Source organism: Lotus japonicus, chromosome 1, assembly GCF_012489685.1.
Source record: "Lotus japonicus ecotype B-129 chromosome 1, LjGifu_v1.2".
NCBI lineage: Eukaryota > Viridiplantae > Streptophyta > Magnoliopsida > Fabales > Fabaceae > Lotus > Lotus japonicus.
Genome location: NC_080041.1, coordinates 86,697,791 through 86,841,198, shown reverse-complemented (window position 1 = coordinate 86,841,198; position 143,408 = coordinate 86,697,791). Strand labels below are relative to the sequence as shown.

The following is a 143,408-nucleotide window of genomic DNA, read 5'->3' as shown; positions in this document are numbered from 1 at the left end:
TTTTACCCAAAGTTTTCCTTTTAGGGTCCGGGAGTCTAACCACGGCCCTGCAACCCAAACAAGTAGAAATGTTAAATTGGGTCGTTTCTTATACCAAAGTTGATATGGGGTAGTCTTGTTCCTTTTATTAGGAACCCTATTTAACAAATAGCAAGCCGTTAACTTGGCTTCTCCCCAAAACCCTTCACTCAAACCAGAGTAAGATAACATGACATTCACCATTTCTTTAAGACTCTATTTTTCCTTTCAGCCACACCATTTTGTTGAGGTGTATAAGGTGCCGTAGTCTCATGAATGATTCCTACGGATTGGAAAAATACAGGATCATAATATTCACCACCTCTATCCGTACGTAATGTTTTAATCAACTCATTCTGTTGCAATTCAACTTCAGTTTTATAAATTCTGAATTTATCTAAGGCTTCGTCTTTAGCATGCAACAAATAAACATAGCAGAATCTGGATGCATCATCTATGAAAGTGACAAGATATTTTTTATGTCCTAATGATGGAGTAGCATGCAAATCACATAAATCACTATGTATCAATTCAAGTATGACAGATTTCCTTGTTATACTTTTAAAAGGTTGCCTAGTGATCTTTGTTAACATGCAAGTTTTACATTTTTCTACATTTCCCTAAAAACAGGAATTAAATCATCTTTAGACATTTCAAGCATTCTTTTATAATGAACATGTCCTAGACGAGCATGCCATAAAGATGATTTAATAACATTCGAATTGGACATAAATACAGAACCAGAATCATTAGGAACTCCATTCAAATTCATCATGAACATACCATTATTATAATATCCAAATCCTACAAACACACCAGACTTCGATAAAACATATTTATCGGATTCATACACTTGCTTGTATCCAAGCTTATTCAATACAGGACCAGAAATTAAGTTCTTACGTAGTTTAGGAACATATAAAACATTAAACAAAGTAATAATCTTTCCAGAACTGAATTCTAACACCACGCTTCCTTTGCCTTCAACAGGATCAAAGTGATGATCTCCCATGTAGAGGACAGATCCATCTTCCACTGGAACAAAAGTTTTTGAACCAGAAACGATCCTTGCAAACATGTGTTGTGGCGCCAGAATCAATCCACCACGCGATAGCATCATCCTGCACATAAAATGCTTCAGAAATTAGTGAAACCGAATGTTTAATAAAACTATTCAAATCACAAATTGATTTCTGACCTTGGTTTTGGGATTGGTCCTTAGACCCTTTTCCCGAACCACTTGCATTCGCGTTGTCGTGCTTTTTGCCTGAACGACAATCCCTCTTGAAGTGGCATGTTTTTCCACACTTCCAACATTCTAGTTTCGGTTTCTTGTTAGAACCGAAACTTCCTTTGTTTTTCTTGAAAGCACGCTTCTTTCCTTTGTTTCTATTGTTATCGTCCTTACCACCCTCTTCGATCATATTAACCAAGGGTCCAACAACTTCTTTTCCTTTTCCCTTGTCACCCTCCTACGCCCTTAGAGATTCTTCTATGCGCAAGTGACTTCCAAGTTGAATCAAAGACAAGTCGTCTTTTCCATGCTTCAAATTGTGTTTGAAATCCTTCCACGAAGGAGGCAACTTGTCTATGATACTTGAGACAGATATTGTTTCATCCATCATCAATCCGTGTTGTGTGAACTGTCCAAGGATTTGGAGGAGTTCATTGAATTGTTCCATGACAGACCTTGATTCAACCATCTTGTAACTGTTGAAATCGGTTACAAGAAACTTTTTACTAGATGAGTCCTCTGCCATGTACTTGAATTCGAGACAATCCCACAATTCCTTTGCAGATTCCACGTTTTGATAAACATCAAATAAGGGATCAGACATACTGTTAAGAATGTGCCCTCTGCATATGTAGTCGTCGTTCTCCCACTTTGATCTGCGCCTTATATTTTCAACCGTGTCATCCTCCAGAAGTTCTGGAATTGGTGTAGACATGACATACACCACCTTCAACGCTGTAAACATGAAATGCATCTTCTTCTGCCAACGCTTGAAGTCTTGTCCTTGAAACTTGTCCAATTTTCCGAAATTAGTAGTCATCTCCTTGACGGTGCTTCCTCCAGTGCTTCCTCCAGCCATGATTATCAGAGATACTTTGTTCGTTTGTTAGTAAATTTGGGTTTGATAATCCTGGATAACTTCGAAGAATCGTGTTCGTACACTTTCCGAACAAAGTATTTCGACCCTATTCTTGCCTGGGTTCACGAAATCCTTGTTGGGATAATTCTGAAGAACAATCTGCTTCAGGCAAATGAAAACAGATCAGGAATGTAGAGAGAAATCTCATTTTTTTTTCTGTATCTAAAACTGAGGCCAAATGACTCCTTATAAAGGAGTTTGTTTCAGAAACCGAAAAACGGTTAATAAAACAGAATTTCTATTCGAAAATTTTCGAGCGGGACCCCAGCCAGGGGCTCCGCCCCTTGGAACCCCGCAATCTAATCGCGGTCAATTATGCGTTGGCTCAACAAGCATGCACTCCGCACTACCCTAACTCGTTTCCGAGCTTAACGCATAATCGCATCGGCCTACAATAAATCACATTACTACTAAAATCCATTGATGATACTAAAATCACCAACAAACATGATTAAGGACAACCATTTTCCTAGCAGCTCCTTTTTCCTTGCGGATGATAGTGTCGGTTCCCCAGTGTGGAGATGGTCTCTCTTCGGCATGGTTTTCAGTTTAAAGTTGGAGATGGTCTCTCGTCGTTTTGGTATGTTCCCTGGTGTGATCAGCTCCCCCTGTATCACTCTGTTCCTTTTGTTCACTTCTATGATACCTCTCTGCGAATTAGAGATGTTTGGGATTGAGGGACTTGGATTTGAACCGGCTTTGGACTGCTCTTCCGGAGAACATGGTGAATTGTGTGAATAGAGTTACGGTCAGACTCAATGATCGGGTGCATGATGGGTACATATGGAAGGGAAACCTCTCTGGTGTGTATTCTGCAGCTTCTGGGTATGATTCAATCATAAATAGTCGAGTGGCTACGGCTGGGGATTAGCTTCCTCCGCAAACAAGTTGGACTTGGATTTCGCGCCTCAAAGCTCCCTTTAAATGTATCCTTCTAGTCTGACTTTTGGTTCAGAATTCTCTTCCTACAAACGACCTTTGGTTTCGGCGTGGAATGGCTTCGTCGGGTGAGTGTGCCATCTGCCATGATTGTTGGTGATTTTAGTATCATCAATGGATTTTAGTAGTAATTGAAGGTATGAAAAACGGTAGAAAGGGGGGGGGTTTGAATAACGTTTTCAGTATAAAACTTCCACCTTAAAGATTTTGACAAATCTTTCGAGAACTTAAGTGCTAAAGATAAGAGATAGAAAAGCACACAAGGATTTTATCCTGGTTCACTTGATAAATCACTCAAGCTACTCCAGTCCACCCGTTAAGGTGGTTTCTTCCTTCTTAGAATGAAGGCAATCCACTAATCAGGTAAGAGTTACAACTGCACTTGAAACCTACAAGTGACTAACAATTACACTGACTTAGCTCACACTAAGATTCACTCTCTTAGTCTTCTCTAGGATCCGATCAGCCTTGATCTCCTAAAGGAACTAAACAAACTGTTTATCAAAGAATTGTTTACAAGAGATTTGCTTCTAAAAAGCTAATAGTAAACTCAATGAATTTCAGATGAAAGAAAGCTTAGAAGAATTTAAGTTTGTCTTGCGCGTATGTGAATGCTTCTAGCCGTTTCTTTCAGTCTTCAGCCTCTTTATATACTCCAAGGATTAGGGTTGAGCGTTGCATGGGAAATGCTACCGTTGGAGGGCAGTTCTGGAAAATCCAGCTTCTGCTGTGTCTGAGACTGTTAGGTAGGTCGTCAGGAAGGTACAATTGCTTTTGTACTTGGATAGCGACGCGACCTTTAAACCTAGGAGACTTCTGATCAGGGGAATGCTTCATATTGGGACTTGTGAAGCCGGTTGATCAGAGTCAGAGGGAAAGCCCAGATCCTCTGACCATTGTTTCTTCTGATTCTGAACTCAGAGGGAAGAACATGGTCTTCAGAGTATCTTGCTTCTGGACATCAGAACTTCACTAATCAGCTTCTGGATCTTCAGAGTCTTCTACACCATCAGAACATCTGAGCCTTCAGTGTTTCTTGGTTATCAGACTTTCTGGATCTTCAGAACTTCTAGTGACTGAGTCCACATCAGAGTTTGTATAACTTCAGAACTTCTGAAGCTTTTCCACTGTTCATACCGAACATGGTGAATGCGAAAGCGTTGCTTGGGTTGCTCTTTATACACAGTGCTTCTGATTTGTGTGAGATTGAGTTGAGGTCAGAGCCTGTAAATAGCACACTCAGAAAAACACGTTAGAGTACCACAATTGTTCATATCAAAAGGTTAACTTGTAATCATCAAAACATAGAGTTGTACTACTATATCAAAACTTTGATCTTACAATCTCCCCCTTTTTGATGATGACAAAACTAAGATTTTTGATGAACAATTCTTAAACATTAAACTGAATTCACTCAGAGTTTAGAGATATAGAATAATACTTATCCTGATGTGAATAGTTTATCTTGCTCATTCTGAATTCAAGTCACTGCTTGATTCTGAGCTTAGCTCCCCCTGAATCTAATACTTGATGAAAACGTTAGTAAAGTCTAGATTCTTAGCTAAATGATATAAGAGTTCAGAGTGAAAAACTTATGACATAGATGAAAATCGAGTAATCAGAGCGCATAAGTAATCAGAGTCACGGACAGGGTATCAGAGTCAACTTAGAATCACTTCAGAAGAAGTGAAATGTATTCCTTGTATTTGCCCAGTGACACATCTATGGTCATGAAGGTGGAACTCTTAAATTCTCCAAAAGAAAAAATAAATCACACTAACACATCTTACACATCAAAAACTGGGTTTACTCCCCCTTTTTGTCATAAGCAAAAAGCTTGGGGTGTGAAAAACTTAGCTTGAAGTACAAGGTACTCCCCCTTAGAGAAGGTCTAAGTTTAAAGGAAATGAAGACGATGCAAGAATCAGAGTTAGGCGAAATAAATAGAAGAGTTAATGCAAGAGAAGAACGTTTACCACCGGTCAAGTGAGTAAAGAGAAGGGTCAGTTACCAAGAACTTAACCTCGAGAAACCGTAGGAGCATTAACTTTCAGAGAGAAAGTGAAGCCTATATAAAGCGTTGGAGAGAAAGGTAAGCTTCACACCTCGAACAATTTTTAGTAAAAAAAAAAAAAATGGCATCATACATCGTAGCACTAGAAGAGCTGAGGAAGAAGGCCTGTGAGGAGGACTTGTTCCTGAACATCAGGCATCCAGAGGGTACAACGACCATCGCGGAGCTGACACGGACACTGCTGGAAGAGGACCTGCGTCCAGAGGTGAAGAGAGACCTGAGGGAATTTCTTGCCTTCGTGGAGGAGGTGCAAGAACTCAGCCGGCTTGAACTCAAGCTACTGGAAGAAAAAGAAAGTTTGGAAGAGAAGCTCAATACCGCAGAAGAGATTCTGGAGAGGGATGAGCTAAAGGACAGGCTCAACAACATCCAGCATGCACTGGAGCGTCTGGAGAAGGATAGGTCAGAGCAGCGCCAGGAGTGCAGAAGAATGAGGAGGGATCCTCCATTCTAGACTTTAGGGAAAGAATGTATGATGTAAACATAAAGATATGATGAATAAAAAGATTTTTGCAAACATATGTGACACAAATATATATAGATATGCATAGATAATCACAAACGAACAAAGTAGAATAAGTAAATAAAAAGAAACAGAGTTTAACAAAAATAAAACAACGTTAAAGAAAAAGAAAAACGAAGAGATCCTAAAACTAAGGTTTATCAGTTCGTCGCAGAAGTTCCATCATCATGTGCTTCATTTCAATTAGCATGGATTCATGAATGTCAAGACGCTGTTCCATGATGTCGAGTCTGGATGAGCTTGACTGAGCAGAACCGGAAGGAACATTCTGAGCAGCTTGAGGATCTGGAATGGAAGCAGAAGCAGCAGGAGTAAACACTACTGGTGCCAGTGCTTGGCATCTAAGAGCCTCAGCCTCAGCCTCAAGTCGTTCTGCCTCTAATCGGGCTTGTTCAGCTTGAGCTGCTGCTTGACGTGCAGCTTCTTCTGCTTGAGCTTTCTTTCTCTTGGCTTCTTCAATAGCTTCAAGAAGCTTATGTCTCTGTTCTTGTTCATGAAGAGCCACCCTTCGAGCAAACCTTTGCTTTGCAGCCTCAATGCTCTGACTTCCCTCTGCATGCAGGAGCTGCATCATAATTGGAACTTGAGCCACTAGCCAAGTGCCCAGATTGTTCCACTCATCAGCCACACGTTCAGCATTCTCACTGAGGTCAGTCTGACCGTGCACATTGCGTAGCATCAAAGAAGCTTCATGATAGAAAGTATTGATGCACTCAGAGAGAGATGTGGGTCGGAGGTGAGTGTAAGGAATTATGGAGAGGTTGGTTTCAGGAGAGGCTGGGTGATTGCTGCTGTGAGCTTCAGAGGCACCTTGTGGAGAGCCAATGTTAAACGTTTGAGCATTGGGTTCAGAGGTTCCAAGGTTAGGTTCTGAAGTTTCAACCAGAGGATGGGGTGATCTAACCGAGGATTGGTTAGACACTGATTGTTCGGGTTCAGGTTCTGGTTGAATAGGCTCTTGTTGGTCTGGGGCAGGGTGAGCTTGTTGAGCCAAAGGGTCTGCCTCTTGTAAAGGATTGGCCAAGATAGGTTCATCTGGGTCAACTAGACGTTCAGGTCTAGGGCCAGGATATCTCCTAGGGCTTGGACAAGTGAGGTAATACTCTTCTAAGGTAGACACCTTTTCTTTTCTGACCTCCATGAATTTTCTAATGGATTCAGAGTCATTGGAGGGAGAAGAATCAGCAACATTGGTTGGGAAGGATACAGGTGTAAAGGTTGTGGAAGAGTCTGTATCCGTGGGTTTGAGAGCCAGACGTTCTGATGCTCTTGGGACAGAGTGATCAGAGGTTCTGGGTTCAGGTTCTGTGTGGGTAGGCTCTGGTTGTGCATGAATGATGGGTTCAGAAGATAATGGGTTGTACTGAATGGTAATAGGAGAGGTAGGTTCTTCTGACCTAGAGGGTTGGTGCTGAAGCAAATTCCAGAGAGGTGCTTCAGTAGGGGAAGGTTGAAAGAATGAAGATCTTGGGGAATGTGGTGGAGAGGTGGTTTGTGCAGCTGGTTGGGATTCAGGAATAGGAGTGAGGGGATTTGAGGAGTGTTTGAGCATGGCAGATATAGGGAGTGCATCAAATAAATTCAAATCATCATCAGAAGCAAGTGCAGACTTACTTGAATGTGCTGATGATCTAGTCACTCTGGCAGGAGGTTCAGTCCTTCGGAGCACTTCAGCAGCTGGTTCCACCCGAGTAGGCTTCACCACGATTCTGACCTGCTTCTTCTTCTTCTTAGGAGGACCATCCTCATTATCACTATCATCACCATCATCAGGCTTTCTCTTCTTCTTTTTGACCAGAGGGACATCTGATTCCTCAGAAGATTCTTCTAGGATCATCTTCCTCTGAGCTTTCTTCTTGGGAGGAGAAGGAAACTCTGGAGCTGGCGGCAGTCTGCTGAAGAAATCATCGAGATCAATTTCGAATCCTTGAGCCCTTAGGTCTTCAACATAGCACCTAATGGCGTCAGGATTGTCTGCCTGTGTCCACAGAGGGTAGTCATTCAGAGGCATCCTTCTACTTCTGATCTCAGAAGATGTGTCTTCATGAGCAGGGGCGATTTTCTTCTGGACCAAACCCATCTTCTTCAGAGAATTTGCAGTGAAGACATCACTGACAATGGTGGTCAGATCCTCTACACATCCAGCATTGACCAGATCTTGCACCAGGTTGCTTTCAATGAAAAAGTCTGAGAGCAGTCTCCCAAAGGGGATATACTTGATTGCTGACTTGATGGAGGCAGTGGTACGAGACTTCCGGATACATTCCTTCAAGTAGGAGAACAGGAAGTAGGGAAGGCAGATCTTCTTCTGGTCTTGGATGAAGAACAACATCACCTTTTGGTTGAAGTTGATGTAGTCTGGGGAACTGCCCTTTGGTCTCTGGTTTATGCAGTGGAGCAAAATTTTGTGCCAGATCCTGAGCTTGGGATGAAGGTCCATCACCTTGTAATTCGTCTTGCCCGGTTTGTAGTTGGTGTACAGGGCCTGGTTGATTGTATCCTTGGTGTTGGGTTTCAGCTTCGATTCCGTGAGTTGGAAACGATACCCAAAAGCAGTGTCTGCACCCAGCAAATTCACGAAAGACTTCTCTGTGATGATGATCTTTCTTCCAAGAATGTGAGATACCACCTGAGTATCATCGCAGTCGGCGTGCTTCCAGAATTCCTTGACCAGTCTATCATACACCGGTCCTCGAAGTCTGTTGAAGTAATTTCCCCAACCTTGAACTTGGACTTCAGGACGAAGATCATACCCATTTGTAGCCAGGTTGTCGAGGTCGAATCTCCATTCTGCCAGGACTTGAAGTTCCTCAGGAGCATATACGCAGTGAACGGCACAGCCCCGTTCTGCAATTGGAACAATCTGCTCTTGAGCTTGACCTTGATCTTGTGTCGGATTCTCAGGGCCCCTTTGACCCGTTGCTAGACCAACTACCATGTGAGGGAACTGGGGTGCATCTGCAGTAGATCTTCTGGTTTGACTCACCATTTTTGAAGCGGTTGAAGGTTTGAGGTAGAAGATGAAGGTTGAAAGATGAAGAGAGATCGAGAGAGAAATCGAGGATAAGCGGTTTTTGAAAATCAGAGAGAGCGAGAGTAAAAACCGGAAGTGAAAGAGATCGTGTGTGTATAGTGGGTTTTGACAAATAACCGTTGTTGATTCAAAAAGCAATTTTAGATCAACGGTTGAAAATTAAAGATAGATAGTAACAGTAAATACACAAATCACACACAGGAGAGAAGCACATCTACACGCAATCATAACAGACTGTCACACGGGCACAAGGAACTATGCATCAGAAATACTGACACACGTGTTGCTGTCTCAGCTTCAGAGTCAGTACCAGTGGATACACACACTCTGATTGAGTTACCTTCTGGACTAGACATCTTCTAATCAAGAAGTATCATAGTCAGAGGTTCTGATCCATCTTCACTCTGGACAAAAGTCCATGTTTAGATTTTTCAGAATAAAATTAAATCTATCCTCTGCTAAGGGCTTTGTAAAGATATCTGCCCATTGATGGTCAGTATCAACAAACTTCAAAAGAAGTACGCCCTTCTGTACATAATCTCTAATAAAGTGATACTTTACCTCAATGTGCTTTGCCCTTGAATGCAGGATAGGATTCTTACTCAATGAGATTGCAGCAGTGTTATCACAATAGATTGGGATATTGCTCTCAAGGATCTGATAATCCTCCAGCTGATGTTTCATCCAGAGCATCTGAGTGCTGCATATTGCTGCTGAGATATATTCTGCCTCTGCAGTTGATAGTGCAATGGTTGATTGCCTCTTGCTTGCCCATGAGACTAGATTGCTTCCCAGAAATTGACAATTTCCGGAAGTACTTTTTCTCTCTGTTCTATCTCCAGCATAATCAGCATCACAGTAACCTGAAAGCTTATACTCTGATGTTTTCTTATACATCAAGCCAAGGTTAGTGGTGCCTTTCAGATACCTTAGGATCCTCTTAACAGCAGTTAAGTGGGTTTCCCTTGGATCTGATTGGAAACGAGCACATAAATGAACACTAAATAGTATGTCTGGCCTAGATGCAGTTAAGTATAGAAGTGAACCTATCATGCCACGATAGAGCTTCTGACATACTTTACCACTTTTATCTTCTTTCTCCAGAATGCATGTAGGATGCATTGGAGTCTTGGCCATTGTAGATTCCAGCATATTGAACTTCTTCAGAAGTTCTTTAGTGTACTTGCTCTGATGGATATATGTTCCTTCTGGTGTTTGATCAACTTGTATTCCCATAAAGTACTTTAATTCTCCCATCATACTCATCTCAAATTCAGCCTGCATCATCTCAGAAAATTCTTTGCATAGGGATTGATTAGCAGAACCAAATATAATATCATCAACATAAATTTGCACAATTAAGATATCATCTTTATAAGTCTTGCAAAAAAGAGTTGTATCTACTTTACCCCTTGCAAACTCATTCTCCAGAAGGAATGAGCTAAGTCTCTCATACCATGCTCTGGGAGCTTGCTTCAGACCGTAGAGTGATTTCTTCAATTTGAACACATGGTCTGGTTTCTTCTCATCTTCAAAACCTGGGGGTTGATGAACATAGACTTCCTCTGAAATATAACCATTTAGGAAGGCACTCTTCACGTCCATCTGATGTAGAACTATGTTGTGATTTACTGAAAAAGAGATCAACAGTCTGATTGCCTCCAGTCTTGCTACTGGAGCAAATGTTTCAGTGTAGTCTATTCCTTCTTGCTGGCTGTAGCCTTGAGCAACTAGCCTTGCCTTGTTTCTGACTACATCTCCTTTCTCATTCAGCTTGTTTCTGAATACCCATTTCGTTCCAATAACATGGACACTCTCAGGCTTCTTCACTAAGCTCCAAACATCGTTCTTGGAAAATTGATTCAATTCTTCTTCCATGGCCAGAATCCAATCCTTGTCCTGAAGAGCTTCATCTATGGACTTGGGTTCAATTAAGGACACCAATCCTTTCAGACTGAGCAAGGTCTCTTCAGAGGGTCTGAAGGCAGATCTGGTTCTGACTGGTTCGTCTTTGTTGCCCAAAATCAATTCCTTAGGGTGAGCTGCAGTGATTCTGCTCTTCTTCAGAGTTTGTGAGTTAGAGGGACCAGCTTCTTCCTCTGGTTCATCTTCCTCTGGCTCAGCTTCCTCTGGAACTTTGCCTTTGTCAGAAACATTAATGCTTAAATCTGCAAACTTTTCAACTAGCTTTGACTGGTCAGAGTCAAGCTTATCGTCAAATCTAACATGAATAGATTCTTCAATAGTCTTAGCATCAGTATTATAAAATCTAAAACCTTTAGATCTCTCAGAATAACCGAGTAATAGACACTTAGAAGACTTAGCATCAAATTTATGCAATCTATCCTTAGTATTGAGAACATAACAAACACAGCCAAAAGGATGAAAATAAGAAATGTTGGGTTTTATGTTCTTCCACAATTCATAAGGAGTCTTATTCAGAATTGGTCTCACAGAGATTCTGTTCTGAATGTAACATGCTGTATTTACTGCCTCTGCCCAAAAGTGCTTAGCCATGCCAGTTTCTTGGAGCATGGTTCTAGCCATCTCCTGAAGAGTTCTGTTCTTCCTCTCAACAACACCGTTTTGTTGAGGAGTTCTGGGACAAGAGAAATCATGTGCAATTCCATAGGAATCAAACAGACTCTCAAACTTGTCATTCTCAAACTCTCCACCATGGTCACTTCTGACACGCACAATCCTACAAGCCTTCTCGTTTTGCACTTGAGCAATGAAGGTAGAGAACACAGCATGAGACTCATCCTTGCGGGTTAGAAACTTTACCCATGTCCAGCGGCTATAGTCATCAACGATAACCATCCCATATCTCTTGCCACCTATAGACTCAGTTTTCACTGGTCCAAAAAGGTCGATATGCAGAAGTTCTAACGGCCTTGAGGTTGAGACAACATTCTTTGCCTTGAAAGGGACTTTTGTGAATTTTCCTTTCTGACATGCTTCACAAAGAGCGTCTGAAGCGAACTTCAGATTGGGTAAGCCCCTGACAAGGTTTAGCTTGCTCAGCTGAGAAATCTTTCTCATATTGGCATGCCCTAACCGTCTATGCCATACCCACTGCTCTTCATTAACAGACAGAAGGCACTTCACATTCTGAGCCTCCAACTCAGATAATCTGATCTTATAAATGTTGTTCTTCCTCTTGCTGTTAAATAGAACAGAGCCATCGATTTGACTTACAGCCCGGCAGGACTTTTGATTGAATATAACATCATAACCCTTGTCAGCTAATTGACTTATAGACAATAAGTTATGTGTTAAGCCGTCTACCAATAACACATTATCAATGCATGGACTACTATCTACACAAATAGTACCAGTACCAACAATTTTACCCTTTTCATTTCCTCCAAAGCCAACTTCGCCTCCAGGCTTAAGTTTCAGCTCTCGGAACATACGCCTTTCTCCCGTCATGTGACGCGAGCATCCACTGTCCAGATACCATGATTGGTGTTTCAGTGGAGCTATCAAGGATATCTGCAACATAGATAATCTTGTCCTTAGGTACCCACTTTCTGGGTCCTTTCTTGTTAGTTACCCCAGAGGTTCTGATCACCTTGGGTGTCTCAACATGATATTTTAAAGGAATATTTGCATGATATTTAGTCATAGAGAAGGATCCCTTTTTAAGAGGGTTTTTAGCAACTTTAGCAGGTACAGCATCAGGCAATATGGTACCAGAGGGAACAAAGCATTCATACAAGGATTTAGCTTTAGACACGGAGGGCTCATTTCTAATTGGTTTAGAATAGCCAATGCCATGCATTCCATTTCTGCTTACGCCATAGATCATTGAAGCCATTAAGCTTCTATCCACGCTTTTAGCTAGGAATCTTTGAAAAGACTTTTCATACTTAGATTCATTTCTACAATCAGAGGCATCACAGGCAACAATTTCTTCTAACTTAGCAATCTGGTTCTTAAGCACAGAGTTAGAATTGATCAAGGCATGATTATCATTTTTCAAATCAGAAATAATTTTCTCATGTTCAGAAGGAGTCTTGGAAACAGCAGATAAGTTCTTTTTCAGCTTCTTATGCTTAGACAATAAGGAGTTATACTTATCCATAATATCAGACAATGCATGTTTCAGTTCAGAGGTAGAGAAAGAAGCGAATACCTCATTTTCATCGTCTGAGTTAGGATTTCCTTCTGATTCTGAGTCAGAGTCAACAACTCTCTTTGACTCTGCTTCCTTGTCTTTGACAATAGCCATGAGTCCTTGGACTTCACCATCAGAGTCAACATCCTCTGACTCTGATTCATCAAATGTCACCATCAGACTCTTCTTCGTCTTGAAGTGCTTCTTTGGCTTCTTGTCCTTCTTCAATCTTGGACAGTCACTTTTGTAGTGCCCTGATTCTTTGCACTCAAAGCATGTGACTTCCTTAAGCGAGGACTTCTTATGACCTGAGGATTCAGACTTTCCTTTTGCCTTTCCAGAGCCTTTGTATTTGCTCTGCCTGTGCTTCCAGATGCGATTGAGTCTCTTGGAGATCAGAGTCAGCTCATCTTCATCAGAATCTTCTGATGCTTCTTCAGATTCCTCTTCTTCAGCTTGAAGAGCTTTTGACTTCTCAACCTTAGCCTTTTCAGATTTGGATTTCAAGGCTATGGACTTTTTCCTCAGATCTTGCATCTCTGAGCGCTTCAGCTCATGGCATTTCAAAATGCTGATGAGTTCTTCTAAACTCATATTCTCAACGTCTCTCGTGAGCTCTATTGAAGTCACTAAAGGCATCCAACTTTCAGGAAGACACCTGATGACCCTTATGACATGATCTTTTGTTGTGTAGCTCTTGTTGAGAGGTCGTATGCCAGCTACAAGCAACTGAAATCTGGAGAACATTTCTTCAATGGACTCATTTGGCTCCATGATGAAGGATTCATACTTTTGGATCAAAGACAATGCCTTTGATTCTTTGACTTTCTTGTTTCCTTCATGAGACATCTTCAGAGATTCGAAAATGCCTTTCGCAAACTCACGATGTGTAATCTTCTGGTACTCTTCATAGGAAATAACACTTAGAAGAATTGCTCTTGCTTTGTGATGTTGTGAGTACAGCTTCTTTTGATCTGCAATCATCTCTGACCTTGGGATCTTCTTGCCATCTGCATCAACTGGACGCTCGTAGCCATCCACAATAATATCCCAGAGATCTGCATCGAAACCCAGAAAGAAACTTTCCAGTCTATCTTTCCAATATTCGAACCTTTGACCGTCGAACATAGGAGGCTTTGCATTGTAACCATCTCTTTGAGTTTCACTGGTGGTGGCAGCCATTGTTTTTCACACCGGCCCGGATCACTGAACACTGTTAGGTGTGGTAATCAGAACTTGCGCTCTGATACCAATTGAAGGTATGAAAAACGGTAGAAAGGGGGGGTTTGAATAACGTTTTCAGTATAAAACTTCCACCTTAAAGATTTTGACAAATCTTTCGAGAACTTAAGTGCTAAAGATAAGAGATAGAAAAGCACACAAGGATTTTATCCTGGTTCACTTGATAAATCACTCAAGCTACTCCAGTCCACCCGTTAAGGTGATTTCTTCCTTCTTAGAATGAAGGCAATCCACTAATCAGGTAAGAGTTACAACTGCACTTGAAACCTACAAGTGACTAACAATTACACTGACTTAGCTCACACTAAGATTCACTCTCTTAGTCTTCTCTAGGATCCGATCAGCCTTGATCTCCTAAAGGAACTAAACAAACTGTTTATCAAAGAATTGTTTACAAGAGATTTGCTTCTAAAAAGCTAATAGTAAACTCAATGAATTTCAGATGAAAGAAAGCTTAGAAGAATTTAAGTTTGTCTTGCGCGTATGTGAATGCTTCTAGCCGTTTCTTTCAGTCTTCAGCCTCTTTATATACTCCAAGGATTAGGGTTGAGCGTTGCATGGGAAATGCTACCGTTGGAGGGCAGTTCTGGAAAATCCAGCTTCTGCTGTGTCTGAGACTGTTAGGTAGGTCGTCAGGAAGGTACAGTTGCTTTTGTACTTGGATAGTGACGCGACCTTTAAACCTAGGAGACTTCTGATCAGGGGAATGCTTCATATTGGGACTTGTGAAACCGGTTGATCAGAGTCAGAGGGAAAGCCCAGATCCTCTGACCATTGTTTCTTCTGATTCTGAACTCAGAGGGAAGAACATGGTCTTCAGAGTATCTTGCTTCTGGACATCAGAACTTCACTAATCAGCTTCTGGATCTTCAGAGTCTTCTACACCATCAGAACATCTGAGCCTTCAGTGTTTCTTGGTTATCAGACTTTCTGGATCTTCAGAACTTCTAGTGACTGAGTCCACATCAGAGTTTGTATAACTTCAGAACTTCTGAAGCTTTTCCACTGTTCATACCGAACATGGTGAATGCGAAAGCGTTGCTTGGGTTGCTCTTTATACACAGTGCTTCTGATTTGTGTGAGATTGAGTTGAGGTCAGAGCCTGTAAATAGCACACTCAGAAAAACACGTTAGAGTACCACAATTGTTCATATCAAAAGGTTAACTTGTAATCATCAAAACATAGAGTTGTACTACTAGATCAAAACTTTGATCTTTCAGTAATGTGATTTATTGAAGGCCGATGCGATTATGCGCTAAGCTCGGAAACGAGTTAGGGTAGTGCGGAGTGCACGCTTGTTGAGCCAACGCATAATTGACCGCGATTAGATTAACCGTTTTTCCAGTTTTAGAAACAAACTATATATAAAGGAGTCATTTGGCCTCAGTTTTATACACAGAAAACAAAACCGAAATTACTCTCTACATTCTTGATCTGTTTTTATTTTGCCTGAAGCAGATTGTTCTTCAGAATTATCCCAACAAGGATTTCGTGAACCCAGGCAAGAATAGGGTCGAAATACTTTGTTCGGAAAGTGCACGAACACGATTCTTCGAAGTTATCCAGGATTATCATACCCTAATAGTCTAACAAACGAACAAAGTATCTCTGATAATCATGGCTGGAGGAAGCACCGTCAAGGAGATGACTACTAATTTCGGAAAATTGGACAAGTTTCAAGGACAAGACTTCAGGCGTTGGCAGAAGAAGATGCATTTCATGTTGACAGCGTTGAAGGTGGTGTATGTCCTGTCTACACCAATTCCAGATCTTCTGGAGGATGACACGGTTGAAAATATAAGGCGCAGATCAAAGTGGGAGAACGACGACTACATATGCAGAGGGCACATTCTTAACGGTATGTCTGATCCCTTATTTGATGTTTATCAAAACGTGGAATCTGCAAAGGAATTGTGGGATTGTCTCGAATTCAAGTACATGGCAGAGGACTCATCTAGTAAAAAGTTTCTTGTAACCGATTTCAACAGTTACAAGATGGTTGAATCAAGGTCTGTCATGGAACAATTCAATGAACTCCTCCGAATCCTTGGACAGTTCACACAACACGGATTGATGATGGATGAAACAATATCTGTCTCAAGTATCATAGACAAGTTGCCTCCTTCGTGGAAGGATTCCAAGCTTATTCAATACAGGACCAGAAATTAAGTTCTTACGTAGTTTAGGAACATATAAAACATTAAACAAAGTAATAATCTTTCCAGAACTGAATTCTAACACCACGCTTCCTTTGCCTTCAACAGGATCAAAGTGATGATCTCCCATGTAGAGGACAGATCCATCTTCCACTGGAACAAAAGTTTTGAACCAGAAACGATCCTTGCAAACATGTGTTGTGGCGCCAGAATCAATCCACCACGCGATAGCATCATCCTGCACATAAAATGCTTCAGAAATTAGTGAAACTCTTTGATTCAACTTGGAAGTCACTTGCGCATAGAAGAATCACTAAGGGCGCAGGAGGGTGACAAGGGAAAAGGAAAAGAAGTTGTTGGACCCTCGGTTAATATGATCGAAGAGGGTGGTAAGGACAATAACAATAGAAACAAAGGAAAGAAGCGTGCTTTCAAGAAAAACAAAGGAAGTTTCGGTTCTAACAAGAAACCGAAACTAGAATGTTGGAAGTGTGGAAAAACAGACCACTTCAAGAGGGATTGCCGCTCAGGCAAAAAGCACGACAACGCGAATGCAAGTGGTTCGGGAAAAGGGTCTAAGGACCAATCCCAAAACCAAGGTCAGAAATCAATTTGTGATTTGAATAGTTTTATTAAACATTCAGTTTCACTAATTTCTGAAGCATTTTATGTGCAGGATGATGCTATCGCGTGGTGGATTGATTCTGGCGCCACAACACATGTTTGCAAGGATCGTTTCTGGTTCAAAACTTTTGTTCCAGTGGAAGATGGATCTGTCCTCTACATGGGAGATCATCACTTTGATCCTGTTGAAGGCAAAGGAAGCTTGGTGTTAGAATTCAGTTCTGGAAAGATTATTACTTTGTTTAATGTTTTATATGTTCCTAAACTACGTAAGAACTTAATTTCTGGTCCTGTATTGAATAAGCTTGGATACAAGCAAGTGTATGAATCCGATAAATATGTTTTATCGAAGTCTTGTGTGTTTGTAGGATTTGGATATTATAATAATGGTATGTTCATGATGAATTTGAATGGAGTTCCTAATGATTCTGGTTCTGTATTTATGTCCAATTCGAATGTTATTAAATCGTCTTTATGGCATGCTCGTCTAAGACATGTTCATTATAAAAGAATGCTTGAAATGTCTAAAGATGATTTAATTCCTGTTTTTGATGGAAATGTAGAAAAGTGTAAAACTTGCATGTTAACAAAGATCACTAGGCAACCTTTTAAAAGTATAACAAGGAAATCTGTCTTACTTGAATTGATACATAATGATTTATGTGATTTGCATGCTACTCCATCATTAGGACATAAAAAGTATCTTGTCACTTTCATAGATGATGCATCCAGATTCTGCTATGTTTATTTGTTGCATGCTAAGGAAGAAGCCTTAGATAAATTCAGAATTTATAAAACTGAAGTTGAATTGCAACAGAATGAGTTGATTAAAACATTACGTACGGATAGAGGTGGTGAATATCATGATCTTGTATTTTTCCAATCCGTAGGAATCATTCATGAGACTACGGCACCATATACACCTCAACAAAATGGTGTGGCTGAAAGGAAAAATAGAGTTCTTAAAGAAATGGTGAATGCCATGTTATCTTACTCTGGTTTGAGTGAAGGGTTTTGGGGAGAAGCCATGTTAACGGCTTGCTATTTGTTAAATAGGGTTCCTAATAAAAGGAACAAGACTACGCCATATGAACTTTGGTATAAGAAACGACCCAATTTAACATTTCTAAGTGTTTGGGGTTGCAGGGCCGTGGTAAGACTCCCGGACCCTAAAAGGAAAACTTTGGGTGAAAAGGGTGTAGCTTGCATCTTTGTTGGATATGCTGAGCATTCCAAGGCTTATAGGTTTTATGTTATAGAACCTAATGACTCGATTTCTATTAACACGATTATAGAATCGAGAGATGCCATATTTGATGAGAATTGTTTCTCTTCTATACCTAGACCAAAGCACTCTATACCAAATTCGGATGAATATCTAAAGTTATCTAAACCGATATCACCAATTTCTATCCGTTGTGATAGTGCTGCTACATTGGCTAAAGCTTATAGTCAAATATACAATGGAAAGTCTAGACACTTGGGTGTTAGACATAGTATGATTAGGGATTTAATCATGAATGGGGTGATATTCATTGAGTTTGTTCGGTCGCAACAAAACTTAGCTGATCACTTGACGAAGGGGTTAGCTAGAGACTTAGTGAAGAAGTCGGTAATTGGGATAGGATTAAAGTCCATCTAAATCTACTAGCTATGGTATACCCAATTCCCTTCTAATACAACGTTAGAAGCAGAATTCAATGTGGAAAGATCATAGTTAGAGATTGGAGCATTTGTATTTGTCTTCCCAAGGTATGTGCTCAGACCTGCAAGTGATGGCTAGGTTGAAGTATAACTTCTTAATGGTTCTTTGAAAAATTGCAAATGCAGGTGCAAGATTAAAAGGATCACCTATGTGAGCATGAAGTTTTGCCGCTTCAAGAAGCTTGGACTTGGCTTCCTATATGCTTATTAATGGATAAGGACACATGGCTTGTAAAGTGTCAAGTATGAATAATAGAGTTTTATAGAAACATATGTGTATGATATCTTCAGATATTCAAATGGGTTGACGGGTTCAATCGTTATGACACCCCGATTCTCGAGTATTTGGAATGTGTATTTGTACTAAGATGAAAATTCAATCGCAAGACATTTTCATTTATGCATTTGTTTGATTGTTATATCTGTGTGTTATACACTTGTATATATTATTACTGAGTAGATCAAGGATTACACTAAAATGGGGGGGATTTGTTGGTGATTTTAGTATCATCAATGGATTTTAATAGTAATGTGATTTATTGAAGGTCGATGCGATTATGCGTTAAGCTTGGAAACGAGTTAGGGTAGTGCGGAGTGCACGCTTGTTGAGCCAACGCATAATTGACCGCGATTAGATTGCGGGGTTCCAAGGGGCGGAGCCCCTGGCTGGGGTCCCGCTCGAAAAGAAATTCGGTTTTATTAACCGTTTTTCCAGTTTCAGAAACAAACTATATATAAAGGAGTCATTTGGCCTCATTTTTATACACAGAAAACAAAACCGAAATTACTCTCTACATTCTTGATCTGCTTTCATTTTGCCTGAAGCAGATTGTTCTTCAGAATTATCCCAACAAGGATTTCGTGAACCCAGGCAAGAATAAGGTCGAAATACTTTGTTCGGAAAGTGTACGAACACGATTCTTCGAAGTTATCCAGGATTATCATACCCTAATAGTCTAACAATGATGGCCCTGAATCAGTCTTGCATAGCCTCTGCAACTGCGCTCAGGTCAGGGACATTTGGCAGCGCCGGGGGTTTGACATCAGCAGTCCCCTGTTTCGTGGTGTGAATGTAGAGGTCTGGTTGCGATGCCTCCTTGGGACGCACCTTGCTGCAATCGCCACCGTGTGGTGGATTTGGCGTGCCCGTAATGCTGTGTGTTTGGAAGGTGCGACGATGTCCCTGTTCCAAGTTGCTGCTAACGTGGCTGTCATGGAGGCCGACCTGCAGAGTGCATTTACTGGTTTGTTCGCGACTCCAGTGCGGCCGCCGCGCCTAGTCTCTTGGGCTCTTTCCGTGTCAGATTGTATTGTGATTAATGTGGATGGCAGCGCCTGCGGTAGCCCGAAGCGCAGTGGATTTGGCGTGTGTTTTCGCTCAGATTTGGGTCAGTGGCTTGGCGGGTTCTTTGGTTTCCTTGATGACTCTTGCATTCTTCATCTTGAGTTGCTTGCTATTTTTCATGGTCTAACTGTTGCTTGGTCGAAAGGTTGGCGTCGCGTGAACTGCCAGTCTGACTCCTTGGAGGCAGTGAAGCTTGTGTTGTGAGTTCCCGTTGCGAGTCATCTGTATGCTTCTTTGATTTGGGATATAAATGAGCTTCTGAGTAGAGCCTTGTTTGTGGCATTTCATCATGTCTTACGGGAACGAAACTCTTGTGCAGACTTCTTGGCTAAGCATGGAGCCCTTTAGGATGAAGCGTTCAAGTTTGTTCTCCTCTAGATGGCATGAGCTTGTTGTTGCTTGATGATGTGTCAGGGTTCGCATCCTTGAGGCCTTAGTTTTCGGTTCTCTTGTTTTCTTTTTTCTTTATGAGTTGTACCAAAAAAAAAAGTCATTAAGGCTTCGTGAGAGGACTCACTTAATTTCATTTGGTGTTGATGTGGTAGTATGTCTTTGGACCTTTGTGATCTTCTGGTCTTGAGCTTCTTGGTCTTTTAGTTTTTAGGTTTTTAGTTGGTTTACTCTGTGGGGGGTCACTTTCTTTTTGGTTGGTTGTAGGATTCTTGTCTATTGTATAACTTTATGGTCTTTTTCTTTGGGGACTGTCTTTCACTATGGGTGATTAGCTTTTTATTGTTACTAATCACCATTACCTGCTTTGTCTCCTTTTCAGCTTTGTTATCAAAGTTGTGATTAATATATTCTTTTGCTTTCTAAAAAAAATTTTAGAAGTATATACCAGTAGGGTTGTTCATCGGTTAGTTTCATTCACAAAATGCTCAATCTGACAAAACTCAACCATACACAAATTGAGAACATTTTTGTCCAATAAATTCTTTAGATTGATAAGGTTTCAGGTTGGGTACTCTTCGGGTAGTGTAAGCATCAAGTCATTTGCGGGTTCAAATCAATTGGGTAAAAAAAACTCCCAAAAAGACGACCAAATGATAACAATTTTTTTTAATATCCTAAAGATTAATTGATCAGGTCTTAGGAGAAAGAAAAGAAGGAAACCTTTGTTGAAATGCCTTATCTCCCATTCACCCTCACTGCCTCAACTCCTCGCCCCCTTGGCTCCTCTCGTGACTATGTCTTGTCCTCTTTGCTCAAGCATTATAGCTTCTTCACTGCTTTTCCATGTCTCATGTGGAACAAAGCTAACTTCATTGTGCCAATTTTAGTGGTAGTGCAATATCTCGTTCGTCCTCTTGCCCCTCCGCCTCAATCACTTCACCTGATATCCTTTGTCTTGGTGCTTTGCCTCTTCCTCATCCCTTGGCCGCTTGAAGCCTCAGCCATGTGATCTCATGTTTCACTATCTTCCTCTCTTCTTGTCCCAAATCGCCACAACTCTTGTACGAGCCCCGATAGCCTTCCTCCGTGAGCCACCAAGAATTCTCATTGGTCTCTTCCCCGTTAGGCCATGATAGGCATCCTTCTTTGACTATATAGGTTATAAATCACCTTTCATTTTCTTATAGAATATCTAGAACAACATCATATTCTTTTAAGAGAAAAAGTTTGATGCACCGACGGTGTAAAGTTTTTTTACACCGTCAACCAATCAGATTTCATGGATGTGAGAAAATCTCTCTTTTTATTTAATTTCATTAATTGACATGACACATCCTTAAAATCTGATTGGTTGACGGTGTAAAAAAACTTTACACCGTCGGTGCATCAAAATTAAACTCTTCTTTTAAATCTCTTCATCTCATGAGATGATGTTCCAATCCGATAGATTCATTGTTCGTCTGTCGATCTTCTATCGTGAGCCACTTGTTTACTCCCCTTTAAGCCATGGTAACATCCTTCCTTTAATATATGGGGGGTTAATCTTCTTCCATTTTCTCATAGAATAGTCTAGAACAAAATCATCTACTATTTTTCTTTAAATATCTTCATCTCAACATGTCAGTCGGCTGTAGCGACCGACAAAAAAATCTCTAAGATGAAATCGCCTGAGACACCCGTAACTAATCGGTCTTGTTTACTCAATGTTTTAAAAACTAGACCTGTCATATAACACGTGAAGACACTTGTTTACGATTCAATATTCAACCGTTGTCAAATTGTGGTTGAACCGGTAAAAATTAAATATGTAAAAAAGGTGTATATTAGACACTTAGACATGTGCCTTTAAAGGAGTGTTATAAGTATGAAGCACGGACTCGGACACGGACACGGGCGGGAACGGCGACACGGCAACACTCCAAAAAATAGGATACGGGGACACGGCTTATATATATATATTAAAAAAAACCAAAATAATTTTTTTTAAGAATCAAAGAAGATTAATATTAAAAATAGGGACTGGAAAAACCAGCAAAGTCACAGTTTAGAGCATAAAAAGAGAGGAAACAAAACAACTACTAATAAAAACTAGCTAAAGGGACAAAACAGAACAGAATTGATAGAAAACGAAGGACAATATGTTCACAAAATCAAGTTAAAACAGAACAGAATAAAGCTAATCATGGTAAAGCTATTTATCTCATATTGAAATCAGCAGCATAATACTATTTGAGTGAGTAGCAAAATTTGCAAAAAAGAAAAAAAGAAAGGAGTCAGGACCCAGAATAGTAACAGCTTAGCAAAATTTGAAGTAAGAAACGACCCAATGAAAGGAAGCGATCAAGCAACAGAGCAAGAAAAAGCTTTGAGTGAGTAGCAACAGATTTTGCTCTGTTTTAGCAACAGATTTGAAGAACAGAGTTGATAAAAAAGAGCAACAGATTTGAAGAAATAAAATCAACAAAACCCTAAAGTGATAAAAGTTCTTACCTTTGTCCAGAAACAATGAAGAAAAGCGAAATACTAGGAGGAAGGAGGAAACGACGGTGGTCGTCGGCAAAGAAAAAGACGTCGTCGGCGTATGATGAAGATGAAACGCTCACAGTAAAAAGAAGACCACTAAGAAGCGCGCCGGTGGAGAGAGGACGAGCGCCACCGTCGCTGACTGAGGAAGAACAACCGCCGCCGTCGATGGCGGAGGAAGAAGATGAACGTAGCTGTTAGAGATAAAAATACCTCCGCTTGACTCAAGCTTAGTGAGTGAGAGTCAAGCTTAGTAGTAGTAGTTTTGTTAGTTATGCTTCTGTTATACTTGTTGAAGTTAGTTAGGAATTAGATACATTAGATTGTCTAGGTTCATTCACTTTGTATCCAAGCTGCAACTATATTAAGCAGCATTGTATCTTGTTCACACAATTAACAATATCACAATGTAGTTTCTACATTTCTGTTAAGTAGCAGTAGCAGTCGTAAAAGATGAAGTGTGTAGCAGAAGATGAAACGTAAAAAGGTGTTGTTTGTTGTGTGCGTTATGGGCCAAAGAAATAGGGTTTAATTGTTTTTTAATTAGATAAATCTGTTTGACTTTTAATTTATCTTTTTTTTAAGTCAAAAAAATAATAAAAAATGACACAAGTGTCCTATATACGTGTCCAGCCATAACGGTGTGTCGGCTCATGCTACGAGTCGTGTCTCAGCCGTGTCCGAGCTGAAAAATAAAAAAAAAAAAAAAAATCAGACACGTCGCCGACGTGTTTGACACGTGTCCGCCATGTGTCCGTGTCGTGTCCGTGTCGGACACGCGGACACGCCTGTGTTCCAGCATGTCCGTGCTTCCCAGGTTATAACTGTGTACCAACTGATTAGCTGCGAAATTAGCTTTAATTTGCAGCTTGTTTTATAGTTTATCTATAACTGTATTTTAATGGTACAAGCCGAGAAAGAAAACAAACAACAAAGAATAAAGAAAAAAATACATCTTAGGCAAACTAACCTGACAAAAGCTAGTCCTTATAACATCTACAAGAACAATGGCTCAAGCTCATCAGTGCGAGATTCTAAATAAGAAGTTCAAAGACCGTCGGGCTTGCACACGCATTCTCTTTCATGAAGGTATGAACCAAAGTAACCTCTCACGGTCTTCTAAGCGGTTCTTTAACATTCCAAATCAGACCTGCATCAACATGATAACTCGCAGGAGGCCTTATACCGCTATAAAATAGAGCACACCACTGACTGTATCCATGATGCAAGTAACAGTAAGCCCATGAAAAAGGCCTAAAAATCCATGTGGAGGATAGTTGCATCCCCACCAGATCCCATAAAACCCATCAGCCAGTCACCATCACTATTTCGGATTCACCCTCCAAAGCCCAAGCTACTTGGATTGCCACCGCCCCCGTCTCAATTTAACGCAACACCAGCTCAAGAAATGCAATCATCCACGTGAGGATTTAACAAGCTCTCCTTATTAAAATCACGTCATGAATGTCAAAAACAAGATGACTCAAAAAAAAGCCATCTTTTAAGGGAATCATTTGCCTTTCTGAGAGATTGCCACACAATAGACCCTCTCATGTTGCTTATCGAGAGGAAAGAATCATTCAACCCATATTTTCCTTTCATTAAACTTTCATGGCTTGTCCTCTCCTTCAACTATTTGCCACACATTCTTCTCAACAAGGGCCACATAATGATTTTGGGCTTAATGAAGCCCAAACCCTTTTAACTTTGTCGATTGAGTTATCTTATCCCAATTCACTAAATAAATGTCTTTTTGTGTTATTCTCTCCTACACAAACTTGTAAATGGACGCATTAATATCATCATAAATACCTTGCGGAATCTAGATATGTTGCATGCAATAAGATGGTGTCAACGCAAGAACAGATTGAGTTATAGTAACTCTCTCTTCACTTTATTTAACAATTTTGTCTTTCAAGGATAAACTCTAGGATTAAGCTTATCAACAATACATTAGTAGGAATATAAGCTAAAACATCTCTTGATCAGAAAATTGTTTGAGATGCACTATTGAATAGTCCATACAAGATAATATGAAGGTAAATGAAGATATAAAGGACAAATTTAGATTTTATATGTGCAGTATTTAATGAAGGAAATACAAAATGACATGTTGGCTGGAAATAGAAAGTGGAAGAAATTATCACATCAATAAAATATTAAGATACTGGGTGGGTGTGGTTTTGATTGAGCAACAGCACAAACAGTTTCCAACGTACTGTATTTAACTTGATTAATTCCTTTGGGGGCTACTTACAAGCTACAAGGGTAAGGTCTGTCCCCTTAATAACTTAATTACATGAATGATTGTATTTGAAGCTTCTTAATGTTTGAATAAACTACTTTGATGTGGTTTAACTCTAGTGGCAACCTGGTGGTGCATCATACTAAAAACACATCAATCTATTAACAAAATGACTGGCATTTTATTACAGCTTTAATTTTTCACATGTGTCGGCACCTTAAATTTGAGAAAAACATGCCTTGTAGTTTTAGAATTTGGAAATACATTAAGAGCCAAAGCTGGTGCAGCATGCAATTAAGCATCTAGAAATCTCAATTTGGCCATAGCAAGTTAGCAACAATGTGAAACTGGGAAATCTACATTGTATTTTCCAGTTATACATGATTATCTTAGTCAGTTTCTATTTATTTTACCAGCTTGAAAGGCCTCTCTGATTATGTTCAGCTCTCTCTTAACATCCATCATATTCATCCTTTCTTTTGGCGATTCCGCTAAACAAGCAAGTCCAATCCTAAAAAGAGATGCTAAGCACTTATCAACTGTCCTACCATTTCCTTCTTCTGCTTCCTCCTCTCTTGGTACAAGTGATGGATCCAAAATTTGTAAGAGATTACCATGAAATGAAATTTCAACAAATTTTTGCAAATTTAGACCATCTTGAAACATTTCATCAGTTGGTTTTCTTCCAGTAAGTATTTCCAACATAAGAATCCCAAAGCTATAAATATCTCCATATATGGACACTTCAGATCCTGCTCCATACTCTGAAATTTATAACAAACTGTCAATACTTTATAACAAGGGTGTGTTTGGATACCAGTATGCAATATGAATGAACTTTCATTTCAATCCATGAGAAAAATTGCATTCACTTTGCATTGATACTGACAAATATTCAAATATAATAGAAACCAAAAGATACAAGAATTCAAAGAAGCAGCAAATGATTCAAGAGTTCTGAACATACCTGGAGGAGCATATCCAATAGTCCCTTTAATTCCAATTGTACTAGTTTGCTTATCAGAGGTACCATCAATGGTTGAGAGAATCCTTGCTATGCCAAAATCACTTACATGAGCAACCATGTCATTATCAAGAAGGACATTGCTTGGCTTTAGATCACAATGAACGACTACTTGCTCGCATCCATGATAAAGATAATGTAATACGGAGGCAACATCGATGATGATATTTAATCTTTGATCAAGGTCTAGTGCTCTTGGATGCACTATCCTTGGATGCAGCCATTGTTCTAAGCTTCCATTTTCCATGTACTCAAAAACAAGAGCTTTGAATTCTTGACCATTGAAGTTTGCACTAGAACAGCATGTTAAAATTTTAACCAGATTTCGATGCCTAATGTTTTTAAGAGCATTACATTCAGCAACGAAACTCTTGTGAACTCCCTTCTTTTTAAGGTTCAAGACCTTTACAGCAACATCTTTATCTTCTGACACAAGATTCCCTTTGTATACAGAACCAAAACTTCCTGACCCAATCAAGTTTCCGGCTGAGAATCCATCGGTTGCCTGATGTAGGTCTTGGTATGAAACCCTAGCCAGTTGATCAATTACTGGTGAATCAGAAGATGGCTTCTTTCTTCTTTTCGTCATCTAGTAGATTGTTAGAAGAAATGACAAAATCAGAAGAAAAGCAACCACACTAACTGCCACTGCTATCAACTTGAAATTATGGTGCTTTGTAGGTTTCTTACCTTCCTTAAGGCATGGTGGTAGATGCAATTCTAAAATACCACCACAAAGATTTTTGTTTCCGGTCACTGCTAACGCGCTTCCATTTTGAAAGACACCTTTTGTTGGCACTTCACCATCCAACATGTTGAAAGAAACATTGAAGTACTCCATAAACAAAAGATTTTGTAGGGCTTTAGGAATTGATCCCGACAACCGGTTTCTTGACAGGTCTAAACATTGAAGAACTTTAAGTGAAGCCAAAGAGGGTGGAATGATTCCATGGAAGGAATTCCCTTGCAAATAAAGATACTCCAAGCTTAGGCATTCTCCAAAGGTTACAGGAATGGCACTTGACAAATGATTCTCAGAGATATCCAACCAATTGATATTTGTGAGTCTACCCACTTCAATAGGTAGGTTCCCACTCAATGAGTTTTGTGACAAGTCTAAGTAGTTTGTTAATGAGAAAAGGCTAAAAACCTCAGAGGGGATGGTTCCACTAAGGTTGTTATGTGAAAGGTTTAAAGATTGTAACTTTTGGCAATTTCCTATGCTTAGAGGAATGTTTCCTTCTAAGTTATTTTGTTCTAAGCCCAAATGGTACAACTGACTGAGGTTGCCTATGAACACTGGAATATTTCCTGAAAGTTGGTTTCCACTCAAGTCTAACACTTGTATCTTGTGAAACTTCAAAAAGGTGGCTGGAATCATCCCTTCAAAATGGTTATTTTCCATGGCCAAAAGGGTTAAGCCAATTAGATTTCCTAACCCTGCAGGAATCTTCCCTGATATATGATTACCCCCAAGACGCATATTTTCAAGTTGGGAGGACATGTTACCTAAGGAATTAGGCAAACTACCTCCAAAGTTATTCCCAGCTAAAGATAACTTCTGCAACTTGCTACAATTTGTCAGTGAATTTAAAAATTCCAAATCATTAGATGAATTGTCACCTAGTTTGTTGTAAGTTAGCTGTAGAAGCCAAACATCTTGCAGCTTTCCTAGGCTTGGAACTTGTCCCGTAAAATTGTTTCTTGTGATATCAAGTACTGTCAGGGTAGAAGCATTTGCAATGGAAGTGGGGATAAAACCTGAGATTTGATTCCCACCAATTCCAAAAAATTGAAGATTAGGAAGGGTGTGGAACATGCTAGGTGGAAGAGAGCCATCAAAGTGATTTTTTGCAGCTGCAATTGTAGTAAGGGATGACATATTGTAAAGACAAGAAGGAAATGTACCAGAGAAATTGTTGACCTCTAATACTATTACTCTCAAGCTTTTAAGGTAACATATTTCATGTGGAACATGTCCCTCTAAGTTATTATAAGCCACAGAGATAGCAATTAGGGATGAAAGATTCCCTATGAATGGTCTGATCCCTCCAGTTAAATTGTTTTTCCCAATTTCTAATACTTGAAGCTTCCAAAGAGAGCCAATTCCAATTGGTATATTTCCAATTAGATTATTGCCATATAAGTACAATTCTCTGAGATCAGAGCAACTTGTCAAATTTGCAGGGATCTCTCCTACCAAGGAGTTGTTGGTGAGAAGCAGTTGTTGCAATTGAAACAAGTGACCCAATTCATGTGGAATTTTTCCAAAGAAACTATTGCTTTCTAGGTTTAGGATTTTCAAGGAAGAGAGATTGCCAACCTGGGGAGATATAGTTCCATGCAATTGGTATCCTTCTAGGTTCAACTCTGTAACTCTTTGACTCATGCATGAGATTCCATGCCACTTACAAAAGTGGGTGGAACCATTCCAAGAGACCAAGACCCCAAATGGGTCATTGGATATTGATTCCTTGAATTTGAGCAATGCTAAATGATCAGACTTGTTTCCTAATGTAGAGGCAACTGCATTTGAGACAGGGTTGAAAATTAAAAGAAGGTGCAGTAACCAAAATTGAAGTGCAGGAAACATGAGAGGTAAAAGTTTCATTTTGGTAACAAAGATTGTGGAATTGGAACTTGAATATCTTTAGTTAGATAGCTCTATTTATATGCGTTTAATTGATGGTTGAATGGAACCAGTGAAGAAGCTTCCTTCAGCTTATGTTACTGCTACTGATGGATTATGTTTTCTTTGTTCATTGGTGCTGATGGATTATATTATCTTTACAGATACATGTTATGTATATTATGATATCTACTTATCTAGAGTATGAAATTTTGATTCTTTTATCATTAGACTGGGGCGGATCCAGACCTAATATATCAGTGTGACTAAACATAACGAAATTATAGGCTAAATATATTGAAAATATTTTTTTTTGAACAAGAGAAATATTATAGATAAAACCATGAGAGAAAGTTTCTCATGGAAATAGAAGAGTTTACAGCCCAAGAAGGACTAGGCTTACAACGAAATATAACAAAAGAAACAAAGTAAAAACAACAGTACAATGAAAAAACAAGAACAATAAAACAGGGAAAATACAATAGGAAGACAACAATCTATATTACACTAATAGCGGAGGCCGAGAAATAGGAGGTGCATGAGAAATTCACAACAGCACATAGCAGGTTACAGTAAAATTTCTTCTAATGAATTTTTTGAGTAGCTTGCAAAGTGCTGACTGAAGGTTTTGCCGTTTATTATAATTTATATGTTTGAATATATTCTTCTTTATATATGTATTGTATTGGATGACATGATGAGCACAATAATTTGAGTGAACATTAATTTCATAATAGATATGAACAACAGACGCAGTATCAAATACATTCAAGAAGAGAATAGAATGAAAGCAATTCACAATTGTGATATGTGAGAGCATATAAATTTTTTTTTTTAAAAAAAGAAAAAAAACTGGGGTGGCTAAAGCCACACCTAGCCCCAATATGGGTCCGTCCATGCATTAGAGTCAAGTCAATAACCAGTGATACTGTGATAGGTGATTTCATGATAAAAGAAGTAATAAAAATTGGACATTTTTATGAGAAATGAAGTACTTGAGGAACACGCTCAAAGAAAGTAAGTAAGAAACTAGCTCTCTATGCAAGAAATTCCATAGCAATACACGTTCACAGAAATTCCATCAATGCTGTGAAATCATCTCAGAGTTTAACTCTTCTATGTGTAATTTCAAGGAAATTAAGCTGGCAATATATTGTTGGTCAAAGACTCTAAACTATAGCCTTGCCACCCACTCTATATGTCAGCCTTGGAAATTCAAGCAAACAAATTTAATGCATTGCAGGGACGGTGCAGCCATGTTGAAAATGCAAATATGCATACACACAATGCTTTGAAATTGGCTTGGTTTCAGCTTCTATAAATATGAGAGAAAGCTGAAGCAAAATTCATTTCCAACAGAGTGAGAGCATTTTCAGTATTGAAAGTTAGAGAGAAATTTTCTAGTGTGAGAAAAATTTAAGTGAGAGAAACTCTTGGGGTGTAATTGGGTTATGGGTTTGTGAGAGAGTGTGAGTGTTTGTAAACACAGTGCATATTTCTCCTTTCTATAAAAGGTCTGCAGCATCCCGGAGACGTAGGCATAATTGGCCGAACTCTGTTATCAATTTGTGTGTGTGCTATTATTCCGCATTTAATCGCTATTCCACGAATCTGATTATGGGGAAATTTTGCGTAGTTTCCTAACAACTGGTATCAGAGCTGGTTGGTTCTTTATGCTAATTTTCGGGGGAGAGTACTGTTCACGTGAATAGTAAATTTCGTGAATAGTGAAAATTGATCAGCGTTACCAATCTTTCCGGAGGTTTTCATAAATTGTCATAAGCGATCCAGAGGAGTCAGCTTCGAGTGGGAGCGATGGCAGCTGACGAAGGAAAGGTGAAAATTGAGAAGTTCGATGGTGCGAACTTCGGCTTTTGGAAGATGCAAGTAGAAGATTATTTGTATCAGAAAAGCATGCATCAACCTCTCACGGGCACCAAACCAACAGATATGAAGGAAGATGACTGGAATCTTCTGGATAGAAAAGCTCTTGGAGTCATTCGATTGACGTTATCCCGTAACGTTGCTTTCAACATTGCAAAAGAAAAGACTACGGCTGGTCTTATGAAGACCCTTGCCAACATGTATGAAAAGCCATCGGCCTCAAACAAAGTTCATTTGATAAGGCGACTGTTCAACTTACGGATGACAGAAGGTGCGTCAACGGCGCAACATCTAAACGAACTCAGCACAGTTACAACCCAGTTGAGTTCAGTTGGAATCGACTTTGATGATGAAGTACGGGCTTTGATACTTTTGTCTTCCCTACCAGACAGTTGGAATGCTACTGTCACAGCTGTGAGTAGCTCATCGGGAAGCAACAAGTTGAAATTTGATGATGTTCGTGACTTGGTTCTCAGTAAAGAGATCCGGCGGAGAGAGTCGGGTGAATCATCAACCTCTTCAGTATTGCATACAGAGTCAAGAGGCAGAAGTTCAACCAGAAGAAGCGGACGCGGTAAATCAAAGGCGAGACGATCAAAGTCTAGAAATCATCATAGTTCTAACAGCTCGAAGACTATCGAGTGTTGGAATTGCGGGAAGACAGGACACTACAAAAACCAGTGCAGGAGTGCACCGAAGAATCAAGAGGCGAAAGAAGAGGCAAACGTTGCTTCAACCTCAGGAGGAGATGTTCTGATATGTTCTTTGGAGAACAAGGAAGAGTCTTGGGTGTTAGACTCTGGAGCATCCTTTCACGCAACTCCGCAGAGAGAATTCTTTCAGAATTATGTCCCTGGAAACCTCTACTGCAGATCATCTTTTTGTTTTCGTCATCCCAAAGGCGGTAACCAAACTCATCTTCACCATAACCAATGAAAGTGCACTTCTTTGATTTGGGATCGAGTTTGTTTCTGCCTTAACTCAGAATCGAGTGGGCCAGCTTTTGCAGAGGTGGATGATGACCCAGAAAGTCCTACAGTTGACAGTCCTCAGTCAGAGGAAACAACTGAACCAGGCAACGAGCAGCAGTCTGACAGAACAGAGCATCCTACTCCAGCTCCTGCATTGAGGAGGTCTTCTTGAACTCCTATGCCTAACAGGAGATACATGAGCTACATGTTGTTAACAGATGGAGGAGAGCCTGAAGACCATGCAGAAGCATGTCAAACCGTAGATGCGAGCAAGTGGGAGCTTGCCATGAAAGACGAGATGAAGTCTTTGATCTCCAATCGAAACAATACTAACTAACGTTAGACAAAGCTCAAGAAGCTTCAGAGTACAACATTTAGGCACGAATGGAAGGGCTTTCCTCAAATGGATGAGTTTTGAATCGATTCAAGTTTTGTACAAAAACACTTTATTCGCTATAACGTGCATAACTCGAGCTACAGAACTCGGAATGACACGAAACCAAAGCCAAAATTTCGACAACGGAGAGAGCTACGCTATAACTCAGGTCATACAAATCCAAAAATTATTTTTGGACACGGTACCATACCAAATAAGTCTCGGCCACTATTAAAATAAGGTTTCTCAAACTTTTTCTTCGATCTAATTTAATTCCTAGGTATTCCTAGGCGATATCTAGGCCATGGAAACTCTCAGAAAAAATATTGGGTCGAAAACTAACACAGGGGTATTTTGGTCAGTATTTTTAGCCCGAAAACTCAAAGTTGGAATTTTGAAAAATAAATTTGATGAGCGTGTTCCTAATGAAATTTATAACAACTAATCCTACTGACGCTAAGCTCAGTCAGGAGTTTTTGATTCAAAAAGCGAAGCTTTTACCCAAAAATGGGTTTTTTCCAGAAAATTGGATCTCTGCGACGATTCGGCGAGATTCAGCAGAAAACAACCGGATATTCATGCTCTTGGGCATGTAGGCAATAAGTTTAGACACTGAAATCAAGTTATTTGGACACTTTTACAAAAAGCTCAAAACTTTGAGCACAGAAAGACATAGAGAAAAGCGACAGAATTGACGATCAGAAGTAAGGAATAGCATCTATACCTCGAGGCCTAAGTATAGCAACTGTCAGTGCGACGATCAGGCAAGAAACGGCGAAAATCTTCTTCTCCCTCCTTCTCCTCCAAGCTCGCGGGTTCAATGGGGTTATGGGTTTGGATTTTTGATTTCTCACCTATTTATAGGTGAGGGAAAATGCGGGAAAATGAAAATTTCGCGATTCCGATTTTTCCTGCACATTCCTCTGTGAATTATAAGAGAGAATCTGGCAACAGAATTTCAGAACTCGAAACAGGGTTCTTGGAATTTGAGCAAACGATTCACTAACGGTGTTAATCGATTTAACCCGAAAAGTTACTTTTTGCAGTTGATGTCGGAAGAGAAAACTTCCTTCTAAAGAAAGGTTGAAAACATCGAAAGAAATGGGTGTATGCGTGTGGAATCATCATTTGAAGATCCGAATAGAAAAAGTCTTCATCGACAGTTTACTTTAAGGTTCTTGAGCTATCAGAGATTCAGTTTCGGCAAACTTCCGAGAATTGGAATCGGACGTTCGTACATTCCAAAGTTTCGTGTCGAAAGACTTGTCAAGGAAATGAATAAGAGAAATTCTTATATCTCTCTGAAGATTTTTGGAATTAGTTCCTATAGTGCTTTAAGAGTAAATTAGTCGTTTACTAACGCTCTTGCCCTAGGCATAAGCGAATAAGACTCGCGTTATAACTTATATCGATTTTTATACTATTCTTAGTCTTTTCCTGAACTTTCTCCTTCATAAATTTATTCCATTCGGTAAACACTTGTTCAGGTTTCCCTTCACGATACATCGAACCTAATCGTGAATAGGAATTTCATTAATTTATTCTAAGCTTAAAAACTTGGGTCTCACAGTGTGCCATCTGCCATGATGGCCCTGAATCAGTCTTGCATAGCCTCTGCAACTGCGCTCAGGTCAGGGACATTTGGCAGCGCCGGGGGTTTGACATCAGCAGTCCCCTGTTTCGTGGTGTGAATGCAGAGGTCTGGTTGCGGTGCCTCCATGGGACGCACCCTGCTGCAATCGTCATCGTGTGGTGGATTTGGCGTGCCCGTAATGCTGTGTATTTGGAAGGTGCGACGATGTCCCTGTTCCAAGTTGCTGCTAACGTGGCTGTCATGGAGGCCGACCTGCAGAGTGCCTTTTCTGGTTTGTTCGCGACTCCAGTGCGGCCGCCGCGCCTAGTCTCTTGGGCCCTTTCCGTGTCATATTGTGTTGTGATTAATGTGGATGGCAACGTCTGCGGTAGCCCGAAGCGCGGTGGATTTGGCGTGTGTTTTCGCTCAGATTTGGGTCAGTGGCTTGGCGGGTTCTTTGGTTTCCTTGATGACTCTTGCATTCTTCATCTTGAGTTGCTTGCTATTTTTCATGGTCTAACTGTTGCTTGGTCGAAAGGTTTGCGTCGCGTGAACTGCCAGTCTGACTCCTTGGAGGCAGTGAAGCTTGTGTTGTCAGTTCCCGTTGCGAGTCATCTGTATGCTTCTTTGATTTGGGATATAAAGGAGCTTCTGAGTAGAGCCTTGTTTGTGGCATTTCATCATGTCTTACGGGAATGAAACTCTTGTGCAGACTTCTTGGCTAAGCATGGAGCCCTTCAGGATGAAGCGTTCAAGTTTGTTCTCCTCTAGATGGCATGAGCTTGTTGTTGCTTGATGATGTGTCAGGGGTCGCATCCTTGATGCCTTAGTTTTCGGTTCTCTTGTTTTCTTTTTTCTTTATGAGTTGTACCAAAAAAAAGTCATTAAGGCTTCGTGAGAGGACTCACTTAATTTCCTTTGGTGTTGGTGTGGTAGTATTTCTTTGGGCCTTTGTGATCTTCTGGTCTTGAGCTTCTTGGTCTTTTAGTTTTTAGGTTTTTAGTTGGTTTACTCTGTGGGGGGTCACTTTCTTTTTGGTTGGTTGTAGGATTCTTGTCTATTGTATAACTTTATGGTCTTTTTCTTTGGGGACTGTCTTTCACTATGGGTGATTAGTTTTTTGTTGTTACTAATCACCATTACATGCTTTGTCTCCTTTTCAGCTTTGTTATCAAAGTTGTGATTAATATATTCTTTTGCTTTCTAAAAAATTTGTAGAAGTATATACCAGTAGGGTTGTTCATCGGTTAGTTTCATTCACAAAATGCTCAATCTGACAAAACTCAACCATACACAAATTGAGAACATTTTTGTCCAATAAATTCTTTAGATTGATAAGGTTTCAGGTTGGGTACTCTTCGGGTAGTGTAAGCATCAAGTCATTTGCGGGTTCAAATCAATTGGGTAAAAAAAACTCCCAAAAAGACGACCAAATGATGACAATTTTTTTTAATATCCTAAAGATTAATTGATCAGGTCTTAGGAGAAAGAAAAGAAGGAAACCTTTGTTGAAATGCCTTATCTCCCATTCACCCTCACTGCCTCAACTCCTCGCCCCCTTGGCTCCTCTCGTGACTATGTCTTGTCCTCTTTGCTCAAGCATTACAGCTTCTTCGCTGCTTTTCCATGTCTTAAGTGGAACAAAGCTAACTTCATTGTGCCTATTTTAGTGGTAGTGCAATATATCTCGTTCGTCCTCTTGCCCCTCCGCCTCAAACACTTCACCTGCTATCTTTTGTCTTGGTGTTTTGCCTCTTCCTCATCCCTTGGCCGCTTGAAGCCTCAGCCATGTGATCTCATGTTTCACTATCTTCCTCTCTTCTTGTCCCAAATCGCCACAACTCTTGTACGAGCCCCGATAGCCTTCCTCCGTGAGCCACCAAGAATTCTCATTGGTCTCTTCCCCGTTAGGCCATGATAGGCATCCTTCTTTGACTATATAGGTTATAAATCACCTTTCATTTTCTTATAGAATATCTAGAACAACATCATATTCTTTTAAATCTCTTCATCTCATGAGATCTCATGAGATGATGTTCCAATCCGATAGAGTCCTTGTTCGTCTGTCGATCTTCTATCGTGAGCCACTTGTTTACTCCCCTTTAAGCCATGGTAACCATCCTTCCTTCAAATATACGGGGGGTTAATCTTCTTCCATTTTCTCACAGAATAGTCTAGAACAACATCATCTACTATTTTTCTTTGAATATCTTCATCTCAACATGTCAGTCGTCGATTGTAGTGATCGACAAAAAAATATCTAAATTGAAATCGCCTGAGACATCCGCAACTAACCGGTCTTATTTACTCAATGTTTTAAAAATTAGACCTGTCATATAACACGTGAAGACACTTGTTTACGATTCAATATTCAACCGTTATCAAATTGTGGTTGAATCGGTAAAAATTAAATATGTAAAAAAGGTGTATATTAGACACTTAGACATGTGCCTTTAAAGCAGTGTTTTAAGACTCGGCTCGGACCGGTCGGGACTCGGTGACCTGACCGGTCCGAGCCTTACTTCAGATCGGTTCTGCATGTCACTCGGCCGGAACCGTTTTGAACCGGCCGGTTTAATGATCGAACCGGTGACTCGGCCGGTTTTTTAATTGAACTGGCGAGTCACCCATTTTTCGTTTTTTAATTTTTTTTATTAATTTGTGGATGATGGGCCATATATGGAAGCCCATTTCGAGTTGACCGGTAATTAATTAACATATTGGGCCTTTCAAATTGTTTTTTTTAATCCAGTAGGAAACATGTTGTATATAATAGGAAAAAATGTGATAATGTGTGTAAAAAGGGTGCCAGGAAGGTTCGAACACATGCAATAGAGGATATATGAAGGAAGACTAACCACTGCACCATCACAATGTTATTGATAAGAGAAGCATTTTATTATTTATATATTACTTTTATATTGAATTTGACATTTTTTATGATTTTTTAATATATACCGAGTCAAGCAATCGAACCAGTGACCCACTGGTCCGACCAATGACTCAGTGACTCGGTACCCCGACCGAGTCGATGACCGAGCCGAGTTTTAAAACACTGCTTTAAAGGAGTGTTATAACTGTGTACCAACTGATTAGCTGCGAAATTAGCTTTAATTTGCAGCTTGTTTTATAGTTTATCTATAACTATATTTTAATGGTACAAGCCGAGAAAGAAAACAAACAACAAAGAATAAAGAAAAAAAAATACATCTTAGGCAAACTAACCTGACAAAAGCTAGTCCTTATAACATCTACAAGAACAATGGCTCAAGCTCATCAGAAGGAGATTATAAATAAGAAGTTCAAAGACCGTCGGGCTTCAACTTTGGCTAAAAAATTTGCACATGCATTCTCTTTCATAAAGGTATGAACCAAAAGTAACCTCTCACGGTCTTCTAAGCGGTTCTTTAACATTCCAAATCAGACCTGCATCAACATGATAACTCGCAGGAGGCCTTATACCGCTATAAAATAGAGCACACCACTGACTGTATCCATGATGCAAGTAACAGTAAGCCCATGAAAAAGGCCTAAAAATCCATGTGGAGGATAGTTGCATCCCCACCAGATCCCATAAAACCCATCAGCCAGTCACCATCACTATTTCGGATTCACCCTCCAAAGCCCAAGCTACTCAATTTAACGCAACACCATGCTCAAGAAATGCAAAAAAAAAAATACAATCATCCACGTGAGGATTTAACAAGCTCTCCTTATTTAAAATCACGTCATGAATGTCAAAAACATCAACCAAAACCAAGATGACTAAAAAAAAGCCATCTTTTAAGGGAATCATTTGCCTTTCTGAGAGATTGCCACACAATAGACCCTCTCATGTTGCTTATTGAGAGGAAAGAATCATTCAACCCATATTTTCCTTTCATTAAACTTTCATGGCTTGTCCTCTCCTTGCACTATTTGCCACACATTATTCTCAACAAGGGCCACATAATGATTTTGGGCTTAATGAAGCCCAAACCCTTTTAACTTTGTCAATTGAGTTACCTTATCCCAATTCACTAAATAAATGTCTTTTTATGTCGCTCTCTCCTACACAAACTTGCAAATGGATGCATTAATATCATCATAAATACCTTGCGGAATCTAGATATGTTGCATGCAATAAAATGGTGTCTAAGAACAAATTGAGTTAGAGTAACTCTCTTCACTTTATTTAATAATTTTGTCTTTCAAGGTTAAACTCTAGGATTAAGTTTATCAACAATACATTAGTAGGAATACAAGCTAAAACATCTCTTGATCAGAAAATTGTTTGAGATGCACTGTTGAATAGCCCATACAAGATAATATGAAGGTAAATGAAGATATAAAGGACAAATTTAGATTTTATATGTGCAGTATTTAATGAAGGAAATACAAAATGACATGTTGGCTGGAAATAGAAAGTGGAAGAAATTATCACATCAATAAAATATTAAGATACTGGGTGGGTGTGGTTTTGATTGAGCAACAGCACAAACAGTTTCCAACGTACTGTATTTAACTTGATTAATTCCTTTGGGGGCTACTTACAAGCTACAAGGGTAAGGTCTGTCCCCTTAATAACTTAATTACATGAATGATTGTATTTGAAGCTTCTTAATGTTTGAATAAACTACTTTGATGTGGTTTAACTCTAGTGGCAACCTGGTGGTGCATCATACTAAAAACACATCAATCTATTAACAAAATGACTGTGGCATTTTATTACAGCTTTAATTTTTCACATGTGTCGGCACCTTAAATTTGAGAAAAACATGCCTTGTAGTTTTAGAATTTGGAAATACATTAAGAGCCAAAGCTGGTGCAGCATGCAATTAAGCATCTAGAAATCTCAATTTGGCCATAGCAAGTTAGCAACAATGTGAAACTGGCAAATCTACATTGTATTTTCCAGTTATACATGATTATCTTAGTCAGTTTCTATTTATTTTACCAGCTTGAAAGGCCTCTCTGATTATGTTCAGCTCTCTCTTAACATCCATCATATTCATCCTTTCTTTTGGCGATTCCGCTAAACAAGCAAGTCCAATCCTAAAAAGAGATGCTAAGCACTTATCAACTGTCCTACCATTTCCTTCTTCTGCTTCCTCTTCTCCTGGTACAAGTGATGGATCCAAAATTTGTAAGAGATTACCATGAAATGAAATTTCAACAAATTTTTGCAAATTTAGACCATCTTGAAACATTTCATCAGTTGGTTTTCTTCCAGTAAGTATTTCCAACATAAGAATCCCAAAGCTATAAATATCTCCATATATGGACACTTCAGATCCTGCTCCATACTCTGAAATTTATAACAAACTGTCAATACTTTATAACAAGGGTGTGTTTGGATACCAGTATGCAATATGAATGAACTTTCATTTCAATCCATGAGAAAAATTGCATTCACTTTGCATTGATACTGACAAATATTCAAATATAATAGAAACCAAAAGATACAAGAATTCAAAGAAGCAGCAAATGATTCAAGAGTTCTGAACATACCTGGAGGAGCATATCCAATAGTCCCTTTAATTCCAATTGTACTAGTTTGCTTATCAGAGGTACCATCAATGGTTGAGAGAATCCTTGCTATGCCAAAATCACTTACATGATAATGTAATACGGAGGCAACATCGATGATGATATTTAATCTTTGATCAAGGTCTAGTGCTCTTGGATGCTCTATCCTTGGATGCAGCCATTGTTCTAAGCTTCCATTTTCCATGTACTCAAAAACTAGAGCTTTTAATTCTTGACCATTGAAGTTTGCACTAGAACAGCATGTTAAAATTTTAACCAGATTTCGATGCCTAATGTTTTTAAGAGCATTACATTCAGCAAGGAAACTCTTGTGAACTCCCTTCTTTTTAAGGTTCAAGACCTTTACAGCAACATCTTTATCTTCTGACACAAGATTCCCTTTGTATACAGAACCAAAACTTCCTGATCCAATCAAGTTTCCAGCTGAGAATCCATCGGTTGTCTGATGTAGGTCTTGGTATGAAACCCTAGCCAGTTGATCAATTACTGGTGAATCAGAAGATGGCTTCTTTCTTCTTTTCGTCATCCAGTTGATTGTTAGAAGAAATGACAAAATCAGAAGAAAAGCAACCACACTAACTGCCACTGCTATCAACTTGAAATTATGGTGCTTTGTAGGTTTCTTACCTTCCTTAAGGCATGGTGGTAGATGCAATTCTAAAATACCACCACAAAGATTTTTGTTTCCGGTCACTGCTAACGCGCTTCCATTTTGAAAGACACCTTTTGTTGGCACTTCACCATCCAACATGTTGAAAGAAACATTGAAGTACTCCATAAACAAAAGATTTTGTAGGGCTTTAGGAATTGATCCCGACAACCGGTTTCTTGACAGGTCTAAACATTGAAGAACTTTAAGTGAAGCCAAAGAGGGTGGAATGATTCCATGGAAGGAATTCCCTTGCAAATAAAGATACTCCAAGCTTAGACATTCTCCAAAGGTTACAGGAATGGCACTTGACAAATGATTCTCAGAGATATCCAACCAATTGATATTTGTGAGTCTACCCACTTCAATAGGTAGGTTCCCACTCAATGAGTTTTGTGACAAGTCTAAGTAGTTTGTTAATGAGAAAAGGCTAAAAACCTCAGAGGGGATGGTTCCACTAAGGTTGTTATGTGAAAGGTTTAGAGATTGTAACTTTTGGCAATTTCCTATGCTTAGAGGAATGTTTCCTTCTAAGTTATTTTGTTCTAAGCCCAAATGGTACAACTGACTGAGGTTGCCTATGAACACTGGAATATTTCCTGAAAGTTGGTTTCCACTCAAGTCTAACACTTGTATCTTGTGAAACTTCAAAAAGGTGGCTGGAATCATCCCTTCAAAATGGTTATTTTCCATGGCCAAAAGGGTTAAGCCAATTAGATTTCCTAACCCTGCAGGAATCTTCCCTGATATATGATTACCCCCAAGACGCATATTTTCAAGTTGGGAGGACATGTTACCTAAGGAATTAGGCAAACTACCTCCAAAGTTATTCCCAGCTAAAGATAACTTCTGCAACTTGCTACAATTTGTCAGTGAATTTAAAAATTCCAAATCATTAGATGAATTGTCACCTAGTTTGTTGTAAGTTAGCTGTAGAAGCCAAACATCTTGCAGCTTTCCTAGGCTTGGAACTTGTCCCGTAAAATTGTTTCTTGTGATATCAAGTACTGTCAGGGTAGAAGCATTTGCAATGGAAGTGGGGATAAAACCTGAGATTTGATTCCCACCAATTCCAAAAAATTGAAGATTAGGAAGGGTGTGGAACATGCTAGGTGGAAGAGAGCCATCAAAGTGATTTTTTGCAGCTGCAATTGTAGTAAGGGATGACATATTGTAAAGACAAGAAGGAAATGTACCAGAGAAATTGTTGACCTCTAATACTATTACTCTCAAGCTTTTAAGGTAACATATTTCATGTGGAACATGTCCCTCTAAGTTATTATAAGCCACAGAGATAGCAATTAGGGATGAAAGATTCCCTATGAATGGTCTGATCCCTCCAGTTAAATTGTTTTTCCCAATTTCTAATACTTGAAGCTTCCAAAGAGAGCCAATTCCAATTGGTATATTTCCAATTAGATTATTGCCATATAAGTACAATTCTCTGAGATCAGAGCAACTTGTCAAATTTGCAGGGATCTCTCCTACCAAGGAGTTGTTGGTGAGAAGCAGTTGTTGCAATTGAAACAAGTGACCCAATTCATGTGGAATTTTTCCAAAGAAACTATTGCTTTCTAGGTTTAGGATTTTCAAGGAAGAGAGATTGCCAACCTGGGGAGATAAAGTTCCATGCAATTGGTATCCTCATAGGTTCAACTCTGTAACTCTTTGACTCATGCATGAGATTCCATGCCACTTACAAATGTGGGTGGAACCATTCCAAGAGACCAAGACCCCAAATGGGTCATTGGATATTGATTCCTTGAATTTGAGCAATGCTAAATGATCAGACTTGTTTCCTAATGTAGAGGCAACTGCATTTGAGACAGGGTTGAAAATTAAAAGAAGGTGCAGTAACCAAAATTGAAGTGCAGGAAACATGAGAGGTAAAAGTTTCATTTTGGTAACAAAGATTGTGGAAGTGGAACTTGAATATCTTTAGTTAGATAGCTCTATTTATATGCGTTTAATTGATGGTTGAATGGAACCAGTGAAGAAGCTTCCTTCAGCTTATGTTACTGCTACTGATGGATTATGTTTTCTTTGTTCATTGGTGCTGATGGATTATATTATCTTTACAGATACATGTTATGTATATTATGATATCTACTTATCTAGAGTATGAAATTTTGATTCTTTTATCATTAGGCGGATCCAGACCTAATATATCAGTGTGACTAAACATAACGAAATTATAGGCTAAATATATTGAAAATATTTTTTTTTGAACAAGAGAAATATTATAGATAAAACCATGAGAGAAAGTTTCTCATGGAAATAGAAGAGTTTACAGCCCAAGAAGGACTAGGCTTACAACGAAATATAACAAAAGAAACAAAGTAAAAACAACAGTAAAATGAAAAAACAAGAACAATAAAACAGGGAAAATACAATAGGAAGACAACAATCTATATTACAGTAATAGTGGAGGCCGAGAAATAGGAGGTGCATGAGAAATTCACAACAGCACATAGCAGGTTACAGTAAAATTTCTTCTAATGAATTTTTTGAGTAGCTTGCAAAGTGCTGACTGAAGGTTTTGCCGTTTATTATAATTTATATGTTTGAATATATTCTTCTTTATATATGTATTGTATTGGATGACATGATGAGCACAATAATTTGAGTGAACATTAATTTCCTAATAAATATGAACAACAGACACGCAGTATCAAATACATTCAAGAAAAGAATAGAATGAAAGCAATTCACAATTGTGATATGTGAGAGCATATAAATTTTTTTAAAAAAAAAAGAAAAAAAACTGGGGTGGCTAAAGCCACACCTAGCCCCAATATGGGTCCGTCCATGCATTAGAGTCAAGTCAATAACCAGTGATACTGTGATAGGTGATTTCATGATAAAAGAAGTAATAAAAATTGGACATTTTAATGAGAAATGAAGTACTTGAGGAACACGCTCAAAGAAAGTAAGTAAGAAACTAGCTCTCTATGCAAGAAATTCCATAGCAATACACGTTCACAGAAATTCCATCAATGCTGTGAAATCATCTCAGAGTTTAACTCTTCTATGTGTAATTTCAAGGAAATTAAGCTGGCAATATATTGTTGGTCAAAGACTCTAAACTATAGCCTTGCCACCCACTCTATATGTCAGCCTTGGAAATTCAAGCAAACAAATTTAATGCATTGCAGGGACGGTGCAGCCATGTTGAAAATGCAAATATGCATACACACAATGCTTTGAAATTGGCTTGGTTTCAGCTTCTATAAATATGAGAGAAAGCTGAAGCAAAATTCATTTCCAACAGAGTGAGAGCATTTTCAGTATTGAAAGTTAGAGAGAAATTTTCTAGTGTGAGAAAAATTTAAGTGAGAGAAACTCTTGGGGTGTAATTGAGTTATGGGTTTGTGAGAGAGTGTGAGTGTTTGTAAACACAGTGCATATTTCTCCTTTCTATAAAAGGTCTGCAGCATCCCGGAGACGTAGGCATAATTGGCCGAACTCTGTTATCAATTTGTGTGTGTGCTATTATTCCGCATTTAATCGCTATTCCACGAATCTGATTATGGGGAAATTTTGCGTAGTTTCCTAACAACTGGTATCAGAGCTGGTTGGTTCTTTATGCTAATTTTCGGGGGAGAGTACTGTTCACGTGAATAGTAAATTTCGTGAATAGTGAAAATTGATCAGCGTTACCAATCTTTCCGGAGGTTTTCATAAATTGTCATAAGCGATCCAGAGGAGTCAGCTTCGAGTGGGAGCGATGGCAGCTGACGAAGGAAAGGTGAAAATTGAGAAGTTCGATGGTGCGAACTTCGGCTTTTGGAAGATGCAAGTAGAAGATTATTTGTATCAGAAAAGCATGCATCAACCTCTCACGGGCACCAAACCAACAGATATGAAGGAAGATGACTGGAATCTTCTGGATAGAAAAGCTCTTGGAGTCATTCGATTGACGTTATCCCGTAACGTTGCTTTCAACATTGCAAAAGAAAAGACTACGGCTGGTCTTATGAAGACCCTTGCCAACATGTATGAAAAGCCATCGGCCTCAAACAAAGTTCATTTGATAAGGCGACTGTTCAACTTACGGATGACAGAAGGTGCGTCAACGGCGCAACATCTAAACGAACTCAGCACAGTTACAACCCAGTTGAGTTCAGTTGGAATCGACTTTGATGATGAAGTACGGGCTTTGATACTTTTGTCTTCCCTACCAGACAGTTGGAATGCTACTGTCACAGCTGTGAGTAGCTCATCGGGAAGCAACAAGTTGAAATTTGATGATGTTCGTGACTTGGTTCTCAGTAAAGAGATCCGGCGGAGAGAGTCGGGTGAATCATCAACCTCTTCAGTATTGCATACAGAGTCAAGAGGCAGAAGTTCAACCAGAAGAAGCGGACGCGGTAAATCAAAGGCGAGACGATCAAAGTCTAGAAATCATCATAGTTCTAACAGCTCGAAGACTATCGAGTGTTGGAATTGCGGGAAGACAGGACACTACAAAAACCAGTGCAGGAGTGCACCGAAGAATCAAGAGGCGAAAGAAGAGGCAAACGTTGCTTCAACCTCAGGAGGAGATGTTCTGATATGTTCTTTGGAGAACAAGGAAGAGTCTTGGGTGTTAGACTCTGGAGCATCCTTTCACGCAACTCCGCAGAGAGAATTCTTTCAGAATTATGTCCCTGGAAACCTCGGTAAAGTTTACCTTGGTAATGAACAACCTTGTGAGGTTGTGGGAAAAGGTGTAGTGAAGATCAAGTTGAATGGGTCCGTTTGGGAACTGAAGAATGTCAGACATGTTCCTGACCTGACGAAGAACTTAATCTCAGTAGGCCAGTTGGCCGATGAAGGCTACAAAACAACTTTCCACAGAGAGTGGAAAATTTCAAAGGGTGCAATGACGATAGCTCGCGGAAAAAGGATTGGTACTCTTTACAAGACAGGAGGAGCATGTCATTTGATTGCAGTTGCATCAAATGAAAATCTCAATCTATGGCACCAGAGACTTGGCCATATGAGTGCGAAAGGGATGAAGGTCATGCACTCAAAGGGGAAACTTCCAAGTCTTCAGTCAGTAGAAATTGACATGTGTGAAGACTGCATATTTGGAAAGCAGAAGAGGGTCAGCTTTCAGACAAGTGGAAGAACCCCAAAGAAGGAGAGGCTTGAGCTAGTTCACTCTTATGTTTAGGGTCCAACAACTGTCCCATCCATTAGTGGGAAACGATACTTTGTGACTTTTATTGACGATCACTCCATAAAGGTATGGGTGTACTTTATAAAACAAAAGTCTGAAGTATTTGTGGCTTTCAAGATGTGGAAAGCCATGGTGGAAAATGACACAGTATTGAAGGTCAAAAAGCTCAGAACCGACAATGGTGGTGAATATGTAGACACCAGATTCAAGAAGTTCTTCTATGAGCACGAGATAAGAATGGAGAGGATTGTGCCGGGTACGCCTCAATACAACGGTGTAGCTGAGCGTATGAACCGAACGTTGACAAAAAGAGCCAGAAGCTTGCATGTGCAGTCAGGCTTACCAAAGCAATTCTGGGCAGAAGCAGTCAACACAGGAGCTTACTTGATCAACCGAGGTCCATTGGTACCATTGGAGCATAGAATACCAGAAGAGGTGTGGAGCGGAAAAGAGGTAAAACTCTCACATCTTAGAGTTTTTGGCTGTGTAGCATATGTGCACATCAGTGATCAAGGCAGAAACAAACTCGATCCCAAATCAAAGAAGTGCACTTTCATTGGTTATGGTGAAGATGAGTTTGGTTACCGCCTTTGGGATGACGAAAACAAAAAGATGATCTGCAGTAGAGATGTGATCTTCAACGAAAGAATGATGTACAAGGACAAGCAAAATACATGTGCCAGCAACTCAGAATCGAGTGGGCCAGCTTTTGCAGAGGTGGATGATGACCCAGAAAGTCCTACAGTTGACAGTCCTCAGTCAGAAGAAACAACTGAACCAGGCAACGAGCAGCAGTCTGACAGAACAGAGCATCCTACTCCAGCTCCTGCATTGAGGAGGTCTTCTTGAACTCCTATGCCTAACAGGAGATACATGAGCTACATGTTGTTAACAGATGGAGGAGAGCCTGAAGACCATGCAGAAGCATGTCAAACCGTAGATGCGAGCAAGCGGGAGCTTGCCATGAAAGACGAGATGAAGTCTTTGATCTCCAATCGAAACAATACTAACTAACGTTAGACAAAGCTCAAGAAGCTTCAGAGTACAACATTTAGGCACGAATGGAAGGGCTTTCCTCAAATGGATGAGTTTTGAATCGATTCAAGTTTTGTACAAAAACACTTTATTCGCTAAAACGTGCATAACTCGAGCTACAGAACTCGGAATGACACGAAACCAAAGCCAAAATTTCGACAACGGAGAGAGCTACGCTATAACTCAGGTCATACAAACCCAAAAATTATTTTTGGACACGGTACCATACCAAATAAGTCTCGGCCACTATTAAAATAAGGTTTCTCAAACTTTTTCTTCGATCTAATTTAATTCCTAGGTATTCCTAGGCGATATCTAGGCCATGGAAACTCTCAGAAAAAATATTGGGTCGAAAACTAACACAGGGGTATTTTGGTCAGTATTTTTAGCCCGAAAACTCAAAGTTGGAATTTTGAAAAATAAATTTGATGAGCGTGTTCCTAATGAAATTTATAACAACTAATCCTACTGACGCTAAGCTCAGTCAGGAGTTTTTGATTCAAAAAGCGAAGCTTTTACCCAAAAATGGGTTTTTTCCAGAAAATTGGATCTCTGCGACGATTCGGCGAGATTCAGCAGAAAACAACCGGATATTCATGCTCTTGGGCATGTAGGCAATAAGTTTAGACACTGAAATCAAGTTATTTGGACACTTTTACAAAAAGCTCAAAACTTTGAGCACAGAAAGACATAGAGAAAAGCGACAGAATTGACGATCAGAAGTAAGGAATAGCATCTATACCTCGAGGCCTAAGTATAGCAACTGTCAGTGCGACGATCAGGCAAGAAACGGCGAAAATCTTCTTCTCCCTCCTTCTCCTCCAAGCTCGCGGGTTCAATGGGGTTATGGGTTTGGATTTTTGATTTCTCACCTATTTATAGGTGAGGGAAAATGCGGGAAAATGAAAATTTCGCGATTCCGATTTTTCCTGCACATTCCTCTGTGAATTATAAGAGAGAATCTGGCAACAGAATTTCAGAACTCGAAACAGGGTTCTTGGAATTTGAGCAAACGATTCACTAACGGTGTTAATCGATTTAACCCGAAAAGTTACTTTTTGCAGTTGATGTCGGAAGAGAAAACTTCCTTCTAAAGAAAGGTTGAAAACATCGAAAGAAATGGGTGTATGCGTGTGGAATCATCATTTGAAGATCCGAATAGAAAAAGTCTTCATCGACAGTTTACTTTAAGGTTCTTGAGCTATCAGAGATTCAGTTTCGGCAAACTTCCGAGAATTGGAATCGGACGTTCGTACATTCCAAAGTTTCGTGTCGAAAGACTTGTCAAGGAAATGAATAAGAGAAATTCTTATATCTCTCTGAAGATTTTTGGAATTAGTTCCTATAGTGCTTTAAGAGTAAATTAGTCGTTTACTAACGCTCTTGCCCTAGGCATAAGCGAATAAGACTCGCGTTATAACTTATATCGATTTTTATACTATTCTTAGTCTTTTCCTGAACTTTCTCCTTCATAAATTTATTCCATTCGGTAAACACTTGTTCAGGTTTCCCTTCACGATACATCGAACCTAATCGTGAATAGGAATTTCATTAATTTATTCTAAGCTTAAAAACTTGGGTCTCACAGTGTGCCATCTGCCATGATGGCCCTGAATCAGTCTTGCATAGCCTCTGCAACTGCACTCAGGTCAGGGACATTTGGCAGCGCCGGGGGTTTGACATCAGCAGTCCCCTGTTTCGTGGCGTGAATGCAGAGGTCTGGTTGCGGTGCCTCCATGGGACGCACCCTGCTGAAATCGTCATCGTGTGGTGGATTTGGCGTGCCCGTAATGCTGTGTGTTTGGAAGGTGCGACGATGTCCCTGTTCCAAGTTGCTGCTAACGTGGCCGTCATGGAGGCCGACCTGCAGAGTGCCTTTTCTGGTTTGTTCGCGACTCCAGTGCGGCCGCCGCGCCTAGTCTCTTGGGCCCCTTCCGTGTCATATTGTGTTGTGATTAATGTGGATGGCAACGTCTGCGGTAGCCCGAAGCGCGGTGGATTTGGCGTGTGTTTTCGCTCAGATTTGGGTCAGTGGCTTGGCGGGTTCTTTGGTTTCCTTGATGACTCTTGCATTCTTCATCTTGAGTTGCTTGCTATTTTTCATGGTCTAACTGTTGCTTGGTCGAAAGGTTTGCGTCGCGTGAACTGCCAGTCTGACTCCTTGGAGGCAGTGAAGCTTGTGTTGTCAGTTCCCGTTGCGAGTCATCTGTATGCTTCTTTGATTTGGGATATAAAGGAGCTTCTGAGTAGAGCCTTGTTTGTGGCATTTCATCATGTCTTACGGGAATGAAACTCTTGTGCAGACTTCTTGGCTAAGCATGGAGCCCTTCAGGATGAAGCGTTCAAGTTTGTTCTCCTCTAGATGGCATGAGCTTGTTGTTGCTTGATGATGTGTCAGGGGTCGCATCCTTGATGCCTTAGTTTTCGGTTCTCTTGTTTTCTTTTTTCTTTATGAGTTGTACCAAAAAAAAGTCATTAAGGCTTCGTGAGAGGACTCACTTAATTTCCTTTGGTGTTGGTGTGGTAGTATTTCTTTGGGCCTTTGTGATCTTCTGGTCTTGAGCTTCTTGGTCTTTTAGTTTTTAGGTTTTTAGTTGGTTTACTCTGTGGGGGGTCACTTTCTTTTTGGTTGGTTGTAGGATTCTTGTCTATTGTATAACTTTATGGTCTTTTTCTTTGGGGACTGTCTTTCACTATGGGTGATTAGTTTTTTGTTGTTACTAATCACCATTACATGCTTTGTCTCCTTTTCAGCTTTGTTATCAAAGTTGTGATTAATATATTCTTTTGCTTTCTAAAAAATTTGTAGAAGTATATACCAGTAGGGTTGTTCATCGGTTAGTTTCATTCACAAAATGCTCAATCTGACAAAACTCAACCATACACAAATTGAGAACATTTTTGTCCAATAAATTCTTTAGATTGATAAGGTTTCAGGTTGGGTACTCTTCGGGTAGTGTAAGCATCAAGTCATTTGCGGGTTCAAATCAATTGGGTAAAAAAAACTCCCAAAAAGACGACCAAATGATGACAATTTTTTTTAATATCCTAAAGATTAATTGATCAGGTCTTAGGAGAAAGAAAAGAAGGAAACCTTTGTTGAAATGCCTTATCTCCCATTCACCCTCACTGCCTCAACTCCTCGCCCCCTTGGCTCCTCTCATGACTATGTCTTGTCCTCTTTGCTCAAGCATTACAGCTTCTTCGCTGCTTTTCCATGTCTTAAGTGGAACAAAGCTAACTTCATTGTGCCTATTTTAGTGGTAGTGCAATATATCTCGTTCGTCCTCTTGCCCCTCCGCCTCAAACACTTCACCTGCTATCTTTTGTCTTGGTGTTTTGCCTCTTCCTCATCCCTTGGCCGCTTGAAGCCTCAGCCATGTGATCTCATGTTTCACTATCTTCCTCTCTTCTTGTCCCAAATCGCCACAACTCTTGTACGAGCCCCGATAGCCTTCCTCCGTGAGCCACCAAGAATTCTCATTGGTCTCTTCCCCGTTAGGCCATGATAGGCATCCTTCTTTGACTATATAGGTTATAAATCACCTTTCATTTTCTTATAGAATATCTAGAACAACATCATATTCTTTTAAATCTCTTCATCTCATGAGATCTCATGAGATGATGTTCCAATCCGATAGAGTCCTTGTTCGTCTGTCGATCTTCTATCGTGAGCCACTTGTTTACTCCCCTTTAAGCCATGGTAACCATCCTTCCTTCAAATATACGGGGGGTTAATCTTCTTCCATTTTCTCACAGAATAGTCTAGAACAACATCATCTACTATTTTTCTTTGAATATCTTCATCTCAACATGTCAGTCGTCGATTGTAGTGATCGACAAAAAAATATCTAAATTGAAATCGCCTGAGACATCCGCAACTAACCGGTCTTATTTACTCAATGTTTTAAAAATTAGACCTGTCATATAACACGTGAAGACACTTGTTTACGATTCAATATTCAACCGTTATCAAATTGTGGTTGAATCGGTAAAAATTAAATATGTAAAAAAGGTGTATATTAGACACTTAGACATGTGCCTTTAAAGCAGTGTTTTAAGACTCGGCTCGGACCGGTCGGGACTCGGTGACCTGACCGGTCCGAGCCTTACTTCAGATCGGTTCTGCATGTCACTCGGCCGGAACCGTTTTGAACCGGCCGGTTTAATGATCGAACCGGTGACTCGGCCGGTTTTTTAATTGAACTGGCGAGTCACCCATTTTTCGTTTTTTAATTTTTTTTATTAATTTGTGGATGATGGGCCATATATGGAAGCCCATTTCGAGTTGACCGGTAATTAATTAACATATTGGGCCTTTCAAATTGTGTTTTTTTAATCCAGTAGGAAACATGTTGTATATAATAGGAAAAAATGTAATAATGTGTGTAAAAAGGGTGCCAGGAAGGTTCGAACATATGCAATAGAGGATATATGAAGGAAGACTAACCACTGCACCATCACAATGTTATTGATAAGAGAAGCATTTTATTATTTATATATTACTTTTATATTGAATTTGACATTTTTTATGATTTTTTAATATATACCGAGTCAAGCAATCGAACCAGTGACCCACTGGTCCGACCAATGACTCAGTGACTCAGTACCCCGACCGAGTCGATGACCGAGCCGAGTTTTAAAACACTGCTTTAAAGGAGTGTTATAACTGTGTACCAACTGATTAGCTGCGAAATTAGCTTTAATTTGCAGCTTGTTTTATAGTTTATCTATAACTATATTTTAATGGTACAAGCCGAGAAAGAAAACAAACAACAAAGAATAAAGAAGAAAAAATACATCTTAGGCAAACTAACCTGACAAAAGCTAGTCCTTATAACATCTACAAGAACAATGGCTCAAGCTCATCAGAAGGAGATTATAAATAAGAAGTTCAAAGACTGTCGGGCTTCAACTTTGGCTAAAAAATTTGCACATGCATTCTCTTTCATAAAGGTATGAACCAAAAGTAACCTCTCACGGTCTTCTAAGCGGTTCTTTAACATTCCAAATCAGACCTGCATCAACATGATAACTCGCAGGAGGCCTTATACCGCTATAAAATAGAGCACACCACTGACTGGATCCATGATGCAAGTAACAGTAAGCCCATGAAAAAGGCCTAAAAATCCATGTGGAGGATAGTTGCATCCCCACCAGATCCCATAAAACCCATCAGCCAGTCACCATCACTATTTCGGATTCACCCTCCAAAGCCCAAGCTACTCAATTTAACGCAACACCATGCTCAAGAAATGCAAAAAAAAAATACAATCATCCACGTGAGGATTTAACAAGCTCTCCTTATTTAAAATCACGTCATGAATGTCAAAAACATCAACAAAAAACAAGATGACTAAAAAAAAGCCATCTTTTAAGGGAATCATTTGCCTTTCTGAGAGATTGCCACACAATAGACCCTCTCATGTTGCTTATTGAGAGGAAAGAATCATTCAACCCATATTTTCCTTTCATTAAACTTTCATGGCTTGTCCTCTCCTTGCACTATTTGCCACACATTATTCTCAACAAGGGCCACATAATGATTTTGGGCTTAATGAAGCCCAAACCCTTTTAACTTTGTCAATTGAGTTACCTTATCCCAATTCACTAAATAAATGTCTTTTTATGTCGCTCTCTCCTACACAAACTTGCAAATGGACGCATTAATATCATCATAAATACCTTGTGGAATCTAGATATGTTGCATGCAATAAAATGGTGTCTAAGAACAAATTGAGTTAGAGTAACTCTCTTCACTTTATTTAATAATTTTGTCTTTCAAGGTTAAACTCTAGGATTAAGTTTATCAACAATACATTAGTAGGAATACAAGCTAAAACATCTCTTGATCAGAAAATTGTTTGAGATGCACTGTTGAATAGCCCATACAAGATAATATGAAGGTAAATGAAGATATAAAGGACAAATTTAGATTTTATATGTGCAGTATTTAATGAAGGAAATACAAAATGACATGTTGGCTGGAAATAGAAAGTGGAAGAAATTATCACATCAATAAAATATTAAGATACTGGGTGGGTGTGGTTTTGATTGAGCAACAGCACAAACAGTTTCCAACGTACTGTATTTAACTTGATTAATTCCTTTGGGGGCTACTTACAAGCTACAAGGGTAAGGTCTGTCCCCTTAATAACTTAATTACATGAATGATTGTATTTGAAGCTTCTTAATGTTTGAATAAACTACTTTGATGTGGTTTAACTCTAGTGGCAACCTGGTGGTGCATCATACTAAAAACACATCAATCTATTAACAAAATGACTGTGGCATTTTATTACAGCTTTAATTTTTCACATGTGTCGGCACCTTAAATTTGAGAAAAACATGCCTTGTAGTTTTAGAATTTGGAAATACATTAAGAGCCAAAGCTGGTGCAGCATGCAATTAAGCATCTAGAAATCTCAATTTGGCCATAGCAAGTTAGCAACAATGTGAAACTGGCAAATCTACATTGTATTTTCCAGTTATACATGATTATCTTAGTCAGTTTCTATTTATTTTACCAGCTTGAAAGGCCTCTCTGATTATGTTCAGCTCTCTCTTAACATCCATCATATTCATCCTTTCTTTTGGCGATTCCGCTAAACAAGCAAGTCCAATCCTAAAAAGAGATGCTAAGCACTTATCAACTGTCCTACCATTTCCTTCTTCTGCTTCCTCCTCTCCTGGTACAAGTGATGGATCCAAAATTTGTAAGAGATTACCATGAAATGAAATTTCAACAAATTTTTGCAAATTTAGACCATCTTGAAACATTTCATCAGTTGGTTTTCTTCCAGTAAGTATTTCCAACATAAGAATCCCAAAGCTATAAATATCTCCATATATGGACACTTCAGATCCTGCTCCATACTCTGAAATTTATAACAAACTGTCAATACTTTATAACAAGGGTGTGTTTGGATACCAGTATGCAATATGAATGAACTTTCATTTCAATCCATGAGAAAAATTGCATTCACTTTGCATTGATACTGACAAATATTCAAATATAATAGAAACCAAAAGATACAAGAATTCAAAGAAGCAGCAAATGATTCAAGAGGTCTGAACATACCTGGAGGAGCATATCCAATAGTCCCTTTAATTCCAATTGTACTAGTTTGCTTATCAGATGTACCATCAATGGTTGAGAGAATCCTTGCTATGCCAAAATCACTTACATGAGCAACCATGTCATTATCAAGAAGGACATTGCTTGGCTTTAGATCACAATGAACGACTACTTGCTCGCATCCATGATGAAGATAATGTAATACGGAGGCAACATCGATGATGATATTTAATCTTTGATTAAGGTCTAGTGCTCTTGGATGCTCTATCCTTGGATGCAGCCATTGTTCTAAGCTTCCATTTTCCATGTACTCAAAAACTAGAGCTTTGAATTCTTCACCATTGAAGTTTGCACTAGAACAACATGTTAAAATTTTAACCAGATTTCGATGCCTAATGTTTTTAAGAGCATTACATTCAGCAACGAAACTCTTGTGAACTCCCTTCTTTTTAAGGTTCAAGACCTTTACAGCAACATCTTTATCTTCTGACACAAGATTCCCTTTGTATACAGAACCAAAACTTCCTGATCCAATCAAGTTTCCGGCTGAGAATCCATCGGTTGCCTGATGTAGGTCTTGGTATGAAACCCTAGCCAGTTGATCAATTACTGGTGAATCAGAAGATGGCTTCTTTCTTCTTTTCGTCATCCAGTAGATTGTTAGAAGAAATGACAAAATCAGAAGAAAAGCAACCACACTAACTGCCACTGCTATCAACTTGAAATTATGGTGCTTTGTAGGTTTCTTACCTTCCTTAAGGCATGGTGGTAGATGCAATTCTAAAATACCACCACAAAGATTTTTGTTTCCGGTCACTGCTAACGCGCTTCCATTTTGAAAGACACCTTTTGTTGGCACTTCACCATCCAACATGTTGAAAGAAACATTGAAGTACTCCATAAACAAAAGATTTTGTAGGGCTTTAGGAATTGATCCCGACAACCGGTTTCTTGACAGGTCTAAACATTGAAGAACTTTAAGTGAAGCCAAAGAGGGTGGAATGATTCCATGGAAGGAATTCCCTTGCAAATAAAGATACTCCAAGCTTAGGCATTCTCCAAAGGTTACAGGAATGGCACTTGACAAATGATTCTCAGAGATATCCAACCAATTGATATTTGTGAGTCTACCCACTTCAATAGGTAGGTTCCCAGTCAATGAGTTTTGTGACAAGTCTAAGTAGTTTGTTAATGAGAAAAGGCTAAAAACCTCAGAGGGGATGGTTCCACTAAGGTTGTTATGTGAAAGGTTTAGAGATTGTAACTTTTGGCAATTTCCTATGCTTAGAGGAATGTTTCCTTCTAAGTTATTTTGTTCTAAGCCCAAATGGTACAACTGACTGAGGTTGCCTATGAACACTGGAATATTTCCTGAAAGTTGGTTTCCACTCAAGTCTAACACTTGTATCTTGTGAAACTTCAAAAAGGTGGCTGGAATCATCCCTTCAAAATGGTTATTTTCCATGGCCAAAAGGGTTAAGCCAATTAGATTTCCTAACCCAGCAGGAATCTTCCCTGATATATGATTACCCCCAAGACGCATATTTTCAAGTTGGGAGGACATGTTACCTAAGGAATTAGGCAAACTACCTCCAAAGTTATTCCCAGCTAAAGATAACTTCTGCAACTTGCTACAATTTGTCAGTGAATTTAAAAATTCCAAATCATTAGATGAATTGTCACCTAGTTTGTTGTAAGTTAGCTGTAGAAGCCAAACATCTTGCAGCTTTCCTAGGCTTGGAACTTGTCCCGTAAAATTGTTTCTTGTGATATCAAGTACTGTCAGGGTAGAAGCATTTGCAATGGAAGTGGGGATAAAACCTGAGATTTGATTCCCACCAATTCCAAAAAATTGAAGATTAGGAAGGGTGTGGAACATGCTAGGTGGAAGAGAGCCATCAAAGTGATTTTTTGCAGCTGCAATTGTAGTAAGGGATGACATATTGTAAAGACAAGAAGGAAATGTACCAGAGAAATTGTTGACCTCTAATACTATTACTCTCAAGCTTTTAAGGTAACATATTTCATGTGGAACATGTCCCTCTAAGTTATTATAAGCCACAGAGATAGCAATTAGGGATGAAAGATTCCCTATGAATGGAGTGATCCCTCCAGTTAAATTGTTTTTCCCAATTTCTAATACTTGAAGCTTCCAAAGAGAGCCAATTCCAATTGGTATATTTCCAATTAGATTATTGCCATATAAGTACAATTCTCTGAGATCAGAGCAACTTGTCAAATTTGCAGGGATCTCTCCTACCAAGGAGTTGTTGGTGAGAAGCAGTTGTTGCAATTGAAACAAGTGACCCAATTCATGTGGGATTTTTCCAAAGAAACTATTGCTTTCTAGGTTTAGGATTTTCAAGGAAGAGAGATTGCCAACATGGGGAGATATAGTTCCATGCAATTGGTATCCTTCTAGGTTCAACTCTGTAACTCTTTGACTCATGCATGAGATTCCATGCCACTTACAAAAGTGGGTGGAACCATTCCAAGAGACCAAGACCCCAAATGGGTCATTGGATATTGATTCCTTGAATTTGAGCAATGCTAAATGATCAGACTTGTTTCCTAATGTAGAGGCAACTGCATTTGAGACAGGGTTGAAAATTAAAAGAAGGTGCAGTAACCAAAATTGAAGTGCAGGAAACATGAGAGGTAAAAGTTTCATTTTGGTAACAAAGATTGTGGAAGTGGAACTTGAATATCTTTAGTTAGATAGCTCTATTTATATGCGTTTAATTGATGGTTGAATGGAACCAGTGAAGATGCTTCCTTCAGCTTATGTTACTGCTACTGATGGATTATGTTTTCTTTGTTCATTGTGCTGATGGATTATATTATCTTTACAGATACATGTTATGTATATTATGATATCTACTTATCTAGAGTATGAAATTTTGATTATTTTCTTTTATCATTAGAGTCAAGTCAATAACCAGTGATACTGTGATAGGTGATTTCATGATAAAAGAAGTAATAAAAATTGGACATTTTAATGAGAAATGAAGTACTTGAGGAACACGCTCAAAGAAAGTAAGTAAGAAACTAGCTCTCTATGCAAAAATTCCATAGCAATACACGTTCACAGAAATTCCATCAGTGCTGTGAAATCATCTCAGAGTTTAACTCTTCTATGTGTAGTTTCAAGGAAATTAAGCTGGCAATATATTAAAACTAATTATCTGCCTGATTATTTTTTATAGAATTATCTATGACTTTAAAGTTATTTAACTTATCTCTTGCTCCCGAACGTCATTGCTGGCCAGCTTCATCAAGGGATTAGTTAGCTATTGTCTCATTAGTAGAAATTTGCTCATTTGCCATGAATTTTACTTAAAAATCTGTGAAGTATGAATCTCCCAGATAATACATTTGAATGGTTTATCCTTTGAAATTTAAAATCTGTGGGAAATTTCCTGCCTGTGGCAATCTGCACCAAATACAATTTCATAAACGTGTTTTTTTTTTTAAATTGTCTTGGAGGTTGCATCAAGCAACCAACCCTCATTCCACAGAATTACTTGTCTACCTCTTACTCTTCTCTTCTCATATCTTCCATCACTTGCTTAGACTTCATTTCATAATAATTTTCAACTTCTTATAATTATCAGTCTATATATTACTAAATATTTCATAATTTTTTTAGCATTTTTAAATTCGAATAAAATAGAAAACACAAAAGATGAATTCAATAGAAAGATTTCTGAGTACGAAGAGTAAATATAAATAATTAATTATAGTAGAACTTAAATTTAGTTATGATAAAGTTTACATTTTTAAGCAGGACTATTTAATTAATTAAAATGTTTAAATTTCAATTTTAAAAATTGATAATAATGTATTTATTTTATGAAGAGAGTGACCTAAGGGATTTTAATTAATCCTGAAAGTTAAAGTCTAAACTTCAATTCAATATATAATATTGGATAGGTGAAAGGATATGTGCAATTGCATAGTGACTGTTTAGTCAATTTCCCTTAAGTATAATAATATCAAGATGGCAGACTAGACTCTGGTTGAAGAAATGGAAATAATGTATTGCTTTACGAGTGAGAATCTATTTCACCTTACGTTTATACAGTCCAACGTTGGACGTGGAAAAAACATTTATTTAATAAAATCTAGTAAGCTGACAAATGTTTTCAGGGTCTTAGGATTGGTATAGCTTTGAAAAATGTTGTTAATAAATATTAAGAGTCATTACATTTAGTAGATACAACTTAATATAAATAATTAACAAAAGATTAAAATCGACATCACTTATAATTTGAAATTAAATAATTACTATTATGTCTGCTGTCTGCAATCGATAAACTATTTTGATCATAGGTATGCATAAGTCTAAACTATACACTAAATATATAACCCCAGCCAGTTAATGAAATAGTTTTGATTCATTTGCATCTCTCTCTTTCATACAATTTCCATTCACTTTTTCTTTCTATTTTTCTCTTTCTCTATCATATATCTCATTTCTTTTCTCAAAGTTTTCGGGCTCGTTTGGTACACCGTATTAGACATGATAGTATAAGCTTATACAATACATTATGAGCTTATTCATTGTTTGGTGCTCACATTGTATTGTATAAGTTTATACATCAATCTCCTCTTATACATCAAAATGATGAATTATTTAATCCACCCTATAGATGATGGATAAGGTATGATAAGAGTGCAATGTATAAACTACTTCAATATATTTAATCAACCGCCACCACAATCATCCTCCACCACCGTCACTGCCGCCACCACCGTCGCCGCCACCACCACCACCACCATAACTACCCTCCACCACCAGTACCGCCACCACCACCGCCTCCACTACTACCACCACCATCGTCGCCGCCACCACTACCACCACCATTGTCGCCACCACCACCACGCTCTAGTCATCGTTATCGCCACTAGCACCACCATCTACCACCACCGCCACCACCACCGCCGCCACCACCCTACACCATCACCGCCGTCACTACTACCACCATTGTTGCCGCCATCACCACCACTGTCGCCGCCGCCACCACCATGCTCCACCACTGCCACCATCTTTGATACCTTCATACCATCACTGTCGCCGCCCCCAACCTCCACCGCCACCGCCACCACTATCCACCACCACTGTCACTGCCACTACCGCCGCTGCCCCACCATCCACCACCACTGCCACCATCATCACTTTCACTACCACCACTACCACACCACTTGTGTTGTCACTAAATTATACAGTGTATGACCAAACGCTGTATAGTATTAAAATTTTATTAGGCCTTATCCTATCAGACCTAATACAATCAGGCCTTATACTATCAGGTCTTATACTATACAACGTGCCAAACGGACCCTTCCTTTCTCTATCTTTAGTACTATAAGTAAGTGTGAACAAATACTTATCTTTAGGCCCCATTTGAAAAAGCTTATTTGAGCTTATCTGATAGCATAAGCTCTTACTTCAATTTTTGAGAGAGCTTATGCTAACAGCGAATAGCCTACCATAAGCTGTTTTGAACTTATTTTCATAAGCTACTCAGAATAGCTTATAAAAAAGAATTTATACTTATATATAGTTTATTTTCGATTTATTTCAATAAACATTTTAAAATAGCTTATAAATAAGAAGAAGCGCTTTTGTCATAATTATAAGCACTTAATTAAGTTGTATTTCCAAATGGGGCCTTAATAAAAGCATGTTGTGACCCCAAACAAACCTCACAAGCAAGGGATCATCCAATCTAAGTGTCAGGATTACTTGTCAAAATAAAATAATGCAATAATAAAAGAACCATTCAGTTAACTAAATACATGGCACAAAAAGATGATAAGTATAAAGATGAATAATAAGTCATAGCCTTTACACCAGAGATTTTTAGAGTAAACAGCCATTTTGGTCCCTGATTGTGTTCCCTTATGACGGACTAGTCCTCATACTTTGGAAATGGTCTTTTTTCGTCCTTGAATTTGTCGCCGTCGGTCAAGTTAGTCCTTGGCTGAGTTTTTCGTTGGTCCCTCAGATGAAAAAGTTCAAATGTCATCATTTTTGCCACATTGGCTTGACACATCATCAATGAGTCACATCTTATGTCAATTTAGTCCCAGAAAATAAAAAACTCTTAATTCATAAAAAGTAAATATAAAAAAAGAAACTCATCATCTTCATCACCATCTTCATCAGTCTTACCCAGAAAAAAAATATATTTATCTCTCAAATCATCTTTTTCATTTAATCTCTTTTCCAAACAAAACCCCAAAATCAGAAATTTCTCACTCAAAATACACAAATTTAGATCTGATTAAAATACCCAAAATCTTCAGCCACCATTACCTTCCCTTGTCAGCTTGTCACCAAAGACCCAAGTTCATGCTTCCACGAAAGAACAACATAGATAAGTAAATTGCACTGTACAATCTGAAATGCAAGAAGTTGAAAAAAACAAGTCAATCATGGACAAGTAAATTGCACTGTACACAACTATTTCAAAATCCCAAATAAATAAGTAAAAATGAGCAAAGATCCAGAACAATAAGACACGCACGTTGAGATGTAAAGCAAAATTGACCATCACACTAGGATCCGTTTAAAAAGCTATGATTCCTCACTGAGGGAATAAGACTCTATCTTATTACAAACAAATCAGCAACAATCAATGGAGGAATGAGGGTTAGATCGAGTAGATCTAAGAGGAGATCTTACCCATCATGAGGGAATAGACGGAGAGGTAATTGTTCTTGAAGGAATTGAAAGCAGAGGAGTTTGTTGATTCGATCCTTGTTGCTCTTGCTGACTCTTCCTCAGATCTCCCCGAGATCATCGTCCAAGTCGTCGATCTCAACAAAGCGACATGAACCTTCGCCAGTTCATGCGATTTTCACCTATTTACCAGTGACGGTGGGTGGTAAGGACGAGTTTGAGAGTGAGGCCATGCGAATTGGCAGCTTCGAGAACCTTCGCCAGTTCGACTGGCTCCACCACTGCGGCTTCTTTGGTGCTCTCGTATTTGATCCTGCAATGGAAAGTAACAGATTGATTCAGAGATTGGGGGAAATTTTGGAATGTGAGTGAAAATTAGGGTATGTTGGTTACAAATAGAAATAGTTATTTTTAGATGAAGATTTGGGGATTTTGTGTTTTGTTTTTTAGAAATGATGACAGAAGAAGGTGAGATTAACGATGAAGGTGAAGATGAAGATGGGGTTGAAGATGATTAAATGATTTTTGCAATTTCAATTAATAAATTCAGAGCTTTTTTTTTAATTTTCTGGGGACTAAATTGACATAACTAGATATGAGTCATTGATGATGTGTCAAGCTAATGTGGCAAAAATTGTGACATTTGGATTTTTCCGTCTAAGGGACCAACAGAAAACTTAATCAAGGATTAACTTGACCGACGGCGACAAATTCAAGGACGAAAAAAGACCATTTTCAAAATATAAGGACTAATCCGTCATAAGTGAACACAATCAGGGACCAAAATGATACTCAGATTTTTAAGTATTTTGTTCATGGTTCAAAGTTGCTGCCATTTGTGTGAATATCTTGTGTACACCAAAAAAATAAAAATAAAAGATCAACAAGTGGCACTAACTCTACAAGGTATTTCAAAAAGAACGCAAGTTCACAAGTTGTGTTGATTATAATACAATCAAAATCTTTCTTTCTTTTAACGGTTGTGATTAATAACCCGTTATTCAGTTGGTTTATCCACATGTAAATATGGTGATTTTTAATATATTTAGACGAAAGCTTCATAGTGAGTTTTATATCGATTGTGGTGTTCAACCATGTTATGAAATCATGTCTAATTACTTCCACTAAACCTTAAATTGCACATTGTTGATATGACAGTCCTGATGATCCAACCTATTAAATCATCTAATTCAACCACAAACATCAATGTTGCCAGAAAATTAACTCAACCATAGTATCCATAAGCCGGAGTAAATCCAGTAAATAAAACCCCAAAAGTACATAAGCCATCATACTGCAAAGTGCAAACTCTCATAAAGATCAACCTTCAACAGTAACAAAATCCAGAAGACCCTACTCATACATCCAGGCAGTTACAGCCTCGTCCCGGAACAAAATCATCTACGATGGCACTGCAGAAGATGTCAAGGACACCAAGTCAGAAGAAACTTGATATTGGTAGCTAAAATTAAAGAAATGAAAAATAAAAAACCCTATGACCCAAAAAAGGGCGACACAATCCCATGACACCAAAAAGCATAGATCATTTAGAATTAATGATGAACACCAAATCAAATAAGGGCAGGCAGCATAAATATCATTCAAGTTTGATAAATATCAGAGCAAACAGTTTTACACTAACACTCAATCATATTACGCCACATAGGATATAGTTTTAGGAGCAGTTATAGTGGAGGCTGTTTTTATTATTCATGGAAGGAGTGACATAAGAGTAGGAGGTTTTTGGAGGTGAGGGGGAGGCCATCGAAGAATGTTGAAGCAGGGAGAGGAAAAGATCCCTGACAATCCCTATTATGCAGAGAACTGAGAGAAGAAGATAAAGTCTTCATGAGGTGGGGTTTCTTTCGGTCCCTCCTTGGGGCTCTTTCAAATGGATGGGGAAATGGAAGAGGCGGTGTGTTTTGGTTATGGAAGCCATGGTGGAAAAAAATGGTTATGGAGAGTGTTGAAATGAGTGGAGGATGATGAAGATAAATGGTGGGGGACGGTGGTGGCAGCACCCATGGTATTTTTTTTGGGGGGATTTGAAGGGCTGAGATAAAGAGTAAGAAAAACAGTCATGTGGAATTTAGTCTAATAAAAAGTAAAATAAAAATAAAGTATTTAAATGGTAATAAAATATTAACATACATGCCACATCAGCTATTTCCTTCACAATTTGGACCAAACACTAACGGAAGGGATAAAATTACAAAACACCAATTACATAACACCAACGGAAGGGCTAAAATTGCTAACGTCACAAGCATATAGGACCCAAATTGCTCGTTCCAAAAAGCAGAGACCTAAATTGCACAATCATGATAGATCAAGGACAAAAAGTGCAATTAAGCCTAATTTAAACATATAAAAGTTAAATTATTTAAAAAAACACTAGCATAACTTATTGATAAAAATACGTACTGTAGCAATCTTCTATTCATAAAACTAGCTGATGATTTTTATTATTAAAAATTGAATTTTATCTAATTTTTCAAACTCGAAACATAGAAGATAAAAAAACTGAACTATAAATCCATTTATGTCATTGAACCATCAAAGGAACTAATAATTGAATGAAAAATCACATACTGTAGGTAGAGGTATCAATCTGCTCAGGAAGCTGCTTTATATCCACCTCAAACCTTGACTGGACCTGAAAATCACAACAGCCAAATAAAAAATGTTAATGGAAACAGCCAAATATGTCAACGAAATCCAACAAAAATAGCTCCCTACATTGTTTAGAACATCGACGTCAGCAGAACATGAAACAAATGTGATTGCAAGGCCTTTGGTGCCAAATCTTCCAGCTCGGCCAACCTGTACGCTCGCTCCAAAAAAAGTTAGACTACCCCAAGTTAAAATTATTTACAAGAAATTGCTAAAAGATGTAACTTATCAGGTTTTGTTCAACCATACCCTGTGTAAATATGTGTCAGCAGAATCAGGCATGTCATAATTTATAACGATATTGACTCGCTCAATGTCAATCCCCCTACCAACCAAATCTGTTGCCACCAGAATCCTTGTATGCCCCTCCTTGAAACCTTTATAACGCTTTAACCTGCAGATACATAAACCAAGATCATACACAAACATAATTGATTCAGAGAACAGCTTCTTTACAGTGTGACCAGGAAAAAAAAACAATAACAAAACAGCAAATTAAAAACCCCGCCTATGCTGTCATAGCTGGTCCGGGTAAAGAAGAAAAGTTGTGTTACGCCTACGGTAGCCAACATAAAATTGGCTGATATCTTTAACATAGAAATCAGTAACCAATATTAACATACTTCAATGGAAAAATGGAGAAATCGAAGACTATTATCAGCGAACTATGTAAATACTAAATGAAAGGAGACACTAAGAGAAGCACCCCTTCTCTCAACTTCATTAATCATACATACAATTAGTTTTTTTCCAAAGAGTCATCATGTGTCTTGTTTCACATCAAAAGTGGCATTTGCTAACACTTTAGAACATCAAAACCAAAGATACTCCATAAAGAGACGATTGAACAAACCCATTCATCACCCACTCCAGCAATTCTATTCAGAAATTCCCAACTTACATAATCACCAACTTGTTAACAAAGGCAGCTTGGAAGTTAGAACTTAAGTTCATTCAGACTTTCACAAATTTGTTAATTCTGCTGTTATTAAATATACCATTGCAGATACAATCTCTGGACAGTTAAAAGTGTAGATAACTGATACCAGATCAATAGTGCATATATTAAAAGGAACAAGCAAAGGCAGCTTTCTAAGCCATTATTGTCATATGTCAGTGCAAGATCAGTGCTTTTTTCTGCACAGCTCCATATACAATCCACAGATCTGATCTATAGTTTTCTTTCCAGCCTTTCAAGCATATAATACTATAGCGGATTCCAACATCATAAATTGTATCAAAAAAATAAATGTCACCATTCACAACAAAAAAAGACTAAAACTGAAAATCAGTGTTCCCCTCTTAAAAGGGAAGCTGCACCCGTACTGTGCCCCACAGCCCAAAAGATAATTGAAATTACTCCAATAAAAATTAATATCAGATTGAAAGCTTACAAACAAAGAACACAACACAAGTAAACAAAATTGAAAGTTTGAAACAAAGAACAACAACACACCAAATGAAACTGGCCAACCAAATCATCAATCAAAGCATGAACTAAAAAAATATAAAAGCACCCATTGAGGTATCATGGAACATACCTTTCTTCCTGGGACATGCCAGAATGAATGCATATAGATGGAAAGTTGCACTCCACAAGTAGTTTGTCCAGCTCAGCTGCTCTACTCACACTTTTCACAAAGATAACTACTTGGTTAAAGTCTAGTGCATCAAGAAGATCATTCAACTTCCGGTTTTTCTCCTCCTCTTTCAGTTTGATGTAGTGCTGCCACATCCAGCATCTAGGTAAGCTATAATGACACATTTAAAAGGGCAGAAATAAAAAGAAATGATAAAACCATACCTGCACAAGTCCATGAAGGGTTAACTTGGCCTCATCATCGACATAAATTTCCATAGGCTGAAAGGAACAAATTTCAGTGAATCAAATTAGGGTCCTTCCACAAGCTAATGGAATCCAGAACGTAATGAATGATGGATGCAGATCTCCTGAATCATAGTTTCTTTGCATCTGTTTTGTCTCCTTGCAGAAACTTTTTTGGCCACGCCAAGCAAGTGCCACTAACACTTGACACTCACTAAGAAAACTGGCAGCAACAAACCCAGAATAACCTAACAACCCTACCCCTCTCTAAAGGAAAAAAAATCCCAACACACAGAAAAACCCATACTTGACACCAACCTGATTATAGAGACAAAACTAACTTCCAACATGAACCTAAAGAGAGAAGAGAAAATACATATGGCGACAATCAGGAGAACTACTGAAACATGGCACACAAATGTTCCTAGTCCAATCTATACCCAACCACGCTCCGCCTGCCAGCCAGGTGTTTCAGTAAAAATAGAATGGATAGAACACACCATCCAACAGAACTCCAATAAGAAGTAAAAGCTGATAAAACCACATCATTCTAAACATCTAAAAAATTCCCAAGGAATGCGGGCAGTATGAAAAAGAGAATTCTAATTCAAGTAGTACTGGCCATGAGACATTACATCTTGCATAAATTTCTTGCAGATTGGACGGATTTCCTTGCTGAGTGTTGCAGAAAACATCATAACTTGCTTGTCATGGGGAGTCAACTTGAAAATGTCTTGAACATCTTTCCTCATGTCTGCAGGAAGCATAATAGGAACAAGAATAATCAGATTGGAAAAATACAAAAAGACCAACAATAATTTAACTCACCAAAGAAACATTACCTAGTGATTCCAGCATCTTATCGCATTCATCTAAAATGAAATGCCTAACATTCTTCAAAGAAAGGTCCTTATCCCTAGTCAATGCAAGTATTCTTCCAGGCGTTCCAACAACAATATGAGGGCACTCATTTCTCAACAGATCCTTGTGAACTTTGATGTTGACCCCACCATAAAAGACAGCAACCTTGAGGTCAGGTAAGTAGGTGCTAAACCTCTCAAACTCGTGGCATATCTGCACAGAAGAGATTGCACATCTTAAATCAAGAGCAACTATAATACTAAATTCCCTAACTTTCTTGCACTGAACCCCAAATAACTACCTGGTAAGCTAACTCTCTTGTATGACAAAGAACCAGTGCAGAAACTTGGCCTGGAACGGGATCAATCTGTTGCAAACTCGAGAGAACGAAGACAGCAGTCTTCCCCATTCCAGATTTAGCTTGGCAGATTACATCCATTCCAAGGATTGCTTGAGGGATGCACTCATGTTGCACTGATGATAAAGCAAAGAAAACAGGGCCGAAGGAAGTGGTGATAAGTAAAACAAAACCTTTCTGACGCATTTAATCTGATTTGATACCATTACCAAAGCATGTAAGTTCTCCAAAACAAGATTGTCGAAGAAGTATTACCTGTAAAGTAAACGTCAAACAAAGTTATAAGTTCAGTTAATCAAATTTTAGAAATACTTAAATAGCATAGCATCATACAAAACTACATGGCTTCTATATGTGTATGTCACGGACACTTTTTGAGATGTTGGAGTGTCCAACACATATCTAATACCAACAAGGACACCAGCACAAATTTAGTGAGAGGAGCTGAACTTGACAATACAACCATGCATGAGCATGAATGGGCCAAGACTCGAGTTTAACTCCTCAAATGCTGGCAATGGCAACTAATGAAGTCCCTATACAAACACATGCAAACATACATATATCAACAAATACAAATGCACACATACGCACACATATACACATGAATTTATGCAGCAATGCCTCAGGGACCTATATATTTCAAACATTGAAGATCTGTCGTGAAAATGTCCAGTCCCCATGTCCATGCTTCATAGTTAATGATAATATGGTCAGACATGCAAGATGCATTAGTTAACTATTTTCTGTGTGATCAATATTTCTGGAAAAATACTTTCAAGTCTTCTCAATTAGTGCACAAAGGGCATTAGCATTTGCTTATTCTGAAATACTAATAATTTAAATAACCATAAAATCTTTAGAATCACAAAAACATCATATTATTTGCAACCTATACAACAACAAAAAATGTAAATTAAGATAGCTGGATAGTTTGCCTTCAGAAGGATGCTCAAATCCCGAGTCCACAATAGCCCTAAGAAGCTCTGGTTTGAGAAGAAAGTCTCTGAATCCTGAACTGTGGATTCCAACATAGCCCCTACATAAAACAAATGAAAGAGAGATTAATTATATAAAAAATAATCAAATGTTTAAGTCCTAAACCAACATATTGTGCACTAAAGTCCAATTGTTTCGACATAACGAGTTAGCATAAGCACTTATACATATTATGGCTTATCTATAAACTGCTTTGAGCTTATTTTCATAAACTGTTTGTATATGCTTTGCTTCCCTACCACCTATGTTCAGATTATTTCAATCAGATTCTCAAATTAGCTTATGAATAAGTGCTTATGCGAGCTTAATTAAGCTGTTAACAGAAACGCACCATTAAACTAATATAATTTCACGAAACAAATCAAGACACAGGAAAAAACAAGAAATAGCTTACTTCTTAGTAGCTTCACCGTTGACTTTTGTTCCGGCAGAGTCGAGGGCCTTGTCTTCTTCCTCCTCGTAGTCGAGAAGCTCTTCCTCGTATCCTTCGTCCTTAATTTCTGCCATTATCTGCAAATCACCATAACAATTCAATCAAACCTTCAAACAAATATCCAGAAAACAAACAAAAAGTTAAGCTAGGGTTTAACCCTAGAGAGAGAGAGAGAGAGAGAATCTAGGGTTTTGGAAGCGGAGAGGAATACCTGTGAAGTGAAGGATTGAAGGGAAGGTTACGGTGCGGTGGTGAAAAGAGTCTGCAAAGTAAATTGGTTAGATGAAAAACAATCGGCGGAAAGCGAAACCTAGACGGCGGAACACGGTGGCGATGAGAAAGAGAATGAGAGAATAGAGTCGAGGGATTGGATTAGATTTGGAATGGAATGGAGACTCTTTCTTTTATAAACCCGCGCCGCGACAATCACCATTTTTTTTATTCCTCCAAATGCCCTTTTAGATTATCTTTTTCACTTTCCGTTTAATTTTCATAAGTTGTTGTGACTTGTGAGTACTCCCTTATTTACCCCGTTTCAAAAAAAAAAAGTTGTTTTAAAAAGTTGTTTGCCCAAACGCATTTTTAGATTAACTTTTGAATGTTAGTGTTTAGGTATTGACTTACATACATCATTTATTCAATAAATTTAAAAAACTGATTTTTTCTTATAATAGTGATCGGAGGGGTACTTGTTTAAAAAAAAGTTAATGACTTGCTCATAAGTTTATAGCTTGTGAATAAACATCAATGCGATAACAAACGGGTGATTGGTTCAAGTGGTACATGTTTGATTCCATTTAAGTAAGGTCTCAGGTTCGAGTCTTGTAGAAAGAAAAACTTCTGCTTGTGAGAGTTAGCCCCACCATGATGTGGACGCTCCTGGCTCGAACATGATTGTCTCCGAAGGAGGACACCTGTCATACACCCAAAACATCAATGCGATAAACATTTGATTTCTTAATTAAGTTGTTTAAATAGTATAAGACTTATTTGAGAAATTGTAGTTGTTATTGTCTCTTCCAACAAATGTCTTATTAGGAGACCAAACTTGTGTTCATACTTCATAGCCTTGTGGAGTCTAACTTATTTACCATTAGCTCAACACCTTATTGACATATAAGAGCATATCTAATAGAACATTTGAGTTCTTAATTAAGTTGTTTAAATAGTATAAGACTTATTCGAGAAATTGTAGTTGTTATTGTCTCTTCCAACAAATGTCTTATTCGGAGATCAAACTTGTGTTCATACTTCATAGCCTTGTGGAGTCTAACTTATTTACCACTAGCTCAACACCTTATTAACATATAAGAGTATATCTAATAGAAGTTATTATTTGGTGTTATTCAGCTAAGAAACGATTCTTATTTTTTCCCCATATTGGAGAAGGCTGAGCTCGAGTTTTTAGTTTTTAAAAGTAAGGTTCACTTGTTGACTTGTTTCTACAAGTAACTTTTCTTTTCGAGTTATTAGATTAAAAAACTATATGTTATCTCTCATTCATCAACTGCTTATATAAATATGATGTATTATAACACTCAACAAAAAATAAAATAAGAACTTATCATCAGTTGTTTATAAGCTGTTTATTTTTTTAATACATCGGAAAATTATTTTATAAGGTGTTTATATCTCATGTGACACAATTTTTTGGTACAAAAAGCTAAAAGAAACAAAGATAAAAAGCTATTGTCATCTTATGAAAGCTGTTCCCAAGCGGTCTGCTAACAACAACAAGAATAGTGCTATAAAACAAAAATAATAACTTAATGGATGGAGATGTTCTTAGGAATTATCTATGAGTGAATTTCAGACATTTATAAAAATGAAACTAAAAAAAATATTTAATACATCGGAAAGATAAATTGCACTGGCACCCGTCAGGAATTGATCCTTGGACCTCCCCTACCCAACCTACATGTCCTCCAACTCCTACCACTTGATATAAGTAACTATTTTATCATTTTCATAAGTTAAATCAAGATGATCTGGGCTTTAATTTTTTTTTGGTGAAAACTGGGCTTTAATTATAAAACTTGCACCATATCATGTTCAAAGCAAGTTGGGCCAAACCAAAATATCTATCCGCACTAGAAGTCCCAAAAACACCATTCTCGTTGAAGAGGAAAAAAAATATCTGAGTGATAATATCTCAATCCGTCATTCTTTCCCTCAATGTGAGAACCAGAATATCTATCAGCACCACTTCAACTTGAACAAATTTTAGTCTGGTTATCCTGTTAATCTTTCAATGGTTCCTTCTCTGTGCTTAACACCTCGAAGCTCCCCAACACTAGGTCACCCCCAACAACTAGAAACCCACAAAAAACAAAAGCATTGCATCAGAGTGAATCGTTTGTTTCAAGGCCCTCCCACTGATAAATTTAGCTTCCTCACTGCAAAGGTAATGGTCATCACTTTATTTCAATTCAAGTAATTTCTTCCTTAAGCAATTAAGTTTAAATAGAGTATTTACCCAAATGATCTGGGATAGTAGTTGACTAGTTGTGCTTGTTTTAGGCTTTTAGCTAATGTTTTTCATTCATGTAGGCTGCCAATGGCAACCAACAAAATACAAAACCCAACAGTGTCATTTGTGCTGATTGTGATGGAAATGGTAAAGATGTCCTCTGATTTTATGTGGCTAGTAAATGCATATTGATTTCAATTGGGGAAATTCTGTTATACTCATTTTGATACAAGTATGAGATAGTTAGGATGTAGAGAAAATGAAATTTAGGATAAGATGAGTAATTCAAAGGAGAGATTGTGCAAAAATAAACATAGAAATTAGTGTTTGTTTAGATATCAGTCGAGTTAAAGTGAAAGCATACCTCAAAGTGAATACTAACATCGGTTAGCACTAGCGCCAACGAGTACAATGTAATCGTGTTTGGTTTTCGGTTACAATCACCTAAAAGTACTTTTTCTCAATCTATTATAATACAAAGGTGGTGTTTGGGTTTGAGGTAGAATGTACATTCAACAGTTTTGGAAAGCGAGATGCAGCATCACGAGGGTGTGAATGTGAAAGGGGATATCTTAAAAGAACTTTAATTGCTAATGGAAATCCAAAGACACTTATGTTGGCAAATGGCAACTTAGGTGCGGATTAATGGATGCTTCTTGTATTTGGGGTCCATTGCCTTACCAACTCAAGATATGCTTATTGGACTTTACATATTAACGAGCGCAAATCGTCGAGGTATTTGTGCAAATAGGTATAATCGAAGTAATTGGAAAAATGAAAAAAAAAAATCTATTGTTTAGATAAACAAGTCTAACCAAATAATGTAAAAGGACTTGTTTGGTTAAGTTGAAGTTGGCAGTAGTTAGATGAGGAAGGAATGTTTGTTCTTATTCAAATTCATTTGAGGTACTAGAGAAGACAAGAAACAAGAGACAATGTTTACTATTTGAATGATTAGTTTTGTTGTGTGATTAACAGGAGCTGTTGTCTGCTCTCAATGCAAAGGTAATGGGGTGAATTCTGTTGATATTTTCAACGGACAGTTTAAAGCTGGTGACTCTTGTTGGCTTTGCGGGTACAAAAATAAAACCATTCTACTCCATATATGATATAACTTTACATGTGCTATATCTGTAGTAATACAGAAGAACCTGCTTTTTTTTTTCTTGAAGCATTCTAAATTTGAGATTCTTGAATTTCCAAAAATGCAAAGAAGCCCAGCATTATTGGCATTCTTTCCCCCTTGATGCCCACATGATGACCACATCCCCTTCCATTAATCAGTATTAAGCTCATACTTTTTTTGCTTTTGACATATGATTCCACAACCTTTATTTTTCTTTATCTCTGTAGAGGCAGGAAGGAGATGCTATGTGGGAATTGCAATGGAGCTGGCTTTATTGGTGGCTTCTTAAGCACTTATGATCAGTAGGGATCCAGTGATTACTTACCTGAATGAGTTCAGTATTTCTAACAATGTACATATATTGTGACTTCAGAGTCACGCACACAAGCCAATAGCTAATACGCAGAGCTTATGAAATATGCGATTGTTATAAATTACAAGATTCTCAAAGTTTTCAAAGATGCTAATTTGCTCATTATTATTGATAGTCATAGTAGAAACAGCCCTAATTAACATATGTTTGGGTTGACGTTCGATTTGCATCTATGTGACTATGTGCATTTGAAAATAGATTCATGCTTTTCAATGGAGGAATATGTTGAAGGAGTGATCTTCCTTCAACCTGAACAAGATGATCTCTGATTGAGCAGAGTGGCGCTCGGTTGAGAACTTGGTCGTGCTCGCACGACGGTGGAGGTACCGGTAAAAGGCACTCCGACGCTCAAGTTAGATCAAAATGAGAGTGAGAATCTCTTACAATAGCAAATGCGAGCAAATGAGTTGTTTGAATAGCTTACAATGTTTGCAAACCCTTATATACATGCTCTTCTCGTGTGATCAAGTGCATGATAGTTTGCCAACGTGGCATAATTGAATGACCATATGGCATAACGACTTAGCCCTCACTGAAACAGCTTGACCACGGTTCCAATAACTCAACTTCTACGATTAAGTCAGTTGGTTAGAACAATGGAAGTCTCATACTCCTTTGTCTGACCTGTGACTTTACCGTGGAATTAAGTCTGGTTGTCTTGGACCGTTCTTGATGGCGTTTGGGCCATGTGGTCGGCCATCGGCCCAAAACATTAGCCATCATCTCGACATGTAATGTAAGTGAATTTTTTTTTTATGATTGTAATGTAAGTGAAATATCATGATGAACAATAAAAATGCTAAAATAAGTAGTAAAAATATGTTCAAATGAATATCTAAGATATAACCAGAGATGAATAATTAAAATTTTATGCTCGAATTTGCCTTTAGTTGAGATCAATAATTACATATAATGCTCAGACTTTGCCTTTGGTCAATTTTGAAAATGTGAAACCTAACTCCGTTCGAATCGAAAACTTACAAAAAACTTGTGTCGTTCTTATTTTTAACTTTTTTTATTTAAATGCATCCACTTATAGATATATTTAAATAATTCTTATAACAAGGATATTTTAATTCAAATAATTTATAAAAACATATGTTATGAATCTCAAAATTTAAGAATTAAGTCATACTTTTAGCAAAATCTATGAGCTTTAATGTAATGCAACTACTAGTATACTTCAAATTATGCAATTACTACATGAGGAGGGTTTAAGAGCCTGTATTCGCACTAGCAAACCTATCCCCATCTCTGTTTCTTCAGGTTCGAGATTAACTATACTCAGTCAAAGTCTTTCAAAGTTTGGGAAGCACATTGGATTAGGTCAAATTGTCATGCCTAGTCATAATGACACGACTTTTGACAAGATTGCTCGTCAATTTCTTACTCAATCAATATATCTCATATATTCACACTTCTCGCCCATCATTTTTATTTTCCATTTTAAATCAAAGTTAAAGAGAGTGCTCTCGAACGTCATTATTTCCCCAATTTTCATAATTAGGGTTGGTTGGAGTTGAAATTCCTCGCGCAGAGTTTTCATCCACGTCCCTACTCATCCTTCGAGTTTAAGCTTTCTTTGTGAAAGTTCTTTCCTACTGCTGAAGTGTTCGCGCTCATCCCCTTTGTCTTCTCCTTCTTCAGAGTTCATTCCATCAGGTATACTTCTCCATCTTCCATTTTCCTTCATTTCTTCTTAATGGTAAAAAGTTGTCAATTAGACAAAGGGATGAGTAGTGATAGCAATAGAGCAATAGAGATCCTCCAAACCTCCCCTCCACCTGATAGATCATTGGATTTGGCACCCCATTCATTAGAAATGCCACCCCACTTATGGAGACTTAGTTTCCAAAATATTTCAGAAATAAGGTTTCCGAAGTATTTTTTAACTCAAAAGTTGAGTGTTACATGTCTTTTGCACTACAAATTACGAATTAATTTCGGAATATAAGATTCCGAAATAATTCGGAACTTAAAAATTCGAAAATTTGGGGTGTAAAATCTAATAATTAGGGTGGCAAATCCAGCTCTCCCTCCACCTTCATGACCTAAGATATTTTGAATGAAAACTTCTCCCTTCACACATTGATTAAAAAGAATAAAAAAACATAATTGATCTTTAGCATAAATAACATGTCTTCTTTTTTCTTTTCTTTTTTCTGTTTCTGATAACGTGTATACCACAGCCTTATACAGTGAAAGTTGATTGATTAGAAAGCATAGCAGCTATGTTAAGTTAACCCACATAATGAAAACAGACATTGAAAAGTAACATGACATGATAGATGCATGGAAGCAAGAGCAAAAAGCCAAAAACCAAAGCGGGAAAAGAAAATAGAAAAAAAAGAAACAACAAACCAAACCAAACACACTTTCACCGTTTCACAGTTCCACTCACACTCACACTCACACTCACACTCACACTCACACTCACAGTGTGTGTGTGTCTTCATTATATTCTCCAAACTTCGTGAAGAACCCAAACCTTAACTGAATCAATCCAAGACTTGACCATTCAACAACCCAATCGTTTTCTTCCATTCCTTCCTTCCACCGCACACTCGCTTCCCCTTCCGATTCTCTCATCAACAACCTGGTACAACACTAACCCATTTTTCTTCTCTTCAATCTTTGATTTCGAATTCGTTAGTTTCTAATTCCTACGTTTATTACTGCCATTTCGTGCCGATTTTACATTATTTGATTACTGTGTTTTCTCTGCATTTATTTGTAACCATATTTAGTATGTAAATTTCTGTGTTAAGTATTGATTTAGGGTGATAATTTCAAATTTCAATATTGATTTAGGGTGGTAATTTCAATGTTTGTGATTTATTATTTTGCAGTGGATTGAGAATATGGATCTAGGAGGGAGTGAGAAGGAATCAGTGGTTACACAAGTGAGCATTGGAGGTTTTGATAGTGAAGTGAAAGCACATGATCTTGCTGAGTTTCTGGAAAATAGAATTGGACTTGTTTACAGATGCAGGCTGAAAACATCTTGGACACCGCCGGAGTCCTATCCGGAATTTAATGTCGCGGATACTGCATTGGTTAAGAGGACAGATGACTACAAGAAGGTGGAGCCTCATGCCTTTGTGCATTTTGCGTTGCCGGAATCTGCGACTGAGGCGCTTGATGCTTCGGGTAGTTGTGATCTAATGTGGGAGGGCAAACCGTTGAAGGTTATCAGCGGGCCTCAGAATCCGTACTTTTTGAACCAGAGGAGGAGAAAGGAGACCCCTTTTAAGCTGTCTGATGTGCTTGTTGAAATTGGGACTTTGGTTAGTCCGGAAGAGTTTGTTGTTGCTTGGAGAGGGCCTGAAAAAGGGGTGAACTTGCTTGTGGATCCTTTTGATAGGATGTGCAGGCTTCGTTTCAGTAGGGATACTGCATTCTCGATCAAACAAAATGAAAAAAAAGCAGTGATAAAGTGTGATTTTAAGGTGGAGTTCATGGTTAGAGACATATATGAGGTCAGGAGATATGATGATACATCGTATCGTGTTGTTTTATTGCATCTAGCTTCCTCGCCTTTGGTTTGGTATAGAACTGCTGATGATGACATTGAGGAATCGGTCTCATTTGATTTGCTGGATGATGATGATCCTTGGATTAGGACCACTGATTTTACTCCTAGTGGTGCCATTGGTCGATGCAATTTTTACAGAATCTCAATCCCACCTCGCCATGGTGCTAAATTGATGAAGGCCATGGCTTATCTGAACTTTCAAAGAGTGCAGGAGTTTCCACTTAAACGTCCACTTAGGATACAGGATGAACCTAATTTTGGGGTGCCCATGTCAGATGATTTCTTCTATATACATTGTCAGGAGGGGATTACTTTTGACATAATGTTCTTGGTTAATGCAGTCATACACAAAGGCATACTAAATCCTTACAGTTTATCAGATAGGTTTTTTGAAGTACTGAGAAATCAACCTCAGGAGGTCAATGTGGCTGCTTTGAAGCACTTATGTTCTTACAAGCGTCCAGTGTTTGATGCAGCTAAGAGGCTGAAGACAGTCCAAGAATGGCTGCTCAGAAATCCGAAGCTTTATCAGAGCTCCAAACAGGCAGATGATATTGTTGAGGTTAGAAGACTGGTTATTACTCCAACGAGAGCCTATTGTGTACCACCAGAACATGAATTGTCCAACAGGGTTCTTAGAAGATACAGAGAAGTTTCAAATCGTTTCTTGAGGGTCACCTTTATGGATGAAGGCATGCAGACAATTAATGTGAATGCTCTTAACTATTATGTTGCTCCCATAGTTAAGGAAATCACATCAAACTCCTTTCCTCAGAAGACAAGAATATATAAAAGGGTGAAGACTATCCTAGAAGAGGGATTTCACTTTTGTGACCGTAAATACGCATTTTTAGCCTTTTCATCCAATCAACTCAGAGATCGTTCTGCTTGGTTTTTTGCTGAAGACGACAAAATAAAATGTGACGGTATAAGAGATTGGATGGGTAGGTTCAGTAACAGGAATGTTGCAAAATGTGCTGCTAGGATGGGACAATGCTTCTCATCTACTTATGCAACAGTGGAAGTTCCTGCAACTGAAGTTAACTCCATGCTGCCTGATATTGAGAGGAATAAATATGTTTTCTCTGATGGTATTGGTATTATCACTCCCGACCTTGCAGGTGAAGTTGCAGAAAAATTAAAACTGGACATTGCACCCTCTGCTTACCAGATTAGATATGCTGGTTTTAAAGGGGTAGTAGCCTCTTGGCCTGCTAAAGGGGATGGGATCAGACTTTCTTTGAGGACTAGCATGAACAAGTTTCAATCTAGTCATACTACTTTGGAGATTTGTGCTTGGACACGGTTTCAGCCTGGTTTTCTTAATAGGCAGATTATAACATTGCTTTCAGCACTGGAGGTATCTGATGAAGTATTCTGGAAAATGCAAGAGGTAATGATTTCAAAGCTGAATCAAATGCTTGTCAATGCAGATGTGGCATTTGATGTTCTTACTAAGTCTTGTGCTGAGCATGGAAATGCTGCAGCAATAATGTTAAGTTGTGGCTTCAGTCCCCAAACTGAACCTCATCTTAAAGGTATGTTAACTTCTATACGTGCTGCACAGCTTTGGGGCCTTAGAGAGAAGTCCAGGATTTTTGTTTCATCTGGGCGATGGTTGATGGGTGTCTTAGATGAGTTGGGTGTGCTTGAACAAGGGCAGTGCTTTGTTCAAGTGTCTACTCCTTCTCTGGAAAATTGTTTCTCTAAGCATGGCTCTAGGTTTTCAGAGACAAAGAGCCTGCAGGTAGTTAAAGGTTATGTTGTTATAGCCAAAAATCCATGTCTTCACCCTGGAGATGTAAGAATTTTGGAGGCCATTGATTCCCCTGATCTACATCATTTATATGATTGTCTTGTTTTCCCTCAAAAGGGTGACAGACCCCATACAAATGAAGCTTCTGGAAGTGACCTTGACGGGGATCTATATTTTGTCACATGGGATGATAATCTTATTCCACCTAGTAAGAGGAGCTGGATCCCTATGGAGTACGATGCTCAAGAAAGCAAACTTCAAACTCGGAAAGTCACTTCCCGGGTATGTACTTTTTGAATGTCATCTGTTGTGAAGTTCTGTAGTTAATAGCTGCATGGTTTATACTGTACATGGGTAATTTTAAAATAGGAGCATCTTAGCTTTGATTAGAAACTCAACTGATATGTTCACTACAAGGACTTGCCAAAAAGTAATAAAATTTAATTTTCTCTAGATATTTCTTCTGATCTAGAACAAAGGAAGAGTCTAGGAAATATTGTTATGCATGCAATCATAGAGATTGATGTATATGCTGCAAGTGTGTTCTCTTGCACACGTTTCTGTGTATGCACACTGTCCTCTAACTTATCTACCAAATATGTTATTTTTATTTTTATTTTATGTTGCTTCTTTTTTTGTGAAAATATGTTTGTAATTGTAAGCGATTTTGTCTTCCACTCTGCAGGACATCATAGATTTTTTTGTCAGAAACATGGTGAATGAGAATTTGGGTGCAATCTGCAATGCACATGTGGTACATGCTGATTCCAGTGATTATGGCGCCTTGGATGAGAAATGCATAATCTTGGCTGAAAAGGCAGCCGCTGCTGTTGATTTTCCAAAGACTGGGAAGCTTGTCATTATGCCTTCGGAGTTGAAACCAAAGCTCTACCCTGATTTCATGGGGAAAGATCAACACATGTCTTACAAGTCCAAGAAAATCCTGGGTAGACTTTACAGGAGGATTAAAGATGCTTATGACAAAGATATCGATGCACCTGAATTGAACTATGTGACAGGTGCTATACCTTATGATACAGAACTTGAGGTTCCTGGATCTGCTGATTTTATTGCTGATGCATGGAAACAAAAGTGCTCCTATGATGGCCAGTTGAGCGGGCTATTGGGTCAGTACAAGGTGAAAAGAGAAGAAGAAGTTGTCACCGGTCAGATTTGGTCCATGCCCAAATACAACAGCAGAAAACAAGGGGAGCTTAAGGAGAGGCTGAAGCACTCATATAGTGCCCTGAAAAAAGAATTTAGGCAAACTTTTGAGAAGTTGGATTCAGATGTTCGAGAATTAGGCGAGGAAGAAAAAAATTTGTTGTATGAGAAGAAAGCTTCAGCCTGGTATCAGGTGACATATCATCCTACATGGGTGAAAAAATCCCTTGAGCTGCAAGATAAATCCCCAGAGAACCTAGAGTCAAATAGTTTGGGGGAGACGGTGATGTTGAGTTTTCCTTGGATCGCAGTTGATTACCTAGCCCGCACAAAGATAAGGAATCGGGGATTTGGAAGATTTGATTCAACTAAGCCAGTTGGTTCTCTGGCAAAGTATCTATCAGAAAGGTTATAATTCTTCTCTGATTCATGTTGGTTGCAAAGCCACTCTGCCATTCTCAAATCTAACAGTGAACTTGTGCTTACTTTTCCTATTATATGTAGGTTTTAATTGGTGTTCAGTTAAACTGCTTTGCTGGAAACTAGTCTTATTTTCACTTTCTGTTCACTAGCCAGGAATTGTCTTTGCTTTAGACTTCATATAGTAATAAGTTACATTCTGTGCGTGTTCTATGTTCTCTTCTACCAGGCCTGTTTTGCATATGGTTATGTAGATGACACAAGGTATAATTTTGTGGAACTTTCATATGTAAAATTACAATTCCTTGCCAATAATTACGTTTTGGCAAGCCAAAGCATTTGAGAATAAGTTCAATGCCCAATGAGTATCAGGATTCTCACATAGACAATTTTTTTCTATCTCCGCTGATTCTTTAAGATCTCCCTTGAAATTGAATATATATATATATATATATATATATATATGTTGTGCACTTGTGCTCCTAGCTACTATCAGTTTGTGATTTTTTTAAGTAATGCTTTCAGTAAGGTATTTGTGAACTGTGCCTAAGGGTAGATGAGCCGAATCACTGAACTTGCACTTCATTAGGAATGCTATATATATATGTTGTGCACTTGTGCTCCTAGCTACTATCAGTTTGTGATTTTTTTAAGTAATGCTTTCAATAAGGTATTTGTGAACTGTGCCTAAGGGTAGATGAGCCGAATCACTGAACTTGCACTTCATTAGGAATGCTATAGTTCAATATATATTGACACCATTCTCTTACCCTAATTTTTTTTAACCCTAAGAAAAACACACATATCCACCACCATTTATTTAACTTAGTGTATGTCACACAACCTTAGTAAATATAAATACGTTTAGGTGTTCACTTTACAAATATGAGCAACTTTTTGCAAGTTCAGAAGCATGTGCTTAACTAAAAACAAAAATCATAAAGTATCGTGTTCTAATATTAACCATATATGACAGATTCAATTATTAGAATTTGTTTCTCTAGCTCTTTCAATCAACCACTTCTCACTTTATTGATTATGAACCAAAATCTTCTTATTGTGGATTGGTGGTGCTATCCTCTTAGTTCTATTCCAAATTACTTGAGGCAAGATTTCAATGAGCAATGCACAAAATCCATGTAACAACCAAAAATCCATTGGAAAAGGGTTGTGATTCTGTAAGTTTTAAGAGTTGGAGACTAAAGTACGATGATGTCTTCCATGGGTCAGTTAAAAACTGACTCACGCTGATACACTTAGAAATATTTATCGTAATGACAATAATGCCCTTAACTTATTTATATTTTGGACAATAATATCCTCATCTTCTCCACCTCTTCTCTGGCACCGTTCTTCACACACACACACACAGCATAGCTCCTTCAAAATCAAATATCTGGTCTGCCCTCACCCACATAGCTCCTGAGAAAAAAATCCATAGTTGCAACCTCTTCACCCTCACAAGTATAAAACTCAATTTCCCAACAAAAATTTGAAGAAAAAACCATGGTAATGGCTTCGGTGGGAGAAGCCTACAAAACCCAAAACGTAATTGGAAAGTTGTCGGAGCACTATCAAGATAGAAACAGAAAGAGAGGGAGATGCAGTGTCGGAGATCAATCAAGATCCAACCCCACAAATATCCACCGAGTTTCCTCCATAAAGGACCAACCTTTCCATGGCCGGAAGCAAGCATGGCGATGAGCAAGTATCGATCAGACAGGGAGATGCAGTGGTGTTGCAGAAATGGTTCTGTAATGGTTGGGAGGGAGTTGCCGACCAAGGATTCGATGGAAAACTTGAACATTTTCTTTTAGATCTGTCAAAGCTCCTACCGCCGGTGCCGCCACCGCGCCGTTCTACAGAGGGACACGACGTCGGAGAGGGACTGCCAGAGGTGGAGACGCTTCGACATCACGCCGGCGACCTCGAAGGCCAAAACGGCGACGCGTTTCGGCCTCGCGACGAGTTTGAGGGCCGTGCGGTGGAGTCGGTGGATTCAGTGAAGTGAGGGTTTGGGGATAAGGATGTTTCAGTAATTTTACATCTTTAATCTTAACCGTTAAATTTAAAATAATATATCTAATGGTGAATTTTAAACTGTATCACGGTGATTCACTTTTCAAGTGTCACACCGAAGCCAAAACCTAAAGTACTTAGAGAAAGCATTGTTGAAGTGACCTGTATCCATTGCAAAATTATAAATCAAGGACATGAATTACTACTGAATTAGCATATGATATCATCAACAATAAAAAGTGTCTTATCTGATTATCTTAGTGATGGCAACACTATGTACTATTGTGCTCCTTGATGCATGGGGCATTAAAAGCTGGGCCAGCTACTAGTGTCATCTCTTTCTTTATGTCAATTTCTTCTTGATGGTATTGTAGACTTCGTGTCATGTCCGCGAATATCTACAAAAAATGTAGGCCATATATGCTTTGATGCTTAAAAACCGCTGGCTTTATTTATTTCATTTAGTTACTACTTTGGAAGCTGCACACAGCCATTCCCTTTTAACTATGCTTGGAAATTTTGATACATGCATGGGTCACAATTGGTGTCAAAGAAAGAGCCTTTACAAAAAGAAAAAAATAAGTATATGGTGGCATGTGAGCTTTCATACTCAACAAGTTTTCTGTTACTTTTCATAGTCTTCTTTCCGCTCATAAACATTTGCAACATAATCATGTGATTTGCAAATCATGTTGTTTAAGTGATTCAACTTAGAGTAAAAATGCCCCTCCTTATATACCAGAAATGACTTAGAGTAAAATGTCATGTTAGAATTTTTTTTATGAATAAAATGGAAGGCGACTCATATGTATGCATGATCGGCTACTAATGCAAGCTAGTTCGCATTATGTCAATATGACTTCAAGACCAAGAGGTTTTGAGAATCTCCTTTAGAAAGGTTGTCTACTAACATATAATTTACTAAACACACAAGGGGTTCGAACCTTTAAACTTATGAGAATGTGAGAGTTAAATTCAAAACTTGTGACCAATTGTGGCAATCCAAGTTAACACATGTCAAGTTTGATGTCAAGTTAGATTACTAAAATCTCTAGTGATGATTGGAAATTTTCATTTTTGGTTATCATATTTAGAGTTTAATTATTTATCACATATTACGGTTGCGAATGAAAAAAAAAACTCATTAGTTATATCGCTTAGCGTGCTGACAGTGCCGTGATAAATTAGTATCACGACTATCGACCATAGAATACCTTAATTAACCCCGAAAATTAAATATTAATTTATCTTTACGGACTGTTTTTCTATATATGTATGAATTTTTCATTAAACTTGTCTGTTTTGGTGAATTATCATTAAACTTATCTGGTTTAACTTTATAAATTATTATTAGTATTTTTTATATTTTATTGACAATCCAATTACTTAATCTAACCCAACTCGGGTTAGATTAAGTATTGACCCCCTTGATTTCAAAAAAAAAAAAGTATTGACCCCCTACTTTCAAAAAAAGCATTGACCCCCTGTTGCGTGTCCTACAGGGATCATTGTGTTGTCTTCTTGATTCTTATGCCAACATTTCTTACGCTGAGCAAGCTTGATTTAGCAAATTTGAGGGGAGCTCATCTATCTTATAAAAGAATGGACTGAGAGAAAGGGCATGCATAAGGGCAAAGTTAGGTATAATCACGATACAATTTAATTGCTTCAGGGCAAGGAAAAATAATGTATCTAATGTGTATATGCTTATAAATAAAAATCTAATGTGTATATATTGCTGTGGGTGAGTGGTTTAAATGGCGGGTTAAATCTAAACAAATGTTGTTCATATATCTTTTTTCCATTCTCCATATATATATGTTTCTAAATAAATGGCGACTTCTGATTACTATCACTGAGATAACTTTAAATCAATTCATCAGCGTCTTTTCCCCTCAAACTTCCCAAGTTCAAGAGGGGAAAATACATTAGGGAATTGATTTGAAGTTATCGCAGTGGTAGCAATCATTAGTCGGTCATTGCATACATGTGTAAGTCAGACACACACTCAATATCTTTGACTTACATGTTGTATAAGTCACAATATGCGTATGGGGTCACTTGGCCTGTAAGTTGGATACTGTTAATTCGACTTAGTATCTATAAGTCGACCTAATCACATGAGGGTACTCGGTATATAGTAAGTCAGTGTGGATGTACAATGTAAGCCAACCTTTGTGTAAGTCAGTCTGAATGCATAGCGTAAGTTGGCCACTATCTAAGTCATCTTGTATGTAAGGTTGTAACTTGGCCTAGTATAAGTCAGCCCTGTTGTATATTGAAACTCGGTCACTGTTAGTCGATTAGGATGTTTAGTGTTGCACATTAATACAACTACATTTTCAAAATACTATTGACACAACTAACTATTACTAGCTAATATTTTATTTTATTTTATTTAGAAAGAAAAATAAGAATAAATTATAGGAAAATGTATACTTTATTGTAATTTAGAAGATATAATAATAATGCAATGAATATTATGTTTAAATATCATTATGGACTTTAATTTTTGTGTTCACCTTATGCACGACAAGCTATGCGTGGGATTGGTTTTGTACGGAAGAAGAAACAGTGCAAATTTAGGAGAGAAATCTTTAATGAAAAAGAGATATGTGGTTTAAATCTTAAGAGGATATACATATAGTCCACTGAATGTGACTTCTTAACAAAGGGGAGAAGGCAATAAATGCCATTTATCAAGTGGCAAATTTGTAAACCCAAGCGTATGCTATGGAGTATGGACAACTAAAGATATCAGTACAAAGTTATCTTAATAGCATTTGAAACACAAGCAGGGAACCCTCACAATAAAAGTACTTCAACTTTTAGCAGCATCAAAAGGATGAGGAGATGCATTGCAATTTTTGTTATCATTTAGAATTCGGATACAAATATGAACTAAAGGAAATAATTAGGTTTCATTCCCACTCCAATATAAGTGGAGAATGAGTGGAAATAAGATAGATAAAAAAAGAAAAAAAAAGAAAAGAGAAATATATCGAAAATGAAAATGTAAATGAAGTTAGAGGAAAAATATTTCATTAGTCTAATCCGTTTATGTTTAGTTTCACGATTTATAGAGAATATAATATGATGTTTTGATCATTTTTTCTATTATCAATTGACTTTGGAATCAATTCTAGAACACATGCTATACTCAAAAGCTAAGATTTGTAATTTCTAAGTGGAAGTGATTCTAGACTATTTTTCCTTAGAACCAAACATGTTATTAACAATCTAGTATTTTAGACTCTACGGTTATTGCTTCAATTATGGATTTAATTGTAGAACACGTGTGTTTGGTTTCGACGTGGATCCATGTTCAACTTAATGTGGTAAAATCATACTTATCTGATCTACATCATACTCAATGCGGTAAAATCGTGTTTTGAACTAACGTGGAATTAACCCATAATGTTACTTTACCTATTAGATCATGACTACAGAGCATGGTACATGAGACTGGCTTTTCTTTTCCAACCCTTTGGGTTTTAATTCAAAACAATGATTAAAATTGACAGATTAAATTCTTTTTTTTTTTCACAATTTCAATTTCAACTTCCTTATTTGATCCAAATTCTTATGCTTCCTAAATCCCAATCACAATATTGCATAAGTAACTATCAAAGAGGCAATTATCATCACTGGACTAAATTTGTAACAGAAGACAAAAGGTACATGAAAAAAGATAGCAGAAAATGGGGTTGCTATTCTAAGAATCATCCATCATGACATGGAAGATTCAATTTTTCTTCCTGCTGGGAGTTACTTGAAGTTGAAGAAGCACAAGGATAGTTCCAATTAAGCAGCTCCTCAATCATCTGTAAAGCAACTCTGTCCTCTTCTTCCACCCTCTTTGCAGCATTACTACAAACATGTTGTGGTGAACCTGTGGAAACTGAATGTCCCTCATTCTGTTTCTTCCCAAGCTCCACCCTCATAACCCAATTAGAGTTAGAATGAGGCCCTGCTCCTTTCTGCCACACTCCAATGTGGGAATTATCAGCATCTAGCCTCAGACATGTGACAGATGGAGATGGGTCTTTGCAGTATTTTCTGAGCTTTGTGCTGAGAAGCTCTGAAAGTGCCTTGGGAGATAAGAAAGAGTCATCATCACAATTCGAGGTTGCAGCATCTCCAGCTTGGTTCCTTGAATTGGGGAAATTGGTCTTGGCATTCTGTCCATTCATCAAAATTGCTGCTTGGTCATATGCCCTTGCTGCTGCCTCTGCTGTCTCAAATGTTCCTAGCCACACCCTTCTCTTCCTGCACACCACAAAAATTAATTTAGTGTGGAACCGTTTGACAAATTGATTCTGAAGTCAGAACCAACTCTGAGGAAAAACTTCTGTAACCAGCTTCTAGTCCCGAATTGATTTGAGATATCTTAATTCACAATAATACAAGAAGAGGAAATGTTCTACTAGATGTCCCAATTTCATGGACTCCGATTCCGTGCAGTTAGAGGATCATGCATTCACTAAAGCCACGGGTTTATAACAGTCCGATCTTAATTAGACGACTCTGATTCAAATAGGTTGATTTTAAGTGCACAATAACCTCTTAGAATCAGAGTCGTCCGAATCAGTCAGCCACGAACCCTGACTTTAGTGAATGTAGGTTTCATGAATAGCAGCAAATCAGTTATATATGATACTTAAATAGTAAAAAAATAATAAAATCCAAATAAATATGACATGAAAAAGAGTAAGGTAAGGTAAGGGAGTTAATGTATATATATTATGGCTATAAAAATCATGAAAGTGAAAGCAGATGCATTGTATAGATTGTATCAGATTGAAGTTTAATGAGGTTAATACAGTAATGGGTGGCGAATCTCTGACACCCAGGAGCCCCACTGGCGCTGCCTAACTCCTCTGAACTTTTTGGCTTGTACCATGATGCTGCTTTGATTTGTGAGTGGATATAAAAATGCGGTTGGTTGCAGAGAATTGAAACTAGATGGAAGGGGAGTTAATAAGGGGGGTTTGAGATTGAAGTACAATGTCAAATAGGTGCAGGTTTTTTTTAAGTTTATGGAGTGTGTGATGAGGGTCTTAGGAAATTTATATGGGGTGTCGGTGTGTGATGGGGGCGGAAAGTGGGAGGGGAAACAGTACACATGCAATAAAAGTTTCACCTGCACAAGTTTGATAAATCCATAGCTCCTTAACAACTGAAATAAATGACCAACACATGTAGGGCTCCTTCTGCCAACAAACAAATATTACAGTAACAACATCTAAGATAAGATCGATCGGTTGATGTTGTTTGTAATGGTGGAATAAATCTCACATCGACGAATATAGTAAATGAAGCGGGAAGTTAATAAAGCTTTTGAAGAAATCCTACATTGCCTAGGCTTATGAAAGAAGTACACCAAGACTGCATAAGTTTTTTGTTTGAAGATGCAAAATTCCTAATAAACACTTTAAGTTTGTATTCGTGTTTCGTCATTTTCTTATTTTTTTAATTTACAATATTGTGAGACGTAGTTCAAATCTTTACTTTAGAGTGTAAGTGTGTACTGTGTTGAGACAACAATCTTGATTAATCTCTAATTTTAGAAATTTTCACGTAATATTTGTGTTGTGGTTATGCCCATGGTTTTAGGCTCATTGATGCAGATTTTCCTATAATGTTCATTTTTTATTTTGATTTTGTATTTATTAAATAGGCCGTACGACAACATGTATATATAGTCATTGAAATAGACAACATGATAATGTCATATGAATGAGAAGATTATAATCCCTTGTTATTATTAATTAGTCTAGCTCCCTAGCATTTGCAACCACATGAATAAAAGGATTTATTTTCAGCTCACCTTGAATCTACTAAGCTATGGATGGCTTCCATATTAATTAAGCTGTGGTGAAGCCGGACAATAACGTGAAAACAATGAAAAGTTCCTTCACGTGAAATCAAAATTAAACCAAGAGAAATAGAGAATTTACACTTTTCTATTATGTGAGGTGATCTAGCTAGCACTCATTAATGGAACGTATTTTAAATTTTTTTTGGTAAATGAACGTATTTTAATTATTAAGACCTTTTTTCACGTACAGACAGTCAGATAATAAAGGTGGTTAGTAGTATTAGTGTATTACTATTAAGCAACTCATTACAGTACTACTACTAGTCCATGAAGTAAAAAAATTAGATTAAAATTTAAGAATACGTTAAAATTATTGTCTTCTTATTATGATTACAACTTTTTCGTTAATTATACCGAACGATTGTGCTAACTTACGGTATAATAGTCTAACATTTATATGTTCACGTACAATTTCTCTTTATTTTCATTTTCTTTCTCCGATAGAATGTATCTCAAAACAGTAATAAAACTAATTCAAATATTACATTAAACGAATATGTCTCTTCTAATAAATCTTCTTCATACGCACTTATGAGACTGTGATTGAACCTTGGACGAGATGCTTGAAGAATCCAACTACCTGTCAGTTGTCATAGATCGCACCTTATTCTCAATTCTATTAACTTTTTTCTCATATTTCTCATATTTTTCTATCACTTCACTTATTATATCTCTTTGAGTAAAATACACTCCCCTCCCTTGAGGTTTGCCAATATGACACTCAGCCCCATTCTTAATTAAAATCTACACTCCACCCCACCTACTCTACCAAGTTAACTACATCTTAAAAGATGCTCACGGAATATTCTCTTTAATTCCAAACTAATAGATTTAAATTTTTAAATAATAAAAAAATCTTTTATTATTATTTTTATTTAAAAAAGTTTAAGAAATTTACGATTAATATTTTTATAACAATCTATTTTAAACTATTTACTGTATTATATGTTGACGAAAGCTACAAATATTCTCACAATATAATTTATGATATTATATGACTTTTTTCTTCATAAAATTCATCTTGGATTATATAATTTCAAGATATATGAATTATATTTTAATCTTATATTGGTACATTGAAAAGATAAATTGTAACTGCCCATACCCAACTCATATATCCCCAAGCTCTTACCACTTGAGCTATCATTGGAGGACATACAATATTATGTGATTGAGATTACTAAGAATTTAAATCCATTTTTTTGAGATATGAAACTATACCTCATTCAGTCATTCTAGTAGACCAAGTGCCTCACGTAATAATCATCTGTTATTTGTTGCATTTTGCATTTTATTTGCTAAGATAATATTGCATGTTGCAAGTGCAACCAATCTATGAAGCTAATAATATACTAATTGAGAAGGTGACTAGAACAATCATAAATTTGTTTTTGGGCTTTTCATTGGAATAAATATCATCTAATTAATCATGAAATTTTGTTAGTACAATTAATCATGAAAATAAGTTAAAAGAAAAATAGAAGTATTTGTTTAGTCTAAATTTATATTTGTAAACTTAAATGTTATTGATATTCCTATACAACATTGTGAAAATATTTAATTGTAAATATCTTAAACTTCTTGAAATAAAAAGTAATAAACGGAATTTTTTAATTTTATTATTATTTAAATATTTAAATTTATTAGTTTGGAATTAAAGAGAATATTCTGTTAGCATCTTTTAACATGTAGTTAACTTGTTAGATTGAGTGGGGTGGAGTGTAGATTTTGGTTAAGAATGAGGTTGAGTGCCATTTTGGCAAACCTCAAGGGAGGGGAGTGTATTTTACTCTATCTCTTTTATTTCCTTAAAAGGCCTCTTTTATGGCAAATTAAAATGAAGCCATTTATAGACACAACAAAGTGAGGTTGTGGTGTCTTCTTGACTTTGTGGTGGTGTTTGTGGTGTGGTTTTAGGGAGGAAAAGGTCTAAGTTGTTGAGGATAGTTGACTAAAAAGGTTATTTTAAAAAATAGAAGTAGCAGATGTCTCTTTATCATTTGAGCTCCTTGTCCGTCAATTTAATGGTGGGGGAAATTTTCAGACTTTCCTCAGTGTCTGCCCGGCCACTTTTAATTTTTGCTATCCAACTAGTGTATTTTTTAACTTTATAGCTATTTTTATACTATTTAAATTTGGAAACAATTTCTTATTTTAAAATATCTTGGACCCTCTATAGTGATCTGAAGTCCATTTCATTTATTGTTGTCTAAATAATTTGATAAGGACATGGGAGACAATGGACATAAATAATGCATATGGGGCCTAGAGTAATAAAAGTAAGGTAAAATATTCTTTTTAGGAAGTTTCATAAACAACTGAATGGGAGGATGCGAAATTTTAATATTTCAATTTTCTGCAGTTCGTTTAACTACTCGCGGTTAAACGGGTTGTGGCTCGCGGATTAACATGCATCTCTTTAAAGAGGAAATTAAAGTATTTAAAGTATTAAACTATAAAAGCTCTATTAGAGCATCTCCCGTTCTAAAAAGTTTGTAGTTTAAGGTTGTGGCACAAAGAGTAAGAAAACAATTATTAATAGTATAATTTGACTAGATTGCCCTTATTTAATTTTACTAGTATGATGTGCAACTATTAAATTATACTTAGATAGAGAATAATGTAATTAATATGAAAAAGTTTTGGTTGGTTAATATGAAAGGTGATAAGTGAGAGAAAATGTATTAAATGAGGGTATAGGTGGAAAATTTTTGCCAAAAATGCATTGGTTTTCTAAAACAACAAACATTTTGGAATATTGAAAAATGGTGCAAAACAACAAACTTTCAGGAACGGAGGGAGTATTTCTTAATTCATAGCACTATTCATGTGGGCTCGTATTGCCACATGTGTTTAAGCAACTCTCAAGCAATTTTGCTCCAACCATGAGTTCTTAGTTCTTACCACTATTCATTTGGTCTCACCAACCACATTATTTATACTTTTTATATTTATAAAGTAATAAAACAAAACTCATAAAGTAATAAAGTAATTTGGATGAGAGAGAAATAATTAATATTTTAAGCTAAGAACTCAAAAAGCAAAACTCCGAACTGAGTTCTTATTTTTAAGAAGGCTTAATTGCACTTTTGGTCCCCCACGATTACAAAAGCCACAATTCCGGTCCCCAACAAAATTTTATTGCATGGAGCGTCCCCCACGTTATGCTCCGTTAACAACTTTGGTCCCTCCCCTCTTTTCCATCCAAAAACTAACGGTTCTAGGGACCAAAAGTGCAATTAAACTAATAAAAGAAATTTTAAAATAAAAATAAAATAAAAACCCAGAAATATTAGTATTGTTCTTCATCATCATCTTCTTCCTCTTCAATTTCATCATCTTCAAACCCAAAACCCAGAAAAATCTATGAAACCCCAAATTAAGTAAAACCCAAAATACCCACACTTTTTCCCCTCTATCACCCTGTCTCTCATCATTGAATCACTCTCCATCACCTAACCTTTCGAGATCTGGTCATAGTGTGAGAACGATCACGAAATCAAAAGTGCTTCCAGTGGATGAGGAATCCAAGAACCCAAAATAAGAGAATGAAGAAACCCCATGATTCCAGAATGTAAAATGATTCATATTTTTTCTAAGAAATTGAAGGGAGAAGAGGAAAAGGAGAAGGAGGTAAAACCCACGTCTTCCTTCATCACTTTCAGACTCGGATTTGCGAGAGGAAAATGAAAGGAGAAGAAGAGGTAAAACCCATGGCTTCAATTCGTCCCTTTCAACGACCCAGATATGTTTGATTCCAGATATGGTGGCGGTAGTTTGATTCCAGATATGTTTTCTTTCTTTGGAAATTTTTTATCCTGTCATTTTTCCATCCAGATCTGTTATTATATCTCCTATCCTTCCAGATTTGTTTGATTTCATATTCCAAATTGCATCTGTTGTTCTAGATATGCTGCAAAGAAATTACATGTTATGAGTTTTTAATTTGCAAGATTGAAATCTGCAACAAATAAATTACATGAAATGTTCTGAAAAGATTCAAAGTTTTCCATGGAATGAAGATGATGAAATTGAAGAGGAAGAAGATAAAGAAAGATAAAGAACAATATTCATGTTTTATGAGTTTTAATTTTAATATTTAATTTTTAATTCTTTTTTAGGAGAGAGAAACGTTTGAAAACTAACGGAATAGAGGGTCCGGACTAAAGTTGCTAACGGAGCATAACGTGGGGGACGCTCCATGCAATAAAATTTTGTTGGGGACCGGAATCGTGCCTTTTGTAATCGTGGGGGACCAAAAGTGCAATTAAGCCTTTTAAGAACTAAGGAGTCCATGTCAGCACCTCCAGTGGTAAAGTTTTTAGTTCTTAGTTCTTAACTCCAAAATAAGAACTAAGAACCTTGCATTGGAGATGCTCTTAGCGTGTTTAACATGTGGCCAGTTACTTCTCGACCAGTTGACCCTTAATAATATTTATGTTTAGTTTCAAAAAAAAATGTGACTAGTTACTTTCAAAAAAAAATACATGTGACTAGTTAATTTGAGAATACATTTAGATTATTTTAATATTTTATAGGTTTTTTAATTTTTATTGAGCGGCAATATGCCGCTAGCATTTTAGCTCGTGGGCTAAGCGAGGTAGACCTCATAAAACGTCGATCGATTTATAATGCGTGCTTTTACACCTCGATCCATTAAACCTCGGGCCTAGCTAAGTAAGGCTCAGACTTAAGTGGATCGAACTAATTCAATACTCAACTCTTTTTTTTTTGATGGAAAATGCAACTTCATTAGATAATAACTGAAAATACATCTGCTAAAAGCACAGTTTGGATTTGAGTAGGAAAGTTCTCCCACCAACAATGGTTTGGATACTCCGCCGCAAAGCGACGCTAAAATATGGGCTACTTTATTGGCATCCCGCTTAACATGTTGCAGTTTAAAAGTAGGGATATGAGCTGCAAGCATCGGACAATCTTGAATAATTGGTTCCAGCGTAGGTCGTCCCTTTCCATTATTGAAAGAATTCACCACTGTTAGGGCATCAGACTCAACAACTACTGTGTCTAGCTCCAAAGCCTGAATTCGTGCAAGTGCCCACCTTAGAGTTGTCGTTTCTGCCATAGCTGGTTCCAACCGGTGTTCTAGAATGGCTGTCTCTACTCAACTCTACTAACACACATAAGCGACAATTATGCGATTTTTCTGTTAAGTGATAATATTGTTCGTATTTAAAATATGAAAATAATAAATCTTATGTTTTCAAAATGACTTGAGGTTATCAAACTAGTCGAGGGAGTCAATTTGGGATGGCCAACAATGGACAAGCATATTTTCAAGCCGATTTGGCCCGAACTAAAATTGATGCAGGCTACTAATTTACAAGTCCAGCCAGCCCGTGCCCCACGAGCTAGCTCATGGGCCATTAATTTTTAAAACTTCACTTGAAAATATATTTTTTTTAAGTTTAAGGTAAAAAAGCATTTTTTTCTACGAAATATTTAAAAATAGGTATGAGGATGTATAGGACGCTACACATTAATCCTAGCAAGCAATGGTAACTTGGGTTATGGACAAGCCACATATCTTTGCAAAACAGGCTCCTAGTCCATTCCAAGTAAGCAAGTGCTCCCTTCAAGCCAAGGAGAAGGAGGGAATCAAATCTAGTTATTGTTCTCCCAAGACACTTCTCTTTCTTCAAACTAAATACTCCTAGATTCCCTCTCCATGTCTCTTTATACATAACTATCAGCTTGAATGTAACCTTTAATTGTTTCCATGCATTTACATTTCCAGAGAAGAAAAAATTCCCATTTTTATCAGCCATCTCCATTAGTCTTTTACATTTTGTGAAAATTGGAATATTATTTGTTATGATACTGATCATAGCATAGGATGCAGGGGAGAAGTATATATAAAATGCAACACAACAAAATGCCTCAGCTGCTACATGGGAAGCTTAAGGTAACCATATTTGAAGTTGATAGGCTGCAAGCTGGATGTAATTTGGAATTCTTGCGGAAGGTATCTCCATTAAATCTCTCTCTTGTTCAATCAATCATTAAGGGAAAAAAGGAGCAAAAGAAACTTTTAATGATGAAATGGAATGATGTGCTTGACACATTACTAAAGGAGTTAAAGATGATTTTCAAATTAGGATATATGTTTGAAAATGATGATTCTGTAATTATCTGAATATCAAATTTTAGTCCCCTTTAGTTTCTCAACTTTTTAATTATTGCACATCAAGTCACTCTATCATTACTATTACTATTCTATTCAAAATCATTACAATCTTGTTTTTTAAGAAAAATATTCTCACATTGAATAAGAGGGTGACCGGTACCAGATGTTTATACGAAAAAATATAACCATTGTATACCTTATTCATATCAAAACTCACTAATCAAAACATTAATTAAAAAAAACCTCGATTTCACACCTCTTTAAATCATAATGCCATATACTAAAAAATCCTTCAAAATTTTAATAACATTTCACTAAATTTTAACTTTTAAATTTTAAAACTACATCATACATCATATCCATCATAACTCTAAATTATTTGGAAATAAAATGAGCACTTAATGATTTTATGCATGTGCAAATTGAGAGAGACCAAATTTGCTTAATTTTTTTCTTTCAAGTTTTTCTTTGCTTAATTTTAGAAAATAAAGAGAATTGATTAGCTCAAAAAAATGTACAAGACCAAATTCACACGGTCTAAACTAAAAGGACCAAAAATTAAATTAAGCCATAAATATATAATGAAAGAATATACTCGTATTTGACTTTATAATTGCTTTACCTATGGGTTAATTATTTGTGTGATTTCAAAGTTAGTCATTATATTACTTAGAAAAACCACTCTTCAAGTAAACTTATCCAAAAATATATACTTTCATAAAAATCCAACTTATTTCACATTATTTCTTTGCAACATTGCATGTGTGGATATTAGATACACAATAGAAAAACACGGAGAGTCAAAATCATGGTAGATAGAAGCAACTTCTTTTAGCTTTTGTTGTTGTTTACCATAATTTTTAGTTTACCTTATTTTAGTTTTTCATTGTGTATCCAAATATGCACTCAAATGCTTTATTGCATCCCTTACGTTTTAATTTGAAGAGAAATTAACGCTCTTTTCAATCTGCCTTTTCATTTTCTTCTATTTTTTTTTTTTTGAGTAAAGGGCACAACACAAAAGGGGAAGAGACTTCTAGCCCAAGTTAAGGGTTGTCTGCTGTGCCGACCTGAGGTATGTTAACTAACTTTTCCACCTTTCTGCACTTCAATTTTTTTCACTTTTGCAGGAAACATGCTTCATTTTCTATACATAAACATATGTGAAAAAAAAATTCTTATTAGTCATAACATGTACAAACTTCATGAAGATTGTTGGTACAAGACTATATGCAACAGTGGATTTAGACAAAGCAAGGGTTAGAAGGACCAGAATGATAGGAAACCAACCCTCCAACCCCAAGTGGAAGGAGAGCTTTGAAATATATTGTGCTCATCATATCTCAAACATTATATTCACTGTAAAAGATGATAATCCAATTGGAGCAACTCTAATTGGAAGAGCTTACATCCCTGTTGAGCAAGTCATCAAGACCCCTATAATTAACAGATGGGTTGAGATACTAGATGAAGAAGATCATCGCCCTGTCCCTGGTGGCTCCAAAATTCGTGTCAGTGTGCAATTCTCTAGTGTCACCGAGGACAATGCATGTCTATGGTCCCAAGGAATACATGTGCCATTTTCAGGTGTTCCTCGTACATTTTTCAACCAAAGACAAGGTTGCAGTCTCACTTTGTACCAAGATGCCCATGTCCCTGATGGTTCCACCCCATGGATTCCTATATCAGGAACAAAATATTACGTGCCTGCAAGATGTTGGGAGGACATTTACAGTGCAATCATGGATGCTAAGCACTTTATTTACATAGCAGGGTGGTCAGTTTACACTGAAATAAACTTGGTTAGAGACCCAAAGAATTTAGGTTCAGAAAGCGTCATCACCCTTGGGGAACTTCTCAAAATGAAAGCTGATGGTGGTGTTAATGTTCTCATGCTTGTTTGGGATGACAGAACCTCTGTTCCAGATTTCAAGAAAGATGGCTTGATGGCAACCCATGATCAGGAAACTGCACAGTACTTTAGGAACACAAAGGTTCATTGTGTGTTGTGCCCACGTAACCCAGATAATGGAAGAAGCATTGTTCAAGGTCTTCAAATCTCAACAATGTTCACTCATCACCAAAAGACTATAGTTCTTGACAGTCAAGTTACAGGATTAGAGAAGCGAAGTGTGACAAGTTTTATAGGTGGACTTGATCTTTGTGATGGGAGATATGATACCCGTGAACATCCTTTGTTCTCAACTCTGAACACAGTCCATCATGCTGATTTCCATCAACCAAATTTCCCAGGAGCTTCCATTAAGAAAGGTGGTCCAAGAGAGCCATGGCATGACATTCATTGCAAGCTGGAAGGGCCTATTGCATGGGATGTGTTGTTCAATTTTGAGCAAAGGTGGGAAAAGCAAGTGGGGAAGCAATTCTTGATGTCAATTGATGAGCTTGATCGATTTCTGGTGCATCCATCTGATGCAATGGTATCAGAAGAGGATAAGGACACATGGAGTGTTCAGTTGTTCAGATCCATTGATGGGGGTGCTGTTTCTAGCTTCCCCCAAGCCCCAGATGAAGTTGCTGAATTCGGCCTCATTAGTGGCAAGGATAATGTCATTGACAGAAGCATTCAGGATGCATACATAAATGCTATTCGACGAGCAAAGAAATTCATCTACATTGAAAATCAATATTTCCTAGGGAGTTCATATGGTTGGAAAAGTTCTGATATCAAAGTTGAGGATATCAATGCTTTGCATCTGATACCAAAGGAGTTGTCATTGAAGATTGTGAGCAAGATTGAAGCAGGGGAAAGGTTTGTTGTGTATGTAGTGATCCCAATGTGGCCAGAAGGTATGCCTGAAAGTGCTTCAGTTCAGGCAATACTAGATTGGCAAAGGAGGACCATGGAGATGATGTATTCTGACATTGCTGATGCCATCAAGAAGAAGAATATTGAAGCACACCCCAGAGATTATTTGACATTCTTTTGCCTTGGCAAGAGGGAGAGTAAGATAGAAGGAGAATACACTCCTCCAGAGGAACCAGAGCCTGACAGTGACTACCGAAGAGCACAAAATGCTAGGAGGTTCATGATCTATGTTCATTCCAAGATGATGATAGGTAAGAGATCATTACTTCTATAAATCATATGTTCTTGCTCGTACAAATTAAGTGTATTTAATTTCATGCAAATTAGGGATATGTAGTTTCCTAGTTTTGATTAAATATAAGCACACATGTGAGTCCAAAACCCATAAGTTAGTACACATTATTTATAAGCACACATGTGAGTCCAAAACCCATAAATTAGTATTTTCACTTTCTTGTTAAGGGAATGTAAGCAAGATTACTCAAAGAGATAATCAAACACACTCTTAGACATAAATTTAGCTAAAAAAAGTTAGTCCTATGTTAATTATACACATGGCTAATGTAATTCTCATAAAAAGTATAAGAATCCTAATATTTAAACTAAATTTAGGGTAAATTTGTACCTGAATTCTAAAATAGTATCAAAGTTTATTCTAATCCTACCGAAGAGTGTCTTGAAGCTCTGCATTGACAAAAATAATAATTTAGAGGTAGACTAATTTATGAGTTCTAACATAAGTTAATCAAAATAAACTCAAAATAATTTTCACTTATATCGCTAATGTCAAGTTGAGCATTAATTGAACCCTAACATTGGTGAATTGCTTTGTTGTTTCAGTGGATGATGAATACATCATCATCGGTTCCGCCAACATCAACCAAAGATCAATGGATGGTGGAAGAGATACAGAGATAGCAATGGGAGCATTCCAACCGCATCATCTAGCATCAAACGGTCCACAAAGGCCACAAGGCCAGATTTACGGGTTTCGGCGAGCATTGTGGTACGAGCATATTGGGTATGCTCACGATGTGTTCGACGAGCCTGAGAGTGAGGAATGTGTGAAACTAGTGAATCGCATTGCTGAGACGAATTGGGAATTATACACGAAGGACACGGTTGATGAAAGTGTAGCATCGGTTCACATTTTACGATATCCTGTAGAAATTGCTGAAGATGGAACCATAACGACACCGCCAGGACATGAATTTTTTCCTGACACCAAGGCTCGTATTCTTGGTGCAAAATCTGATTACCTTCCTCCAATTCTTACAACTTAACTAACACATTGTGAATATAAACTCGAAATTATGTGATGGCCAAAAATAAAAATAAAAATAAACTTGAAATTCTGCTCTATTCGTAATGAATACTCTTACTATATTTTCTCTTTCAAAAAGAAAACTCTTACTATATTTTGAAGACTAATTCTCTTGATATCGTTTTACTTGCTAAATATAAAGAATATAATAGTTTTAAATAGATTTGAGTTATTTGTATAAATATTTTTTGAAATAAAACATTGTATAAAAATTCAAAATTTGCTTGATAGAATAGTTTTCTTTCATGTTTAAGTGCATTGATATTCAACTATTATGTGTTTAGCAAAAAGAAAATGTGAACTATTATGTATAAGTTTGGGCCAAATTTAGAGTAACATTGAATTTATATATATTTTTATTCGGCTGAAATGTATTTTTAACGAAATGGGCTTCTATGCCTGAGATTCTATTAATTATTGTGTTGGGCTATTCCAAATTTTTATGGCCCAGAAAGAATTTCGTTCGTAAAAAATAAAATAATAAAGTGGAGATGCGGGGTATCGATCCCCGTACCTCTCGCATGCTAAGCGAGCGCTCTACCATCTGAGCTACATCCCCATTTGATGATATACCTTTGTTATTTGCATACTTATCTTAGTTTTTTTTTTATATTTTTGGTCTTTTTTGTTGGTCAGAGTATTGGGTTGTTCTGATAGTTTTTTTTTGTTTATTGGGCTTCAACTCATTGATGCCTAACAAAATTGTAATACCGAGTGAAAAATAAAATACTAACAAATAACATTTTAAAGATTTGTAATGATATCCTACCACTAACAAAGTGTTGGTTTGTGGGAGGGAAATGAGTTTAGTGCGAGGGAAATTAAACTCTCGTAAAGATGAAAACATAATTTTGAAAGTATGGAAAAACATATGTTAGGAGGAACATGCAACTATTTTCCGAATGATGACGACATCCATTTTTAAATATTTAATTTTATAAGTGACTAATTCGTTATTAAAACTCAGATACAATAAAAATTGGCAGGAATTTTATTGAAACCAAACTTGAAATAGAAAATGTAATTAGAATTAGAAATTTTGGGAAAGGAAGAATAACGGGGAGATTATAATTATAAGTTGATTTTTTAAGTAGTTCATGTCTGATCCATCATCCATTGTTTTTTCTCGATATAATTATTTTTTAACTGATGATCTTGAATCAACGGTTAGTGTAGTAGTCTGAAAAATTGCTCCCCCCTATAACTTCTATCGGAATAATAACCGTGTCCTCCAATTTTTATAAAAAAACAACAACCATGTTACGTGAATCACCCACATCCATTTTTCGTAATGGTAAAAAACTGTTGTAAAAGTGAGTATTGATGGATGTCACTACTATTTGGCGGTTCACCCATATTTTCCTAATTAACAACCATATGTGCTTGTGGAAAGCTACACTAAATTCTTCCTATATGGATGCAGTAATTCATGACTATCTCAAGGATTATGCCTATTTTGAGTCATTTCTGTTGAAGTTTGTTCCTATAGTAGGTAATTATGTAGCTAATTATTTGCCAAAGCTAGCTAATAAAAAGCTCATTTTGATGGGCTTATAGATATTGGAACTTATGGACATTGGGCCTTATGCAATTTATCTTTTTATTGTTTATAGTTTTATGAATCTAGCTTTAGTTTTCATACTCTTATTAAGTGTCAAGCTGGTAGAGAGAAACTCTATCAAGTAAAATTAAAGGAAGAAAATCAAAAGAAAACTAAGAAAAGAAGATAAAATAAAACTTTGTCAATTTTCTTATTATCCATTTCAACAGCAAAAGATACAATTTATAGCTAAAGCTTAATTTTCTAGATGACCAACAAGTGACATCATCCTAATAAAGGGAATATACTAGAAGTTTGACATCTAATAAGAGTATGAAAACTAAAACTAGATTAATAAAACTATAAACACTAAAAAGACAAACTTCATGAGACCCAATGTCCATAAGGTCCAATATCTATAAGCTCATCGGTATGAGCCATCTACTACAAGCTTATAGTATATACCCTCTGTTAGGATGATGTCACTTATTGGTCATCTGGAGAATTAACCTTTACCTATAAATTGTATCTTTTGTTGTTGAAATGGATAACAAGAAAATTGATCAAGTCTTTCTTTTCTATCTTGTTCTTATCTTTTCTTAGTTTAGATTTTAGATTTCTTAATGTTTATCTTTAATATGAATTAGCTTCCAATCACTAGCCTTTAGTACCCAAGTGGAGTTTGCATTGAGGATTATCCTCCAGAGATATTAGCTCTCTTTTGGTTTCTGATGTATCTCGTTCTATTGATTAATCTATGAATTGGATTCCCGTTGAAAAAAAACCATGTGTTGCCTATGTCTGTTAAAGTAGCAGTTAAAAATTATAATTAACCACTGAGAATTATTGCCAATACCAAGTGTAATGGAGAAATTAGGCCAGCATGCCTTGTCAAAACAGTGTGCTAAAGCATTCCTTCAAATGATTTTAACAATTAATAATGATTCTAGTTCTAATTAATATTCTCCATACAAATATCTCTTCCTTCATAGTTGTCATCCTTATAAAGCAGAAACATAGTAAGACTTTTTAGGCATGAACAAAACTGAAATAGAAACTTAGGCTTCTCTAGCTTAATAACATCTCTTGCTTGCAAGTTAGGGGGGGAACTGATTCAAACTTGGGAAGAGCACAAAAGAATCTCTCTTTGAAATTTATGTTTATACATCTCTTGCTTGAGATTCAAGACAAAATATGGATCAGATTCTCCCTCTTCTTCCCCCATCTACAGTTATAAATGTTCCATTTCAAATCAAGGCCTTCATCATAATTCATAAGGACGCTACCGTCATCAGCATTTTCCCTTCGAACCTTTATGCATTTCCATGTAAGAGCACTTAATTACTACATGAAGTTTCCCATTTTCATGCCATTGATTCTAGTTAATATTCCATAAAATCTGCTGCATAAAATGGATGTGTTGTATAAACTTAAACCTATATATAACACTTCTTTTCACAGCACATATAGGGAGAAAGATAGAATAACATAATGTCACATTTGCTTCATGGGAGGCTCGATGTTATTATATATGAGGTCGATACATTACAAACTCTTAATCGGTGCATGTTCAATATCTGCAACAAGGTGCCTTAACTTAATTGAAAATCTTTGTCTCTTCAATTTGAACTCTACTTGGTATCTGAACTCTTATTATGTTTTTGTTCATTCATATCTTCAATTTTTGTAAACAAGGGTCCAAGTTCCGGCACGGGGAAGAAATTTTTATCCCAACTGAAAAGTTGTTTGCTATGCCAATACCAATGCCAACCTGAGGTATCTTTAATTCTTGACATGAGTTTGTAGCTATTTCACATTTTATTTTATTTTCTTATTGACAAGTTTATTGCATGTTTGAAAACGCGGTAGAAAACTATAATGAATTATATGGTGGATAGAAGCAATTTCATTTACTTCATATTTGGAAGTCAAAATGATAGTGGATAGAAGCAATTTTACTCGGTTCATGTTTGAAAACTCATTCGAAAGACATGGTGCAATCAAAATAATTGTGGATAGAGGCAAAAACCGAGGGAAATTGCTTCTATCAACTATCATTTTGACGACATGACTTTTTGAATGAGTTTCCACACCTGCATAAGATGTGTTTGGAAAGATAACCTAATTAAGGGCTAATGACCATAAGCACTTATCGCATGACGCATAAACGCTTATTGATAAACAAATCTTAGAAATTTGTTAAAATAAGTTGAAAATATGCTAAATAAGCATAAACTTCTATTCATAAGCTACTATGAACAACTTATGAAAATAAAACTTATAGGTACACTTGCATGAACATTTATGTTATAAAATAAACTCAAATAAACTCTTTCAACCGAAACCTTAGCTTAAGTGAGCTGTTCACCCTAATTTTGACTTCTTTTTCCACCAATCATGCACTAATTCCATGTAATATGTAATGTAAGCAACATGTACATGTGAAATTTCTTTTAAAGTACTAATTCTCAACCATTAAAAACATTTCACAGATTACTGGAATAGGTCTCTATGCAACAGTTGATTTGGATAAAGCAAGAGTTGCAAGGACTAGAGTAATAACAAATCAAACCTCCAGCCCCAAATGGAATGAGACCTTTCACATATACTCTGCCCATTCAATTTCCAACATCATATTCACTGTCAAACAAGCCAACCCTGTGAGTGCAACTCTAATTGGCAGAGCCTATGTCCCTGTTGATCAACTTCTGCAGGGGAACATAGTGGATAAATGGGTTAAGATTCTAGATGTGAATCATAATCCCCTCCAAGGTGGCCCTGAAATCCATGTCAGAATACAGTTTTTTGATGTAAAAAATGATGCAAACTGGTCTCAAGGACTAAGAACACCACAATTTCAAGGAGTTCCCCACACTTTCTTCAATCAAAAACAGGGTTGCAGAGTTACCCTGTACCATGATGCCCATGTTCTTCATGGCTCTGTGCCGTGGATTCCATTGTACAAATCGAAATACTATGTTGCTGGGAAATGCTGGGAGGATATTTACAATGCAATTGTTGATGCTAAGTACTTTATCTACATAACTGGTTGGTCTGTGTACACTGAAATCACCTTGATCAGAGACTCAGAAAATAGAGACTCAGAAAAAAGCATCACACTTGGGAAGCTGCTAAAGAAGAAAGCTGATGAAGGTGTCACTGTTCTCATGCTTGTTTGGGATGACAGAACCTCTGTTCCTGATTTCAAGAAAGATGGTTTGATGGCAACCCATGATCAGGAAACTGCAGTGTATTTCCGAAACACAAAGGTGCATTGTGTTCTGTGCCCGCGTGATCCTGGTAATGGAAGAAGCATAGTTCAAGGGTTTGAAATCTCAACCATGTTCACTCATCACCAGAAGAGTGTAATTCTTGACAGCCATTTTCAAGGATCAGAGAAGCGAACCGTTACTAGTTTTGTTGGTGGGATTGATCTCTGTGATGGGAGATATGACACACAAGAACATCCTCTATTTTCATCTCTGAAAACTGAGCATCATGATGATTTCCACCAGCCAAATTTCCCAGGGGCTTCCATTAACAAAGGAGGTCCAAGAGAGCCATGGCATGATATTCACTGCAAATTGGAAGGACCAATTGCATTTGATGTGTTGTGTAATTTTGAGCAAAGGTGGGATAAGCAAGTTGGAAGGAAGCAATTTTTACTCTCTTCAAGCTTTTTTGATAAGTATCTTGTAGATAAATCCACTGCAGTAGAGAGAGATGAAAATGAGAAATGGAATGTTCAGTTGTTCAGGTCAATTGATGGTGGTGCTGCTTCTGGTTTCCCACAAGAACCAGAGGAAGCTTCTGAAAAGGGTCTTGTCAGTGGCAAAGATAACATCATTGATAGAAGCATTCAAGACGCATACATAAATGCTATAAGAAGAGCAAAGAACTTCATCTACATTGAAAATCAGTATTTCCTAGGGAGTTCATATGGTTGGAAATCATCTGATATCAAAGTTGAGGATATCAATGCTTTGCATCTTATACCAAAGGAGCTTTCACTGAAGATTGTGAGTAAGATTGAAGCTGGAGAGAGGTTTGCTGTTTACATTGTGATACCAATGTGGCCAGAAGGTGTGCCTGAGAGTGGTTCAGTTCAAGCAATATTGGATTGGCAGAGGAGGACAATGGAGATGATGTATTCTGATATAGCTGAAGCCATTAGGAGAAAGGGAATTAGAGCTAATCCAAGAGATTACTTGACATTTTTCTGCCTTGGAAACCGTGAGGGTAAGAAAGATGATGAGCTTACTCCTACAGAGGCACCAGAGCCAGGCAGTGATTATAGTAGAGCACAAAAGTCCAGAAGATTCATGATCTATGTTCATTCCAAGATGATGATAGGTAAGAGTTTCAAAATACTTATTTCTTCAAACACTTAAATGTTCCGAAACACATTAGAAAATCATTTCACTGTGATTTTATACCATGAATCTAAATATGCACTTAAAGAAGTTTTTAGTGTCAATTAAATGGTCTGATTTATTTTGGTCCTTATTATCTAGTCTTTACAGGTTTGATTATTACTTTGACATATAGTTTTGGTTTCGATATGCGCCTTTTAATATCTCAATATTAATTGGTGATATGACTAACACAGTGATCACCAATGTCATGTGTCTAGAGTAATCATTCGTGACATATTTCGCTTGCAAATGAGATGAATGGCTAGTTTTTTTTTATAGAAAAGAAATTATACTCTATGAAAATATATCATTTCTTGATCTCTAAGAAATTTGTTGTTAAAAGTGCTAGCTATTATATTTGATTTGGCAACAACATAAGTCATATAACCAGTTAATTGTGGAATATTTATAAACCAGGAGCGAAGTTATTTGTAAAAGTAAGAGAACAAACCCTACTAGTTAGTCGGTATGGACCAAAACCCCAAGTTTGAGTATAAGATGAGAGACTAAAAATTTATTTAAGCATTTTTATGATATTAAAATGTCTATGATCTTCTATAATTACATTTGTGTGGCACTTTTGAATCATTTGTATTATGTTCTTTTCACATTTGGTAAAGAGCTAACAAATTGTGGTAACTTTTGCTTCCATTTCAGTGGATGATGAGTACATAATCATTGGTTCTGCCAACATAAACCAGAGATCAATGGATGGTGGAAGAGATACAGAGATTGCAATGGGTGCATTCCAACCACGCCATGCCACATACAATGGTCCCCCAAGAGGACAAATCTATGGATTCAGGCGTGCACTATGGTTTGAGCACCTTGGTGATCTTGGTGACACAAGCATCTTTAACAATCCAGAAAGCTTGAACTGCATCAATCTTGTGAATCGCCTTGCTGAGAACAACTGGGACATTTACTCAAAGGAAACATTTGATGAATTCAGAGCATTTCACCACCTCATGCGTTACCCCATAGAAGTGACCAACAATGGAGCCATAAAAACATTTCCAGGGCTTGAATATTTTCCAGATACAAAGGCTCGGATTCTGGGTTCCAAATCAGAGTACCTTCCTCCAATTCTCACCACCTAGCCACTATCCTAAGTACTCCAGCTTATCATGAGACAGAGTTTAGAAAGTTGAACCATGTAATTGAATTGCTTAATTATTTGGAGGAGAGTAGATGCAATAACTTGATTATATATTGATGTAAATCATTACTATTACCATTTGTTATATAAGGCCATGTTTTAAATTGAATAATTAAGGGTGTACATATAGAATTTGCCCAGACCCTTCCAACACATTACACACACATTAAGACAGATGTTTGGGAAGGTTAAAAACCATCATTAATGTATATGTCATTAGGAGGCTTTGAGTAAAAGTATAAAAATAAGAAAATAGCATATTTTGCAACACTTTTTTTCCAATGAAATGCTTATCCACAGGAGTCCTAACTAGATAGTGGATGCAACTATTTTTGCTGCACAAAAACTTGTTCAGGTGGAAGTGGATTCTGAAATAGCAGAAGCAATGTCTTTAGAATGGTGAGATTCATTTTCTATAATTTTTATTTCTTTTATATATCCAATTATAATATTATATTGAAAGTAAAAATATATATTAATAAATAGAACATGCCTCTCAAATAAAAAATATTGTATTGTATAATATTATATTGAAAGTGAAAATATATAATATTATATCGTACTGTTATTTTGGTACATCGGAATATTAAAAAACAAGTAAAACTACACCCCTAGAGCATCCAGGAATATTGATGAAATAACCCGAGCAGAAGAATCCTCAAGAACAATAAATGTGCATTGAGAAGAGGCACCCATCTCGACAAAGAAATCTGCACTCTGCAGGATCATTAGCTTCCTGAGAAATATGTCTAAGCTGAATCTCTCAATCCCAACCCAACAAGTTTCGATCATTCACAAAATCACCAGTATGAACATGACGCTCGTACCTTCCATCCATAAGCATCTCTAAAAAAGCTCAAGACATTCATACTCTAAAGAAGCTCAAGACCAAGCTTTACGACCTAAACCTTAGCACACACAGGATCACCCCCACACTGACCAACATAGAAACCATGACGCCAGGCTCCATTGGAGTCACAAGCAACACCCCCATCCCCATGAGGTGACGATCATGCTTAAAAGAGCCATCAACCGAGAGAGAAACATAACCAGAAGGTGAAGGAGTTCAAGATCGACACAAACCAACATCATCATCATGAGACTTATTCAAAATCAACCAACGCAAATGATATCCATGTTCTTTGCAAATCCAGCTGCACACAAAGTCTACAGTCCACTTATTCCCCCAATAACCATCTCATTCCTCCACCTCCATAAACCCATCAGAGCAGCCACAAAGAGGGAAGAATTAGGCCCTAAGACTTGAGACTAGATCCATATACGACAATCAAGCTCCAGGAAACGAGGTCAAGCAAGAGGGTTCAGACAGAATGAGGGCAATCTAAAACTATTGTTTTTTTTTTTGAAAGTAATCTATAACTATTGTTAATTTCAATGATAATAAAAATTAAATTTAATAGTTCTTTAATAAATAAAATGGAAAGGAAAATAAAGGAGGGAAACCTGTTGGCTTAAGTTAAAAAAAAGTCCATCGATCTTATCTAAACATGACAAAGCAAAGCAAACAACTGAAAGTGGCACAACACAACACAAACCTTTTTAAGATTTGGGGAAACGGCGCTACTATTGTTTCTGTTTTTCGATTTACAACCATGTTATCCTCATCTTTCAGGTTTTCCGTTTTTCTTACTCAACAAGTTTACTCTTTTACGTTTTCTCCCCGTTTTATTTTCTTTATTAAAATTCTGAGAGTTTTTTTATTTTTGTTAATGATAGTTTGTTTATGCAGGGTATTGATTTATCTCCTTATTCTTGGACACAGAATTTTAGGTTACAGATCTCTTCTCTGACTTCTGTAAATGCATATTTGTAGATATGTTCCTCCATGGCTCTCTCAGATTCTCGCCTGTATGGGGTAAGTAAGTTCCTTCTTCTTCTCTCTTTCTTTCATCAATGAAATATTAACAAAGATTGTGTCTATGATTTATATGTGTGTGTGTGTGGTTTTAGACTACTTTTCTAGTGGTTGTGAGCTTTTGTTGACTAAGAAGTTAAGGGAAGAAAATGAACTCTGAGATTGGGTTGTGTGAGTGTGAGAGATCCAATGTCACTGGTCTCACTGGAAAGCTTAGAATTGGCTGCTGTACTTGAGTAGTACATGGTTCTAAATTGTGGTCTTCAACTGAAATTGCAGCCGAAACATAAAGGGTTTTAGCCTCCCTATATCAGCATCGCGAACGCAATTACCGCTGCACGCGTTTGTCCGCACTTCCGCAGCGCAGCCTCAATTTAAAACCCTGCTTGAGGTGATTAGGTGTTGCTGATTTTTTAGGTGTGGTTCTGGAATTTCAGGAAACTGTAAATTTGATATCTTTGTATTTGCTTTTAAGAAGCATGAGATTTCGTGGGTGTACAGGGTTGCCTGATATTCACCTTTATTGTTTGTCATTCTTTCCTTGGATTCCTCATAAGCTATTAGTGGTAATATGGTACATACAATTTTGGCCCCTCTGTTAGTGTGAACTTAAATGGGAAGAACTTACTTTAGTGTTCTTGTGCTTTCTGTTTCTGCCATTTAAAAGTTGAACTCAGTAAGCCACAATTCCGATGTCACTGTAAGGAGAATGGTGTCCTAATCTAGGGTGTGTTTGGTTAAACAGCCTAATTGAGCGCTTATTCATAAGCTAATTTGAGAAACTTAATGAAATAAGCTCAAAATAGGTTATAGGTTGGTATAGGCGTTTATTTATAAGCTAATTGGAGTAGCTTATGAAAGTAAGCTTTTAACACCTTATAGGTAGTCATAAGTTATTCAAATGAGCTCTCCCAAACACCTGAACCAGCATTTATGCTATAAGATATGCTTAAATAAACTCTTCCAAACAGGGCTTGAGGTAATTAATTGACATGAAAGTGTTGGGACTTGGAAGGGTAAGATTGTTTCTGTTTATCTATTTGTGCATGAAATAGGTACTATAGATAGTTTATTATTATTACCAAATTTAAGAATTGAGATTGCTAGCTTAATCAAATAAGTCAAGTTCATTAATATATGGAAATCATGGGTCTATAGCCTGTAATAGAAAAACTAAAATCAAAACATGAACCTGTTCTTTTATGGTGCACAGGACAAAGACATGGGTAACTATAAGAGGAAGTTCATATTTGTTCAGTGTGGACCTGAAAACATCTTCAGCTAACATTCCAAAATAATTGATAGATGAAAATACACATAAAGTAGGCTCCAATACCTCTCTGTTTTTTAATGTATATGTATTGTTTTGGTCGTAGTGAACCACCCTTGCTGGGTTGTAACTGGCACCTGTAATCATGCAAATATTTGTCATCAATGTCACCTTCTTTATATCCAAGCTGGGAGATTAATTATCAGCTAATCTTTGTGACAAATGTCATCTTCTTTAAATCAAAACTGGCAGACTAATTATAGTTAATAGTCAGTGTTAATCATGCTTGTGGTTTGTAACAGAGCAGAGGTTGTCTTGGATGCTTTCCAAAACCTATCTCAATGGATGAGGCATCTAAGGGGCTAATAACTCAAGGCTCAGCAATTAATAACTATGACAGATCAGAAGATATTTGGAGCAGCAGCTCATTCTATATGGATCACAGTGCAGGTTATTCCCAGAGAAGCTTCTCATCAATTACCATACCAAACCATCCTTCTGATCCTCAAAGCAGTGCTGGCAATCAGATTGATCATCCTGAAGAATTTGTCAATCATGGCAAGTGCACTGTTATATGTCGCTTCATCTAATATCTGTCAGCGCATCAGTTTGTATCATACTTATCAGAGGGTGTTTGTAATAATCTTGTATATTCTTGGTAGCCATTTAATCTGCTGTTTCCTGTTGGAAACAAAGTTTCTCCAATTGTTAGTAGAATCATGCCAGACATATATCTGATTTGCTCACTGTGACAAATTGGTTACACAGACACTGCATGTGTTATTTCCCTCGTTGTATCTTTTCTTCTTGTAAACTGTAGGTTCTTTCATCTTGCTGAAATTTTCTAATTTCATCTGAATCATCTGATTACTATTCATGAAACTTAAAGTTAAAAATTAGTTTTCAGGATCTTTTTATCTGTATATATAAATTTTTTTCTTCATTGTATAGGATATCCACTGCTGTATTTTTTTCTAACATTTTGTTGTGTATATATCAACTGTTATTCTAAGAACAACAATCTGATGTATGCAGGTCTTCGTCTCTGGAAGCAGACAAGGAAACAATGGGTTGGAAATAAAAAGACCGAGCGACGGATGCAAGTTGGAGAATCCAGAATAAGGTAGTGTACATGTATGCTTTCTGCAGGAAGCGCTCAGTATTGAATTGCATAATAACATATTACAAAGGAAAAATAGTATATCATGACATTTCCATTGATTGTGTGGGCATTTTCTTGGGCATTTTAATTCTAGGTTACTTTATAAGTTGTATATCAAGCTTCAATTCTGAAAATTATGTTTTACAGTTGGAATGCTACCTACGAGAGTCTACTCGGAACCACCAGGCCATTTCGCCAGCCCATTCCTCTTGGAGTAAGTTCTTGCATTCTAACTTGCTTCTTTATCTGGTGATATTCTCGTATAATGAAGTACATGGCCCTAACTGATTATACCGTTATACGTGACAGGAAATGGTTGAGTTTCTTGTTGACATTTGGGAGCTAGAGGGGCTTGTATGACTAGCAGGAAAGGCTTTTCACCCTAGATTTTAGTGGAGAGAGGACGTGAGGTAGAATTTGTTCATCCTCCTAATATTCTATTGGATAGTTGTAAATGGGCTAACTCATATTAGTTACCTTTATTTTATTTTTAAGAGGCTTCCTTTCTACATGAAGTAGATTAGATTTTGTAATCCTTCCTGCTTTTCTAAGCAAAGTAATTGTGATGTACTTAAGTTAATTTCATGCTTAAGCTGTGATGCAAGCTTTTTTTTCTAACCGCTCTGTGTTTGGATATCTGTTGAATACAACATGGACCGACTTTTAACTCAATTCATAAGAATTGTTTCATTTATTTTTTATCTCTAAGCGTGTGGACACGTTCACTTACACAAACAACTGACCAAACACCCGAAGAACTTATGTTATTAAGAACTGACACAGGAGATGTTATAGCTGGAAGGACAGCAAGTGTTTTATGATCTTGGACCATATAATTTGCGAGACCCATCAACTGCATTTGATGCAGTCACTGCATAAAAAAAATCAGAGCCGTTGCGGTTTAAATTTCAATCTCAACAAATTAGAATTAAAACATCAATTTGTTACGGTCTAAATTTCAATCTCAACAAATTAGAATTAAAACATGAATTTAGAATGTGAGTTGTCCGATCTTCATTTAAAGACTACGATTTTTGCTGGATTTGGTGGTTGTAGTGACTGCACCAGCTCTTGACCGAACCAATTCCAAATCCAGCTGCAACCATAAGAACAGTTTCTAATTGAGCCATCGATGACAGTGAGTGCGAGAATTTCACAAAATTGTTCTGTTTTCTGCCTTAGGGATGGCAGCCAACTGCCACAATAAATATTATTTAGGCCCTGCTTGGAAGATATCATGAAGTTTTGAAGAGTTTATGTAAATAACTTACTTAAATAAACTATTAATTTGATCATCCCTCACAAGATCTTCTTCTCCCACAAAACTTTTTTCTTATTAAAATAAAAATGAGTGTCGTTGTAGCAGTTTGGGAAGCAAGTCTGTTCACATTGATAGTGACCTCATCTGGCTTGGGAATTGGCATGAGATAAGAAGAAATAGGATGAAATGGCACGGTTCTTTGAATCATATTTTCTTACTTTTCTGTGTCACAGAGACGTAAGGCAAGGGGTGATAATGTTGGTTCATAAGCATGCAGCAAGCACCTTTCACCTTTGAATCAAACAAGATAACAACAGGGAAGCACGACAAAATGAAAAACGGTTGAAAATGTGGTGTGAAATTGAGATTCTATCTGCAGAATAATCATGGGTATATACATAATGCATGACATGTAGCCTCCAATTTGGACTTAAACGCTGATTAGCCGTGTCCTCAAGATAACCATTTATTTGTTTCTCCTATTTTTTCCTTGTGTCGAGAAGAAAAAGACAACCATGTTTCACAATTTACACGTGTCTTCCTATCATACAAATAATTATAATAAGGTTGTCTAGAATTTGAGCCGGCTAATATATGTTTATTGCCCAGTTGATTGGAACAGTATTAGGCAAACTCAAGAACTAGTCCAACATATCTTATGTCAGCTTACTTAATATAATTGATGCATTCCATTTCTAATACAGTGCATTTGTAAAGGAAAGATATCTCTCTTATGTGCGTGTTTTCTCCATTGAGGATCACATAATACATATGCTGTTCCTTTCCGTCAGACAAAGGAAAAAGGAAAGAAATTACAAGGTTATGGGCCAATTCCAGACTTAATGAGCATCTGGATGGATAAGATCCCTTAGTTATAGCCATTGTGAGGTTCTAATTAACCTATCTATCACTCATAATCACCTTATAGGATATTACGTAATATTAATATTATGTGTGTGTTTAAATATTAGTTGAGTTAACGTGAAAGCACATATTTATCTTAATTCGTAATAAGAGTTCCGTTCATTTTTTATCTTGAAGTGAAAGTACATATTCATCTCAATTTGTGTAAGAATTTTATTCACTTTTTACCTTTTTTTTAATCCAACCATAATAAACAATGTTATTACCAAAAACTTGCTGAAACGAATGGTTTAGCAAAATCACAAATAGTCTACGGCTATCATTAATATATCTATGTACCAATCAATGGTGCATGTTGAATTATGTATAGTTCTGTGGACCAAAAAGAAAGACATATGCAACCAAAAGAAATAATCCTCGTGTTAAATGTTGATGCAGCTTCTGCTAGAATTGTTGGAAAAATCTCATCCAACAAGAGTCACTTATCCTTAAATGTGAAAACCTATCCAAAGTCCAAATATTCCAAACACACGCTCATTTGTAATATATGAGATTTCGCATGACAATGTCAAGTGAAACACTATGTTTATATTTCTCTTTATCAATATTTAAATACTCTTACATATTTAACGCATATGAAGATAAAGATAACGCAAAAAAATCGCATGATGGCATGTGAGAGAATTTTCACATTAGATAATCTTAATATGTCGTATATGATAAAGTGAACTTTTGTAGGACAAGCCGGACCATGCCGCCATTGACCTAAAAGAAGTAAGTTAATCCATCACGGTAATTTTTATTATTTGGATAAAAACTTTTAGCTCAATCCATATTTGAGCGGACTAGTGGCGGGCAGGCTGGATGACCCAACAAAGAAATAAAATAAATTCATAAAAATTCTATAAAAAATAAAATTGAGTCATATAACTTAAAAAATCATCAAAGTAATGTAAGAATTATTTATTAATTCTTGTGGGCTTCAATCTAGGGGTGTACAAGGGACGGGTTGGGACGGGTTTTGGTTAACCTTAATCCGGCCCTAAATATTGATCGGGTCAATTCATAGACCCTAACTCGTCCCTAGACCCGAAGCAACCCGACATTATGCGGGTCCAATTTATGACGAATTTATGTAGGACGGGATCGGGTTGGCCCGAGGGACAATAAGTTTAAGACTATTTGATACTAATTGTAAAATTTAAAGATAATAAAATACTAAAAGAGTTATAAGGTAGAACTATTTTTAGAAGAAATAACTTGAAATGATCCAATTCTTTCATAATCCATTGCACTTGAGAGGATTACATTTTGTTTGATCATTTCTTCACTTGTCTCACATATGCATAATACACACACGTGATTTTCTCTTGTTAGAGCATGAAAGTGTCTATAGTTTGACCAACGTTTATTTAATTAATAAGGTAGATGTTAAACATTTTAATCTCATCTACATGGTAAGATAAATTTGAGCACCATGTATCACATTTTAATCATTATAACAAATTAAAATTTTATGAAATATATATGTGGGACGGGCCGGGTGACCCGAGTGTCAACCCGAACCCGGTCTCTTTTAATGATCGGGTCGGGTTCAACCCGGCCCTAAAGGCTTGGGCCGAGACAGGTTGGCGGGTAGGGCCGGGTCTTGTTCACCCCTACTTCAATCAATTGCAGTTTTTGTTTTTAATAAAAATGGACTAATTCATGATCCAGAGAAGTGCATATGTAAGCCAACTTAATCATTTAAGTTATCTATTTATTTGGGCTCGAATATTTGTATTGATTAGTGTGGACTACAGTGTAGGCCTTAACCTATAAGTCCATGATGGGAAGGGACTAGGGTTAAATATATGTTGGCTAGGTCCCCTCTGTAATCATATATCTAATTTGGCTCCACGGCTTGCCCCATTGATAACTGTGAAAGGAAGTGTGAGATACAGAGGAAGCCCTAGTCACTTCAGTCACTTCAGTGTCACTTTCGTTCATGATTTGTCATGTACGCAATCTATCTCATTCTATTTGGTGTTCTATAATCGTGTATGGATTCCAATTTATGCTTACAAGTAAAACTAACAAAAAAAATCACAATAATCAATTATCACAAGTTATCAAATTTATAACCATCACTAATCGATCATAGAGCAAGTCCACAATTTTTTTTTGGTACAAGAAGTAAATAAAAACAAAGAACTACAACTTAAGAAAAGATATACCCAATAACTCTGCCAACAACAGACAAGTTCACAATTTAGTACTTTTCCCTAATAATATTTAATTTTACCATTTTTATTTTTATAATACTAAATTAAAATTAAAATTAATACTATTTTAATGCTTAGCCCTACGGACTGGTCCGGGTCCGGACCAACCCGTCATTAGTAGGCCAGTTTGTTTTTTTATAAGCAGTAGGCCAGTTACTATTTGATTGAAAATCTTCAATCCAACCCATCCAAAAAGATGTGGATAAACACAACCCGACGGACCAAGCATAAATAAAAAGATTAACATTTGAAAACATTTAATTTAACAGGGGGAATTAAAATCAAAATCAAAATGCAGAGAAGAAGGTGTGATGATACCTTATAAATAGTCAAACAGAGCAGGTACACAGTATAGCTTCCAATTAAATCTTGGATGAGCTGCCAACATGACAAAATTAAAAAGATATTGAAGAATTAATCCTAGGTCCCAAGTTTGCAGTCTCAAGAACATGAAAAATGTTTCACAATATACTAATCAAGTGGACGACAAGCTTCAAGGATAAGGGTAAAGGGGATCTCTTTTTCCAGATTATATTAATAATCCAAATACAATGCATGCATGTTTCCAGGGTCAAAAGTTGGATGGTGATCATGAAGGACTCGTATAAAAAACAAAAGGTGGCGCGGTCTTGTAACTCCAAGCAATGAACGTAGAAATCAATATATATTAACCTAGAAATCAATATCAATATATATTAGAAAAGAAGAACTTTCATCAAACTGATTTAGTGACGTGTCATTCTCACGTTAATTCTTAGTGACGTGTCATTCTCACGTTAATTCTCATAAAAAAAGTTTCACATGTCATTCTCAGGTTAATTCTCATAAAAAAAAATACATTTTTAAACCCGTTGACATGGAGGAAAAATTAGGAAGATCACTCGAGTATGCAACTTGCTTCATGTGGTGCTGATAATTGTGTAATGTTATAATTGTGTAAGTGTTTGACATAAATGTTGTTGAGTAATTAGATTATTTTTCTCATCCTCTTTTGATATATTTGTTCCAATGTCCCTTATCTGAATTTTACAATTAAAACTAATTCATCTTCTGCCCTGGGTTTTTTTTTTCGAAAAGAAGGAGCTTGCGGTGTCTTCCTGTATGAGTCAAATCCCCATCTCGCGTTTCAAGGTATTCAGTTATATACTCTTTCTCTTCTTGCTTTGGATTATCAATATTTATTTGAGTTCTTATTTTCTGTTTTCAATTTATTTCTTTGTTCTTTTCTGAGTAGGAGGAAGGGAATCCTAACGAGAAGAAACTATAGGAACCCAATAATTGACAAGAGAAGAAAGAAGAGTCTAAGTTCGTGTGAGTGGTGCGTTTCGGATTCAGGTTTAATATGAGAATTTTTTATAAGCTTTTCCCCCTCTAGATTGTGATTACTTCATTGGTGAGATTCATGCTAGATTGTGGAGACCCCAAGTTACAGGTGCTCAGAGCTGCTTGCTGATTTTTCCTGTGGCTTCAACTCAGATATTTGGTATCAAAGATCTCTTTTATGTTTAATCATTCGTTATATTTCTTTTCAAGTTGGTTATGATGCATGAAGGCTAATTAATTGATGTTCCTTCTCTTTTGAGTTAATTTGCTAGCCGAGATAAGATGAGAACGCTTAAATGATGAAATTCAAATCCTTTCTTCACTAGATTTCAGTTTCATTGACAGGTTGAATTTAGCTGTCATTGTTTATGCTTATTTTCTTATAAGTTTTTCTTTTCATTTGTGTATCAGGTTTTTCTTCATTGTTATGAGATAATTATGCTTCATTCTATGAGCTTGTCTCCTCAATTGCGGTTGCTTTGCATTAAGGAAGTTGAGTCTGGTCAAGTATTGTGATAATTTTTAAATGCTATCATCATCATTGTCCTTGGGTTGGATCTTTGGTCTACAAACTTTATTTTTTTGGTGAAAGAAAGTTTTGGGAGAATGGGGGATTGATCTCATCTCAAAGTCCAAAGAAAAGTTGTTATGGTATTTGTAGTGAGTAGTTTCTTTTAGTTGTAGAATATATAAGGTTTTGTATCATATTTTATATTTAATCCAAACTTTTTGATTAAAAGACAAATTTTCAGTGAACTGTGTTTTTGTGTCATAATAATTTTGCTCTTTTCTTCCAAGTTTATTAGTCGGTGATGCATCATAATATTAGGACAATCTAACTATTAAATGATAGCTTAATGGTGTATATTATTTGACTTGAAAGCCGGGGCGAAAACATGAATTTCAGACTAAGATATAAAGGAACATAATTTGTAAGAAAATTTCAATTTTTATCAACTAAAGAATGTGCAAAAAAAAATATAAACAAAACAAGAATGAAGTAACAGCCCAACCTAAGAAAAAACTCATTTGTTGAAGGCCAAAATTTAAAGGGGACATTTTACAAACTAAACAGTTGGTGTGCATAATTTTTATAACTTTTTTTACAAGCAAAACACAAGAACCACACATTTAATCTCATATAATCAGACCGATTAACAAGGTTATTAAAACTGGACCGTTGATCAAATCGGTGAGAGAATTGGTTCACCGTTCATTAGATCAATCGTAGTTAAATTGTGGTCTGACCGGTATAGCCGCTATAAATTAAATATATCATTTTAAAAAATTATATAGTAGATTACAAAAATTGATATTAAATAATTACCAAATTTTAACTGAGAAGTTAAATTTATATTTACCTTAAATATCACAGATTCAAATTGATTTCAAATAGTTTTAGAGGATTCTTTAAAAATTAACACAAAAAAATGCTATCAAATGCTTCGTATAAGTTAAAACTATTCTTTTATATTTTTTATTACTATGTTGGAAAGAGGTGCAACTCTAATGTCAAAAAAAGTGCAGTCCAGTAGCTTTCACGTCTAATAAAAAAGGCTCATATGTAACAAAACCCTAATATCTATTTCTAATTTCAATTGTTAGTGGATAACACAGAGGTTGAAAAGAATGTCTACTGAATCTGAAAGAGAAACGCAAACAACATAGAGATCACACGTTCCTCTCAACTCAACCTTCCCCTCCCTCCTCTCCTTCTCAAGTCTCACACTGCTTCAATTTTTTTTTCTTGAGACATTCCTAAAATTCACGGGTGACTAAGCATGGACAAGTCACTCTTGTGCCTCCGCCACTGCTTGAAAGTGAATTATGTCATGAAAAATCTCTCTTCATTTCCATGTGTGCAATTTATGACTTATGCTTCATAGACTAATCTAAGTGTAACATTTAAAATTATGTGTCGTACGACGACTAGAGAGCTATTAATATATTCGCATACAAATAATTCCATGTTAAAACTAACATAAAAATTAATTTTAATATGATTTCATTATTTTTTAGTTTTTAAAACCAACTTTAGATGTAAATATAATTAACTGTTTGATAATTTGATGATAAAAATATTTGTGCGGAGTTTAGAAAATATTAGTACAGATATAATTTATATTTATTTATGTTTAAAGAATTAAAAGTTCATACAAGGGGAACAAGCATGAAAAATTTAATAGAGAAATAAGTTTTGATATAATTTCTATACTATACAACACAATATCATGTTTTTATTTTTGGGCAACTCTCAATTTGATGATAATTTTTTTTTGCGGAGATTAGAAAACATTAGTACATATATAATTTATATTTATTTATGTTTAAAGAATTAAAAGTTCACACGAAGGGAACGAGCATAGAGAAATAGGTTTTGATATAATTTCAATGCAACATCTGAAAGTCAAAATAAGTCTTAATGATAGTTTATCTTTTTTGCCACTTTATATTAGTTAATTTAGTATGTGCTTACAAAGCAGTAGAATTGAGTGTCTTAATTTAAGCTCTTTAAATATCTACATCTTTATTATGATTGTTCTTACATTTTTAGTATCTTAAATTTTTTATAATTTAAAATATTAATTGATGTTTTAAATACAATAGACAAATTCCCCGTGCAACGCGCGAGTAAAAAACAGTAGTTAAAAAAAATTGAATTGAATGCGTGTGAGTATTTATAACAACAACTAATACGAATACTACTTATACAAATATTGCTAACATAATCAACTATTCTGAATTAATTTGTACTCTCTGCTGAGAAAAAATGCACAACACCATAATCCTCCTGCAGTCAACATTTATATAATTATGAAAATATAAATATTAATTACAATTTTGTGGTTAATATTGAGTTAGTTATAATATATTCAAATTTTGTGTATTGGAAGAGTTAAATTTACTGTAATTATAGATGTTCCTTACTCAAATAAATTTGCTTCTAAAAAAATTGAGCTAGTTGTGTACAATTATTTTTCATCTTTATTCATTCATTAATTAATTTTAAAGAATTATATTATTATATTCTTTGTGTCTTGGCCCGGGTTCGATCATCTCTGAGGTAAAAAATAATACATTTGTGGTCAGGGGCATCACTACTGTATCCCGAGCCAGATTAATCACGTGGGCCCCCCGTAGAGACCGGTGGCCAAAGGACAAAAAAAAATATCATAATGCAATCTACTGACTTCTGATTTGTGGAATTTTTTCTTCAAGTTGTATGGATGGTGCTTTTTAAGGTTTACGTATAAATTATGAAAAACAGAGCCCTATAGTACCAACTTGGTGCATTGGAATATTAGTTCTTACCAGTACTCCAGCTAAATTGTTCTGGCTTTAATTTACATCTGAGGATCTGAACCAACTCACAAACCCTGCTATCATCATATTCACATGTAAATACTGTTTGATCGATCTAAAATATCGACATGCTTCACGTTTATCCATGAAAATGCGTACTATCTATATATATATATATGGAAAGCTCACTTGAGCTATTAGTATTAAATGCATTAAACAATCAAGTTAAACAAATTAATTTCTTTTCAACTTTTAATATAATGTAATTTTGAAACATGTCAATCTTTTTGTTTTTGACTTTACACATGCCAATATAACTTTTTGAAAAATACATATAGCCTCTATAATTGAAAAAATAAATAAAAAATAACTACATGCAATCTTTTTGTTTTTTAACATTACACATGCCAATTTGCATCATATGACTTTGAGAGCAATCTTAACTGCATGTAGTATAATATGATGAATAATAATTTTATAAAGTTGTAAACGGTAACACCTCTCATTGTTATTGGAAAGTGCAAATTCCCTTAAACTAATGAGAAATTTGTCATTTTCAATTCATTTTCTCAAATTCACTTAATATTATCGGTTACTAATATGGATCAGTCTGATTTATTATGAGTGCATTACTCATTCATACTCTCTTTTAAAATTAGTGATACATTCCATATTCGTCAATGCTTAATCTTCAAATATAAATACACCTCACCTATTTGTGTTTTATGCAACTTTCATTCAATCCTAGCAATGGATGCTACTTGTATTCCTTTTGTCATTTATTTTCATATCTTGCATCCAAACTTGCTCTGATAAATTACTATTTGGGTTTTTAATTGGCGGAAACTACTAACATAACATTTGAATTAAATTATGTAATAATTTTTTATTTATTATGAAATATTTAGGAAAATCAAATCTGATTCATCATAGAGACTATAAATATATTTAACCCAAATCATGAAAACAAATATCATGAATATTTATAATTTAACTTTTTAAAAATATTATTTGTGCTTTAGTTTTTAAAGCTACGATTATAATAACTTTTAAAATTTCAATCCTACTATTATCATTAGTACATATTTTACAGTTATTACCTTCCTTTAATATTTATTATTTTAAAATCATTTTCTTATAGCTATCTTACCTTCATATAAATTTAAATATCACAACTAAAAAATATAACTTAAAAACGAACCCGTGCAACGCACGGGTTGCACGGGTTTAATTTCTAGTGTAAATGTACTTGTGTATTTGAAAACTGGAACTAACACTTATTTTTAAAACATATAAATTTAAAGAAACAATGACATAGAAATGTGTGGTAAATTTTGGATTAGATTTTACACCATTCAAAAGTTTCAAAAGTTAAATTAGAAGTGCAAGTTATTCTACTTTTTATAAAGGTCTCATTGTCATCAATAGTGTGTCCCCTTAATTGACGAAATGTTTACCATCACAACTATCTTATATGGTGGTAAATTTACAGTGATAGCTAGTCGAAATCAAAGATGATCCTCCGCTTGAAGGTTGGTTCGACATGGCCACAATCGGTTGCAACAACGCTAGTTGTTGTTTATGTCACTATTGTGGGAATGTAATTACTTGTAATCCATGTATCAACCTAAGGTTCACCGTTCGTCTCCTAGCTACATGGATTGTCTGCATTGCGAATAAAATTTATTGGCGCACTGATCAATTGACTTGTAAGGTCGCAAGTGCCACTAACTCTTAGTTTGTTGTCGTTTGGTCACTTGTGTTTCTGACGCTATGAGACGTGCAATTAGTTTCTCAGTGGAGATAATGTGGAGTCGGATTTATACTAAGAAAGTCGAGTTCCACCCCCGGCGTGATTAAATAGAGACTCACTTCTCGATGATGTCGAAAATTAAATGGAATTCTGACTCAGTTAAGAGGAATGTTCGCAAAAGAGAATGTTGATTTCGACTATCAGAAAGAAAAAAATGATGTCAGTGACAATGACCATACCCTGTTTGGAAACCAAACTATGAATGGAAATGTAAATAGTGTCACGGTGCGAGTGAAATGCTAAAATAAAGAGATGTTAGTAGAGAAAATACTTAGGTCTAGAGAATACTGAAGAAAAATGGAAATGGTGTGCCTACTACCTATCCTAATGAACAGAGAATGTTGATGCACATGGTGAATATGATTTTCAGCATTTGCACTTACAATTTTATGAAAACCTAAGTCTTATTTTATGCCCCACTCATCGGTGTTGGCATTAGTACTCGACATGAGCCATTTTTCGGCACTAACGCTTGCTGGTTTGTTAATTATTGATTCTTGAAGTACCGAATGGACTCTACTAGTGTTCCTTTTGATCTGTCAGCTGAACCAAGATTGAAGAAATCAACAGAAGATTTCGAGTAGAACTCTTCATGCACTTGCCCTATTTGTACATGCGTCACGAAGGCTTCCAACATATTCCTCATCTCTTATGATTTTATGAAACATATTTATTGATCTTGAGTCATACACGTTATGAGAACAAGCATGTCCCATTCATCTTGGATGATACCAGTTGTGTTTTCTGCCATGAGGAGTTGGAAAGCACTGCCCATTTAATGTCTTCTTGTCCAAAGGTACGTGAGATTTGGGCACTATGTAATAGTTGGATGGGTAGCCTGACTGTCTTACATGATTCACCTCGAGAACACTTTCTGGATTTTGCGTTTCATGGTTGGAATATAACTCAAAAGTTAGGCGAGATTGTTGTGTGGCTTGTTGTGGTGCGGCCGGTTTGGCTTCTTTGCAATGAAATTATATTTAGAGTTGTTGCGTATGACCGGGATAATTTGCTGGACTTCTAGCACAGTTAATTGCAGCTATACCTATGATTAGGGATGTTCGTAACCGATCCAATCCAATAAAAATCGAAAAATCGATCCAAAAAAACTGAAATCCAATTAAACCGATAACCGAACAGATCCCAAATTAGAAAAACCGAAAATTTTCATTGGATTGGATCGGATTTTGGATTTGATTATCAAAACCGAACCAATCCAATTCAAACCGAATGCTTACAAATAAATATAAAATTATTCATACTTATATGTATATGTCACTAAATGTTTATATAATTATTATATCACATGTAAATAAAGATATATTTGGGTAAATAGAGTTTCAAGTAATAATTTGAAAAATATGCATAAAAGTGAACATATATTTGAAAATATGTCATCCATTATGTAGAATTAAACTTTTTTCTTCTTATTTTAGAGGTAATGAGCCAAGAATAAAGAATGTGGTAATATTTTGGAAACTTTTGATTATTATCTTTACTTTTTTATTCAAAACTCTCATTATTTAGGCTTGTAATTTGATGTTATATGATTCACATTAACTTTAATTTGTTCATATAGTAACAATGTCTTTGAAAAACCGAAATCCAATCCAATTCAAACCGATAAAAATTGGATTGGATTGGTTCGGATTTAAAAAAAGAAAAAAAATCAATTGGATGATGAAGAGACAAACCCGAAGTGATTGGATCGGATTGATTTTCCCCTACAAACCGAACCAGTCCAAACCGCGAACACCCCTACCTAGGATTATAGTGGTTTGAAATTTAATTAGTTAATTTTTTTCAGTAAATAATATTAAAAATATTATTTAATTACTAGTTGTTCAACTATGGTTCGACTATTAATTTTGAACTAATTCCTCGACCGATTAAGTGACCAATCATATTTTGTAAACATTGCTATTTGCAAAACCTATGTAGCCTTCTAGTCAGCACTTATTTAACGTTATCTTATAATAGCCTTAGAACTTGACGTTTTGCTTCTAATTCTTTCCATCTTCTATTAAGTGGAAAGTAGAACTTGTCATTGACTTTGACCTTAGAATGTTGACTTCTCGATAGCACGTTGACGAGCTAGTAGAATATGATTCTTCATGAAAACAATCGCATCTATTTAGAAAATATTTTTGCAAATTTTAATACGCATAATATACTACAATACTATTATATTTACATGATTGTATCATCAAAACTCAACTTAACAATTCTTTACTTATACAAGTAATATTTTTGTTGTAGTCCTTAAAACTCATTATAAAGATAGTATCTATACTAATATATAAAATATTGGAACAAGAGCATAAATAATATCATAACATTACTTACCCAGGCATTGACATCCTCAAGAAACACAAAGTCTTGTACTTTGGTTGCATTCTTGTACATCGCCAAAAAAACTCAAGTCTGGTGGGCGACCCATGTGAGAACCACTCACTACTGCCTTCGACTTGAAAGTTTTTTATTGTTTAAGAATCCCCCTAACACTACTAATTTGTTAATTTCTTAAGGGGAGGGGGTACCACAACAATTTTCTTTTTATTTTCAGGGGTTCCCAATATCGCTTTACCACGTGCCTCATGTGATAATTCTAGGTTTCCCATGATTACATGTTCAACCACCACACTTTGTGCTTGACGCATAAAAGTGCCATCCGGCGCATTTGGTGCCCTAATCATTACATCATCAATGCCATTCATCACCTCATTATTAGTCTTCAGATATTCTTCATTCATCCCATGCACTTTACTTTCGGCGCCATACAAGATATTCCTTCCTTTAATGGCATTAATGTTCCCCTCGTGATTCAAAGGCGAATCATTGATCCCTACAATTTTCATATTCTCCCTTTAGATACGCATCCTTATTCTTCAATGATCCCATGCTAGATTCATCAATGATATCATCATCAGTAATTAGCACATTAAGACTCGACCCTTTTTCCAAAACAGGTAGAGACTAAATATTATCCTTTCTAGACATACTCCCATGATTGTTCGCACCTAACATGTGTCTATTACACTGAAGTTGTTTATGATTTTTCTTCATAATCATCCGCACGCCAAATGAATGATCCTCTTGGTAGCTTATGACTGCTAGTTGCACCACCTAGTTCGTTAAAGCCACGATGTTAACGAGCTTGGATGATCATGGGTTAACCTTATACCCCGTGCCAAACCTTTCACAGCGGAAGCAAATCTGGGTCAGGCCTTCGTACTCAACCTTATATACATGATCATTGAGGGAAACTTTAGCCACGATAGAATTACACAAATCTATCTCAACACATATCACAACAATCTTGCCCCACTCTATACTCGTTGGCTTACACTCTTCATCTCGCTCCAATTTTAGAGTATGTTCATCAACCTTGATCATCCGGCCATGAGATTTATCTATCCTCCATAAAAGTGTTTTCCATATCCAACAAGTAAGCCTGCAGTACGAACGTAAAATGTTACTTTTCGAAGTTCACTTACTACTGGATAAACTCAGGTTTCCACTTTTGAAGCACCAAACAATGCCCTAGAATAATCCAAGTGGAACCATAGAATACATGCTTGTAATCCTCCATTTTGCAAACCTCACGACAAAGAAATAATGGTCCTTATCAACCATGGTCATATCGCTATGTTGTCTTCATGAAATAGAGACTAACTCTCTTACCAAGAAGCTTAACAATAATAGATTTCTTATAATTTTTTGAAAATATATAGGAACATTCTTGGTCGAAATAATGAGTCCGCTATTGCCAAATTCAAAAGTGAAAAAAGTATTTTTTACAAGAGAAAAATTAGCGGAACATACGAGACAATTGCACTATAACATCAAGGCGCAACGACAAAATGACACAAGAAGGAGAAAACCTCCAAACACGATGCAGATAACTCCCCCTAAAAGCCTACCAAACTAAGAAATCAAATGCATTATTCCTCTCCCTTGGGATAGATGGACTTTCTATTCCCAAGAGAACATGAACTTACTCTTGTGACCGTATCAATATGTTGAAGGGCTCGGGTTATTCTGGAACATGTCGACCACATTAAGACAAACATAAACACATAAAATATCTTGATAACCAAGCTCTCAAGCATGCTTCAAGCTAGTTTTCAGAACCATAACCTTAGCCAGAAACGAGTTGCCATGACCAAAACTTACAAAGAATAATAAGAAGTTTGAAAATTACTTTAAAAAAATGATCGTATTAATTATTTTAATATGTTTGAAAATAACTAAAAAAAATTATAATATCAACTACTTTAATTTCTTTTTACCATTAATCAAAATGCATGCATGAATCTAAAGCTTTATATTGATTGGACAAATTATGAGTTTATGATACTTTTCTAAAATAATAACAAACATGCCCTTTTATGTACCCGTTGGGTTCCACTCTTCATCTCGCTCCATTTTATAGATGTTTGTCAAGCTCGATCATCCCGCCCAAAGAGCTACTTACACTCCATAAAAAGTGTTTTCAATATTTAACAGGTAAGCGTGGAATACGAACCCAAATCGCTGCTTTTCCAAGTTCACCTTCTGGTGGAAGAAACTATGGTTTCCATTATTGAACCAACAAACAATGCCCTAAAATAATCTAAGGGTCACCATCGAACACATGCTTGTAAGCCCCCACATTGCGAATTTCACCACAAAGAAGTCGTAGTCCAGATCAAACAGGATCATATTGCCAAGCTGTTTTCATAGTCTCTCCAACCCCCTGTTCACGAAATTGAGACCAACCCTCTTACCAAGAAGCATAACAATTAATTATAGGTTTTTTTTTTTTGAAAATATATATGAATATTCTTGGTAGAAATAATGAGTCCACTATTGACAAATTCAAAAATGAAAATAGTATTTATTTTTAATAAGAGGAAAACTAACTGAACAAACAAAACAACTACACTAGAGTATCAAGGCACAAGAACAAAATAACACGAGAATGAGGAAGCCTCCAAACATGACTTAGATAACTCATCCCGGAAGTTTGTCGGGCTAAGAAATCACCCACAATGTTCCTCTCCCTTGAGACATTATTGAGTTGGACTTCTCATTATCAAGCGAACATCAACCTTACACTCGTGAACGTATCTCTTGCCTAATACGTCAAAGCGCTTATATTATTCTAAGACATGTTTGTCACATTTTTTTTTGAAAGCAAAAGTTTTATTAGATGGAATGGTTGATTGTACAAATATAACTCAACAAAAGTAAGCATAATCCCCTCCAATATCACACATGAATACATAAAAATCAAATTCCTCTGGTGCGCTCAAAGATATAACTTTAGAAATCCAGCACCTAAAAAAACACCTAACCTGCAAAAATTGCAGGAAAACCCCCAAGACACATTGACGAGGTCCAAACCCGGATCAACCACTAAATGACCAATGAGAAGGAGCATCTGTCGGGAATCGAGACGTGGCAAAGAAAAGCCACATAACCCAACAAAACATAGCTCAACTCTATATTGGAGGGAACACGAATCGGCACAGAACAACAACCAAAGAGCAAAGGCATAAAAACCTAAGAGGAATAACACTGACAACGACCCCGTTCAACACACAGATAGCCCGAAACTTCACCACCTTCACCGTCGACCTCGAGCAGCATTCTGAAAGCCCAAAACCATAGCACCCAAAACAGACCCCAGATAACGAACAACGCCACACCTGCAACACCTCACGAACATAGCTGGAAAAATCACCAGATCTGTCGTCAACACAAAGTTGCAAAAAGCGGGGGAGAATAAACAATTAAAAACTCATAATATCTTTACAACCAAGCTCTCAAGTAAAGCTTCAAGCCTGTTTCTACAACCATAAAGGCAACCAAAAACATGTTGCCATAACAAAAACTTCCAAAGTATAATAAATGTTTTAAAAATAACTTTTAAAACTTATAATACTAATTATATTAATAATAAAAAATAACTTTACAAAAATTACAATATCAACCTATTTTAATTTCTTTTCACCATTCATCCAAATGCATGAATCTAAACCTTCACATACATTCATTTCCCCATCACCAAAAAAAAAACTTCACATACATTGATTGGGCAAATGATGAATTTATGACACTTTCCATAACAGTCAAAAATACCCAATGAAAGCTATCTGTCCCCCACAGCTTGCATTACAAAGAAGGCAAGAAAATATTACAACTAAAATAAAACAATTCAGATAAATTCACAGAAAAAGAAATTGAAAAAACAGTGTCTGGTTTTTCATAAACAGAGTCTGGTTTCTGGTATTGATTTGGTGGAAGAATATTAAGAAACCCCACTTGATGTTCAGATACATTGCATTTGGGATACATTCACTGTATCTTCACTGTCACATGTTTCCCACTCACAAATATAAACCACACCTTTGACAATCTCAACCTTCACTTTCTCTTTCATCAATTTTTTTTTTGCCCTCTCTTAGGGTTTCACCTCTCTCTCTCTTCTCTGCTTCTGCTCTCTCATGCATTCTTGCTCCCAACAATTCTTCTCCATTGCAATTGCCATCACCATCTTCCTCTTCTCCTTCTTCTCTGCCTTTTTAGCTCTCGTTCGAGGGTTCTTTTGTGGTGATCAGTGCAGATTTGATCTCTCCCGGTTTTTCCAGCTGCACCCATGTCTCAAGTTTTCAGCTTTTCTGGTAGTCTCTTGATTCCTTAGCATTTTTGTCCTGATTCGCTTATTTATGGTTCTGTTAACTCGATTGATTGTTTTTTATTGCTGATTGGAGGTTGCAATAGAATTGAAAGTTTGAAATACAATTTTTTGTTGTTGTATGATGGTTTTCTATGTTTGTTTCCTAGTTTGGTTTGTGGTCAAGATTGCTATTTGATTTTTTTGCAAATTCATGGTTTTTTTGTTAGATCTGATTAGCTATATGAAGTATGAATAGATTCAGGGTATATTTTTATTTATTGATTTATTGATATGAGATAGGGTATAATTCAGCATTCAATTGTTTTAGGATTTTGTTTTTAGGGCCATTTTTTGGGTATCTTGTAGTTATTGTTGTTTTTTTGTGGAAATTCTATCTTTTTTTTTAGATCATAATTTATTTTGTGTACATATGTATGAGATTAGTAATTTTGTTCTAGGTTGACCTTAGGTGGCTGTTGTGTTTAGAGGATGGGTTGGATTTCATAAACATGTGGTTTATATTGTTTGTTCAATTTTTTATTTCACTCATAGGATAGATGATATTTCTGCGATTTTACTGGTGGAGTTTACATGTTTCTTTACCTTTTATACACAATTGGTTCTTAAATTGACCTTGCATACATTTGATTTTTCAGGAAATGATGATTTTTACTCTGGGGAGTCTTTATACCCTAATCCCAAGGAAGCGAATCTCTTCTTGTCCCTTGGCCTACAAGTGGAGGCTTACTTTCCTCTGCCGAAGAGGTCTCGCATCGCTGTCCCATTTGGTATCAAAGGAAACTGGTTTGACTTTGAGCAGAAGCAGGAGACGTGTATTGAAACTTTGCCAGATGAATGCCTCTTTGAGATCCTCAGAAGGTTGCCTGCAGGCCAGGATCGGGGCAATTGTATGTCTGTATCCAAGCGCTGGCTTATGCTTCTAAGCAATATTTGCGAGAACGAAATCTGCGGCAACAAAAGTACCGGAAATGAAAATGGTGAGCAGGAGGAGGGTGACCTGGAATTTGGAAATGAAGGATTCCTCACTCGAAGCTTCGAAGGGGAAAAGGCAACAGATGTTAGGGTTGCTGCTATGTCTGTTGGGACTGCCTCTCGCGGAGGACTAGGGAAGCTCGCAATTCGTGGATGCAATTCAGATCGTCCGGTGACTGATGTAGGTCTCAAGGCAATTGCTCATGGATGTCCTTCTCTGAAGATTCTCACTCTATGGTGTATCCCTACCATTAGCGATGAAGGCCTGATTGAGATTGCTAACAGGTGTCACCAATTAGAGAAGCTTGAGCTTGGCCAGTGCCCCAATATTTCCGGCAAGGCTTTTGTTGCAATTGCAAAGAACTGCCCGAGTCTGACCCACTTCTCAATTGAGTCATGTCCTAACATTGGTAATGGAGGTTTACAAGCTATTGGGAAGTGTCCCAATCTAAAGTCTGTATCCATTAAGGACTGTGCTGGGGTTGGTGATCAGGGAATTGCTGGCCTGATATCTTCAGCTTCTTTTGTTCTAGAAAGGGTGGTGCTTGAGTCACTAGCTGTTTCTGATCTCGCACTAGCAGTTATTGGACACTATGGCATTGCAGTTACTGATCTCGTCCTAAATTGCCTCCCTAATGTCAGTGAGAAGGGATTCTGGGTTATGGGCAATGGTCGTGGACTGCAGAAACTAGCAGCACTTGGAATTGTGTCCTGCCGTGGAGTAACCGATATCGGCCTTGTTGCTATAGGAAAGGGTTGTCCTAATATGAAAATCTTCCAGCTTCAGAAGTGTGCATTTCTCTCTGACAATGGGTTGGTATCATTCGCCAAAGCTGCTCCATCGATTGAGAGCCTATATTTGGAAGAGTGCCACAGAATTACCCAACTTGGGTTTTTCGGGCTCCTTTTTAACTGTGCTGCGAAACTGAAGGTTCTTAGCCTGGCAAGCTGCTATGGGATCAAGAATCTGAATCTCCGACTGCCTGCAGTACTTCCTTGTGGATCAATTGAGTCATTATCAATCCATGACTGCCCTGGATTTGGTGATGCTACCATTGCTGTACTTGGAAAGTTGTGTCCTCAGCTTGAGCATGTTGAATTGAATGGACTTAGTGGAATCACAGATGCCGGGTTTCTTCCCCTGCTTGAGAGTTCAGGGGCTGGTTTGGTTAATGTTAATCTCAGCGGCTGCACTAAACTGACCGACCAAGTTGTTTTGTCGCTGGTCAAGTTGCATGGATGTTCTCTTGAAGTGCTAAACCTTAATGGTTGTAAGAAAATCAGCGATGCAAGCTTGATCGCAATTGCAGGCAGCTGCCCATTGCTCTCTGATCTTGATGTTTCCAGGTGTGGAATCACCGACACTGGGATTGCTGCACTTGCACATGGGAAGCAGCTCAATCTGAAGGTACTTTCTCTGGCAGGTTGTACATCAGTTTCTAACAAGGGTGTGCGCGCTTTGAAAAAGCTTGGCAGTTCCCTCGACGGATTAAACATCAAGAATTGCAAAGGAATCAGCTACCGCTCACTTGACATGCTTGTGCAAGATCTCTGGTCCTGTGACATCCTCTTCTGAGAAGAAGGAAGCGTCAATCTCACAGCAAAATCTTCCTCCTTCTCAGTTTTTTTTTCATAGTGTTTTTCGGTCCATTAGCTATGGTGGGTCTTGGTCATCATCTAGCACCTGGTTCTCTTTTTCCAGAGCACACAGTCATTTCACCATTATTTTTTTGCAGTTTTCCATCAATTGGAAATCTGTTGAAGTTTTTGGCATTCCCAGGAACGCCGCTTTTGGAATGACTGTTAATCTCTGAGAACATAGTTACCAGGTCCTGGAGTTAGGTCTCTTTTCTTTTGTCTAGTGGTGTTTTACCAAATGTCTCACCTATTGAACTGTGTTCTTTACGTGATATTTGGGTCTTCTCAGTATTTGGGTCTTGTCAGTTTTAGTCAAGGGGCATGTTGAAGTTCCAGTTTATGTGCTGTTGTTACCTATTGGCACAGTTCAGAGGTATTATGTTGATGTCTTCTTCAGGGGCTTTGGCCATGGCAGAAGGTTATGCAATTCTGCCATGACAACCTTAGGTTGTTTTTTCCTACCAAAGCCCTTGGTTTTTAGGGCATCATTTTTTTTTCTCTGAACTTGTCGTTGTAACTTCTGTAGTGATGATACTGAGATTTGCCCTTTGTATTGCATGCTGTTTTATTGAAAGTAATGAATAAACAACCTTGGGTTGAAATTTTGTTGTCCCTGTGATCATTGTATCCTAATCTTTATACAATCATGTCTTAGTATAATATATCGTTTGGAAGAGTACATATGTACTTTTCTTATAGCCTAAGCGATTATGCAGGCACTGCTTACGACTTATCAAAGTTATTTTGATGTTATTTTCAAAGCAATGAATAAGTGTTTATGTGTAGAACGTGTTTAATTAAATTGTCTTTTTCAAAACCCCCCCTAATTTTGATTCAGAATTGGGCCAGAGACTCAATAATGGCATGTGCACATACATGCATGTAGAGCAATTATTGATGCATCGTTTGTGAAGTTTCCTTGTGATTCTTTTTGGGGTCCTAAAGTTTCCACATGATTCATCAAACAATGTCTCTTCATTTTTCTGGTCAATAAACGAAGTTTCCTTCAAAATATGTAATTGGTACACCAAACAGTAGGTTCAGCTTGGACCCACTAGGAAGATTGCAAGATATTATTCGGTGGGTATGGCAAAAGCTTTGAAGAGCATATAATTTGAGCATAAAATCAGCAAACAGATTCTACCACTATAATATAAGAGATCTTAATGATGTTTTTCAAATTCTTTTTCAGCTTAGTTTAACACTTTCACTGTAACTTTTTCAAAGTACTTTTTTAGTCTATGAAGAGTTTATTTTATCAGGATAAAGCCGTATAATTATTGTTAATATTGTTATATCATGGAGATTTATGACAGGAACATCTGAATTCTAAAGTTCTTTGGTTTTATAAGCACTTATAATTTAGTTAACAACTCGATTTGTAATCTTAGTGGGAAAGTCTCGGTGGTGGTTGAGAAGGATATCCAATGAACGAAAGCTTGCCGAAATTAAGCTACGTTTTTATATTCTTCTAGAGATTACGATGTGATCCCACTCTTCTATTTAGAGTTCGATCTAACACGAGGTGATGCACTTAGTTTTAGTGAGTTACCGTTAACAACTTTCAAGTTAATGGTTACACTTGCGGTCGCTTTTAGTCGTTTAATGATGTTGACTTTGTCTTTCTCGTCTGATAATTGAACAATATAAGTCTTGTTTTGGTTGTCCATCACCATATTTACTTGACTGTTAAACTTTTGGGCCAACTAGAATGATGTTGGGCTTAGTGACCATTTGAGCCGGCTAAGACACTTTAATGTTTTTTTTTTGCTAAATTAAGTTTTTCGTCCCTATCATTTTCCATAAATATGACTTTCGTCCCTCGCTAGAGTAAGATGTGGTATTGGTCCCTATCTTTTGCCAAAATGATTGGCTTTAATCCCTCTGGCCGTTTGGGTCAACGTCGGAGCTCCGGAAAGTTGATGTGGCATTGCCAGGTCATTTAACAAGCTTCGGTGGATTTTTTTATTTTTCATTTTAATTCTAAAGAAAAAATTAACTCATAATTAAACTCTTAAATCTCTTCATCCTAATTAAATCATTCACCCAATAATTAATTACAAATCTCTTCATTCATCAATCTTCATATTCATCTCTTCATCTTCATCTCCATCATCATCTTTATCTTCATCTTCAATTTCTTGACAGCAAGAGTTTCCAATTCAAATTCCATCACCAACACAAAACAGCTAGAACCAAACAACAAAATCAAATCAACAAACCTAACCATAAAGCAAGAGGTAGGAAATTCCCATTTTGTCGATTAATGGGATCTTACCCATCTCCTTCTTCATTCTCTATTAATTGCTCATTCTCTTCTTCCTCTGAACAAAGCCTCAAGAAGCACAACCCAAATAAAACCACCACGACACACCACCCCCAACCCCACCCACACCAAGCCACGCGCACCCCCACACCATCGTTCGGACCCAGATCGGAGGTCCACCCGTGGACAACCCAATCCCACTGAATTTCAATTGGTTCGATTTGTTGGCTCTTAGGGTTCATTTCTGCATGATTTATGCCCTTGATTTGATGCTTCGCTGGTTTTGGATGTTTCTGCTTGTTATGTATGAATATGATGATGAAAAAATGGAAAAGTTGATGTGGTGGTGGATGATTCACAGGCGTTGGGGTTGTTGATTAGAGAGGGGAGGGTGAAATCGAGTACAAGAAGCATATTTTTTTCTTTTCAACAGTGGGATCTTAGTAGTATGTTGCATGCTATCTTTTTCCTGTTCAAGATGAGAATGATGAAGATGAAGATGAGGATAAAATTAGGCTAAAAAGCATTTTTGGCCCCTGATGTTTTAAGTTTGAGCAAATTCTGCCCCTATCTATTTTTGTCGATGTTTCTACCCCTGAGGGGTAGACGATGCACTGTTTGAAAACATGAGGGGTAGAAACATCGACAAAAATAGAGTAGGGGCAGAATTTACACAACCTTGAAACATCAGGGGCCAAAAGTGCTTTTTAACCATAAAATTAATGTTTCTTATTAAGATTTTTTTATTTTTTAGAATTTTAAATAATTTCATTTTTTTAATTAATAAGTTTTTTTTTTAATTTAAAAGAAGAAAAAAAATCAACCTAAGCTCATTAAATGACGTGACAATGCCACATAAGCTTCCCGGAGCTTCGGCGTTGACCAAAACGGCCGGAGGGACTAAAGCCAATCATTTTGGCAAAAGTTAGGGACCAATACCACGTCTTGCTCCGGCGAGGGACGAAAGCCATATTTATGGAAAAGGATAGGGACGAAAAGCTTAATTTAGCCTTTTTTTTTTACATCGGAAAATAAATTGCACTATCTAGGAATTGATCCTTAGACCTCTCTCACCCATGACCCAACTCATATGTCTCATAGCTCTTACCACTGGAACTATCATTTAGCACAAACACTTTCTGTTTTATGAAAGATGAGTTGCTTCAATAATTTTTTTTATCTAAGAAAGTGGTTTTTCAATATCAGTTTAGTCCATCTACTATTTGATGTGTGATATTTGTCCTTTTATAATTTTCTAATAAATATACTCCGGTTACTCCCTCAAAGTTGTTACAAAGAAGTTTCCTGATCACTTTCATACTCTCAAATTCTAACCTTTTGAAGTTAAACATACACATATTGATTTGACTAAATCATTTTAAACCTTGTTTCACTTGAGGCCAACAAATAAAAATATTGAATTTAACCTAAAATTATAAAAAAATTCTCAAACTTTTTCCTAAAATTCTTCAAATTTTATTCAATTTTCACTTTTTTCCGACCCTAAGGATTATGTTAGATATTTCTAATATCTTTTTTTTTTTACATCGAAAAGATAAATGCACCCTTCAGGAATTATTAGCGTATCATGAAATGATAACTTATTACTAGAGATCAATTATTACTAGTGTATTATTTTTACTAGTGTAATTATTAGCGTATCATGAAATGATAACTTTTATTTATTTATAATCCGTACCTTCGATGGATGTGCAACGGATTTGGTGTTAACAATAAAGCCACTAACTTCAAATCAAATGAACATAAAGTTGAATACATACACTGCATTCCATTCGGACAGAATTTATATTGTTTAAACATTCAATGGACCCACATGCACCCTTCTAATTAACCCAAGTTGTTTACTAAAACTTGGTTTCGTCTACGTGTGTCAGTTTCATATGTACCGTTGGATCTGATATTTTTAAATTTTAACGGTTCAGATAAATTAACATTAAAACAAGGCTTAAATACTCTAGGGGTCCCTGAAATTGTACCCTGTATCAAAATAAGTCCTTGAAAATTTTTTTTCCGATTCCGGATCCCTGGAATTGTTTTTTTAATCAGAATAAGTCCCTACGCCGGAGAAGACGGTGGTTGACGACGGCGGTCATGGCGGCGCTACGACCAGGGTGTTGGGCCGGCTTCGTCTCGTCCTCAGGAACTCAGTGGTGGTGGTCTCGTGGGCTGGGTCGTCACAGTTGAAGAGAAAAGGCCAGTCGCAAGTTGATTTCTTCTCGCCGGAATTTATGGAGCTTCTCGGTTTCTTCGTTTTAGCTTTGTTTCTTGCGATTCCTTCGCCCATATCAGATATATGAAGGTCTAGGAGTGTTTTAAACATGTTATTTCATGGTTTGTGGAAACAATGAGGAGGCAACCACTGTCTTCTCCAGCGTAGGGACTTATTTTGATCAAACAAATTTTTCTAGGGACCCGGAATCGGAAAAAAAATTTCAGGGACTTATTTTGATACGGGGTACAATTTCAGGGACCTACAGAGTATTTAAGCCTTAAAACAATTCATTTGTTAATTATATCTTAATTTACAAAAACACCCTTCTTCTTCCCCAACCCACCCCCACCTTCTTCCCCAATCTTAACCATGGTTCACGTTCTCTAGAGTGCAGACCCACCCCACCAACTTTCCTACTCCTCTCCCTCCCCACCCCCTTTTCCTTCCCCCACCACATTACTAATAATTATTTTTCTTTTATTTATAGTTGTCCCTGATTCTGTGGTGTGGTTTCATAACCTGTATGGACCCCAAGGGAAAGGAAGATATTACAAATACTTTTGATTTCAATGAAAAAGTGTCTATTTTGATTTCTTAAGCATCATAAGAGAACGTGAATCAACCGTAGGGAACGATCCATTCACTTTCTTCAAATGGAGTTTCCCATGACCGCTGAGGGTGTGGAGAAATCCAAGGAGGCCATCTAGGTTCAAGCAAATCGGAGCCAACCCCACCAAATACCAGATCCATAAACACAACAACTTCCACCCAAAGCCTCCCCCACCAGAAACCCGGATCTGAAAATTCAGCAACATGCAAACCCTTCATCCTTCCAAATACCCACTTTCAAAAACGCAAAAAAAAATTCAAGCTCGATTGGAGTTTCCCCCACCAAAATCCCAGATCCAGAAACAGAGATATTTAATAATGAAAAAAACTCAAGCTTTTTTGTGCTCTGGTTTTGTTTTCTCAGATACTGAATAAAGCAGGTGATGAAGAGGCTTTTCATATGCAGAGAAAAAAAAATCAAAACGAAAATGAGCATCAAAATGCTAGATTACAACCCAAAGTCCCAAAGCATTAAGCAAAAACGCAAATTAAGTTTGATTTCAAAAACAAAATGAAGTTTGAGCACAAAGCGTTGAAGAAGCGGTGGTGGTGTAGGAGCAAATGGTGGTGTTAGGACTGTGGAGATATGAGGAAGAAAGACGGAATTTTATCAGAAATAGAGGATATTTTTGTCTTATTACTTGAAAAACGAAACTGAAGCACCGTGTGTCAGTTTGAAACTGACACACGGTAGACGCAGCCCTAAAACTGCATAAGATTACAACTAATTGAGATTGACTACTTCAGATGTCTTTGTTAATAAAGTGTAGTTTAAGACAAGAGATTCACTCTGATTAAGGGTTAGATCATGTATGCGTTCTTTTTCTTCAGCTAAAATAAAGGTAAAGTGGGTAGCCTATGTGACAAGAGCAATTATTTTCTAATTTGACACCAGAGTATTCACCGCCGACAATTGTCATAAGTGCTCGCATTAAGTGGTGAAAAAATGCCACAAAATATATTTCATTTTTATAAGCGAGAATTGAACTCAAAACCTTACAATTAAATGACAAGGTAAATAACCATCATTACATCACATCATACCTCGTCAGGGTTACAAGAGCCATTATGAATATGAAGTGTGAATAATATATAGACCTACTTATTTTTTTTAACAATACCAACTTGCTTTATGTTTAATTAATTTCCACTTTGTGTTGAAAATAGGAAAAAAAACGTTTTGGAAACAGAAAAAAGTATAAAGGACAACATGAATCAAACTCTATTATTAATTTTCAAAAATAAAATTGTATTATTAGATATAAATATCATCAACCAACTATCATAAGAATTTAAATTATTTTTTAATATTAGAGTATCTCTCAAGTCTCACCTATCAACCCAGTACATAATCCTAAAGGCTAAAGCAATTAGTTTTTACTCTAGGCATGCATCACCCAACTTTCAAAGATGGCAGCAACAACACAATAACTTGTGCAAAGAATTTGTTTTTTATCAAATATAGAAGCCAAGCAAAAAAGAAAAAGAAGCCAATTAGTCAATTACTAATTGCTTGTTTAGTTATGATTGCAATTCAATATAAATCATAAAATGCATTCCAAGACCAATTGTTAACTTATCATGGCACCAAACCTATCATGATAAAAAATTTGGCAGCCCAATTGTACCGCACCAAACCTATCATGATTGGTCCAAGAGAAACAAAATTAAAATAAAAATTTAGCTGGTTGAAAAACTTATTAACTTTGTTACGTTGATACTTTCCTAAAATATTCCATTTAAGAGGATTATGGCACTTGTATAGTGGTTCTTATTTTATAGAACTAGAATCTAGGATAAATTTGTATGGCTATCACATGAGAAGTAAGAAGAAAATTGAGCATTGCTTACCATTTTTTGTGTGTTTTTGTTTAAAACTTTTAATTCCTTCCCAATTCTGAATTCCTTAAGACCAACTTCAATTAAGCATGGATGCAGATCATGAAGCCATTGCACCAGTGCTCTTTGGCTTCGTGGAAAATGTTGCCCGCTTATCCAACCTCCTCCAATTCCTCCTCACCCACTTCTTGCCATGTTTTCAGAAATCCCTGAATTGGTTATTTCAAGCTGATCTATATACTTATCAGCCCACATCAACGGACAAATTCACTAGGGCTATCTTGCGTTTTAGTCCCTCCACATATGTAAATCGCCAACAAGAGCTATTCAAGCTTAAACAAACCTCCACAATGGCTGATCACCAAACTCAATTTGAGCGTTTATCAAATAAAGTTGTGGGTCTTTCTCTATAGGTGATGTTAAAGCAAAATGCTTGGTGGTTCGAACAGTATCTATACGAATGCAAACGAATAACTATCATTGGTTGAAAATTTCATTATATTGAAGCAACCATCCGTGTTTTCCGTCCAGGATCGATTTTTATTGGATAACCTTAAGATAAGATTCTTACATTTCTTGCCCAATCCCTTTCGTATTAACTAGCATTGCTGAATGCTAAATTGTTTTCTTTCTGGCTTGAACTAAAAAATTATTAAGTAAAACTATTTTGTGGGACTTCCAAACATTCCACAACCACATTTTGCTACTGAGATCTCATGCCTTCATAGAATTCTCTACTCGATTGCCTTAGATAATGATAAATTATTCCTAAGTCATTTTTGGCGTGAGTTCTTTAGGGTCCAAGGCGGGTGCCTCCGTTTCAGTCCCGCCTACCATCCGAGTCGGACGACCAAACCAAAGTTGTTAATCGTTGTTTCGATACATACCTTCATTGTTTTGCTGGAGAAAACCACAAATCATGGGACCAATTACTTCACTTGGTTGAGTACTTACAACACTCCTCTCCACTCAGCCACAAACATGACCCCCTTCCAGGCTATACCAAGGGAAAGCACATTCATTGCTCGACTATTTTCCTCCTTGCAGCAACTAATTTGATTCACAACCTACAGCTAGCACTACTAGATGAAGTTTCCACATATCACAACTCAATCCTTGTGGACAAGGCTTTTCATCATGGGGAGGGTATTGGTACCCCATTGGTACTTGACCGAACCTCACATAAAAGGCCCAAGATAAATAGAAACAAACTTAGGTAGTTGAAAAAGTTGGAAAAATTTATTATGGACCACTTTTGGGTGGTGCAAAGTTGCACCACCTCCTTTTGACCCACAATAGCAAGTTTTTTAAAAAAAAAAATCAAAAACATATTTTCTTAATCTTTAATTAATTATTAGGTAATTTCACAAAATCAGAAACAACCCCAAATCATAATCTCTCCTCTCTCCTTTTCATCTTCTATCTCCCAAATTCAGAATTAGATCTGGACCCATTGGCACCAAAACTAACACACCCCACCAAATTTTTCTTTGAATTAAACAAACCCAGAAATCATTCAAGTGGTGGTTTGATACACACTTTCGAATAAGATATGAATGTGTAAAGACCATGTCTGCTGGGGGAGATATACCACCGAGAATCATAGCACCCCCACCAACATCCATTCCACCATAGCACGAAGAGAATGAATTACTTATCACCTTTTTATCATTTATTTGATCAATTGATACTAAACCTGTACTCTCAGTTTAATAGAACAAAATGGACGTGGAGATGGCGAGAGCGGCGACAACTGACGAAGGTGATGATCTCAGCCCGAAAAAACCACCGGAGGGTGGGACCCCAACCCAACGCATGTCCTTCAAGGAGAAGCTGATGGGATGCAAAGAAAAACTACCAAGGAAGGAGCGTGTCGACTTGTTCGATGAGGGTAAGATGACAGTGGAATATGTGGATGATAACCCAATGCTTCCGCGTATTAGGGTTGACAAAACGGTCATTGAATCAATGTGTGCTCCATGGAGAGAAGCTTTGGTAGTTTGCCTACTAGGCAAACGGCTGGGGTACCGGACTATGAAGGTAAAGCTGGCCATGGTTACGTTTGATGAGGAAGAAGATAAAAACAAGGTCATGGGAGGTGGCCCATGGATGATCTTCGATCATTATCTGGCAGTTTCCACGTGGAGCCCGGAGTTGATCTCTCCGGCAGCAAGGGTACATAGAACGCTGGCCTGGATCCGCATACCAGGTTTGAATGTTGCTTTTTATGATGAGAGCTTCCTCATGTCTGTGGCTCGGGTCATTGGTCGACCGATCAAGGTGGATATAACTACTCTCTCGGGTGACAGGGGGAGATTTGCCAGAATCTGCGTAGAGTTGGATCTTACCAAGGCGGTCATAGGCAGAATATGCATCGAAGAATTTTGGTACAAGGTAGAGTACGAAGGGCTACATGTGATTTGTACCAAATGTGGCTGTTATGGACATCGCAGCAGAGAATGTAAGGGGGCGCCGCCAGAAAAATTGAAGAAGCCAGAGACAGGGAAAAACACAAATGAGATGGACATGGCCAATAACATGGGGGCACAGACGCAAGCAGCAAACAACGCCGCCGGAGCAGAGGTGGCTACAGCGGGGCAAGCCCAACAGCTAAGCCGCAATAATGGTGAGCATGTCAAATTTAGTGGGACCCCTCCTCTAGTAAATGCAGGGGACGTGGCAAGTATAATTGTGGACAAAACGGAAAACAAGCAAGAATCAAGTGAGGAGATCCCCAAGAATGATGCGGTTGAGGTCAAGATTCTAGGGGAATGGATGACGGTTACAAAAAAGAAAAAGAAGCCGCCGAAATCATTGTCTAATAATGGGGGCCTCAATCATGGGAAAATCAAAAGCAATGATGAATCACGGAAAACAAGGGAAACGTGGGCTCCAAATTGGAATGTGCACGGAAAATGGGGCAATCAACAACGGCCCACCAATTTGGCTAAGGGTAAAGATGACAAGGCTGGGAAAGCGGCAACTGCATTGAAACCGAGGGGAGAGAAAATAAACAAGGTGGGGCCCTTTCAAGAATTCAACCCTAACTTTCAAGGGGCCAGTTCCAGCACCGATTGGCTAGCCTTGACCAACAAAAAACAGCGAACTAGAACGGAAGAATTGGACAAAGGCATGGGGCCCACACCAGGCCCACTTAAAATTTTCACTACTCCAACGTCAGACGTGACAACGACAATGGTGTTTGGAGAGAAGCAAAGCAGAGTGAATGTGAATGAGGAGTACAGGAAGTGCTCCCAAACTGGAAAGCCTGAGTTAAGAAAGGAGGGGTGCGCAAACACCCCAATGGGAGAATGATCCATTTTGTATGTGCTCCACCTCTGGGGCCAGGAGGTCACATTTTCATGGAAGTTGTTATGATAGGGTTTGAAGATTTTAAACTTCTATCTTGGAATGTGAGAGGAGCCATGCATAATAATGGCCAATTGTTTCTCCGAGAACTTGTGCGCAGCAGGAGGCCTGACATTGTTCTCCTGTTGGAGACTCGTTGTCAATTCAGAAGTGCTAAGCAATTCTGGAACTCTTTAGGCTTCTCGGTAGGTTTCATCTTAGAGGCAACAGGTTTCAGTGGCGGGATTTGGGTTCTCCTTAATAACAACTCAAATTTCTCAACCTGTCTTATCAAACTTCACACACAAACTGTCACCTTTGAAATTTGGAGAGATAGTTTTTCATGGGCTACGTTGCGTGATGATATTAACGTCCCATGGTTCATGGCTGGGGATTTCAATGAGATTACTCTACCTTCAGAGGTTCGTGGCGGAACCTTTCTCCCAAACCGAGCCTTGAATTTTTCTTCCGTTTTGGACGCATGTCGCATGTTAGATTTGGGATCAGAGGGCGGTCTTTTTACTTGGTTCCGTAAGGTCCACAATAGAGTAATAAATTCCAAGCGCTTAGATAGGGCGCTGGGAGATGTAAACTGGAGGGTTGAATTCCCAGAAGCACATGTGGAGGTTTTGCACAGGATACATTCAGATCATTGTCCCCTATTGATCAACTGCGGAGCAGCACAACATAGAATGCCAAACAAGTCCTTCAAATTCATGGCAGCCTGGGCAGAACATCCAGAGTTTGGAACTTTGTTATCAAATGCTTGGCGTCAAACTGATGAGAAAATACAAGTGAAGCTAGCCCGTGTTAGTCAAGAAGCCACTGGCTTCAATCATAATGTATTTGGCAACATATACCGACGCAAGAGAAGAGTGGAAGCTCGCTTGAAAGGAGTTCAAAGAGAGTTAGATAAGAAGATATCATCAGACTTGGTTCAATTTGAAAGAGAATTGCAGCAGGAATATAGGAGTATCTTAAAGCAAGAAGAGATAACTTGGGTATAAAAAAGCCAGAGATGATAGGATCAAACTGGGAGATAGAAACACGGCGTATTTCCACACCCAGGCTGTTATTCGATGCAAGAGGAACACAATGCATAGGCTAAAGCTGGATGATGGCTCTTGGTGTATGGATCGGCGTAGGCTTGGCGAGGTAGCTCAGGAATATTTCTACAACTTATTTGCAAGGGACAACTCAATGCCACGAGCTACACTACCTCAAGTGGGGACTCCTAAATTATCTGATGCAGCGAGATTATCGTTGATTCAATCAGTTTCGAAGGAGGAAGTCTGTGCCGCCCTAATGTCCATGAAATCCTTTAAGGCACCTGGGCCTGATGGCTTCCAACCTTTCTTCTACGAAAAATACTAGGACCAGGTTGGGGATGATCTTTGGAACCTAGTCCGGCGAGCACTGGAGGAAGGTAAAGTAGATAAACAACTTCTGGATATTTTAGTTGTGCTTATCCCGAAGATTGATCAACCTTCTACTATTAAGGAATTTCGCCCCATTAGTCTTTGTAATGTCACCTTTAAGTTGATAACAAAAGTGTTGGTGAACCGTCTCTGCCCTTTCCTGGATGATATTGTTTGCCCGATGCAGAGTAGTTTCCTACCTGGTAGAGGGACTATGCACAATGCTTTTCTAGCCCAGGAAGTTGTGCACTTTATGGATCGATCTACGGCATCCAACGGAAGCTTAGCTTTCAAAATTGATTTAGAAAAAGCATATGATAGTGTATCTTGGGATTTTCTCAGAGAAACCTTGGAGCTCTATGGTTTCCCTCCGGTTATTATTAATCTCATCATGTGCTGCGTCACCTCTTCTCAATTAACTTTGCTTTGGAATGGTGAACGCCTTCAACCTTTCAAACCGGGTAGAGGACTACGGCAAGGAGACCCAATATCACCATATCTTTTTGTTTTATGTATGGAACGTCTTTCCCTACACATTCAACATTTGGTGGAGTTGGGAAGATGGTCTCCAATCTGCTTGACAAGGGAAGGCCCGTCACTTTCCCACATGTTTTTTTGCTGACGATGTTTTATTGTTTTGTAAGGCATCCCCCTCCCAAGTTAACACTGTGGCAGAAGCTCTTAAACTCTTTTGTGATAGTTCAGGGCTCAAAGTCAACATCCAGAAGTCTAAAGCTATTGTGTCCAAAGGCGTTAGTGAAGCAGTAAGGGAAGAGATTGCGAGTATAGCCCCTATTCTGTTTGTTGCAGACCTGGGTCGGTACCTAGGGTTCCCGTTGAAGGCAGGAAGAATGAGAAGGTCTGATTTTGATTTCTTGTTGGAAAATATGCAACACAAACTCGCTTCCTGGAGATCAAGTCTTTTGAACGTAGCAGGTAGAACTTGTCTCGTGAGGTCGGTGATGGCTGCAATTCCAACCTACTCTATGCAAGTTTTTTGGATCCCCAGAACTATTCTCAGTCGTATGGAACAAATTATGAGAGCTTTCATGTGGTCCAAAGGCAGCAGCAAACGTGGGTGGCACTTGATAAATTGGAACACTGTGAAGAAGAATAAGGATGACGGAGGGCTTGGCGTCCTGATATGACGAAGGCGAATACTGCTTTGTTAGGCAAGGCAGTGTGGAGTATTCTTCACCAACCTCAGAAGTTATGGGTCCAAGTTATGCACCAGAAATACCTGCAGCACGCATCAGTTTTGCAGGTGGAACCTAGACAACACGACTCGGTAATATGGAGAGGAGTCTTACGAGCCAGGGATGCCCTGCGTGAAGTTTTCGAGTTCCGATTAGGGCGAGGAGAAACTTCACTCTGGTATGATGATTGGTCAGGCCACGGAGCGTGGGCTCCAAAACTACCCTTTGTGCACATTACAGACACAAATCACAGGCTTTGTGATGTTATTCAGAACGGGTCGTGGGCTTTGAATGGGTTGTACACTTTGCTTCCGACGGAATTCCATGACAGTTTGGGGAAGGTGACACCGCAACTAAAATTGACACAAAGTGATAAGTGGATATGGAAGTCCAGTGCAACTGGGTATTACTCGGTGAGGGATGCGTATACATGGCTGTGTAGAACAGAAACTGACACTGTTAACAATATTCCTTGGAAGTGGATATGGAGGCTCAAGGTTCCAGAACGAGTCAGGTTCTTTGTGTGGATAGTAATGCATAAATCCTTGCAAGTGAATGCCAATCGTTTCAAGTGCAACCTAGCTAACTCGCCAGCGTGTTCTCGTTGTTCAGGACCGGTGGAAGATGAACTTCAATGTCTCCGTGATTGCCCGCACGCGAGAGAACTTTGGCTTTGGATGGGGGCCCTGAGTTGGCCGAGCTTCATGACAGGCAGCATAGATCAATGGGTTAGAAACCATGCTTGTGGCAACCATGGAATTCTATTTGTGACAGGTCTCTGGAATATTTGGAAGTGGAGAAACAATGGAGTGTTGAGGATAAAGCTTGGACCGTTGAGGAAGCGTGGAGGAAGTTGGCTTTTGATCATGATACCTTTGCAGCTGTTATGGATGCAGGGCAGGAGCACATTTCTCTCAGCCAAAATTGGAAGCCACCTGCATCAGGGAAGTTGAAACTCAACACCGGTGGAAGTTGGCGCTGTGGAAGCAACCACGTAGGTGGAGGTGGTCTCTTACGAGGGGCGGATGGTGTTTGGATCAAAGGTTTCCGATCCTTGGAGGTGGGAACCGATGCGTTTATAGCAGAAGCGGGGGCTCTTGGAGATGGACTTCGCATGGCTTGGGACCAGGGATGCAGGAATTTGGTGGCTGAAGTTGATTGTAGGGAGGTGCTACGTGAGCTTAATAACACTGCTAGCCACACTTTCTATCCGGTGTTGAAAGAAATCGCGAACTTACTACGCCAACAATGGCACGTGGAGCTTAACTGGATCCCGAGGGAGTGTAACGAAGCAGCGGATTGTTTGGCTCATCTCGGTGTGACTAATGGTTCTTTTGGTTTACATATCCTAGAGAGACCTCCGGTGGAAGTTGAACCTTTCATCTTGAGGGACTAGTTTTCTTGTTTGTAGTTTGTTTTTGTTGCTAATTTTTCGATGTATCAAAAAAAAAGTTTAATAGAACAAACACTTTAAAAATCAAATTTTTCTACAGTGATCAGGGATTCACAGAACACTTCTCCAACCTCAGTCAAACCACCGCCTCCCTCTTCAACAGAAACCCATCATCTGCATCTTCTCCTCACGAAAATGACAACCGTAACTTTTGACGTGGTGATTGTCGTGGGTTCGACCTTAACCACCGCGTATCCTCTCAGATCTGAACCCCAAGCACCGCAACCTCAGATCTGGTTGTTGGGCTCATGAGGTAAGTAGATCGGGTGATTTGAAGATTGGGTTCTAATTCATGAAGGTTGAAGGTAAAAGGGAGAGGAAGATGAAGAGGTTGCTGGTGATGAAGAAGCAAAATAGAGGACCCTTTAACGTCTCCGCCTACGGCCTTAGGCCGACAACGGAGCCACCACGAAACCCTAGCCGCCGCCATCTTCAATCCTCGATCTCCGGCGAACCACTCACCATTTGGAGAAACTAACACCACCATTGCACTCCCCTCACCGTCCGCAACAAAACCCCTGAAGAAATTTTCCGTTCCGCCGTCGAGCCTCCGACCTGCAGTTGGCCATATCTCCCTCCTTCGGCCTCAGCTGGCCACGAAACCACAACCACTGTGCTCTACACGAAGAGAGGAACAAGACCCTCTACTGCTTTTCTTCTCCGGCTACATCGCCGCCACGGGCCGCCTTCCGCCGCCATCTTCTCCGGCTAACCTCTCCGGAAGAATCTGCAGAACTTGTAAACCTTTCTGGGTTGGGATAATTTATCCACTAACTAATTTACTAATCATCCTCTAATATTTTGATTAATAAATATGTATTTTTATTTATTTTTTTAAAACTGGGAAACCTGCAATAGCAAGTCAAAAGGAGAGTGGTGCAACCATGGACCAGAAAAAACTGGTCCATGTTAAACGCCTCCGAAAAAGTTTATTTACTTTGTTATGCTTATGGTTTTTCTTGAATATTCTACTTGGCAGGATTATGGCACTTATTTGATCGAGTAGTGTGTTATTCTGACTCCTTGTTGGCTGTCTCCTTGGTGCGAGCTCCTCCCTCTCATCACCATGTGTTTGCAGTTTTGATTAGCAGCATTGGTGAGTTGTAGAGGCGTAATTGGGTCACGCGGATTGAGCATGTTTTGCGTGAGGGTAATTCGTGTGCAGATTTTTTGGCGAAAGCGGGCGCGCGCCAAGATTCCAACCTCATTCTGCTCCAGGACCCCCTCCCTGGGATGGATGAGCTGCTGCTGTTAGATGCCATGGGCCATGTGGTGATCAGGCCGTAGGGGTTTTCTTTCTGTTTTTTTTTATGTTTTCGTTTCTCTGTTTGTAGCATCAAAAAAAAGAATCTAGGATAAACCTGTTTGGTTATCACATGAGAAGTAACAAGAAGATTAAGCATTGCTGACTATTTTGTGTTTTCATTAAGAAATTTTAATTGATTCCGTTATTGGTTTGAGAATCTTGCTTCATACCAAATTCGCTGTTTCCCAGCGCTCACAACACATGTTCTAACCGACCAACCTCACAAACATCAATTTCAAATTTTCAATGTACCTTTTACCAAAACCTACAACTAGTTAGCTTCTTTGAGGACATGATTGCCTGCATGTT

The 143,408-nt window shown here is 37.4% G+C and overlaps 10 protein-coding genes, 1 non-coding gene and 2 pseudogenes across 20 annotated transcripts; 6 read left to right on the top strand and 7 right to left on the bottom strand.

The window, feature by feature from the left end:
* Nucleotides 1-1,490: 1,490 nt before the first annotated feature.
* Nucleotides 1,491-2,111, bottom strand: LOC130710175 (uncharacterized). Its single transcript, XM_057559349.1, has one exon. The coding sequence runs from the start codon at nt 2,109-2,111 to the stop codon at nt 1,491-1,493; it is 621 nt and encodes a 206-aa protein (XP_057415332.1).
* A 22,829-nt stretch (nt 2,112-24,940) lies between these two features.
* Nucleotides 24,941-28,752, bottom strand: LOC130727389 (probable LRR receptor-like serine/threonine-protein kinase At3g47570; annotated as a pseudogene).
* A 9,460-nt stretch (nt 28,753-38,212) lies between these two features.
* On the bottom strand, nt 38,213-41,690 carry LOC130727388 (probable LRR receptor-like serine/threonine-protein kinase At3g47570; annotated as a pseudogene).
* Nucleotides 41,691-52,180: 10,490 nt separating this feature from the next.
* Nucleotides 52,181-55,823, bottom strand: LOC130727387 (probable LRR receptor-like serine/threonine-protein kinase At3g47570). Its single transcript, XM_057578505.1, has 2 exons — nt 53,010-55,823; nt 52,181-52,806 (listed from the first exon to the last, which is right to left on the bottom strand). Exons 1-2 carry the CDS (start codon nt 55,675-55,677, stop codon nt 52,436-52,438), a joined length of 3,039 nt encoding a protein of 1,012 aa, XP_057434488.1. The 5' UTR covers nt 55,678-55,823; the 3' UTR covers nt 52,181-52,435.
* A 4,968-nt stretch (nt 55,824-60,791) lies between these two features.
* On the bottom strand, nt 60,792-67,232 carry LOC130727386 (DEAD-box ATP-dependent RNA helicase 15-like). The gene is made up of 12 exons (XM_057578504.1): nt 67,055-67,232; nt 66,805-66,920; nt 66,350-66,450; nt 65,355-65,527; nt 65,035-65,266; nt 64,828-64,946; nt 64,172-64,228; nt 63,909-64,093; nt 62,617-62,761; nt 62,434-62,517; nt 62,287-62,350; nt 60,792-61,106 (listed from the first exon to the last, which is right to left on the bottom strand). Exons 2-12 carry the CDS (start codon nt 66,915-66,917, stop codon nt 61,096-61,098), a joined length of 1,284 nt encoding a protein of 427 aa, XP_057434487.1. The 5' UTR covers nt 66,918-66,920; nt 67,055-67,232; the 3' UTR covers nt 60,792-61,095.
* Nucleotides 67,233-68,958: 1,726 nt separating this feature from the next.
* LOC130727385 (protein BUNDLE SHEATH DEFECTIVE 2, chloroplastic-like) lies at nt 68,959-70,926 on the top strand. Its single transcript, XM_057578503.1, has 4 exons — nt 68,959-69,247; nt 69,394-69,460; nt 70,292-70,388; nt 70,667-70,926. The coding sequence occupies exons 1-4, from the start codon at nt 69,095-69,097 to the stop codon at nt 70,743-70,745; spliced, it is 396 nt and encodes a 131-aa protein (XP_057434486.1). The 5' UTR covers nt 68,959-69,094; the 3' UTR covers nt 70,746-70,926.
* Nucleotides 70,927-73,206: 2,280 nt separating this feature from the next.
* LOC130727384 (RNA-dependent RNA polymerase 6) lies at nt 73,207-77,967 on the top strand. The gene is made up of 3 exons (XM_057578502.1): nt 73,207-73,411; nt 73,662-76,385; nt 76,789-77,967. The coding sequence occupies exons 2-3, from the start codon at nt 73,674-73,676 to the stop codon at nt 77,680-77,682; spliced, it is 3,606 nt and encodes a 1,201-aa protein (XP_057434485.1). The 5' UTR covers nt 73,207-73,411; nt 73,662-73,673; the 3' UTR covers nt 77,683-77,967.
* Nucleotides 77,968-83,223: 5,256 nt separating this feature from the next.
* On the bottom strand, nt 83,224-85,013 carry LOC130727383 (ethylene-responsive transcription factor SHINE 2-like). Of its 2 annotated transcripts, none has more exons than XM_057578501.1 (2): nt 84,850-85,013; nt 83,224-83,975 (listed from the first exon to the last, which is right to left on the bottom strand). In XM_057578501.1, exons 1-2 carry the CDS (start codon nt 84,870-84,872, stop codon nt 83,429-83,431), a joined length of 570 nt encoding a protein of 189 aa, XP_057434484.1. In that variant the 5' UTR covers nt 84,873-85,013; the 3' UTR covers nt 83,224-83,428. The 2 variants fall into 2 exon arrangements, with proteins under 2 accessions (XP_057434484.1, XP_057434483.1); XM_057578500.1 differs by lacking the exon at nt 84,850-85,013 and adding an exon at nt 84,530-84,836.
* A 5,780-nt stretch (nt 85,014-90,793) lies between these two features.
* Nucleotides 90,794-95,914, top strand: LOC130727382 (phospholipase D alpha 1-like). Its single transcript, XM_057578499.1, has 4 exons — nt 90,794-91,573; nt 92,745-92,810; nt 92,947-94,813; nt 95,403-95,914. Exons 1-4 carry the CDS (start codon nt 91,445-91,447, stop codon nt 95,843-95,845), a joined length of 2,505 nt encoding a protein of 834 aa, XP_057434482.1. The 5' UTR covers nt 90,794-91,444; the 3' UTR covers nt 95,846-95,914.
* Nucleotides 95,915-96,372: 458 nt separating this feature from the next.
* Nucleotides 96,373-96,445, bottom strand: TRNAA-AGC (transfer RNA alanine (anticodon AGC)). The gene has a single exon. It is a non-coding gene; the product is annotated as a tRNA-Ala (tRNA).
* Nucleotides 96,446-98,646: 2,201 nt separating this feature from the next.
* On the top strand, nt 98,647-103,270 carry LOC130727379 (phospholipase D alpha 1-like). Its single transcript, XM_057578489.1, has 5 exons — nt 98,647-98,753; nt 98,888-99,013; nt 99,122-99,202; nt 99,919-101,779; nt 102,499-103,270. Exons 2-5 carry the CDS (start codon nt 98,918-98,920, stop codon nt 102,939-102,941), a joined length of 2,481 nt encoding a protein of 826 aa, XP_057434472.1. The 5' UTR covers nt 98,647-98,753; nt 98,888-98,917; the 3' UTR covers nt 102,942-103,270.
* A 1,223-nt stretch (nt 103,271-104,493) lies between these two features.
* On the top strand, nt 104,494-107,944 carry LOC130727380 (uncharacterized). Of its 9 annotated transcripts, none has more exons than XM_057578490.1 (7): nt 104,494-104,633; nt 104,835-104,876; nt 105,156-105,267; nt 106,449-106,704; nt 107,182-107,269; nt 107,456-107,522; nt 107,618-107,944. In XM_057578490.1, exons 1-7 carry the CDS (start codon nt 104,509-104,511, stop codon nt 107,666-107,668), a joined length of 741 nt encoding a protein of 246 aa, XP_057434473.1. In that variant the 5' UTR covers nt 104,494-104,508; the 3' UTR covers nt 107,669-107,944. The 9 variants fall into 9 exon arrangements, with proteins under 9 accessions (XP_057434473.1, XP_057434478.1, XP_057434475.1 ...); XM_057578491.1 differs by having other exon boundaries at nt 104,510-104,633; nt 104,751-104,876; XM_057578496.1 differs by having other exon boundaries at nt 104,510-104,633; nt 104,751-104,880.
* Nucleotides 107,945-124,511: 16,567 nt separating this feature from the next.
* LOC130727378 (EIN3-binding F-box protein 1-like) lies at nt 124,512-128,033 on the top strand. The gene is made up of 2 exons (XM_057578488.1): nt 124,512-124,804; nt 125,457-128,033. The coding sequence occupies exons 1-2, from the start codon at nt 124,780-124,782 to the stop codon at nt 127,367-127,369; spliced, it is 1,938 nt and encodes a 645-aa protein (XP_057434471.1). The 5' UTR covers nt 124,512-124,779; the 3' UTR covers nt 127,370-128,033.
* The last annotated feature ends 15,375 nt before the right edge of the window (nt 128,034-143,408 follow it).

What these genes read in the sequence shown, in the direction of transcription:
- LOC130727386 (XM_057578504.1), bottom strand. Translation starts at nt 66,917, where the DNA reads ATGGCAGAAATTAAGGACGAAGGATACGAGGAAGAGCTTCTCGACTAC. An exon ending in ATTTGAGCATCCTTCTGAAG is followed by an intron (nt 65,528 to 66,349) that starts GCAAACTATCCA and finishes CTTTATCATCAG; the next exon opens with TGCAACATGAGTGCATCCCT. An exon ending in ACGTCGATGTTCTAAACAAT is followed by an intron (nt 62,351 to 62,433) that starts GTAGGGAGCTAT and finishes TGTGATTTTCAG; the next exon opens with GTCCAGTCAAGGTTTGAGGT.
- LOC130727379 (XM_057578489.1), top strand. Translation starts at nt 98,918, where the DNA reads ATGTCACATTTGCTTCATGGGAGGCTCGATGTTATTATATATGAGGTC. An exon ending in AATACCAATGCCAACCTGAG is followed by an intron (nt 99,203 to 99,918) that starts GTATCTTTAATT and finishes AACATTTCACAG; the next exon opens with ATTACTGGAATAGGTCTCTA. An exon ending in TCATTCCAAGATGATGATAG is followed by an intron (nt 101,780 to 102,498) that starts GTAAGAGTTTCA and finishes CTTCCATTTCAG; the next exon opens with TGGATGATGAGTACATAATC.
- LOC130727380 (XM_057578490.1), top strand. Translation starts at nt 104,509, where the DNA reads ATGACAAAGCAAAGCAAACAACTGAAAGTGGCACAACACAACACAAAC. An exon ending in ATGTTATCCTCATCTTTCAG is followed by an intron (nt 104,634 to 104,834) that starts GTTTTCCGTTTT and finishes GCATATTTGTAG; the next exon opens with ATATGTTCCTCCATGGCTCT. An exon ending in GTTGGAGAATCCAGAATAAG is followed by an intron (nt 107,270 to 107,455) that starts GTAGTGTACATG and finishes TATGTTTTACAG; the next exon opens with TTGGAATGCTACCTACGAGA.
- LOC130710175 (XM_057559349.1), bottom strand. Translation starts at nt 2,111, where the DNA reads ATGGCTGGAGGAAGCACTGGAGGAAGCACCGTCAAGGAGATGACTACT.
- LOC130727387 (XM_057578505.1), bottom strand. Translation starts at nt 55,677, where the DNA reads ATGAAACTTTTACCTCTCATGTTTCCTGCACTTCAATTTTGGTTACTG. An exon ending in TATTGGATATGCTCCTCCAG is followed by an intron (nt 52,807 to 53,009) that starts GTATGTTCAGAC and finishes TATAAATTTCAG; the next exon opens with AGTATGGAGCAGGATCTGAA.
- LOC130727383 (XM_057578500.1), bottom strand. Translation starts at nt 84,609, where the DNA reads ATGGTACAAGCCAAAAAGTTCAGAGGAGTTAGGCAGCGCCAGTGGGGC. An exon ending in GAGATTCGCCACCCATTACT is followed by an intron (nt 83,976 to 84,529) that starts GTATTAACCTCA and finishes TGTGGTGTGCAG; the next exon opens with GAAGAGAAGGGTGTGGCTAG.
- LOC130727384 (XM_057578502.1), top strand. Translation starts at nt 73,674, where the DNA reads ATGGATCTAGGAGGGAGTGAGAAGGAATCAGTGGTTACACAAGTGAGC. An exon ending in CTCGGAAAGTCACTTCCCGG is followed by an intron (nt 76,386 to 76,788) that starts GTATGTACTTTT and finishes TCCACTCTGCAG; the next exon opens with GACATCATAGATTTTTTTGT.
- LOC130727378 (XM_057578488.1), top strand. Translation starts at nt 124,780, where the DNA reads ATGTCTCAAGTTTTCAGCTTTTCTG. An exon ending in TCAAGTTTTCAGCTTTTCTG is followed by an intron (nt 124,805 to 125,456) that starts GTAGTCTCTTGA and finishes TTGATTTTTCAG; the next exon opens with GAAATGATGATTTTTACTCT.
- LOC130727382 (XM_057578499.1), top strand. Translation starts at nt 91,445, where the DNA reads ATGCAGGGGAGAAGTATATATAAAATGCAACACAACAAAATGCCTCAG. An exon ending in ATTTGGAATTCTTGCGGAAG is followed by an intron (nt 91,574 to 92,744) that starts GTATCTCCATTA and finishes TTTTGAGTAAAG; the next exon opens with GGCACAACACAAAAGGGGAA. An exon ending in TCATTCCAAGATGATGATAG is followed by an intron (nt 94,814 to 95,402) that starts GTAAGAGATCAT and finishes TTGTTGTTTCAG; the next exon opens with TGGATGATGAATACATCATC.
- LOC130727385 (XM_057578503.1), top strand. Translation starts at nt 69,095, where the DNA reads ATGGTTCCTTCTCTGTGCTTAACACCTCGAAGCTCCCCAACACTAGGT. An exon ending in TTAGCTTCCTCACTGCAAAG is followed by an intron (nt 69,248 to 69,393) that starts GTAATGGTCATC and finishes TCATTCATGTAG; the next exon opens with GCTGCCAATGGCAACCAACA. An exon ending in TGCTGATTGTGATGGAAATG is followed by an intron (nt 69,461 to 70,291) that starts GTAAAGATGTCC and finishes TGTGATTAACAG; the next exon opens with GAGCTGTTGTCTGCTCTCAA.